Consider the following 139799-nt stretch of genomic DNA (forward strand, 5'->3'; position numbering starts at 1 on the left):
CCGTTTAAGGGAAGCCAAATTTGACTCCAGTAATATGAATGTTGAATCCATTTAACAGATGGTTGGATTTAGACCTGAACCTTCACATTTATCTTCTCCTCGTGCTGACTGCTGAGTATGACAGTAGTCACTAGTGTCTTTAGAATTAGCATCTTCATATACTACTTCCTTTATGATTGATTATTTTTTTGTTAAAAACATGGATTGGTTATTAGACCCTACCCTTTAACTTGTTTGGCAGCACAGATAAATACCAAACTTTGTGATAGCTTCTCCGTAAGCCATTATCCTATGCTCTTCTGGGGCCCTCCATCTAAATTTGTATCTGCTGGTTGGGAGCCTAAACAAGAGAAGAGTGATATACAAGTCATTGAAAATGGGCGTACAGCTGACCGGCTGCTGAATTGGATCAACAAGCAATTGGGCAGGTATAATGTATATACACTATAGTTTGTTTAATGAATTTAACACTTGTGCAAGGAAAGTGCATTGATTCAATAGACAATACAAACACTGGGGATGATTTCTCATTCCCGATTGGTTATTGATGCATGCATCACACTTAATTATTAAGTAATAAAAATTCTGTAATGAATTAACAATGGGTCGTGGCTATTTTTATGGCAAATATAACCTGTGTGGAACTATAGACCGTCATCTGTGCCTTTTGGATATTGTATGGTCTATTTCAAAACTCTTATCAATTCAAATTTTTAGACCTTAAGCACTCTTGACTCTCTAAATCAGTGGTTGATCCTGCACATTAGCTGGATTGAGTAAATGGTTGTGTATTCAAGTGTTTCTGAGGATGATAACTGGCATTGTGTGTTTATTTCATTAGTTGTAATTCGAGTTCCAGCCGCACAAAATATTGCTAACATCTAACGGTTTGGAATGTTTCAGCTCATTTGGATTGGATGATCAGAAATTTGAAAATAACCATCTTCCATCAAATGCATCAGACCCTGGACAGGTCCATTACAGAGCAAAACTTTGAAACAACTACTTCTATTAGAAGAATAGTAGATTGTTCAAGATGATAACAGTTGCAACGCTTGAAATTTGACAGATTGCTCGGGCTCTATATGATGTCGAGGAGGCAACATCCACGGTGTTTGAAATTATCTTAGAACATAAGGTATCATTTAGACATTTAGTCTTTATTTGTCTCTTCCAACTGGAGCCTTCTTTTGGTCCTTCTTTCCCCATTATTTACAGATTCATTTGTACACATGTTTTACCAGATGATCAAATCAGAAACAAGGAGCTCACTTGTTAAATTTCTTCAACTTATAGTTGCTCACCATCCTTCAAGGAGGTATAGAAAACCAACAATTTTGTCATCCCTATTTACTTTACCGAAAAGGCAATTTCATAATTTTACTCTAGATACCTATTGTAGGTGCCGGAAGGGAAGTGCAGAGGTACTCGTGAGTTTTGATGATGAGTATCCACTAGATGTGTGGGCAGCTAACAGACATGAAGACCAAGATGGAAAGGGTGCCCTGGGAAATGTTCAGATTTGCGGAAAAGATGTTCCTCGTGGGTACTGGGTAAGTATTAAAGGCTGTTATTTGATGGTATAGCATTGGCTAAATTTTGTGGAATGGCTTACTAATTGCTATGATTCTTCGGAATACTTCACAGATGTTCTGTCGTGGTAGCAAGAATGGTACGAGGGGATTTAGGTAATTGTTTATTAATAACATGACCATTCAGCTTTAAATTTTCTCTAGGAAGCCTTTTGGCATACTGAATAAGTTGTATGTGAAATACTTTCTAATGTTGATTATGGTTTGTTTTCTTAGCTGTGGATTATGGGTTCTTCTTCATTCACTCTCGGTGCGAATTGAGGATGGAGAGAGCTCTTTTGCATTTGCCACCCTTTGTGACTTTGTACACAACTTCTTTATCTGTGAGGAGTGTCGCACACATTTTTACGACATGTGTTCAAGGTACAGTCAACTCAGAATAATGCACTTTCTAAGTCTTGTAAAGCTCTTCTGATCTAAACTGCTTTTGTTCTATGATCAGGGTTTCTAGTCCTTTCAACAAATCTCGTGACTTTGCCCTTTGGCTGTGGCATGCGCACAATAAAGTCAATGAGAGACTAATGAAAGAGGAAGCCTCTTTAGGAACTGGTGATCCGAAATTCCCGAAGATGATCTGGCCTCCAAAGCAACTTTGTTCATCTTGTTACCGATCCCAGAAGAACAACGATATTGATTGGGACGAGGATGCTGTGTTCAACTTCTTGACCAATTATTATGGGAAGACGCTTGTTTCTCTAAACAAAGATAAGGGCCTTAGTGGGAATGACCGGACAAATGCAGTGCTGGAAGATTTAGTTCCTTCAACAAACGCGATTGTGGTGCCTCTGGGGGCTGCACTAGCCATTGCTGTTGCTAGTTGTGCATTTGGGGCACTCGCTTGCTACTGGCGTTCACAGCAGAAGAGTCGGAAGTATTACCACCAACTACACTCTTTAAAGAACATTTGATAATTAGGGGGCTGTCCAACTCTTTCAAAAACTGGATTAAAGATCCAGGACACAGTGGGACAGTAAAAAAAATAGAAAGGGAGAAAGATAGACATTCTTCAATTTCTTATTTCTTTTTCTTGCACCAAATTTCAGGCCAAGGAGAACCTGGAGCTAATTTTGTTGCAAGGACAACCCTGGCACAGCCTATAAGGTGCGCAGCAGGGGGAGATCAGGGTATGTAGGAATTCAGATACAGCCTTATACAAGATGGCCTGCTCAAGGTTCTTCTGTACCCTATTTAAACTTTCATTTTCTACACAATTAAGGGTTGTACAGCTTTAAGTCGGTCTAATTTTGGAAGAGAGAATTCAAGATCTATGCGGCTTTTATTTGAATCCATTTGTTGCATGGATCTTTAGTCAAAGATTGGAAAAACCATTGTTGTCAGAGGCCATATTGATTATTTTCCATTATATATTTAATACAGAAGAATTTCTTAGTGATTGAAAAGGGTCTACAGAAGAATTTCTAGCTATTTGAGTGCGTGCCGTGCGATAAAGCATATAACATGGTACTCTGGCCATACTGATATTCCTTCTCAAAAAAAGTTGTACGATTTTTGCAACTGAATGAACCCTACTTCACATTTGAACCAAACATCTTGATTTCAGAAAACACAGATTAACCTTTGATGGTGCATAAATGATACGATCTTCCTCAGTTCTTTATCATTGCCCCTCGGTATAAAATCCGATCAATCATCTTTCTTTTGGAAAGGTAGCAGATCCTCTGATCCAGAAACATGACTCTTTTATCAGTAAACAATTACTAGTTTTCATGACTTCTGGGTTCCCTCTTCCATGGCAAGCTAAAGAAGCTTCCTGATTGCCTGGTCTCAGTATTTGCAAGTATGATATGCTGTCACTCGCAGCTTTTGGTTATTGCGATGAAAAGACAAACCAAGACAATGTTTGCAAAACCAAGTTTAGGAAGTCCCTGTTCTCAGATTGTTTCAGTTCAAATTAAGGTACAAGCGTATCAGTTCTCCTGCACTAAATCTCTACGTATGCCTTTGTCTTTCGGTTAGAACGGAAAATGTGTTTAGTGACGCGCACTTTCTCCCAGCTTTGGTGCTTCATTTGTAATCGGTATAATCTTTTGTATATTATATACAAGAGGGTTTTCTTTACAAACTGTACAGATGATGGAGTCCACAATGGAGTCCACAGTTCTGACAGTTGCTCTACTTTTCACACTAGTGTTCTATCTTTCTATGAATGATAAAGGAGATAATAATCACAATTCCACCATCTTACAGCAGCTAAGCATTGCTGTCCAACTTTCTTTTTCATCTTCTCCTCGTCGAAACACCACGACCAGATTCTTGCTTAGGAGGTTCTTTAATTCTCTGTTGCTATTCGAATGATATGAGCCTGAGGCTGCAGAACTGAAGAAGGTTCTGTTTCTTCATCGTCGGAGGAAGTTGTGGACGAACTCGAAAGGTCCTGAACCAAGACAGAAATGCATTTGCATTTGTTAGCACTATTAGGAATTACTAGTTCTCTAAACTTTTGATTGATTAGTTAACGTACCTGTTGGTGTCGGCGTCGCTGAATAGCAGTCACCAGCCTCACCATCACATAAATTGGCAGAACGATACCAACAGTTCTTAAAACCAATAGCTGCACTCAAGTGAGAAAAGCTCAGACAGATTCCTTATAAAACAGTCTTCCAAAATAGAATTAGGAACTAAGAAATTATGCTTTACCATAATAAGTGGGGAAGTGTAGTCTTTGTTTCCACTAATTATTAGAGGAAGAGTATGCCTTAAAACGAGCAGAACCATGAACTGCACACAGAAATTCAGAGTCATTGTTACATTGATCTTCATGCGATGATCTGCACCATTTTTATTCAACAATAGAAAGAAGGATTACAATGAAAGCGACTGATCGACACCATAATACGCTTCTTGCAGTAGAAGCAGAATACTCATCATATTCACGAGGATTCAGGAACTCACGATCAGTTGAAACCATTATAATACGAGGACTGCCCCTTCTTGAAACTTCCCAGTTCCCCCTAATGTGAATGGCAAAGAAAGCTATGTCAAACTACCAAAACAGCTCCGAAATAGTCATATGGCATACAAAACCAGAGGTTACAAGTACCTGAAGTTCATAGGGATGCGCCCGAAGTGAAACAGTGGAGGAGGAGCTGTATAACCAGGCTTGAATTGCTAATATCAACAAAAGAATCCAAATTAAATTTACAAGACTCATTTTGGAGATCGACTTCATGATCTTCGAGGAAAATAGAAATGTAGCAATGAGAACCTACTTGGTGGCATATCTCACACAATGTGTCACCTTTCTCATTACACCATCTCTGCACACATCTGCGGTGAGCATACTGCAATTCCAACAAGCCATTAATCATCAGAAAACATTGACATTTATGAATTGCATATGAACCTTATTATATGAACCTTTAAGCTGCCACAACATGAACAAGGTGTCTCCATGTTCGAATCTTCATCCTCATCCTGACATATTCTGCATTCTACTAATTTTCTAGGAGATAACACAATATCCTCGAAATCAATCTTCTGGCAATTTGAGTAATCAAGTTTCGGCATTTCGACTGCTGAGGATGTGGCCTGCATCGACCTATTTCTGCTCTCGATTGCCTCTAATGTGGATTCGGTGAGCAACCTATCCACCAACAATACAAAGTGTTCACCCATAATTCCTCACAACCTCCACAACAAGTGAGGATCAAATGATCAATTAAGCTATTCTCCTTCTGCGGATGTAAAAGGTATTATTACAGAGTTGTTAATGGAACATGGATGCATGAGAAAGTCTGATATGAAATGTAGCTGAGATAATAGGAAAGTAGAGGTTCCTTCATTTATGAACAGAAATAAAAAAGAAGAAGAAGAAAGGTTCTGATGAAATAACCAAAAGAAATCAAAATTCTCAATCATCAGAGCCAGAGAAAGAAACCCAACAAGGAAAATTAGAAAAGGCAGCAAGAACAAGAAAGTACCCAGAAAAAGGAAAGAAATTTAGAGAGACATGGCAAAAAATAGATACCCTTATCAAAGTATGGCCTTAAAGGACTTGGGAAAGCATATGCATCAAGAAAAGAAGAGAGGATATTTGACAAAAGGGAAATAGAGGAAAAGATCACTTACACGAAGAGGTTAGTAGATTCTTGAAGCTAAGATAAAAGCTCTCTGGTTTCTCTCTTAATTTTACTCCCTGCAAGAAACAAAAACTCGGGTTTTGGATTGAAGCAAAGAGATTGAGTAGTGTGTTGTTCTTGTGGGAACTCAAAGCCACAACCATATCAATTAACAACTAATATCAATTTAAGATGACGTATGTGATGTTCTCATGAACGAGGTCCTAGGCACTATCTAGTACTCTTGCTTGATTTCTTGGCAAGATGTTCATGTGGTGTTTCTGTTTATATATGTACTTGTAATGTAATGGAAGCTTAGAGAAGAGATTCTAAAGGGAAACCAAGCCAAACCAGCTACATCACCATTCCTTTTACTCTGACCGTAATTGCCAGCAATGATTTTAATATATCAAAGTTGAACAAACAGACAATCTCCAATTTGATTGATTGTTTGCGGCAACGGAACAAATTTATAATTCAAACAAATGAAGGGTTTTGACGATACATTTACCTTATTAGATGGCACGGCATTTGAAGGAAATTGAAGAAGAAAAATGGTGGAGAAAATTTGCTAGCGTCACTCGGTTAGTTTAAGATTAAGTGTACACAAAATCCTTGCCTGATTAAGTCACCTATCATGCATTGCAAGCTCACTAAAGTTTTGGTAGGAAATAGCTGCAAGATGAAGAAAGGATGGAACTTGGAAGCAACATGTTAACCCAAATTAACCAAATAGACAAGTTTTAAACCATTCTTAATCTGGCATTTAAGCATGTGAAAAATTGACTTAACCATGCATCTTGTTAACCATGTTCACAAGTTCACAAGATCACAATTACTGGTTCCTCAAACTTTATACTAAATTAAGTGCAAAGTGGTGTAGATAAATTAAGAAAGTTAAGAATATCCAATTAAAAATTTGACTTGTTGAACTACTCTTTGAGAAGCTCTAAACCTTTGCCACGTGTTTGGCTGACCTTTTTGGAAGGGGCTAGTTCTTTGTGATGACTGATGACAATGATCAAATCAATATTTAACTCCATGATTAATTTGTTAGTTAATTAAGTTGCTAACAAATCTTCCCAATATATAGTTAATTTGTTTGTTTACCATCTCACTTTTCTAGTATCAGTAGTATGGACTTCCTTTCCATGCATGGAGGAGAAACCTAATATGCAAACTCAACGAGATTAGGTAAGTCCATACGTACCATGATCAGATTTTCCATCTACTTTCTTGTCTTGTACTTTTATCTGGTATTGTTCATAAGTTTGAAGAAATTCATATACGATGACAGATTATAAAGTATCTATTTCCTTATCTGAGTGGCCTAAACCATGTTTAATGCAAAACTTAGACTAATCTTTATCATTTCTTGGTACAGTTTCATTAGTATACAGTGAGATAAGGTGCGGTTGATGAACAAACATCTTAGGGATTTGATGAATGATAGGAGCAGGAGCATCAAACATGTTGCGTATTTGCATGATTATAGATTGTTTTAGACTTGTATAGACAAGTAGTACTTAATTGTTTATGGTTATAAAAAGGAACTGATTTAGCTAGCTCTTAATTTTTTTTTCTTTTTTGTAAAGAAATGATTCATGCACGACTCTAAGACGATTACATAGAATTATGTGCATGTTCTAGTTGTATAATGGAGCTGAGTAGGTGAACTGATGCTCTACTTTATCATCGATTATTCAACATGCATATGCCTTATACTATTGATTAGTTGTTCTTAAGAGTGCATTTCCGAAGTCATTCATTCATCGGAAATTTGCAGCTTTATTTGACGTATAATGTTCCATTTGGTGACATAATTTATATTAAAATTAATGCGGTTGCCACCTTAAAATGTAGTATGTCTCAAAATTTGTTTATTTATGTGTTTTCGGTCAATTTGTAGTAGGGGTGGACACGGGTCCATCCGATTCGGTTTTGGACAAAACCCATAACCCAACTCAAATTTTAAATTCGGTTCGATTCGGTTCGGTTTTTCTATTTTAGAGACTGTGACCCACAACCCAACCCAACCCGTACGGTTCAGTTCGGTTTGGGTTCTTTTTCGCTTTTACCAGTATGTAAAATACATAATATTATATATTAATTTTAAAAGTACAAAATTTAACATAAAGATGAAAAACTAATATTCTAATGATTATTTCATACCTAATTGACTTATGCCTCATCATTTAGCCCGTAGATCTGAAAAGCTCGCCGAGGCCCGCAAGCCCGATGGGCTTTTACCCGAAAACAACACTAATATGTTATAAGGGAATACCCATTACCAAAATGCGAACACTAAAAGCCGTTTGCATATATGAAATCACCTAATTTCTGTCACCAATTGTGTGCGGTCGCACAAAAAAACTCATTTGGCAAAGCCCCGGTCAATGAGTATTTTAATATGTCAAAACGCCTTTTTTTTTGTTGACCATAAGTATGGACGGTCAATCAATATCCAAATCGGACGAAATTTTTACGGGTTCCCAAAATATATATACTGATCACATCTGCTGGTGTCGATCGACCATATTTCAAACTGAAGTTATCGAGTGCCGAAGTGTCCACTAATGTATCATACATTTATATTAGGTTTAAAATAAAACTATCGCATTATGAACCGACTATATGAAGGAAACTTATAGGAATCGATCGACACCATCCGATGTAATCGGTATATATATTTAGTAACCCTATAAAAATTTCATCCGATTCTGACCTCATTTGACCGTCGGAATTTTCGGTATATCGAAAACATCACTATTATGCTATAAGGGAGGGCATATTACAAATATGCGAACGCCGAAAGCCGTTTGCATATCTGAAATCACCTAATTTTTGTTACCTATCATGCGCGGTCGCACTAAAGAAATCTATTTGGCAAAGCCCCGGTCAATGGGGTTTCAATATGTCAAAACGCCTCTTTTTTTATTGACCGTAGGTACGAACGGTCAAACCATGTCCAAAATGGACGAAATTTTTACGGGATCCCTAAATAAATATACCAATCACATCTGCTGGTGTCGATCGATCATATGTCGAATTAGAGTTGACGATCACCTAAGTGTCAACTAATGTATCATAACCTTTTATATTAGGTTTAAAATAAAACTATCGCATTATGAAGCGACTATATGAAGAAAACTTATAGGGATCGATCGACACCAGCCGATGTGATCGGTATATATATTTAGTAACCCTATAAAAATTTCATCCAATTCGGACCTCATTTGACCGTCAGAATTTTCGGTATATCGAAAACACCACTATTATGCTATAAGGGAGGGCATATTACAAATATGCGAACGCCGAAAGCCGTTTGCATATCTGAAATCACCTAATTTTTGTTACCTATCATGCTCGGTCGCACTAAAGAAATCTATTTGGCAAAGCCCCGGTCAATGGGGTTTCAATATGTCAAAACACCTTTTTTTTTGTTGACCGTGGGTACGAATGGTCAAACCATGTCCAAAATGGACGAAATTTTTACGGGATCCCTAAATAAATATACCAATCACATCTGCTGGTGTCGATCGACCATATGTCGAATTAGAGTTGGCGATCACCTAAGTGTCAACTAATGTATCATAACCTTTATATTAGGTTTAAAATAAAACTATCGCATTATGAAGCGACTATATGAAGGAAACTTATAGGGATCGATCGACACCAGCCGATGTGATCGGTATATATATTTAGTAACCCTATAAAAATTTCATCCAATTCGGACCTCATTTGACCGTCGGAATTTTCGGTACATCGAAAACACCACTATTATGCTATAAGGGAGGGCATATTACAAATATGCGAACGCCGAAAGCCGTTTGCATATCTGAAATCACCTAATTTTTGTTACCTATCATGCGCGGTCGCACTAAAGAAATCTATTTGGCAAAGCCCCGGTCAATGAGGTTTCAATATGTTAAAACGCCTCTTTTTTTGTTGACCATAGGTACGAACGGTCAAACCATGTCCAAAATGGACCAAATTTTTACGGGGTCCCTAAATAAATATACCAATCACATCTGCTGGTGTCGATCGACCATATTTCGAATTAGAGTTGACGATCACCTAAGTGTTAACTAATGTATCATAACATTTATATTAGGTTTAAAATAAAACTATCGCATTATGAAGAAAGCAAGATGGCTAAATAATGCGCCTCTTATACATTAGGTCAATTAGGTTAGAAATTAGGTGCGGCTGTGAGGCCGACTACACTATTTTTTTATTAAATAATAATAATAATGTAAAATTATAAATATGACAAAATGATGTCGTTTTGTAACGTTGATCATTGACTTCGGGTTATTCGGGTCGGTTCGGTTTCTAAATGACTGAACCCAAAACCCAACCCAAATAGAATCGGTTCGGTTCGGTTTTTTTATTTTCGGTTCGGTGTGATTCGAGTTTCGGTTTTTTCAGATTCGGTTTGGATTCGGGTCCGGTTTTTTTCGGTTTTCAGGTCAGTTTGTCCACCCCTAATTTGTAGTATGTATCAAAAACTTTAATTTATAAATTAAGCATTTCTCAAACTAAGATAACTCAAAAATAGCGTCGCAATTCATTCTAATATATATATATATATATATATATATTGCAAACAAAAAATGTGCTACATCTTTCGCTAGTTTCCACCAAAACGAAAAGCGACCTTTAAAATCATCATTCTCTAATAATATCAGAGATTTAGTTTTTGGTTTCATGATCATATTCTATTTATAAAAATAAATGTAAAATTTTTCACTATTGAAAAATGTATATATATTTTCCTCCAATACCCTAAATAAGACAAATCTTGTAGTAAAGCGTATAAGGTACAAATTAATAGTTGGCGAGTAACACCAACTTTAATCAAGTACTTATATAGCCACAAATCACAGTATGGAACGAATGAACTTTTGTGCATGCAATGCAAATGAGAGTCAGAGTCGTTGATACATAGTTACATACATATAAACTCATCTTACAAATGTTGACCACTGTTCTACCATTAGGACTATAACTCACTAGCCTCGTACATGATCATAAAAGATAAATGCGCTCCATGCGTCTGATCACGTTTAAGAAGTCATGCCCTCCACAAATGGTGTGATAATGAAAGAAGTAATTAATTTTTTGGATTAAATTCAGTTTACCCCTTTGAGGTTACCTATACTTTCAACTTTATCAAATTACCCCATGACCTCACATGTTTCAGTCAATCGTGTTAATTTGTTTATTTTCCGTCAAATTTCAATGTTAATTTTGACAATAAGACCTAAAAATGAAATGTATATATTTGACTGAATTGACGTCAAATTTAATTTTCAAAATGAGTCACATTGTCTGAGTTAACTTCCAATTTGGACGGAAAATGAATAATTGGATACTATTGACTGAAATTAGAGAGTTCATCTGCTGAAATTAAAAGTTTGGATAGTGTTGTGTTAGGGGCGCACCTCATGATATTAAACTGAATTTAATCCTTAATTTGTTATTCAATGAAACGAAAAATTAGAATTACAATTTGGGTCCATCGTTGATGATCCAGGCCCAACGACCGCTCGACCCAAACGAATTAGTGGGTTGATATATACGTCATCATCTCACCACAACGCGACACCTGTACGGAAGTTCCCGCCAAAAAGGATTAACCGCCCTCCATAAATTCTAACCTCCCCTCTCCGACTTTCTCTCGGATTCTGTTTCACTCTCACACTCACACTCTCTGCATTTCGCTAACCGATTTTTTCTTGAAGCTTCTTCAATGACGTCGCCGCCGATCACCACCGTCGCTCTCCTCCTCCTCACCTCCCTCATCTCTCTCTCCTCTGCTCTCCCCTCCGCCAGCATCCTCAACGGCGCCGACGCCCTCTCGGATTCCGGCCACCTCTCTATGGCTCTCACCCTCGAGGCCATCTCTCAGAGCCTCGTCCTCAAGTCGCCGACGGTCACCATCTTCGCGCCGCCGGACGCCTCTTTCAGGCGATTCGGCCAGCCCTCTCTCTCGCTCCTCCTCTCTCACTTTGCCGCCATCGCCCTCCCTCTCCAAACCCTAAGGTCCCTCCCCGCCGGCACCAAAATCCCGACGCTCCAGTCCGGCAACTCACTTATCGTGACCTCGCCGAGCTCCGGTACCGAGATCTCTCTCAACGGCGTCAGAGTCACAACCGCCGCCACGCCGATCTACGACGACGGCTTCCTCATCATTCTGGGAGTCTTGGAGTTCTTTGACCCGAGCTTTGTTCCCGCCCCGACCCGAGTTCCATCGTCGGATCACTTCTGCGGCTCGGCTTCACCGAACGGCTCGATCGGTTTTCCGGCGACGGCTTCTTCGTTCGACGGAGCCAAAGGCGCTTTGAGGTCTGAAGGATACACCGTGATGGCTTCAATTCTAGATCTGCAACTAGCGGCGTTCCAGAACTCTCCGAGTCCGTTGACCATCTTTGCTCCGGTTGACCAAGCCGTCGAGAATCCTCTGGTAGACCCCTCGGTCTTTCTACGACACGTCGTTCCTTGCCGACTCTCCTGGTTCGATTTGGTCAATCTCATCGAAGGCACGGAGCTACCTACCTACATGAAGGGCTTCACTATCAAAATGTCCAGATCCGGCGACGTTTTGCTGCTAAACGAAGCTCCGGTGTACTATCCCAACCTCTACTACGGCGGCTCCATCGCGGTTCACGGCCTTCAGGATAGCCTTGTGGTGCCGGCACAGTCTCAAGAAGAAGCTGCAGATGAGTCTGAGTCTTCACCTGAACAACAAGCTGGGAGTGAAGCCGGCGATGATTCACCGGATATTGATAGTGAATTTTGAAGCCGTGTAACTGAGGTCAGAGATTCTGATGAATACAAGCTCCTGTATTCTGATGAATTAGATTCAAGCATTTGTTTTTGCCGGTGTTAAATTTAGGGTTTGGCTTTCTAATTTTCTGTTCATCTGTTCTGAATTCGATTCAGGGAAAGGCCTTAAGAAATGTAAAGTTCTAAGCTGTAACGAAAAATCTGAATCCCATGATTCTCTATTGGTAAACGAAAGCGAATTTGAGATCATTGCAATAGGCAAAACTGTACAATAAGAATCTACATTGCAGTACTAATCTTTGGCTATACTCAACTCCGAATGGAACTTCGCTCCACTCGGATTTCTATTTTCTGTATAAAGACTCTGAATTCGTATAACTGCACTCTAATCTTTGAGCTTAGACTCCATTTGACATGTACGATGTTGGTACATCGCTGCTGCTGTTGCGACTATGAGTAATAGGACCGCTCTTCTTGCTCCTGCTTTTTACGGGTAGGGATAGTGTCGCAAACGCTTCCTCCCTTTGGGGGCGGTTTGCGTAAAGTACCCAGAGAACAAGGCAGAGCAAGACTCCGACTGATATTAGGGCCAAACCTGCATTCACAATTTTCAGGTAGTGCTCCAATGGCGGACAATAACTTGAGGTGATTGTTTGAAATGTTTCTCGGACAAAATTGCAATTTTGGAGGCTGAGTAAACGAGGGGTGTAGTGTTGTAGCGCATAGCTCTCGTTAACTGCTGCGACTAGCTGAGAGTAGATCTCCGGCTTCACCCTTCCAGGGGTGACGCACATCCCAGATGCTGAAACTTCACATGTGTAGTTCTGCCAAACCTGAAAGCATGGAAACAACCGAATTTAAGAGATATTTCTAGAGTATAAAATGGTCACAACTAGGTGCCAAACCTCAAGGGCCTTCTCTAATTTAGAATTTCATTTGTGAAGAGACTTCATATCCCTTGTTCTTTTTTATGTTTCCCTTCAGCACCTTACTCCATTTTATATCAGTCGTCATGATTCTAATTTTCACAAACAAATTGTAATATCACCTAAGTGCTGGCCTACTATGCCTAGAGTGAGTTTTAAATCTCTCATATCATGAGTGGCATGGACATAAAGCATGCAACTGAATTCTCTGAGAAAAATAGATATAGTTCCACTCAAATCTGCTAGAACATTTTGACATAGGTGGAAGAAGCAAGGACACATCATGATACGGCGACTCAATTCCTCCATACTACTATTTATACCCTAGCCTCTGGACTTTCACACAACACTAACACCGGTATTTCGTTTGGCAGATTTTTTATCAGGTTTGTTCCATCAAATACTAGTCTAATCCAATCATTTCCATGAATCAAGCAATTCTGAATAGTATATATTAGAACAGCTAAAGGAAATAATCAGAAGTATTCTAAAGTAGTAGATTCTTACCAAAGAAGCATTCGTAATTGACACCTGCTGATCCCCACACTGAGTATCTCTCAGCTCAGAATCATAGGGGTAACAGAGAGTTGGCATCAGAGGTCCAGATTGATTGTAAAAATACGGATCAGAATGCGAAGGGTAGGTATTGGCATAGGTGTAGATGAACTGGTTGACAACACTGACCATGTCATTGACAATTCCTTTACTCTGGCTTAGTGTCTGGTTTGTGGTTTTCTGGTCAACACAAGGGAGGATGTTGCTAAGTGCCGTTTCAGCGTGGGGATTATCTACCCATTCTTCCATTGCTAAACAGGTGTCAGAAACAGCACTGAAACACAAACAATTAACAATATTAATGTCAGGTAAGGGCATTTATATGTTTTGCCTTAGTGTGTCCCATTTAGATGTACAACTGACATGAACATAATACTTTTCTAGGATGTATGGCGTCAGTTATAAATATAGTAAAAGAGCTGCACCAGAGATATATATATATAATTTGCAACTTTTATCTTTGTATAAAAAAGGACTGGCAAATGAGCTACCACATATAACATAATCTTACTTGTTGAGGATCACAAAGGCTCCACAAAGAATAAATGTAATTGCCACAAGTAACCATCCACTAAAGATGAATCTGCAGAATATAAGAGCATTGTCAGAAACAAAACAACTAGAGACAAAGGGCAACTTGAGGGCAGCCGCACCAGCCCACCTTAAAGAACAGGGCAACTTACATATGAATCGCATGTTGGTGCTGAAGGATGGACAGAACTGCAACAAGATCATAGTCGAGTTACAAAAAGGGGCAAAAATTATAATAATGGATCAAAACAGATTCTACTTATATCAGTTTATTATGGCAAACACTTACCAAGACCAATCACAGCTAGGAAAAGCATTACTGCTGCCACGGCAATTAAAACAGAACGTCTGCAACAAAAACCCCAATTTTAGTCCATGAAAAACTTGGTTTCTGTAACCTTTCATATATATACTGTAATAGCAAAGTTTAAGATCACATACACAATACTGAAGACTTTCTTTACTTTATCAGAATTTTCACTTGTCTTCTCTGTCAATGTATCTGCTGCTGTGTTGAGATCCCCATCCAACTTGTCAATACTATCCATGACATAAGAAGGTAGGAAAACCTGGGCCACATTAATTTCCTTTGCAAGGGACAGATACTGTGTGACATTTCTCAGCGTCTGTACAGTGTAGTCTGACTGGTTTACAACGAATTTTAGAGTATGCAGGACTTCTTCATGAAATTCAGCTTGCCCAACAGAAAGAAGAATGCATCCAACCCTGTGTCATTAAAGAAGATATAAAGATCATTAAAACTGTTACAATCTGTGGATAGAACCTGAAACTGATTTTCTAGTTCAGACGATTAAGCAGGGAACCAAAAGGGAGTTATTTTAAATGAATGAATATAAAATGAAATTGTTTTCCCAAGGAGAACATGCTGGTGCTGCCCTAACTAAGTATGACAAGCAAACTTCAGACAAATTATAATTTCTTGGTTCTTTTGGACAAGTGAAAGTAATGCATCCAGGAACAAGGATCAAAACTGAAATAGAAAAATAAATGGAGGAGGGGGTGGAAAGGTCATAAACATTATTAGTTATCTGGACACCTACATGCACACATCAGTATATATGTACTTATATACACACTTAGATGTAGTTCAGATAATTACGTGGCAGCACAAGTGAAAACTATCAGAATAATCAGACACATCCTCTGTGACCGGTGTGATCCTTCATCTTTGATGTTCATCCTCCATCCACAGCAATGGTGAACCACAAGAACCATGCCAAAAGCAACGAACCATAGGACAGAGATAATGAAACCACCAGCTCCTGTGAATCCAACAGACTGCAGAAATATGTAGCTATTAGTAGAGAATAAACTTTTATGAACAAGAAATTTATCACAACCATCATAGTTGAATTATCTACAAGATATTGGGAAATAGAAGCAAGGGAATGACCGAGTGAAAAGATGGATATTGATGTTTCATCACAAAAGTAAATAATTTATCATTTGGATTACTCCTATTCAACTACACCTCATATTATTGTACAATAAGACATAATACCCCAAAATCAGTATTTCCAGAAACTCTTTAAATTAAGCAGCAGACGTATTTCCTAAAAATACAACAAGGCAGAAGCTTAACAGAAAGATAAAAAGTTTCTTGAATATCTCCAACGAATCAGACGTCCGCATCTATAACCAACAATGGATCAAAGTTGACTGTAAATAACTTATAACTCACACCACTACTCAATCAAACAGACCAAATGACCACCATAACAAAGCAACAAGAAATGAATCTCCAACTTACAGCCCAGTAATGGCGATTCACTATATCCCAGCCTCCTCTATAACGCTTTAAGCCATCAAGTATATCAGGCCTTTTGGTCCTTTTTGCCGCCAATAAAAGCGGTTGTCCATCGGTTGAAGGCCCTGGGGACTCTGCTGTATCAGATATCTCATTTTGCCAAGACCCCAGATTCTCATCCACTGCAATTTCAACACAATCAAAATCACAAGGTCACCACGTTGCATAATTCTAGAACTAGATGCTAGCTAACTTACAGTTGAGTCCCAAACTTAACAGCAATAAAACGAAGTAAAGCAATTAGGTTGAACTAAAACCAATTGTTTTTTATCAGTGACAGTGAAAGCATTAGCCTTATTTGGTTGCTCACTTAATGTGGAAAAGACCAAAAGATCAGATTTTTAAGCAAACCACGCGACAATTGTGCCTTAAAGTATAGAACTTTATGATATTTCAGATACCCAAATCCAGAAACCAATCCAATTCATCATTCTCCATATATCTACAGTGGCGTTGAAGATGTAATCTTTCACACCCCAAAAAAAAAAGAACTTCAGAATTATGCAATGAAAAACCAAATTAGGAAAACGTACCTAGACTAAACTTGAGAGATCTTATATTGGCTACAACTCCATCTTTCACTAAAGCTGAAACGCAGCTCAGAGAACCCAAAGCCAGAAACAAAAAGAAGAAGCAGAATGAAGTGTCAATCTTCATTGTTCCTCTGTTTACATCAATCTCAGAAATGAGTGAATCCCATTACCAAAAACCTGGTTCTGGACGACACCCGAATCCTGAAAAAGCGTAACTAAACAAAGTGAAGGGGCGTGTCAGTGTTGCAATCTGATTACATTTCTGGTTTGGTAATGGGGTTTTATAAGTAGGGAGAAGATGAAGAAGAAGATGATTGAGGCTTTGAAGTCACATGGATGGGGACGTGGGGCAAGTGAAAGTGGATTAATTGAGAAGGTAAATGAATGAGAAAAAAAAGGCGGGTGTGAAATGAAGTAAAGAGAGACAGAGGCTCATCATCTTCTTCTTCTTCTTCTTCTTCTTCTTCTTCCTTTCACTGTTGAAATATGGAGTGCATTAAGCAAACCCAGAACAAATATTATTATAGGTTAAAGCCCACAACTCCGTTCCTTACTTGCTCCCTTACTCTTGCTCAATTATTTATGGTATACCCTTTTCTTTTCTTGTCCTTCCTGCTTTAATCTTTCTCCTTCTTTAGTTTATTCTGATTACTTTTTTTGGGGCTGCTGGGGATTTTTCATGGTGTGATCTGCGGACATGGACAATTGGACATGAAACACATGACTAAACCGACATTACTAAATGAGAATAAATGGAGCTTTACCTCATTTTTCTTCCACTATACAGAAAGATATTGAATTGGAGATTTGCTCAAATTCGGAGAAAATGATGTATTTTACGAAGATGAAAGTTTTACACGTGAAACCCCATCAACTCATCAAGTGTTTTTCGAAACTGAAATAATATTATTGTATTTTCGGCATGTAAATTACTTCGATGGATGGTGCTAGAGTTAATTATTCAAAAAACTTTTTCTATGTTTGGATTTGGCAAATAGTCCTTGTAATAGGAACAAATGAAGAGTATATTTGGAAGAATGAAACGTACATTTCGAATTTAATAATTACATGCCAAGAAAGGAACTTTATAATTTGATAGTGTGTTAGTGCACCATAACCATCATAATTTATGCGATTTTTAAAATCTCCAATGGGATCAAGATCAGTCAAGAATTGCGACCGATCTAAACCTTTTTCAAGGTTCCCTTGTAATCCGTCAGATTCATGGCATCTTATATCTCTAGATGAGTAAAAGTAAAGCCCCATAAAATGGAAGTTCGTTTTGTCAAAAGTTTGGCGCCTAATACATGTATGAAGATGAGGTACCTGCTTTGACCCTTTAATAAGGCTTTTGGTTAGAATGAAGGAAGCACCTTCTACCTGCTGCACTCGTATTTGTCACGGCATTAAGACCGTCAAGATCCACCAAATACATCACCACTCGAGCATGGAGTATTATGTGATACGTCTATATGGCTAATGGAGTAATATAAGTATCTGATTTGTGACTAAGAAAATTTATTTACGCAAGTAATAGATTTGACTTGCTCCAAACTGGGGTGCTGCTGTATTGATTGACACTCAAAAGCATTCGCCTGACGAAATCACATGCGGGCATCAAGCCTTTCTTACCAAGCAAAACTGCAGTTTCTTTTCTCAAATTTACTAATTTAGTAGCGCCAAATTTGGTACAGCATGAAAGAGCAGGAGAATAGTTGCAGTTTCTTCTTGATAAAGAGACAATAGTAAATCATGTATGGAACGAATTGTATTCGAAAGGAACTTTTATAGTCATTTGCCGAAGAAAGTATGAACCTCATAAACCCTAGTTCCCCTACAGTAATCCAAACATTTAACGAAATGATTACTTATCATTTAGGTGATTTAGATGATCAGTAAGACAGTAACTGATCGAAAATCATTTAGCTGTTTAATTTCCATCAATAGTATTTCATTATTGTAATTTTGTATTATTCATTTCCATATGATTTCAATCGTTGGACTACACCGTTAAACTTGAAGAAAAATCTTCTATCTTCTCTCTTCTCCTTCCAAGTCCAACCGCCAACCTCCGAAGTCCAAGTCTTGGTTAATGTTCGATTTTGGCTTTTCTCGTGAAACAGTTTGGCCTAACCCCTTCTTGAAGAGGTTTGATGTAACGACCCCAAAATTTCGAGCCTAAAAACTCAAAATTCTAAAGTCGTTAAACACAAATAATCTCAAATAAATCGAAATCATTTAAGTGTAACAGCGGATCAATTCTGAGTTCTCAATACAACTCAGACAACCAATTATTACAACCCAAATTATAATCCATACACAATGGAATGTAATAATTCTCACAAATCACTCACAAATCTCACAAATGAAAATACACAAATCCTCACACACGAATCCATGCTAAAATCTCACCACAAGTAGGATCCGAACGACTTCGAGCCTCTGTAGTCGTCACTCAACCTCCACTAATCAGCACCTGCAGAATTATCCCCTACACCATCGAATTGGTGCACCGGGATTGTAAACACAAACCCGGTAAGCTTATAGCTCGTATGAGTAAAATCACAATACAGTTCGCATATCAATGTATACGAAAGATCACAAAACAACAAATATAAATGCCCCCATGAGCCAATGGTCAGCCCATCTGGTTGACCCAAAGAAATATGAAATAAAAAGCTCATGAGGAAATTAAGTAACCCTTCTGGTTACCTAATGCATTTATAATACGGGTACCAAGAACGCTGGTACACATCTGTTACCCCTCTCGTAATACACCGTTGATATTGGATAGTCACCCGCTACCCAACATCCAAAATACACCGAGTACCCATGAGCAGATAACCACCCGTTACCTCGCATGCAGTACTAAGGCAGACAGACTAGAGCTCTAACTGTATCGTAACTTTCGCCCGGCCAAAGGCTAGGTTCCGACTTGCCACACACGTACAATAATCTCACATCATATTGTACCAAAAATCACGTCCGAAGACAAATCACATTTTAACAATCTCAATGTTAAAAACACGTACAATAATCACACATCATATTGTACCACACATCACGTCCGAAGACAAATCACAATCTTTAACATTCACCGTGATAAAATCATGTACAAAAATCACTCATCATATTGTACGTTTTAAACTTTCTCGACATCACCACAATACAAATCATAACAGTATATTATATAGCAAACTATATATATTCGTATTTATTTACCATTTATACAATATATACATAGTCCACTATATCCTATACATGTCATATTTTTAATGAATTACTAATAGTACGTAATTTAATGAACTATATATATATATATGTACTTATTACCATTATACTGTATATATGTAGTCCACTAAATTATATACATGTTGTAATTCATTTGATAAACACACTTGCAAAAATGTTGAATCACCACGAGGGTAGATTCGTAATTCAGTGAGATTTTACTCACCTTATCGACTTGAGCGTAATTCCTCAATTTCTGATAATAATCCATTTCCTCGATTTAGCGATCACCTTAAAAAGATAAAACAAGCATTTAGAATCGTTTCGTAAACCTTTAAATGCCGAAACAGTAATAATCGGTTACTGTTCAGCAATTTTCGGTTTTACGAAATTACTGTTCACTATTCACGGTTACTGTACAATACTCAATTAATACGTATTTCTGTACATATAAATAATATATACGTATTTTTGTACGTATAAATAATATATACGTATTTCTGTACGTATAAATATTAATTCGTATTTCTGTACGTATAAATATTAATTCGTATTTCTGTACGTATAAATATTAATACGTATTTCTGTACGTATACATATTAATACGTATTTCTGTACGTATAAATATTAATACGTATTTCTGTACGTATAAATATTAATACGTATTTCTGTACGTATAAATATTAATACGTATTTCTGTACGTATACGTACGATTTAAATGTAAATACAAATTCAGTAAATAAAATTTACTAAATTACCCTTTTACAAAATTACTTTTTACATTTACTGAAAGTAATTTATAATTACATTTACCGAAGGTAAAATTTAATTACATTTACCGTAGTAAATAAAAATTACATTTACATTTACCGTACACAGTAAATTACCAAAATACCCCTATCGTAAAACATTTTTACACAGCCGCACGTGGCGGCGCGTGGGGCCCACGCGCCGAGGCTAACCACGGCGCGTATCACGCCACCGCCGGCCCAAAACTCTCCCCCTTCCCTCCTCCGCCCTTCCCACGGCCTCACGCCGCCCCTAGGCTACTGCACGTGCTCACACGCGCCGCCTAAGGCGGCGGTGTTCCACACTCCACCTCTACCTCCGATCCTCATCCAATCTTCCCCAAATCAATTCAAAACACCACACAAACACACATAAGCATCAAATCATCATCTCATACCTAGATCGAACGGTGGAGGCTTCGAGAATCGTCGGAGAGAAACAATCGCCGATCGTGTCGATTTCTTGTGGGAGGCGTGTGATGGCTTGATTAGGGCTGCTCGTGGTGGCGTCAGAGGGTGGATAGGGGTGTGGATCGTGCGCTCGCACCGGCGGAGGGCTGGAACCCGTCGCTGCTGGGCTCGGTGACGTTCGGCGGTACTTCACGACGACGCTGTAGCTCGTGCCATGCTCGGTGGGACGTCGCCTCGGGCTGCTAAGCACCTTGGAGTCGGCGGTGAGGAACACCTCCCTCGGGGGAGAGAGATCGAAGGTGGAATCCGAGAGAGAGAGAGAAAAGTTCGGGTGAGAGGGAGAGAAAACGAGAGGGAAGAGAGAGAGAAAAGTGAGAGGGAGGCGGAGAGAAACTGAGGGTTTCCAAAAGTGGAAACCCTAATCACAAAACATTCTATTTATACTCGTTTCTAAATCGGAAACTAACTTCCGACGTTAATAACTTTTACCTCCGACGTCCGATTCGAACGCGTCACATATCCACGAACTCGTATCGACAAGCTCTACAACTTCCGTGAAGAAAGTTTTCATAACCGAGCGACGAAATAAAAGTCGATAAATTCGTTCGGAAACGTAACGTTTTCTTATTAAACGTTCTCGGAACGTTTCCGTTCCCGTTTCGTAACGTTTGCAAGCAAACATATTCGGTTTAAATCAAACTTCACAACTTCATAGAACTTAATTCAATTCAAATAATGTTTGGAAACGAGGGTTATTACAATCTACCCCCCTTAAAGGAATTTCGTCCCGAAATTCAAGCTCACTCAACAAACAAGTGTGGATATCTGGTCATCATGTCTGACTCTAGCTCCCAAGATGCATCACCCTCATCATGGTGACTCCACAACACTTTGACTAGCCCAACTTCTCTCCTCCGAAGCTTCTTTGTGGATCTATCCAGGATACGAACCGGTTCGACCACAAATGTAGCATTTTCCTTCACCTCAATGGTGCTATGATCAATCACATGTGACTCATCTGGTACATACTTCCTCAACATGGAAATGTGGAAGACATTGTGAACACCTGACATACTAGTAGGCAAGGCTAGTCGATAAGCTAGTTCGCCCACCTTCTCAAGTATCTCAAAGGGCCCAACGTACCTCGGTGCCAACTTTCCTTTCTTGCCGAATCTCACTACACCTCTCATAGGTGAAACTTTCAAGAACACATGATCACCGACCTCAAATTCCACATGTCTCCTCTTCAAGTCTGCATAGCTCTTCTGTCTACTCTGAGCGGTCCGGATTCTATCTCGAATGATCGAGATCTTCTCCGTGGTTTCCTGAACCACCTCTGGACCCATCAGTGCCTCATCACCCACTTCGGCCCAACAGATCGGAGATCGACATGGTCTACCATAAAGTGCCTCATAGGGTGCCATGCCGATGCTAGAATGGTAGCTGTTGTTGTAGGCAAACTCAATCAATCTCAAATGATCTTCCCAGCTACCCTTGAAATCCAACACACATGCTCTCAACATGTCTTCCATCACCTGATTCACCCTCTCTGTCTGTCCATCCGTCTGAGGGTGAAAAGCTGTACTCATATCCAAGGTAGTGCCCATCGCCTTCTGCAGACCACCCCAGAACTTCGAAGTGAAACGTGCATCTCTATCGGAAACAATAGAAACTGGAGCACCATGAAGTCTCACTACCTCATCCACATATAGTTTCCCAAGCACGTCCACTGAGTACTTCATCGACACTGGGAGAAAATGAGCCGACTTCGTCAATCGGTCGACAATCACCCATATGGCATCGTGACCCTTCCTCGATCTAGGCAACCCGGTCACAAAATCCATAGATATCCGCTCCCACTTCCAAAGAGGAATAGTCAGTGGTTTCAACATGCCAGCTGGTCGTTGATGTTCTGCTTTCACTTGCTGACATGTAAGGCACTTCGATACAAACTCTGCTACATATTTCTTCATACCGTTCCACCAGAATTGTCTGCATAGATCCTTGTACATCTTGGTGTTCCCTGGATGGACGGTATAGCGTGAACGATGTGCCGTACGAAGAACCTCTTCCCGGAGATCACCACCATCTGGGACACACAATCTTGCCCCAAACCTCAACCCTCCATCGGGTCCAACTCGCCACTCAGAAGGACACCCATCAAGCGTATCAACTACAAGATCCGCCAACTTAGCTCGCGAGAGTCTATCCTGCGCCTGACCCTGTATGATCCTCGTGATCAATGTGGGTTGCACTGTGACACTACCAAGAAAGACCCTCGGTTCTCCTCCCGATGGCACCAAATCAAACTCTGATGCAGCTTCTAGCATGAACCATTCCTGGACCATAAGTGAAGCTACCACGCCTCTCGGTTTTCTGCTCAAGGCATCAGCCACCACATTTGCCTTCCCCGGGTGGTACTCTAATGTGAAGTCATAGTCCTTGAGGAGTTCCATCCACCTCCTCTGCCTCATATTCAGCTCCTTCTGTGAGAACAAGTACTTCAAACTCTTATGATCTGAAAAGAGTTGAAATTTTTCACCATACAAGTAATGTCTCCAAATCTTCAGGGCAAAAACAACTGCCGCAAGCTCTAGGTCGTGTGTCGGATAATTCTTCTCATGAATCTTCAACTGTCTCGAACCATATGCAACTACTCCTCTATGCTGCATCAACACACAACCCAAACCCTGGAGTGAAGCATCACTGTAAATGACATAGCCACCACCACTAGAGGGAATCGTCAACACTGGAGCTGTGGTCAGTCTAGTCTTTAGTTTGTTGAATGCTTCCTCACATGCATCCGTCCACACAAACGGAGTATCCTTCTTGGTCAACTTGGTCAATGAAGATGCGATACTAGAAAACCCCTCGATAAACCTCCTGTAGTAACCCGCCAACCCGAGGAAACTACGTATCTCTGTAGGATTCTTTGGACGACTCCAATTCTTCACTGCCTCTACCTTTGCTGGGTCCACTAGTACTCCATCTTTTGAGACAACATGACCAAGGAATTTGACCTCTTCTTTCCAGAACTCACACTTCTCTAGCTTGGCATACAGTCTCGCCTCCTTCAAGGTCTGCAACACTGTTCTCAGATGCACCACATGTTCTTCTTGTGTCTTGGAGTATATCAGAATGTCATCCACAAACACCACAACAAACTCATCCAAGTACGGGCTAAATACTTGGTTCATCAAACTCATAAAGACAGCTGGTGCATTCGTTAGACCAAATGGCATGACGACAAACTCATAATGTCCATACCGGGTCCTGAAGGCTGTCTTCGATATATCTTCTTCCTTCACTCTGAGTTGATGATAACCGGATCTCAAATCAATCTTAGAGAACACAGTAGCACCTTTGAGCTGATCGAACAAGTCGTCAATCCTAGGTAAGGGATACCTATTCTTGATGGTCACCTTGTTCAGCTCTCTGTAGTCCACACATAACCGCAGAGAACCATCTTTCTTCTTTACGAACAAGACAGGTGCTCCCCAAGGTGAAACACTAGGTCTAATGAACCCTTGGTCTAATAGCTCATCAATCTGCACCTTCAACTCCTTAAGTTCATTCTGCCCCATTCTATATAGCGCCTTTGACACAGGTGCTGTACCGGGTACTACATCAATGCAGAAATCTACCACTCTTCGAGGTGGTAGCCCCGGTATCTCTTGGAATACTTCACCAAACTCAGATACTACCACAATGTCTGCGATAGATACTTTCTGATCCACTGACTCCACATGTGCCAAAACTCCTGATCTCATGGCGTTATCAGACTTGAGGCAACGATACCGAAACACTGGCTCTCCGGGTCTATGAAAGGACACTACCATGTCAAAACAATCAATCACAGCATGCTGTGGTCTCAACCAATCAATCCCCAAGATCACATCATAAGTGTGGTCCGGAATCACAATCAACGAAGCAGAGAACTCTCTACTCCCAATCAATATAGGACAAGCTTTGCAGATTGTCTCTAACTCAAGTGACACTCCAAGGGGTGAAGTGACACATAAGGCGTCCCCGAGAGGTATAGGAATCAATCCTAGCATCTCCACTACTGAACTAGCAATGAATGAATGTGATGCTCCCGTATCAAACAACACTCTAGCAAGGTAGTCAAAAAGTGATAATGTACCTTCCACCCCTGTGTCTCGCTGACCCACTGCGAACACTCTAGCTTGGCCCGCTGGTAGCTGTCTCTGCGGCCGTTCCTGTCTACCCGGAAGTGGTCGGGTACAATCTCGAGCTATGTGTCCCACTTGCCCGCACCGGTGGCAGCCTGCTCTCTTCGGTTTCGGACATGCTGAAGCGTAATGTCCCATCTCATTGCAGCTATAACACCTCACTGCTGCTAATGGTCTGACTGGTGCTGCTCTGATGGCTAAGGGTGGCGCCCTTGTCGGGGCCTGATAGTGGGGTCTTGGCCTCTTCCATGACCTATCCTTCGGCCCTGAGTGCTCGCTGCCTGTATAGACTGCCTTGCCTTTCCCCTTCGCATCTCTGTTCCCCACATCACCTGCTCGAGTCTTCTCTGCTTGCTCCAAACTCATAGCACTCTCAAATATCTGCTCCCGTGAAGTCAGGCAAAGGACTGATATCATGGTCTTGTACTCTTGTTTCAGCCCACGTAGATACTTCTGAGCCAAAGCAGTCGCACCCATAGGCCTGACATACCGATACAGTTGCGAGAATCGAGCATCATACTCTCTAATGGTCATGTCTCCCTGTACCAATGCCAGAAACTCCAACTCTAAGTCCTCCTGTACTGAGGCTGGAAAATACTTCTCTTGGAATATGGTGGTGAAATCTCCCCATGTGAATGTAGACACATCCACGGTCTGTCTCATGCTCTTCCACCAATCTAGAGCATCACCCTTGAGAAAGAATGTAGCTATCTTTCTCTTCTCAATCTCTGTGCACTCCATCATCTCAAAATAAGTCTCCATACCCTCGATCCAATGGTCAGCTACCATGTGATCTAGTCCCCCATGAAATGTCGGAGCTGACAGTGCACTAATATCCTTGATCAGCTTCAACACTCGACCGTCATCTCTAACCGCAGGAGCTGGCTCATCCTGCTCCTCCTGCGGAGCAGCCTCCTCATAGAGGTTCTCCACGTTGCGGACTCGACCTGTGGCCCTACCTCGACCTCGGCCTACCCGCTCTACCTGTGGAGCAGCCTCCTCATAAAGGTTCTCCACGTTGCGGACTCGGCCCGCGGTCCTACCTCGACCACGTTCTCTCGCCCGTCCTCGGCCCTGTCCTCGGCCCTTATCAGCGTTCATCACCTTCAAACAACGAAACACTTAGTCAATACTTGTGAAATCTCGAATTCAACTAAAACAGATTCAATAGGTATTAACATGAAATTTCAGGATATGATGAATCATCGAAGTATCATCACGATACTTCTCGGAGGACCAAACCATTAGGTATGGCTCCTAAAACACTCTCGCGTACCCGACAACATATCAATACCGAGGAGCATGTGATGGGGGCCCGCCTGCAGTCGGATCATCGCTCCCGGATGGTATTGATAATCGCCAAATACGCACTTAGGCTCTGATACCAACTGTAACGACCCCAAAATTTCGAGCCTAAAAACTCAAAATTCTAAAGTCGTTAAACACAAATAATCTCAAATAAATCGAAATCATTTAAGTGTAACAGCGGATCAATTCTGAGTTCTCAATACAACTCAGACAACCAATTATTACAACCCAAATTATAATCCATACACAATGGAATGTAATAATTCTCACAAATCACTCACAAATCTCACAAATGAAAATACACAAATCCTCACACACGAATCCATGCTAAAATCTCACCACAAGTAGGATCCGAATGACTTCGAGCCTCTGTAGTCGTCACTCAACCTCCACTAATCAGCACCTGCAGAATTATCCCCTACACCATCGAATTGGTGCACCGGGATTGTAAACACAAACCCGGTAAGCTTATAGCTCGTATGAGTAAAATCACAATACAGTTCGCATATCAATGTATACGAAAGATCACAAAACAACAAATATAAATGCCCCCATGAGCCAATGGTCAGCCCATCTGGTTGACCCAAAGAAATATGAAATAAAAAGCTCATGAGGAAATTAAGTAACCCTTCTGGTTACCTAATGCATTTATAATACGGGTACCAAGAACGCTGGTACACATCTGTTACCCCTCTCGTAATACACCGTTGATATTGGATAGTCACCCGCTACCCAACATCCAAAATACACCGAGTACCCATGAGCAGATAACCACCCGTTACCTCGCATGCAGTACTAAGGCAGACAGACTAGAGCTCTAACTGTATCGTAACTTTCGCCCGGCCAAAGGCTAGGTTCCGACTTGCCACACACGTACAATAATCTCACATCATATTGTACCAAAAATCACGTCCGAAGACAAATCACATTTTAACAATCTCAATGTTAAAAACACGTACAATAATCACACATCATATTGTACCACACATCACGTCCGAAGACAAATCACAATCTTTAACATTCACCGTGATAAAATCATGTACAAAAATCACTCATCATATTGTACGTTTTAAACTTTCTCGACATCACCACAATACAAATCATAACAGTATATTATATAGCAAACTATATATATTCGTATTTATTTACCATTTATACAATATATACATAGTCCACTATATCCTATACATGTCATATTTTTAATGAATTACTAATAGTACGTAATTTAATGAACTATATATATATATGTACTTATTACCATTATACTGTATATATGTAGTCCACTAAATTATATACATGTTGTAATTCATTTGATAAACACACTTGCAAAAATGTTGAATCACCACGAGGGTAGATTCGTAATTCAGTGAGATTTTACTCACCTTATCGACTTGAGCGTAATTCCTCAATTTCTGATAATAATCCCTTTCCTCGATTTAGCGATCACCTTAAAAAGATAAAACAAGCATTTAGAATCGTTTCGTAAACCTTTAAATGCCGAAACAGTAATAATCGGTTACTGTTCAGCAATTTTCGGTTTTACGAAATTACTGTTCACTATTCACTATTCACGGTTACTGTACAATACTCAATTAATACGTATTTCTGTACATATAAATAATATATACGTATTTTTGTACGTATAAATAATATATACGTATTTCTGTACGTATACATATTAATTCGTATTTCTGTACGTATAAATATTAATACGTATTTCTGTACGTATAAATATTAATACGTATTTCTGTACGTATACATATTAATACGTATTTCTGTACGTATAAATATTAATACGTATTTCTGTACGTATAAATATTAATACGTATTTCTGTACGTATAAATATTAATACGTATTTCTGTACGTATACGTACGATTTAAATGTAAATACAAATTCAGTAAATAAAATTTACTAAATTACCCTTTTACAAAATTACTTTTTACATTTACTGAAAGTAATTTATAATTACATTTACCGAAGGTAAAATTTAATTACATTTACCGTAGTAAATAAAAATTACATTTACATTTACCGTACACAGTAAATTACCAAAATACCCCTATCGTAAAACATTTTTACACAGCCGCACGTGGCGGCGCGTGGGGCCCACGCGCCGAGGCTAACCACGGCGCGTATCACGCCACCGCCGGCCCAAAACTCTCCCCCTTCCCTCCTCCGCCCTTCCCACGGCCTCACGCCGCCCCTAGGCTACTGCACGTGCTCACACGCGCCGCCTAAGGCGGCGGTGTTCCACACTCCACCTCTACCTCCGATCCTCATCCAATCTTCCCCAAATCAATTCAAAACACCACACAAACACACATAAGCATCAAATCATCATCTCATACCTAGATCGAACGGTGGAGGCTTCGAGAATCGTCGGAGAGAAACAATCGCCGATCGTGTCGATTTCTTGTGGGAGGCGTGTGATGGCTTGATTAGGGCTGCTCGTGGTGGCGTCAGAGGGTGGATAGGGGTGTGGATCGTGCGCTCGCACCGGCGGAGGGCTGGAACCCGTCGCTGCTGGGCTCGGTGACGTTCGGCGGTACTTCACGACGACGCTGTAGCTCGTGCCATGCTCGGTGGGACGTCGCCTCGGGCTGCTAAGCACCTTGGAGTCGGCGGTGAGGAACACCTCCCTCGGGGGAGAGAGATCGAAGGTGGAATCCGAGAGAGAGAGAGAGAAAAGTTCGGGTGAGAGGGAGAGAAAACGAGAGGGAAGAGAGAGAGAAAAGTGAGAGGGAGGCGGAGAGAAACTGAGGGTTTCCAAAAGTGGAAACCCTAATCACAAAACATTCTATTTATACTCGTTTCTAAATCGGAAACTAACTTCCGACGTTAATAACTTTTACCTCCGACGTCCGATTCGAACGCGTCACATATCCACGAACTCGTATCGACGAGCTCTACAACTTCCGTGAAGAAAGTTTTCACAACCGAGCGACGAAATAAAAGTCGATAAATTCGTTCGGAAACGTAACGTTTTCTTATTAAACGTTCTCGGAACGTTTCCGTTCCCGTTTCGTAACGTTTGCAAGCAAACATATTCGGTTTAAATCAAACTTCACAACTTCATAGAACTTAATTCAATTCAAATAATGTTTGGAAACGAGGGTTATTACATTTGATAATTTGATGAGGTAGACATGAAATTAAATATTAAGCTGCTTTATTTATAAATTATAAATGCTTCTCCTCTAATTTCATTATCGAATTAACTACGTTCATTTAATCTAATCGATCAATATCGTAAGGAATCTAAGCATGCACCAGACATATCCCTTTGTCAGTTTGATTGTGTGACAAGCTTTACCTACTGAATCAACTATATAAGAGGGAAGAAGATTAGAAGAAGATCAATAGCCTAGTCCAGAGGTATCAACTGGCATCATAATTAGGTATAAAGAAAACATAAAAATGCGTAACGCCAAGAGACAAGTTCTATCTTTTTAAAAAAAAAAATTTTGATCAAGTGACGAGTTCTATCTTCAATCCTATGAGTACGTCCTCTGGGGAATAATGTTCTTTTTCTAGGAAACAAATATCCAAGAGTAGTGGTCAAAACTAAGGGCTGCTGCGTACTGCAATTCGTAAGCAATAATCTATTTTCACCAATAATGTCCCATTTAATTTACTGCACAATATTAGCATCAGCTTGAAGAACGTTCATTCACATTTCGCCCTTGTCTGCAAAGTAGCAGCCGGTTCAGTCAAGTTCAAACTAAGCTAATGATCTGCAGACCTATTCAAATCCGATAAACATATATATGCATATTTGCGTATAGTACTGCATGCTTGTTCAAAATTAAAAGAGCTGGCTAGTAATTTGTTTCTGGATTCCATCGGTTAATATGCGCTAAATTCTCCTTCGTAGACTAGAAACCAGCTGTAATTGAATCAGTTTATGAATGTTTTTACGTACCTGACCTTCAGACCCGTGGCAGTTAAAAGATCGAATACAGAGATGACAGAAAAAAGAAGTGCCCTGGATGAAGGTAGGTATTTGCAGATGTTAAGAATTATGCATTTCTTGAATGCTACTTAAAGGAAAATGACGAGCGACAGCCTTGAGTTTCATTGTACGCATTTAAGTTATAACAAACACATGTGAGAGTGAAGAAGGAATTAGAAGGTACGTGCTTCCTTATAACTAGCGCTGGATCTAATCTCACTCACATGGCTAACCAAGATTTCTTCTGGTACGCTAATTTTAGCTTGACACGTACAAATATACGATCGATGAACACTTCGTACTCAGATATCGATCTATCTTCTTGGAGGGACCATATATATCTATAAATTGGCGTTGGACCATTATTTGGTAGCCGCAATATTAATATTCCGGTAAAGACAGTTGCATGAGTATGCAACCATGCTTCATGCTCGTCTATCATACAAATGTATATAACATACATCTATCTATATATCGATACCTTATACAGATGGTAAGAAAAAGACACTTTTAAATTAAAATAAAAGTCACCATCGACTTATATTTCATTTTCCTTTCTCTGCAACTAGTGGCTTTTGGAATTATGCTCTGAGTTGTGTAAGCTGGTAAGTTTCATTATATTAGTTGCATTGGCTGCCCTAGCAATTAGTCCACTCCTAATAATGAAATATGATAATGATAGTAATCGATTGGTTAATAGATCCGGATCCCCTCTTCCATTAGTTGGGCATTCTACTATTAAACATCATCATGTCAATTCACCATCCTTTGTTTAGTTAACTACTCTGTCATACACTATGGTTTAATAGCCAAATAACTGTGACTAGGGAAATGTCGGAAAGCTATTTGTTTCTTTTCATGTGGGCATTCTCTTTGAGGCTCTCCCTTTTTGACGTGAATAAAATGAAGACACAGTAAAATAGGTTTGCCTAGTAGTGCATGCCTACCCAAGAAGAAGAAAAGGCAAGTGAAGAAGAGTTGCCTGCATCCGTTGATTATACATCAAGAAATCATATCAATAACTATTTGCTTTCAGCCTTAGCTAATTGCACCATAAATTTTTACTTAAAGTGGAGTGATAGGACTCGTTTGGCAATGCCTACAAGATTGAAATCAACAACAATCACTGCAATTCTGCAAACTCTCCTGCCTGCACCCCTCACCCATCTTCGATTTACCTTATCAGCCTCCAAAGTCCAAATTATCCTCATTCAAACGCTGTAGTGTTCCGTTCAAGGATTCGGATCGGGTCAATTTAAATTGTTTAAAAGCCCAATGGATCAATTTGCTAAAACGTCCTTGTCTAATGTCTACAACGCTCAAATGTGGTTGAAAGTGATCAAGGTGCAGGCATACATATTGTTGTCTTGATCACTTGATGTTTGCAGCATAAGGGTCTTTAATTTTGATGTTTTCAGCATAAGGGTAGTTCTCTTACTGCTAATCACAAAGGTTGGGAGTATTCTTTCAATAGTATAACAGGAGCAAAGAGAAGTATTCCAATATAATTCACCACATCAAAGTTTCTTGAGCTGATCCAACAGAACAAGGTACGGCAAAAATTCAATTTTTATGAAAACATGAATTGAGGTTTCATCAAATAGGGAAAGTTCATTCAACAGTACGCAGCCTCGGAGCCTCCTATCAACTGAATTGTTCTATAGATGTATCCATTTTGATTCTTCAAATCACACTGAAACGCTAGGAGCTTTCTGCATTTCTCCAAGGAAATTGGATACTCGAATATATATATTTATAAACATTTCACAACCAAAAAGACACGCATCTTACACAATACACAGTTACACCAATAGTAGATCTTGCAAGACTGCAAGTGTGCTTACATTTTATGACCTTAGGCGGCCAACTTCAGTCAATTGAAGGAAATTCAACTTACAGCCAAGAAATGCAGATTAGCTATTCCCCAGCCTTGTCGATTCCACTAAAGTTAGCTCGTGTGTTCATCCTTTTAGCTGCTAAAACAATGATGCTTTGAGACGCAGGGCTCGCAGACACTGAGGATTTTACAGTGTCTGAGATTTTGTGGAGAACCCCTGAGTTTTATAGCCTGCAAAAATATAAATAATCAAGATCACTACATTTGAAAATACAGAAATTTCAGGTGCAGTGTCATAGACTTCTTAACACTGAGGCTATATGCTGGCTACCTCAAAACATTGGAGTGCAAATAGATGGGTTGCCTAGTAATGGAATTTTTTCATCATTAACCAAATATGACAATGATGTTCATTACCCATAATTACCTAGCAAAAAGCATATATTTCCATCAGGTTGCCAATACTAACTTGCTCAGTAACTTATATATTCATATAATATGACTACAGCATTAGCTTATCAACAACCTGAACACAGTTGAAATCAATAGCCAGTGCACATGTGTTTTTGTAACAAAATCCGGATACTAGAGTGAAAGAAGAGAATTTTGCCCTGCTTATGCATTATAAACCATCTGATGGGATCTGTGATCTGTCTTGCCACAATCACTGTCTCTTGCCGCTTGGGGTTTCACTACATATCTCTTTGATTAAGATTTTCATAGGTCAATTTTTAAGTTATGCTTCAGCTAGCAGAGTCCCTGTTCCAGGACCCAATTCAATACCAATGTGCACATAGGTCGGTGACAGTCCTGGAATGAAAAGAAAAACCTAATTGCTTAAAAAGTTGTAAGAAAGACATTTGAACAACAAGTGAACACAACAATTACCTCAATGCTTACATTGTAGCAAAAACATATCCAGGCAGTAAGACAACACAACATCCTCCATAAGGCATCACCTGACTATAACCAGGTTCTTTAGAGCCCTTGGCGAGCAGGAAAATCAAGATTTCATGGAATTCCCCACTGAAAGAAACATCTCCTCCTCCATTGATGTCCACACTGATAAATTTCTTACATTTGGGGATGATGGTAGTTCAGATTCATTTTAATGATAGTCAAACATTAATACCAGGAATGAGAACCAAAACATTTCCATAATGTCAATTTCAACTAACAAACTCTACATTCCATTCCAATTCATGTTGCCCGTCTTTGGAATTGATATTGTTCAATTGTGAATGGAATGAACTTCCCACAAATTCTAACCGTTAAACATTCTACCAAAACATATATCATTCAGCTACCCAAACAATCAATCACCAACTCACAAATAGATATCATCCAAAATGTTCTAACAGAATCTTCCAAAAAAGAAACAGAAGTATAAATTAATACCAGGAGACAAAACCCTCTCCCTTTGTTACATTGAAGACCAGCCAAATGTTCCACAATCTGATTGCAAAAAGCAAAGAGCCATGAAAACTTGCTGCTCCTACATTAAGAAGTCAGATACTAAATCCAGACTACCTCCCTCCACCGGCCTACTTATTCTTCACCGTTATCCCAAGCTCCTACATTAAGAAGTCAGATACTAAATCCAGACTACCTCCCTCCACCGGCCTACTTATTCTTCACCGTTATCCCAAGCTCCCCTGCCACGATCACAGTAGTCGCCATGTCCAGGAACATCCCATGCTCCACAACACCAGCCAGCTGCAACATCGCATCGCTCGCCGCCTTCAAATCCCCAATGTCCTCCTCGAAATACAAATCCACAATGTAGTTCCCATTGTCTGTCACATACGCCTCGCCATTCGAGGCTCTCAGCTTGGCAACACAGCCAGCCTCCTCAAACAAACTCTGCAGCCTCTTCGCCGTGAACTTCCAGCAAAACGGCACGACCTCCACCGGCATCGCCAGCCCGCTGCCTCCCAAATGCTTCACCAGCTTCGACTCATCCACAATCACCACGAACTTGCGGCACGCGCCCTCCACCATCTTCTCCCTCAGCAGCGACCCGCCTCGACCCTTGACCAGGTTCAGGTTGGGGTCCACCTCGTCGGCGCCGTCGATGGCGAGATCGATGACCGGATGGGAGTCCAAATCGGCGAGAGGGATTCCGACGGAGACGGCCTGCTCGTGGGTCCTCTTGGAGGTGGGGATTCCGACAATGTTGTGGAGCTTGCCCTGCCGGAGGAGATCGCCGATTCGGTCGACGGCGTGCTTGGCCGTGGAGCCGGTGCCGAGGCCGAGAACCATGCCGGACTCGACGTATTCGACGGCCTTGTACGCCGCGATTTTCTTCAACTCGTCTTGGGATAGAATCAGAGACGGAATTGAAGTTGAAGATGGAGGAGAGGACGGAGCAGACACCAAGATCGCACCTTCCATTGTAAAATCGATGAACCCAGAAAAATTAGGGTTTTAAGAATTGGGGAAAATCGAAAAAGGTGGAGTCTTTTTGGGTTCGGATTTAGGAATTGAAGAAAGGAAGAGAACCCAAAATCTGGAAGAGGAAAATGGCGATCAGAATTGGAGAAAGGAAGAGTCTTTTGGGGTTTAATTGAAGCAATGAGGGATTTAGGGTTTGAGGAATTGGGGATTTTGGAGATTGGGTTTTAAAAGGGGAGAGGGAGGTGGTGGCTTAGGAATGTGTGGCGGGCAGCATTGGGAAAGATAGGGTTTGTGAGGAGACGAGTTGAGGGTGAGATGGGGGGTTTGTATTTATAGGGAAAAATGGTTCAATGAAGGTGGTGGGAAATTGGGGAATCTGAGGGAATTAGGGTCTGGATTGAATTGTAATATTTGACTACATAAGCATAATACGCGTGGTGCGGAAATGATTGCATTATGTTTCTGTAAACTATGGCATATAACACTGAGATATAGGGGCTTTGGCATATGAAATGGTCCAAATATATAGTTGTGACATATTTGATTGAAATACTAACGGATTTGGCTCTGTCAAGCCAATATTTTTTAGTTTAAGCAAAACTATAAGTATGTTTAGGTGAATTTGAGTGTTTGTGTTGGCTTGCTAAGCTATTATGCAACCAAATGGTAGTAGGATAGCTCCTGAACCGTTAATTTGCTCCTGAACCGTTAGCAATAACAGTGATGCAATACTAATTTTCTCTTCGAGATTTAAGTCCAAATTGGCATTCTATATCAAATTCTTCTTATAGATTCTTGAGACGTATGCGGAGGAATAGCCATTGAGAGTGTGTGTCGAGGGGAGGGTTAATCTGATCCACCCAGTATGGTCTTTTTCAAGGATTGGGACGTCCATGCATTTGTGTATGACTATTGAATGGACCATATCTTATTACAATCATAGCATATGAATGGAATCAGATTTCCTTTGTTTATGATCATGAATAATTTGAGTCCCATGGTCGTGGTGGCAAACAACGCATGAGACTTGCCTTCATAACAATTCTCCGCATATTACCATTCCCAGCTCCACCTCTCAAGTTCTGATTCCTTTTTCCTCCAAGCATTACTCTATTGATGAGCTACATTTTCTAACAATTGTCTGAGAAATTGTGTAAAGATCTTCGATTTTGTTAAATAGAGCTGTCGGTTTCTGGTTTTGTTATAAAATGCTTCTGGGGCTTTCAGAAAATGCGAGTAATCTCGTGCAGTTCTTCCATGAAAAAGAGAAGCTATGATATTTTAGGGAAGCGCATCTTCTTGGGAAAGTGAAATTGCTGTTTCAGTCGTCCACTCTTTTCTTCCGTCAGTCATGTGAGCACCTAGCCTCCATTGGTTTCTTGTTACATATGGAAACAACCGTGAACGAACTGCCGCGGCCACCGTCGGAGTTAATAACTAAGGCGATTTCAATGTACTGTATAAACGAAAATCCCCTACCTTGGAGTTGAAACTTGGAAGAAACAAAGCATGCAAACAAGTTTCAATTGACCATGCTTAACATGTTGTTTATGTGCAATGCTCGGTCCAGATTCTTCCCAGGACTTCAAGTTAAGGCACGCAGTTTAATTTTCCATCCTGGGAGAGAAAGAAAGTTGGTCAGGTCAATATTCATTAAGATATGCATACAGAGACAATGTATTGTTGGTTTGAAATTGTCTTCCCAAACAACAAGGCACCTAAATCACAAGTAAAATACGGTCAATCTTGTTATTTGAGGGTGCCGTGAAGAGAGGGCACCTACCACTATTCAAATGAAGATCCAAGGCCTAATACAATGTTCAAGATCGTAGTTCTGAAAATCTCTGGTGACATTTTTGTTACGACAGCTCTAATTTTTCTTCAATCTGCAAACTTCTCTCATGTAATGCGGCATCATAAAGGACTTCAGTTGCCGTGGAAATGGCACATTTAAGCATGACAACTAAACGTAGAATAAGCCAATAAGGACTATCATTCAAGCAGATCACTGATAAAGATCACCAATCCATCTTATGCAATCATCATATGTATGTTATCAGTTTAAAGTAGATAACAATATACAAGGAAAGGGAGAAGAGAGCAAACACATGCTGCCAGAATAGAAGCGCCGAAGCCTCACTAACTGCATATCCCCTCAAACTGGCAATTGCTCCCAATAGAATTGCACTTGGGGTCGTGTACTGCATCAAAAGTACAAACCTGTACATTATGTCGCCCTCAACGAGAAAATTGAGCTTATCAGCCAATGCCACAATACCGATTCCCACCAGAGGAAGCACTAAGAGCCTTGCCACGGATATACCAATTGTAGTTCTAAGGCCAAGTTTAGATGCATTTGGTCCCTCTGCAAGCATACCCCCAAGAATAAGCATCACAGAAGGCACCATAGCACCAGCTAAAATCTCTAAACTATCTGTGAGGAAGGATAGTGGAGCATCATGTCCGAAGACAAAAGCTTTCAACTGAGGCACTGTCCCAATAATGATTGCCATTAGTGAAGCAATTGTTGGGGGTTGAAGTATGTGCTTGATTGGAGTTTGTTCAGCAACAATTCGGATCCTCCTAACCACCCTTGGTTCGGCCAAACACCTAATGGACCTGGGACTGTTTCCACCGCTTTCCACAGCGAGATCACCATCTGGAATACCGGGCTGTGAACCATGTGAGATGCTTTGGAAAACCCTAGCAATAAAGGGTGTCTTGGAATGCTCAGTTTCTTTATCTTCCATACCAGGCCATTCAGCTTCGACAAGTAAAGGCCTACTGAGATCTGGACCTCTGTCATCTTTCGATTCCTCAATCTCAGCTCCTTCCTCAACAACCTCATAATACTCCAATGGCGGTTCCATCATATGATACACAAAGGTATAAACAAGAATCACAGCAACCCATTGGGCAAAAGAGACATAAGCCACTCCTCTCGAGTGACAATAAGGTCCAAATGGATTTTTCTCAGTATGACAAACAGATCCAACCACAGCTAGCGGGAGATTTCCTGTATTCCCAAACGCAGTCATGATGACAGTGAATCTTCTCAAATCTGGGGGCGGACGACATATAATTACCACCAAGTACCCAAGCAAGGAACCTGTAAGTGTACTCACCAACACATTAACTGGAATAAACCACCACTGAACAAAGTTTTCAAGCGTAATTGATTCGCCTAGTTCGGTAAAGATTAGGCAGGGCAAAAATAATGCGAAAACAAGCTTGCTGAGGAGCTTAAATGTAGCTCTCGGTATCATTTGAGTCTTTGGGTAACCGAGAACCAATCCAATAACTGTCAGGGCCAAGAGTTTCATCAAAGGCATTATCGCACTCATCACATCCCCAGTTGAATCCAAATTATTTTGAACCAATTCAACAAGATACCGAGACATCTTTCCTTATGATTTAAATATGAATAGCAAATGTATCTCTGCAATAAATCAAATCAGAAAACTTCAAATCCCTACTTCAAGTGTTAGATCAGCAATTAGTACCTGATTAAATCTGAAGCTCAACTACATAGATTTAGCCTAGCATCTGGATACAGAATAAAATCAAAGAGCATGCAACATGAATACGATACAAACTAGGCAAAGAATCACCGTGACAATCGATTGAAGAATCAGACTTTGTTCTAAAAACTCGCTCAATTGCCTCACATATCAAACCAACCCAAAATTTCATGATAACCAAACATGGGCTTATTTTCACAGAACACAACAACTCAAAAAGGCCAAGAATTTAACATTCAAATAAAACAAAACTGAACTAGAGAGGAAGAGGCTTACATATTGAGATAGCTGGAGAGGATTAAATGAATGGTTGAAGTTCCAGAATGGGGTTTAAGGAGAAAGATTCGGCAAGGGGGCCTCAAACACTTAAACCAAAAATCTCAAAACCAAGTTCTTTTGTTTCTTACCAATAATGAGTGTGGGATCAACCTGAAAAATAATTAGCCACACCAACCCATGCATTTGATCGAAACATGACAACTCGATCTCAACGCGACGCGGTAGTTCTAAAAGTAGAAGAAGATAGGGATTGACTTGGGGAGTCATAAGCTGGCACATCCTTTTTTGGTCCCTTTAATTTAGAGAGGAAGAAATAGATGAGTTTTGGTGTTGGGCTTCAAAATTACATCCTTGGGAGTCTTATTTTAGGTTTAGGCCCATTATGCCTTTCTATTTGTAATGTTTATGAGCCTTGAAGAATGAGGTTTGGACCTAGACCTATTTCATTTATTTTGCTGCTACAAAAAGACATTGGGAAAGTTCACTAGCATACATTGAAGTGATTAAACAGATTATGCAAGATCATAGGTTCGTCATATTATTACAAGATCATAGGTTCGCCGTTTTCCTAATTCACAATAGCGTAATGGGTAAATGATATGGTTTTCCTAACATAATGAAAAAGAAGGATGCATGTGAGGAAGATTAAAAGAAATATATAAGGATATGTTCCGGGAGAATTATTAATATATCATTGTATATGTCTTAACTTATTTAGGTTTCCTTATTAAAGTAGATTACAACTTAATGTAATAGATATGAATCTCGGATTCTTCGGGATACACCATATGTAATGCCTATATATAGGCCTCATTATCAATCAATAAAGAGTTTGATTATGTTATTTTATGTTGTTATTATTCTCGTTTCAATCATACTGCAACACGTTATTATGCACTTTATTCTAAAGTGTCTAAGCGACAAGGCCACCACCAGAACAATTAACCCTAGTCCTGAAAATCTTGGGCCCAACGACCTATTTTCGTTGTATCGCCGGAAAATCAAATCAAAAAATCTGACAAATGGTTGTCGAAACAAGAAAAAAAAACAGTTATGGTATGGGTACCTATATATTTGATATGGGCACCTCCACATCGACGACACCTGCATGTCCAGTCCCGGCGTCTTACCTCCTCTAGTTGACGCCGACCCAGTTCCGGTTTGATGACCCAAATCCCATATGACGTCAACCTTTGTTCCTCTGGCGCCCTTGGATTCATCGCGCCGCCACGAAGTCTCGTTGAGCATCCACGGGGCTCCGGCAACCCTGCTAGCGCATCTCATCAGTCCAGAATGGAAAAAGCCCTCCCCGGTCGCCCACCTCCTCGCAGCCCAGATGTGACCCATCTTAGGTGACGACGCCCTGAGGTCAAGATCAACTAGCGCAAAACCGATCGGCATCGACTGCATCCTCTGACCGCCGTCAACCCTCGTTCAGCTTCCTATGCACTCTGCGTTCGATCTCTATAAGATGTTCGATCTAGATGTCCCATGCACTCAGACTCGACCCAAGTCGGTTTTGGGCCTTCTGCCAGCCCAACATCCCTTTTAGGCATCAGCTCTTCCAAGCCCAATAGCCTTTATGGCTCTAAACTCCACCATTTCACTCCTTTTCTTTTTTCCTATTCTATTATTTAATCATTTATTTGTACGTTTTAATTTTCTAACTATATTTCACGTGCTCGTATAGGAAAAATTATCAATCGTCGTACCACTGAGATGACATGCATGCTTGAGATAAACGCTACTGAAGAGCTTTTTGTGCCATCAATACGAATATCCACAAGTAAAAGGAATTCATCAAGCAACTTTCTTGCATAATGATTAATTTGCAGCGTTACTCATTTTAAAGCGGTATATTTGGCAGACCAACAAATATGTTTTTCTTAAAGTTGCTATTTTTAAACATATATCTAAATTATCGGGTGATATTATCCTTTCCTATGTCTCTTTTCTACCCTTTTTAAAAACGTCGATGAGAACAAAGAAGGATATGATTCCCCTCTTGGTCGATGTTTTTCGTGTTACAGTTTTGGGGGAGTCACGTTATTATTTAAAGGGAAAAAATTAATTCTGTGTGGTCACCTGAGTGCACTGCTGTTTTAGATGCGATCATTAGAATCGCCATTATGCATCGATTATTTTGTGACCATATACATCACAACCCTTCTAATTCATGTTACATACTTGAATTGTTTCGTTTGTTCGAAATCCATATAACCCTCATTTCTTGTGAATGTGTCGCCATCGCGATTGTTATTTGAATTTTTAAGTGTTTTAAACTCATGTCTATGGACAATAATCCCAAGTTCTTCATACACGTTTATTTGAGCTGAAATTCATACTACTCTGAAACATCACTATTTGCTCACAAAATATCACAAAATTATATAGGACACATTTAAAGTGATTCAATAACTCTATATGACGTTGTTTTACCAGAGTTCACCTTGATGCAAGCTCCACATCCAAGAAACATATGTCATTTTTTGCACCTGTATTTATATCTATTAAGGGAACATTTGAGATAGACACGAAACATTCTTCCATTCTCAAGTTCGAAAATTTTGAACCTCAGACTAAGGCTCCGCCCAATTTCATAGACAAGTTTTGTTTGCTATGAATATTTGATTAGGCAATCTATTTTGACTGTGTCTTATGCTTAATATTTTTCAAGTATGACGTTAGTATTGCCATGTTTCTTACACGATTTTAGCTTAAGTCGTGTATTGGAATTATAAGTTTATTTTTGATGTATTAAAGATTGACATTTTCAATAAAATTTCTTGTATTCCTTGTTTACAAGATGATGTCGTGAGAATTTTATTTGCCTTAAACCTAGCATGAATGGTCAACATATACAACTGCATGTGGTTTATAAATTGGTTGTTTTTAGGATACATGTGACCCCAATAGTACTACATTGTGAATTTGGCACTTAACTTTGGAAACGAACCTCGGAATGTCAAAATGTGACATCGTTATGATTTTTGGCATTTCTGGAACGTTTTGCTGACGTTTCCGACCATTTTGGTTGTCTTCGAGCCCATTTACGGCGTTTCTGACACCACTACCCATTCCTATTGACGCTCCTTTTCGGATATGAAGTCCGACCTCCTAACCGACCAAATTCCGACCACCAACGGCCGATTTCGCGATCACCGGCGCCCTTGGTTTTCCATCGAGTTTTCCAGCGATTCTTCATCATTTTCTCATTGTTTTTTCCAGCATATTTCCAATATTTTTTGTTGAAGCATTTTCCCACCAAAGTTTCATTCGGTCTGAAGCATATTTGACATGGTTCTCCGGTTTTCTCCAAATCGTTTTTCATAGCTCAATCGAATTTATTTTTAGTGACCATCCGCACCATATCGATGGTTTCTTTCTAACATCAGTTTCCAATGTTCAAGTTGAAGAATGTAGTTCTATTGTCATGTAATACATTCGATATGATTGTACTATTTGTTTTCGATCATCTTTCTGACAATGTCCTACGGGGTATTGCTTGGAATTGTTCCCCGTGTCGCTGACTCTCTTAATTTATTTTGATAATGTCCCGTGGCGAAGTCGAGTGTCTTGCTGATTGCGTAATCACCAACAATGTTCTACGACGCATGTAGTTGTTTTACAGATCTCGTGCAGAGATTGTGTTATATATCTTCACGACTTGCTAAGTTTTAAAGGCTATACATGTCAATAGTTTTCATCTGAATACATATGTTGAGAATCGAAAGCAATATCTTTGTTAGAAATTTAAAAATTGGTTGTACGCAACCTTACTACATGCTCTTGCATCAGCCCCCGCAACTGCCTTGCACGGCTCTGCAGCTGCCATGCATCCCACACGACCTCCTGACAAAACCTACTTAATTGATGATTTTTATTGTCAACCTTCTCATGTAAAGGCTTCAATGAGCATAATTCATTCTTACAACGTATTCAAGGTGAAATTTGTGGACTTATTCAACCAAGAATTTGGACCTTCTGAGTTCTAAGTATTTTATGGTATTGGTTGATGCATGACACGTTGGTCACAAGTCACTTTGTTATCGACAAGGAATGTTGCATCTACTAAGTTTTTAGCTATGATCATCTACTAAGGGCTCACCACCCTTCACATCCTCTCTAATCTTTTCAATTGCATATCATCGGAAAGTTACCTCTAGGACTTTTGATGATTTTGTTTTGCATGTCTATTGAGATAATCGTTGAACATGTGATTCCTCATGTTCATTCACAATATGATCCAGAAGAGCTCGGACTTGGTTATGGGTACTAACATGCCGGTGTTTGCATGGAAATATGTAATGTTGCATGCAAGGACACTTATTTGTTTCATACCCACAACTCACCAAGTGTTTAGTGCGTACCAGATGGTTACTGGATATGATCTCATCGTTCTTTTCATTAACGTCTATTTGGTTAAGTTGCTTATGGGCCTCACATTTTAGTATGTCAATGGGTCCACATGATACGATTTAGTATTTTTGTTGGTTATGAATCACCGACACTTGTCCGTTATTTCCAATCTACAACCATGGATTTCTATCTTGCAATATTCACTAATGGTCACTTTGATGATGAGACATATTTCCCGTCGTTAAGGGAGATATGAAATGTTCCCATTCCGGTTTTAACGCCAAGTATTGACGTAGTGTGACATTATGTCTCATTAAGATCCGCATTGCTCTAAATAAGTAAGAAGTGCAATGCATTATTGACCTCCAGAAAGTCAAAGATTTGATGTTCAATGACTTTGCCGCTATTGCGAAAGTGATGAGATCGCACATAAATGTTGTGATGTGCCGGTAAGGTTGGAATCTCGATACATGGGAGAATTTCATATGACCTGGTCCTAGAATCGTCGACACCATCCCTGACAGTGGAAAGGAAGCCAGTGATAGCACCATCTTACGTTGTGGTTTTGTCGGCGCCCGTGGTACTGCATCAGAAAATAAGAGCGACAAACGTAAAGATTGACTAGTAAGGGTCATAGCTTCGATCATAGCTCCTACCTAGATGAGGGGGAGACCATTATCCTCTGGAATAAAAAATCAGAAAGAAGCGAGGTGCGTAGGCATAAGTATTTCACCCATTATCAAGATAGATTCTCTGAACATGTCTATCCATTAAGTTTATGTGGGACGTTACAAACTCCTTTTGTTGATGTTAAATAACAAAAGAAATATCTCAATTGATCGTAAGAAAAGCGCGCGTGTGTTAATGAATTGATCTTTCATAATTGATGATATATTCGCTTATGCTCGTATTCCGTTGTAAAGTATCAACGATGAGTAACTTGACCGAAGTGGAAATAATCAATACATGATGAACTATACTTGTTATGTTAGTCATTGTTCGTAAGTGTAATGAGAAGGATGAAGTCATGCAATATTTGCAAGACTTATGGCCAAAAGATTGTCTCATTATCCTAGTATTGACTACGATGAGTTATATTCTCTCATAATAGAAATAATTGATTTCCGTTACTTGATCAGTAGTAGTGTCTATGAAAACTGATCTGCAACATATGATAGTGGTCATAGCATATCAATAAAGCAATCTTAACGCATATATGAGAGTGCCCGAGGGTCCTTAACTGACTCAAGACTACAAAAAAACTTATGTAATCAGATTGCGATGTTCGAAAGAACGTGGTACAATCAGTTGTAAGAACTCATACCCATACGTGTTCATATGAAAGCCAATTTTAGACTCTATTTCGTTTAAGTAAAGATGATGAAAAAATTCAATGAGCTATAGATTAATATATGTAAGTGTTGTTGAGACATTATTACTTTTATTATGATGTGATTAACTATGGGCCTATGCATCATCATTAGACTTGAATTATTATTTTGACATGAGTTTAGTTCTACACTCAATGAACCAACACAAATCATTTCCACACCAACGCCACCCGCAACTCTAGTAACATCAACGTACGCCTTGGTGTAACAGTCAGTACTGGCAACATAAAGGATGCATACGGTTCCGTCTCGGACCAAAATCAGTCATTTATTGGTCAATTCCCTCATTCTTTTGTGAAAGACACATTGAATGTGACAAATCAGAATATGTCCAGTTTTGTATGTCAACTTCAACAAGACCTTTAGGAAAGCTCACTCAATGAAATATGGTGAATTGGATACGGTTTGAAAGGTCTGTGTGTCTACTTTCTAAGGACACAAACCATTCGATTATATATGTCGTATTGAGTGAGTTATGGTCATTTTAGCAAAGTATGACAGTTCTATCTGGGAATTTGCAAATCAGTCAATTTTGACAGAGCACTGTGAACTGCTCTTGTCGAATTAGGTTGTGAACTTTATGTCATTGGAAAACCACGGGTGTCTACTTTCCAAAGCATTTTACGGGTCACTAATACCTATTATAACGAAGAAGTTATGGCCGTCTGAGTACATTAAGATTATTCCACGCGATAATCTGATTTTCATTGTAAATTCTTGTTTTGAGTTGTTATTTAATCTTGTTTTCTAAGATCAAAATTTGACCATGTATAACATGTATGATTTAAGGATGTGAAACGAGATTAATGATTATTCATTAGCCCAATACTACTTTTGAGAAACATATAATAAACGTTGTATACATTGTTGGTTGTACTCCATGATTATGACACTAATCAGGGAGAGTTGTTTCGTAAACATCAGGCGGAGTGTACCTCACATGTTGCTATCAAATGTAGACGGTGTTTTGTGCTATTTTTCCTTTCGTTCAAGCTTTTGTTTTCATTCAAGATGGTTTTATTTTGCTTGACAAGATTTTTACCAAGACAGCGTTATATGCACCATGCAACCTAGACATGTAACATAAGGGAGAGTGTTGTGGGATAATTATTATTCTATTTTTGTGTTTGTCTTAGCCTTTTTAGGTTTTCTTTAGAGTAAATTACGCTTTAATGTAATAAATATAAATATCTGATTCGTAGTCTATATATATACTCAATTATTAATCAATAAAGAGTTTAATTATATTATTTTATGTTGTTATTATTCTCGTTTTTATCGTATTTATAACATGATAGAGTTTCTTAAGAAAGAAAACGGAAAAGTGCAAGTGTAGAAGATGAAAAAGAAAAGTATATGACAGTTTGTGAAATATGTAAAAATTAATGACTAAAGTGCTGGCTATGGGGTTCGAACCCATGCGCACTTATGTGCAGTAGATCTTAAGTCTACCCCCTTAACCTCTCGGGCAAACCAGCTGTTGATGAGACTTTTTCTCCATAATTTATTTATCTTCTTTTGTCTGACACTCTAAAAACATGTAGAATTACCCATTCTCACAAGTAGATATCTCCCGAATTTTGTACTATCATCAAAGGAAGTGATCACCTATTGGCTATTTGTGTCTTCAAAACTAGTCGATTTGTTCAATCATTTGGTCCGATTGGTCGGCTTCTAATACAAATAATGGAGAGATCATCCTCTTACTTGTACTACTGTTCTTTGTACTTGATGTAGACTCCTTGATGGCTTGACGTATGTCTTATTGTTAGATTGTTATAGGGGTATACATTGAAATAATATAGGGTTTATAGTACTTTTGTAATATGTTAATCACAATGTCTTCAACATTTTGATATAAAATGCTGATAAAGAAAGCTCAATCATGAACAACAATTACACAAAAAAAGGGACACGCCGGTTGTACTACACCCCACTACCACTGGTTTCTAAATTTATGAAACATGAACTGATGAACTCCTCCTTGAGGTTAAATTTTGTGTTGAACTATTCCACAGATCATAATACTTCCGGCAGAAATCTGGACAATACTTGATCACAAGGGGAAAGAGGCGTAAAAATAAGAGAGAGAGTGCAGAAAATTAAAGTGTGAAGAAATAGATTGAAATGACCGGTCGACTTGGTACTATATTGGTTGTGAATTGAGATTCCCTGATTCATAGTTGAATCATATCAACATCATATCACATGAACAGTAAATCCATGAGAAGTGGCAGGGGAAGGTTCACCGAGTAACTGAGTTTAGCGACTGTACTGACAGACAACACAAGTCATCAGAAAAATCAATTACTCCAAAGAAGAAAGCTTCAACGATCAGACAAAAGTACCACTCTCAAATTTGGAAAACTGCATCTTACGCCACTATTTCCATTTTCCAAATATTCCATCTTTTCGGAATTGTAATCGGGTAGGGTATGTAAGCTGTTCATATTATTTCCCTCGAAAGATTCATCTGGTTGGGATCGAACTAGATCGGTTGATTTTAAGATATCAGAACCGACTATATGTCTTTTCTTTTTTAGTAACCAACTGTTCTAGCTCGACTTAACAGTTCAAACATATCCCTATCAGGAGGTTCTGAGGTTCATTTGATCAGAACTTTACTGGGGATCGAAGGAAGGTATCAGGAATACACGTATATATAAATATAAAATAATATATATTATACACGTATTGACGTGCAGTACTTACAGATGGCACTCAGATGGCCAAATATATATGAAGTATGCACGTACTGTACATTGTGTCATGGAGTGTGAATCATGATTTTCATCATCATCTTTTGGGTTTTCTCAATTCATACCTGCACCGGCTGCACCAGAATGATCGATCGCGAAAAATGAGAGGCCTGAATTTGACGTTGTTCACAAGTTAATAGTCTGCAGGCCAGGAAAAATTGGGTTTAATGGATGAAAGGGAAGTTCTATCACTTCTATGTAAAGTGTTAATAGAGTTCAATACTGATTTTTCTAGTTTGGTCTGAACAGTTTTATACTCCGAATGTCATTACTCCTTCACTTGCAAAATCCAACCAATCCATTATTAGATGTACTTTTATCATGCATGGCACGCATATTTATATGTTAAACAGATGTGGGATTGGAGAAGCGCGGAGGTTCTACACTTATAGTCTACTACAGATCGAATCCTTCATGGAGAAAGTGTTGCATACAGCTTATTATTGCTTATTACATAGTTGAGAACTTGAGATCGTGTGTGTGTGTGTTTATCTATTAGCAGTTTAATGAAGCAACTCCGACAGTTGAATATTAATTAATCCAATGTTGGTTAAGTATACATTTCGATCATACTATTTGAACTGCATGTACACTCAGATGAAGCACTAAATCAGGACCTAGCGGTACCTTATATATACTCTAATGGTTGTCAAACGTGAATTTAACATGGAGAGATCGCCTAGCCTCCAAACACTTCCTAATTTGAATGTCAGTGCCAAAACTCCAGCTAGGACTGACATTCAAAATAATCAAAATCCTAAAGCCCGAGAAAATTAAATTGAAGAAATAAGATCAGAACCCAGAAAAAAACTGAAAAAAAAAGGAAACAAAGTGGAACAAGTGAGAGACCGAGGGGGAGACGGAGGTTGAAGAAAGATAGATGAGTCTTCGTAAATTTGAGGAATCGTCGGAGAACAACGCGAAATGATATAAGGAGGCTGACTGAAATATCACCAAAACAATGTGAAAGAAATTCTGGCCATTAATTAATAATGGATGGTCCAGATTAATTCATTAGTAATATATTAGGAGAGAGAAATGAGGAGAGAATCTCAGTCCACTGCAGCTGTGCATGTTTTTGTTGCTGCTACAAATTAGTTTGGAGAAATGGTGATGATGCAAGTCGATCCTAGGACATGTGGTCTTCACAATGAAACAAAGACCGCCAGATCAAGAAATGACCAGCGGTGTTGCTACAAATTAGTGTAACTGATCAGTGATTAATGGGATAACAAGCGCAATTGGTTATGGGTCAACACTCTACAGTCTGCACTCTACGCGTATATATTCGGCGTCATCCTCAGAGCTCTATGTAGCCATGAGATCACACAAATTACCCATCCAGCTGTGTGATATGATATGATATGATGAGAGAGAGAGAGAGAGAGAGAGAGAGGCTCTGCTTGGTAGCATCAGAGTACGAAATATTAAGTAGGAGTAGACGAGTACTGGCTAGCAAGCTTATGGACAAGTCTGATACTCTGATTGAGTTGATAGGGCTTTAAAAAGTTTCAAAGAAAACATGATGAAAAGTGGTGAGGCCTCTCCTGCCCTAAATCACTGCTTCTAGATCTGCTTGTCGGTGTTTAACCTAAAAGTAACTATCAAAGTGAATATATATAGACTACCCTTGGCTTCCTCTTCTTACCTCGTACCCTTCTACCTCTTCTTGCCTACCGTTTGTTCTCTCATTTCGGCTACTCCCAGTCCCAGAGCACAAATCTCACTCTCGTTCTCTTACTCGATCGCTGTTATTTCATACATAGTCGATCATTCTGCCTGTGTCAATAACAAAGGTTAGCGAGGTTTAATGATTAAGGAATTAAAGGAGCATTCCTCAGTCCAGCCGAGGCAGTTCGAGGGCTTAAACCCAGCTGCTGACTCGTTGGTTCAAGAACTCATCAACATCTAGGGTTAAGCATTGGTGTGTTTCTGATCCAACGATTCAGGAGCCGAGGTTTGCTTTTGCTGTCACGACTTGGACTGAAGGGTGCTCCTCTAACTTGAACAATTAAGCCATTAATTTGTATTATTTTCTGGGTTCAGATGCGTCAGCTAGGTTTGGTGTGGATAATAATTTAGATTATGGTTAATGTAATTAGTAATGTAGTCAAATACTGCGTGGTTAATGTATAGTTGATAATTTAGAGCATGGTTAACGTATGCTCATTGTTCATGTTGGTATGCAGCAGGTAAGGTATACTCTTCCACATCCTGTATTTTTGTTTTTTATTTGGTGTACGAGGACACTAACTAAATACTGATCACCAACATACTTTTGCAGAGCTTAAGGTCATGTATGTTTCCATACAAATGATACAATGAGAGTATGAGACTATGTCTTACACGTTAGTGACTCTGAACAGAAATAACAATATTTTGGGCTAGCTTTTATCAAAGGAGATGCACGAGATCCTGATCGACTTCATACCACCGGCTTGGACTGATTAACGTGATCAATTTCCAGCAAGATTCTAATTTTTTCTTAGTAGGTTTAATTTTTGAATAGCTTGTTGCCTAAGGAGTACTTAAATACAGTGAAATTAACCTCTTGTAACTGTAACTCTTCTATACAGAACCTAAATCTCCAGGAATCCATATAATGCAATATGTGGCGGCTAGTTTTTCTTTGAACATATGCATATAAACATGTTTGTTATGAATGAATACGCCCAGTTTTTGTTATAGAACTCATGATTGTTGATGAAGAATAGTTTAGTTTATGCTTGTTGATGAAGAAGAGTTGAGTTTATGCCGAATCCCAAATATTTGCATATCCCGAGATGACGAGATGTATTTTGAACTTTTGAATCACAGAAGCATATGTAAGTGGGTCTGTGAAGAGTCTACTATGTTCATTTGGTTCTATATATAAATGCTATAATCGACTGCTACTATTCTATTTGCCTTGCATATATCTATCCTATGATAAATAAAGTAATAAACTTTCATTATAGAATATGGACTGTACATGTGAAGGATCTGTTTAGGATGGCTCTTTGAGGTTTAAAAGATTGATTGATTTCCAATTTAGATTTACTTTATATAAAGCGATGATATGATCGAAGAAAAGTAAATGAAACTATCACAATAATGGGGAGGTGTTCACCTGTAGTTTTGTTATGTGACTAATGTGAGTTGGAAATGAATCATCTTTTCTCAAGGTTGGCTAGCTATATATGAGAATGATATATTGATCGTTTAGACTCAGAGAAATTATTTGTTTTTGGAACTTTGGATTTGTGTGGTTGAGCGACTTGAGTCTCTACTGAGTTTACTCTCTATTAGTGTTTTGAACTATGGTTCCACATTAAGAATATGAGTGTGTCATCGACTGGTTGGAGTTTAAGGAGGCACCCCTTTATGCAATCTCCTGATTTTTATTTCATGAAGATTTTTCCTCAATAGTAATTGATTTATATAATTGAGCAAAATTCAGCCAAGTTCCATTCCTTTCCTAGGCAAAACTAGTTTTTTATTATTACGTGATAACGTTCTCCAATCATATGAAGCTGAGGAGAGGTTTATCATTCGAAATCGATATCAGGAACTAATGAGTGAAAAAGTTCTTAAAATATCCACAAAACATATAACTTCCTAATGAGCTGGTATTCTCAATCATTGTAACTGCAAATTGCAACCAGCCGTAGTTCCAGACTTCCAGTCCAAGATAGCGTAACTGTATGTATCGGGCCGAGGCCGGTATGTCTCTTAAAAAATAAGGCGGGTCCCGAAACTTCACGCGTGAGAATGAAAATAGCTTGAACGTTTAGTCTAGCCTTGACGAATCACAAATGAACAACATTTTCGAGCATCATATTATTCTTTAAAGTTGAAAACCAAAATGTTTCATGTGTTACAAGATGAGCGACGTACTTAATTTCTTAAATGTGTGTGCCTCTCTTGATAAAAGAGTTCTCCTGCCAAGTTTCATTCATTTCCATCGATCTTGTTAAAAGAAAAGTACACAACTAAGTAACATCAATCATAATGTAGGTTAATTTTGTTTCTTAACTTCCTTCAAAAGGATATACGTAACATCAATCTTCCGATCCTGAAACAGACGCAAACTTCCCCAAACTTTCTAAGCTAGCAAAAAAAGATCGATTGTATATACAATCAACTCTAATACTTCAAATGTTTCCTCATACACCAAAACCACCAGTCAAGGCTCCTTTTGCGATCTCCAGCAAATGAGACAACAGCATGAACGTCGACGCCGGGACGCTGAAAACGATCAAAGCCATGAATGCGAGAGCCAAGCTCGGCCTGGTGTTCATCAGCTGCCACTGCAACAGACCCATGGCTTGGCATATGATCGAGTCGTAGCTGGTGTAGTACCTCTTCTCCCAGTCCATCCACTCCGCCGGAGGCTCGTAGTTCCTCTCCACCATCTTCATCTCGTGGATTTTCTTCCTCAGAACGATCATGTTCTCATCCACGAGCCTGCTGCTGTAGTTCTGGTGGTGATCGTGCGCTTCTTTTCTACTCGATGCAACAATTCTAGACCTAGGTCGATATCGAATTACAACTCCCGCTTTCGGTGATGAAGAACTCGACAACGGGTTGAAAACGGAGGAGGAAGAAGAGAGTAGTGAACAAGTTGATGCCATTTTTGGTTTGCAAATGGGGGTTGATCGATGATGAATAATGATTGGGAATTGTTTTAGATGTGGTGTGTGGAGGTGGTACGCACTTATATATATATATATATATACGTCCGGTGTTGTAAACAAACAAATTGAAGGATAAATTAAGATGTAGAATGGAGAAAAAGGAGGGTGGGGGCATGTGAGTTGATGAATATGTCGAGACGTTGTTCTCAAATAGTTAATACTTAGCTAAGAAGGGTTGCGGGTGAACCGTGTTTTAATAATTTAAAGGAAGAACACTTGCACTTTTAACGCGTACAAGTTTCTAATCATGCAGGAGATTAGAAGAAGCTACTTGCCCACCGGCCTATGTCACATCATATGGAGCCTGTGTTGTCTTGTGGTATAACGTTTTTCTTAATGGTTGTTATAAAAAGAAACGTTTATATTTATGGACTAGTGATCGACTATACTAATGTAATTTTTAACAAATGGAAGCATTTGTGTCTGCTACACATGAGTTTTTGTGGATATGAAGATTTATGAAAGTTCAATCGGAATTGGCTTTACCCCGACTAATTGAAAATCCACCGCGTTGAGTTGTAGTGATTGAAAGTAGCAAAGTTTCGGTTTAAATCTTATTCAATTGTTGATGTTAGCTGTAAAACTAGTAGTCGTTAATAGTTGATACTAATTCACAATGCTTATCGTTTAATTTGTGATTTTGATTGTCTTTTAGTTTGTACATAGATCGATCAGTTTTCTAAGTTTGTTACGTTAACATAAGTTAATATGGGGCATTAGGACTAATACCAATTCAAAACTCACGAGCCTGTAGTCAATTTTGTTGTTCAACCATATAACACTCCAGATTTTTGCAAGCATTTCAATCTCAATCAAGCACTTATTGCGATTAACTCCTACTTTTCTGGATCACAAGTGGTGCATATGTGAATTTTGTGCAGCCAAAATTGATAATGCATTTATGTCTATTGGTTTAATCACAACGACTAAGTACTGTATATGATGTAGTCATAGATTTATCATCGTTTACTTGACCAATTGAAAGCTTATTGGAAAAATAAATGCCATAAAGCACATGCATAGGGTCGAGTTCATCGTATCTAACATTTCAATATAAGAAACTTTCCAGGAACTAGTCGTTAGGTGCCTCAATAATGTGGGAGAAGGAATGATTCGTTGAGAGTTGAGAGTTGAGATGAAACATGAATTATTGCGTAGGTCTTCTGTCTGTTTTTGTAAATTATTAGGGTTTCTGAATCGGGTTGACATGGACGGGGATTCATATATTATACTATTCACTGGAAATTCACAAACAATTCGTATAATTTTAGGGAATCAAGACATGGGCGGGCGAAAGGGAATCAAGGGTTTGAAGTTCGATCACGCAGAAAATAGCAAACTCATCGCCCAGAAAATGAATTGAGATAATTAGATTTAAACCCAATTTTGAAGTCTTTTTTAAATCTAAACCCATACCCAATTTTTTTAATTCTATACCCAAATTAATGATTTCAACATTTTTTAATATTTTATATTTTAAATAGTTCACTTTGTTACCATTCTAATTGAAAAATGAAAAAAAAAACTCTTTAAATTGTGCATGCATTCATTTCAAATTTGTATTGACAAAACCTTTATTTATAGCCAAATTCTAAACTGTACAAAAATATTCATACAAATAACTCATTTTCTTTGAACTAGTGCAAAGAAGAAGCAGGTTGAATCAATTTGTTTGTTCTGAAATTATGTATCACACTATCATCCATGCATATCCATTGTCATATTCTCTTTGGTATCTACTAATAAGGTTTGTTATTCTTGAGATTGATTCCACTAACCTTTTTTTATTGTAAGTATCTTTGTTCTATGTATTCTTATATATTTTCATATAGTTTAGTCTCAAATGTTATCTAACATTTAAATATATGCATATAAACCAATGCGTTTAACATGTAGGTTGTAAGTAAAAGTAAAATCTCTTAGCTAGGTTAATTTTTTTTTTTCTGAATAGAGGGCTAGTGCGGCCACCCTCAAGCCTTTATTAATGAAATTGTCGAATATAAGGGGGGACGTGAAGCTTATACCCCTGATTACAAAGACCTGATATAATATTAAAAGTCTTTAAAAACAAGCACTCAATAAAACATCAACTAGCAAAAAGTACTACATTCAAGGTGACTCTATTTGTTTTAAAACAATGGTGACATACAGAATGAGAGAACAGTATATATGAGACCCTATCAACAATGAAGTATCAATTACATACCTAGTGTCCAATTCAGCAACTCTTCCACTATGTTGCTACCGTCAGATCACTCTGACGACATTTAGTCTCACCTTACCATAGGAGGCAACGACCATTTGACAAAGAAATGAACTCGCCGCCTACCTAGAGTAGACAAAGCACACTAAGTGCACACATGGACACGTAAGCCGACATATCCTACACAACTATCGCAAGAACTTATTAAATTAAAATAGCACCATAACTTAAAACAAAACATAAATAACAATAAACCGTAGGGTTAGGCCCAAAAGGAGGGCCCAAACCCAAACATTATTCAACAATACATGGAAACCAGCAACCGCCAAAAGAAACTGCCCTGACCCGATTGGGACCACCGCTGACGGAAAATCCACACCGTCGTTCACCCACTGTCACCAAACAATTACCATCATCGACACTCCGTTGTTGCCATTTTTAGGATGAGCGCCGCCTCTAGAAGCCCCCATGCACCTCTCTAGATCTACAACTATCCGACCACCGCGCCCGCAAAACGACCACCACCGTGTCGGCAGGAACACACCTATTCAACGACTGAACCTCCGAGCCAAGAGCCAAAACCCGATCAATGACTCGATCTCCTTGTTCCCGACAACCACAACTAACCTCGATATGCCCTCTAATATGGAGTCTGACACACGAACCACGAGGCATGTCCGACGACGGCGATGGGCTCGCCGCCAGACAGGAAACGTGAACAATTTTTTTCCTCAAGCACGTGAGGCGCGTTCCTCACTCTCCACTCAGCTAGGTTAATTAAGAACTCAAACTTCTACTTTAAAGATTTCTTTTTTGTTAATATCTACCTTTGAATTAGGTTACAAATAAAAGAACGAAAGAGAAATCGTTAGTGCAAATTGTTGAAGATAATAACATTAAATGAGCACCAAAAGAAAAAAAATATCTACCTTTAAGATAGAAAATTTAAATTTCCCAAAAATAAGTTTTACATTCATTATTTGTTTTTATTAATCTTTTGAATTCATAAATATATATAAAGTAATTTCCATAATTTTAGCAATATTGATGAGTTAAGAAAAACCTCCAAAATCACGAAAAAAATACCTTAATTGTAAATTTAAACTAGATTTAATTTTAATAATTGACTAATAAAATTTAAATAGTGTCAATATGTAATTATGCTAAAAACATAATGCAATATATTATCATAATTTGAAATATTTTAATGTAAATTGAATTAAATTTATGGGCATGTTATTCTAAAATGGTGTCTGAAAATTGGGTATAAAATAAATTTCTCTGAAGAATTTCATCTAAATATTCTTACCAGTTTAATTATTGGATGCATCACTGTCGGCAGGAGCTAGCGTGGGTTTCTCTACTTTCTCATATTTGTAATAGTAAGAGTAAACCAAGTCGTAGTCATTTATGCAGTTTTTAATTAACAATACGCTGGTCTTGCGTAGACATAGAATTATTTTATGCATGGCTCTCTATGAGGTATGAAGTTCCTCTAATCCTCTTCATGAATGATGATCACGTTGATTGATCCAAAAAAGAAAGTTGATGTTATAGCTCGAATAATGATTAACAATGCCGTTGCGAACTCATTGGTTTGGTTTGATATACATTGTTGAAGTAGATTTAACAGCTTAAAATAATTTGAATGTAACACGTCGATCACTACATATAATTAATTAATTACGAATGAAATTATCTGTACGTAGCTACGTACACGAGTGATTAAACCTTAAACTTAAGTAAGGTGAAAACCGTTGGCTAATATTCCTTTAATAGTGTTCAGCAGAGGAGACATCAAAGCAGCAGTAGAGACTGGCACGCTTAGTGTAACAAGAGCAAGCATTCCCAAAGCCAAGCAAGGCCTAGTGTTCATCAATTGAGACTGCAACAACCCGACGGCTTCATAGACATCCGAACCGTAATTCGCATGGTATCGCTTCTCCCAATCCATCCAATGCGACGGGGGTCCATTCCGATCACTCGTCTCCGTCATCTCAATTTCACGAATCCTCATCCTAAGAACAATCATGTCCTCGTCAACAAGTTTGCCGTCGTGGTTGTTACGATCGTACGACGCACAAACCTTCATGGGACGACGATGTCTCCTCGGCAAGGAAACAAGTCCCGTTTTGGAGCACGCACGATTGCCGGAACTGAACCGCTGCAGCGGTGAGACAGTCGAGCAAAGAGAAGAGGTTGCCATCGCCTTAGACATTACAAGTTTTACGAGTCTCTCTCAATTGTGATGATAATAAATCTGAATGATGATGTATATTGTTCCAACGGTAACGTGCATGGAACATATATATATAGGCAATCAACAACATTAGGGCTGCTGCGTGTCTTAGGTAGTAAGGAAGAAAGCGTAAGAATGACACGTGGCATTTGACGTGTATTTTTGAGTATGGTTCCCAGAAGTTTTATAAAGCACATTTGGATTAAGCAGGAGAGAAGAAATGACGCGATGTAAATCCCACTGGAAAAGAAGTTTCGGTTTGATCAAGTCCAGATAGGGACGGTGAGATAAATCATATTATAAGCTTTTGCTTAGTTCCGGTGGAAGGAAGAAAACACGGCCTACTTATCTATTGAAGATAGCAAGCTCAGATTTCCGATTAAATTGCTTGTAAGCAACCATTTGATTAATATTCACGGGTCTAGAGCACATGTAACTCATTCACGGGTTTAGAGCCTTGATTAGGTTGGTAATTTAAGAATTCGTATGCTGATAGTTATTTGTAAGATCCTGTATCTCCATAGTTGATATGAATCATATGATTGTCTTTCAGTCTCATGGTGTACTAGAGATTACGTAGCTCATGGTTTACCGTAGAGTACGTAGCTGATTGATCATTTCGGATCTGGAAAGCTGAATTCGGGCCGCTATTACTAAAACGTTATAAGGAAGCTAGACTTGGTGCCTTTTGTTGATTTGCACTGTTTCTGTTGTAACGTTTTGTTCTTAATACGCAAACTCAATTAATTAAATTTAAAAGGAAAAAGACTATTTGATTACTCAGAAACAGATGGAACCAGCTAGTCTCCATATCAGTTACGTCACAGCTAAAGTAGTTTTCCGGTGGCAAGAACACTTTCAAGCAAGCATACATGAACTTTCATCGAAGCGTAGAAGCTACAGAATCTGGTATAAGCAATAGGACTTGTTGAAAAAGCCTAAAACAACTTCATCCATAGCGAGGGGTCAAGAGGCTCTTTTGGGTAAGCATAAGATCCTATGAAATATGTTCTACTTGAAAATTTTGAGTTGATAAGGATCTACAATGATCGCTTCATGTTGTATACAAATGGCTCATTAGAGGCCCTGCTTTGGTGCATAGATATCTCCTTTACTTAGCACCTGTATGAAATAAACCAATAAATAGCGGCATGTCTGATAAGAACTACACTAATGCCCAAGTAATTACAAACCTTCTAAGATAAATGGAGGGTCTTCGTCAATTGGAGGTGATTCAAGCGGCTGCTCTAGTTCAACTAGTTTGGGTGTTACAGGTTCATCTGATAGGTCTTGTTCTTCAACTTGTTCGGTATTTATGGGCTCAAGCTGCACTGCTGCTGGCTGGGTTTGTTCAAGAGGTGCGGCCTCCAGCTGCTGGTATTTCGGTTTATTTTTCTCCATCAGTAGGTAAGTGGTGCAATACCAAAACAACAGAATCCTACTTTGAGCTACCACTGTTTCCCTAATATGAGTTCCTCCAAAAGAGAGGCGTTCAAGTTCCTGCAAAATAAGCATGAAACAAAGTAGAATATAGTCAGACATGGAATCTCAGGAAACACAATTGTTTATATGTGCAACCCTGCATATGAACCAGTCTTCAGAATTATGTTTATGTTCATAAGACTATTGCTTCGTGATCAAGACACTGAAAGTTTAAGCATAAGTTCTCCCTTTACCTGTTCTCCATCTTGAATATCAATAGAATTTTGATGATCAAATTTAAGACCACGAAACTCGTTGATGCAAAGCCCTTGAAAGGCCCTGAAAGTGAGGAAAAACATATAAACTTCAGACAAGAAAAAGAAAAGAGGTAACTGTATCACTCTGTCTAAGATACAACTTTAACTTGTTTATTGGAAAGTATCTTTGATCTTACCATCTGATTAAAGATGCACGAGGAATCCAACGAAAAATAATTGGTGTATTCTCTGCATTCACATAATAACCACCAAATACAAGAAACACCGTCATGAGTGACGGTCCCACCGCCATTGCTGCTTCAGTGGTTGGAACCATAGCACCAACTGTAAGACCCATAGCAGATGCTGTAAAAGATTCCATAGTCACAATACCACAGAACTTCCCAAACCTATAAGGCCACAAAAAAAAATTGTAAAAGCAATTCCTGGATCCTCATTAGCTTAAGCAGCTTGAGTTCAAAATGATGAGACCTGGGAAGAGAAATAACCAAGCATCTTTGCAACACTAAATAGCATACATTAAGTGTTAAATTCTATGCTTTCTTTTCCAACTCCACCCATAGGGAAACTTATGGATATATTATTAATTGTGCCAGAAGAGTGACTCAGCTTATTCAAAATCACTATATTGATACATAAATTATACAAATACCAAATTCCACAACACAATCGAGGAAATTTTCTGCCTTTTTATTGTGATTGATAGTTCTATTACAGCTCTAATATATTCACAGTCACACTGCTACTATCTTTTAAATCACAGACATACACATGTATAATTTGTAGGCTTAAATTGTAAATCTGTGTGAAGTTTAACAGGTTTATACAGCTATTTAGGCATGTATGGATCACCAAATTCAAATATAATTCAAAAGCCTCAATAAATGAAGAAGTTCCAGAATGTTAAGTAATTTGAAAAATTAATAACAATGACGCACAAACCTGGATAGAGTAGGATGAAGACGAGCCATGGGGTACAAAACAGCACCAAACATTAGTGGAAATGCTGCTCCAATGGGAATCTCAGCCAACAACTTAGAAAGAAGATAGGGTCCTAATGTATAAGACCCTTTTGCATGCTCTCTATTTACTATAGCACGTTCCTTTGGGAAAACACCAACAGTCTTTGTAAGAGCAGCCATTGCTGTGTTTATTGCTGCAACCTGATAGAGAATATTCATAAACACAACTGAGGAGCTTTAGAACTTATATAAGACTGATTCAATAACTATGCATGTTATCGATAAGTAGATTATACAATTGATAGGGAATAAGTCATCTAATTAAAAAAAAAAGGGGCACCTTTTCATATATAAAATTATTGTCAATGTAGTAATTTTGTTGAATTAGCTGTAAAATACCTGTACCATTGTGTGTTTGTGTGTGTGTGTGTGTGTGTGTGAATAACTTCTGGCAAGAAGTTGCTAGTGAAGGGAATTGGGGAGTGTCTGTGGAAAAATTCAGCAAAGAAGAAATAGTTCTTGTAGCAAATATTGAACTTTATGGCATGGTTTTCGAAAACCACAGGTTCCCTTTTTAAAATTTTCCCCATTAGATGAATCAAACTTAAGTCATCTAGAATCATGTAATACTGCAATGCAGTATAAGTTCATACCTGAAGCAGTCCCAGCCTGTCTTGTATTGATGTCTGAGATCTTCCCATTCTCCAAAAAACTGATCCAAATATCAGAGCTGATGCAACTGACATTCTTGCACGAACTTTATTTGTGGGTCCATCACGAGAAGCCTATTCATTTTGAAAGGTTTTTATTAGATAAATTAGGAACCAGGAAACACCCAAACTATCATGTAAAACACCATTGCAAATAAATGCATATCCTTTTCACCAATAAAGATAAAATGTTACTGAAGTGTGGATCTAATTAGTCAAATTCAGTTGTACAGCTCTTAACGTTTTTTTCTGAATGGTAAAAGGAATCAGGAAAAAGAATCTTAAGATCAAAATGAACTAATACAATGTCCTCGTTGAAATTCATGTCCTGCACAATTGTTTGAGATTACCTAATCTTCTGTATGAGCCTAATATTAGTATTTTTAAATTATATTTGAATAACTATTCAGCATGCTAGTAAAACAAACACCTGCATCCATGCACGCCTTAGGAGCAACCGGAATTGCCTCCACCAACCTCCTTTCTTCTGAACTCTACTCTTCCTACTGAGCATGGTGCTGTTCTTGGGACTTTCTCTTAATGTAATTGGAGTTGCATACAGAACTAGTGATGATTGTTGTGAAAATGATTCAACAAGAGCATCTATTCGTTTTTTAGAAGAATACACACTTTCAGCAGAACTGTAGTCGACAGAGATAAGATCAGCCAAAAACTCGGCAGTGTTTTCATGATCTGGGCAATGGTACCTGTTGAATCAATTGATAATTAGTCAATACAAGTCAATACTTTTATAACACACTGCCACAGGTAGAAGAATGACTATTGATCCTAGAGAAAAATCATGGCTTCACGTTAAGACAGCATTCGGTATAGGATATGACCACCAACCCGAATTTAGAGAAATATGTCAGTGGTTCATCTTTTGCAGGACCAGCATAGACTAGTACACCCTCTGTTAGCAACACGATGTCATCAAACTTAGCATAAACAGAACCTCTAGGCTGATGTATAGAGCAAATCACGGTATGTCCTTCCTGTGCAAGCTGTCGGAGGGTTTCCATAACTTTCTCTGCCTGGAAGGCATCAAGTCCTACAAACAACAGAAACATATTGTCACAGAAGGGCTTCTTTCTGCTCCTATAAAAATTAAGAGGCTACTCCTAGAGTTTAGGAACACAATATCATACCACAAATCTACAATAGCCATCATCTACCATTCAGTATTAGATAGGATACACAAACCGTATACGATATGCTTATAGAAAAAAAAAAAGGCAACTAACTTAGCAGTTAGCAGTGTAAGATGAACAGTAGTATACAATAATGCACTGGGCTCGTTATAAAGCAAGATTACCAGTAGTCGGTTCATCAGCAAATATAACAGAGGGGCTTGCAATCAGCTCACATGCCACAGACAAACGTTTCTTTTCACCTCCACTAATTCCTCTGACTTTCACATCCCCAACATTGGTATCAGCACAGCTAACCTTTAGCAAACAAAGAAAGCAAAGCAACTGGTTCAAACTTAAACTTTGTACAAAACAAGCTCACTAACACCAACCAAAGGTCCAAAACTATTATTCACTAACAAACTACACTAAAGAAGTTCACCAATCATACCAATCCCAATTTGAACAGCAGACTATTCACATACTCCAATCTCGCTTCCGAGGAAGATATCTCCGGAAGCTGCAGCTCAGCGGCAAGAGACAGCGTCTCTCGCACCGTCAGCTGCGAGAAGAAGAGGTCCTCCTGTCTCACATAAGCAATCCTTCACCCCACAAACAAAACAACAACAACAAAAATGAGCACCACAGTACACATTTCCAAAAGCAATCAAATTTAAGCTCTTAATTCTTAAACATAAATCAAAAGCTTTACTTATAGGCTTTGTTTGGGCCAGAATTTCCATTGAACTCTAATAAGCCCGATAAGCTTAGCCGAGAAGAAGCAGTTAGCTGACCGGCGAGTACATTCAGCAGCGTCGTCTTTCCTGACCCGGACGGCCCCATTATCGCCAATAGCCTTCCCGGTTTCGCTTCCCCGCTGACGTCATTCAGCAGAAACCTGACCTGAGCATTTCAAATTCACATTTGCTTCAACCAAACAAGAACTTCATTACGAAATTTCTGAACTCTTGAAACTACTCACTGATTTGGAGGACTTGTCAGAGAGGGAGCAAGTGAGGTTGCGCCACCGGATTGTCACCGGAACGACTTTTCCGGCGATTGGAGAGTCGCCTCTGTCGTCGATCACTTCGTCGTCGTCGGCGAATTCGGAGTCCGGCAAGAGTGCGGGGCCGGGGCCGGAGAAGAGCCGGATGAGGAGAGCCGCGGCGACGGCGGCGAGAGCCTGGGCTACGCCGCTGCCTCCGAAGCCCGAAACCATCTGGCGCACTCTTTTCCCGCCAAATTGAACCATATTTCTTTCGGTGAATAGAGTAATGAATCAGCTTGTTTTGCCAGAGGTGGAGCTCAAAGGAGGAGCTTTTGTTTTCTGACAGTCGGAGCGGTGGAGACGGCGTCGTATTGAGGAAATCACTTCACATGAGCGACGCGTGTCCCGCTGTTGAGGATAAGAGCCGTTCCCGTCTCACTAGCCCAATGGCAGCGGGTGCTGACCTAGTATGAGTCTCACCTAAGGTCTGGGCCGAGATGAGAGTTGGGTCTATTCTACTAGCAGCGAGAATAAGCTCAGAATATAGAACCTCGTAAGGGTATCAGTCCCATATTGAGGACAGCTTAAAGGTTCAATCCTTGTTTGGCTTTTTAAGAACCGTAGCCGTCTTCGAGAGAAGGTAGTGCTATTTTGATCATTCACTATTTATTATAATACTGAGCTTATTTACAGACTTAGGTATCAGAGTGGCATCGTCCCGCACCACCTGACAGTGTTTCATAATCGAAAATCATTCAGTGTGATTGCTCTACAGGTGATAAGTGAAGAGGTCGCGTGATTCATCAGAAACACTTTCATTCTTCAATGTTTATATGACCATATGAGTTAGAGTCTTAACATTCACGATTCCGAAAACAAACAATCATGTATACTCTAGAGGAATGACCTGTTTTACTCATGATATTATATATGAGGATATTGTTTATGGTTCTAGTGTAACTCGTAATAAAGGTAAAATGCACCCTCCTCTCTATAGCCTCTCGTCTTTGTTATTTAAATTCAAGAGGAGCGAGTATTATTAAATTAAGAACGGATAGATCCACACAAATTAATATATAGAACTTTCACATAATTTATAAAAATCAACGACAAATCAGTCTGTTTTAACTTTAACTTTCTTTGAAAATTAATGTTAGCTAACGAGATCCTCAAGCAATAAGTGTTAAATTCTTCTAATGAAGCAGAACATATTTCTTACCAACTTATTTAAATTACTTAAACAAACATGCGTTCCATTGTAGGAATTACAATGAGTGAAAAGGTGAAAGTTTTTATAGGGAGTTGGGGACTTTTTATAGTGATTGTTCACAACAGCACGACCCGGCCCATATGACCGAGTCGGCTCAAACGTATATACAAGTATATAACCACTGACCAAAGCTGCCCACGGTGACCAATGTCCTCCTCCCCCGTCTCCTACTCCAAATTTCCTCACCGGTCCTCCTCACTCTGATCCTGCCATGTCAGCTAGCCTCGCTGGACCCCACCTTCTCTTCACCTGAACCACCACCACCACTCTCCTCCTCCTCCTTCTTTCTCCAATAAAACCAAACCATGGCCAGCAACGCCAAGGAAGAGCCCAAAACCGCCCCGCATCCCGATCGCTGGTACAACCTAACCCTAGGCCCCTCCTTCAAAGACGACTCCTCCAGCAAATTCTGCACCCTCCGATGTAACACCCCCTCTCCATCGCAACCGTCCATTATTCCTGGTTTTGTTGTTTATTTTATGATTCTGATTCTGATCGGATCTTTGTTTTTTTGTTTGCAGATGAATTCAAGCCGGCGTCGATTGACAAGACGAAGCCGGGGTCGCTGAAGAAGACCAAGGACAATAGGGTCACGGTGGAGTTTCAGAACAACCAATTGGGGAAGCCCAATGTGTTGTTTAAAGGGAACAGTGAGGATTATAAAGACAACGACGCCGTTTTGTTCTTCGACGGCCAGACTTTCCGGCTGGAGAGGCTTCACAGGGCGGTCAAGCAGCTCCGCCATGACCGCCAGCCTGGAGAATCCGCCGGGATTCCTCTCGACCCGCAGCTGTCCCCGCCGGCTGCCAAGGTCGCCAAGACAATGCATCCTTCTAGGAATTCATTCCCTGCCGTGCCGGTGAGCTTTTCGATTGTGTAAAGTTCTGTGCTTCAAGTTAGATGCTTTTTGACTATCTGCCAATTTTTTACTACTACGCAATCGGCTTGGTTATCATATGTTTTGAAAATTAACTGGTCAATATTACAAATTCGAACACTTTCTTGTTAATGTAAATTGGGAGAACTGTTTAAGAATCATTCTGGGCTAAGATTTTGTATGCAAGCACTTCCCTTTTGAATTCGTACTGTTTTCATGAGGTGCAAATTAGAAAATGTTGCAGGGTTAAACCAAGGTTTGTATCGAATTAGTGGTAATTTTTGTTAATACATATGGCTAGATAGTTCTTTATGTCACCAATAAACTGATACATTGAATCTTTGATTCTTTTTCCCTTTTCATATGATTCTAAGCTTATATTTGTCACCTGGTTAATGCAGGTTGAGGTGGAAAGAATTGATATTGGCGTACCTGATAATTCAGGTTTGTTAGGCTCCTTTTTTTTCCCTACTAATTAAGCTTTAATCTACAGTCTTGCTGCATAGATAGGAATACAGTTACCAGATTTGCCATATTCTTTATAGTGTTGTGAGTATATTTTTGGTAAAATTTGTCATGAGTTTGTAATTGTAGACTGCAGGGTGGAGGTTCATATATATATATATATATATATATATATTTAGTTGCAATGCAGGAACTCTTATGTACCTCTCCATTTAAAGTTTCTTCACACGAGATGGATGTATCTCTTATTGAATTTTTTTTTTGTGGAAAGTTTTTTAGTACCGAATCTATCTGTATTGTGCACATTCGGACTCAAATTCAAACTAAAGTATTCAATTTGCACCGGCAAGTTGTTTTGCACAAATATGGTCTTTTCAGTTCCTGCAAATGAGTTTTCATAAATGTCCTGGTTTTTTCATGCCATGGACAGGGTTGTTAAGTCTTAATTAACCCCTTTGCGAAAGCAGTCTTCATGCTTATACTTTAAGCTTGAGATAACCATAACCAAATCACATTCGTAGGGTGATCACATGGAGGACCGACTCAATCTTGTCAGTGCTTGTAATTTATATCATTATATGTACTGAAATCCATTTGTGATATTCTAATATGCACCTCCCATTGGTTATCGCTCTAGCTAGATTTCTGATCATCTCTTGCACGTCTTTCTTCTTTTGTTGTGCCTATACATCGGCTGCCTTGACCTTCATCAATGAACTCTGAAGCTGGCGAAAATAATTATGCATGTTTCTGTGCTACACATGACTTTTTTAGTCTCTTTATACCTCATCTTTACATAGGATGTTGTCAAACTTTTAATGAAGCATTTTCTGTCATTTCTCCACTTTGCTTTCCATATGGTCATGTATTCTAAATTTCTAATTCTTTGTTTATAATATAACAGGTACAAAATCTGTAAGTAAAGCTGGGCCAGACCCATTTGATCAACCAAATGTCTCGGCTCCTTCGCCAGACCCCAAGGATGATGAAGTTGAGGAACATCAAGACATAGATATTGAAGAACTTTTTGGTGTTGCATCACCTGAAGATGAGAATGCCACTGCTGAAGATAAATCCAATGCTGGGTTTGACATTAATATGCCTCATCAAAACGAGATTGATGATGAGGAGATTGCTGATGTAGATGTTAGTGGAGATGAAGTTGATAAGGGCCCAAATGCTGCAGAAGCCCTTCGAGCTCAGGTGAATGCAGAGGAGAGTCATAAGCAGACCTCTTCTTCTAGTAGTAGCAGCGGAAGTGGTAGCGCAACCAGCAGTGGAAGTGGTAGCGCAACCAGCAGCAGCAGCAGTGGCAGTGAAGCCAGTGATGATGATTCGGCAGTCAACTCAATTTGATGCACTGGACAGTTGCAGCTGTACTCTTTCACAAGGCTCCCAGAGAATCCCCAAATCGCCAGGGGAGTTGCCCATAAACCTATAAAAGCGAAAGAAAATATATACATCCTGTAATTTTGTGACATTGTATTAGCCTTAATTTATAAAGCTCCCCTGTATGAATTGAAACATTGTTTTGAGATAGTTAACAACAGTTGAATGATAATGTTTTGATGCATCGAAGATATGTGCTCCGAGGCTTGCTACCTTTGTGATGGTCATGGTGTCGGCAACGTAATACGAGTTCTGATAGCTTCAGATTCAATTATTTCTTGCTTAAGATTGAAAACTGTATCGTATATTATGGTTAATGACTCGTGACATTCACAGTTGGCTGTAGATTCCTGTGCATCTTATTTCCATGTGCCTATATTATAAGACTAGAAGGATTTTCTATCCAGTTTGGAATATATGAAACTTGGGACATAAAGTTTTCATAGCAAGCAATTTCATCGATTTGGTCCAACACCTACCAATCTTTTTCTGGTATCTATTCCACCTAATATACTCACCTGTCCTTAGCTACCAAGACATGAAAGAACAACAAGTGATCACATCACCAACCCCATGTCACCTATTAATACATTTTGGAGGCTCTCATTAACCTCTCATCCATCTATGCCCAGAAACGCCGGCGCCCGCGCGCGTAATCCTATTGCCTCGGAACGCGCCAAATTCCCAGGTGTTGCCTCTTCTCAATAAACGTGTTCTCACGCGCAGTTCACGAGCGTGGCGGTTTATCTCTTGGAAACTTTAAAAACCGTACACAAACATTGAAAAACTGAGCTTAAGTTTACACTAACAGTTAAGAAAGAGATCAAACTCCAGAAAATTGAAACACTCCATCTTCTAGTTCTGCTTCGTCTTCTTCTTCCTCTAATCAAATCCGACCTGAAAACCCTAACCCTAAAACTTCCACCTTTCTCAAAAACCCAAATCAAAGACGGTTGCTTTACTCACACCCATTGACCCAATTCTCCTCTGCTCTGTTCATCAGGGACCAAGATCCCTCATTTGACCCATCACCAGAAACCCTAATCCCCACCAATACCCACATCCCCAATTCAATTGATTATATGCCCAAACTTGAAGACTCAACTCAACTCAGTTATGGGAGCTGAGAAGAAGAAATGGCTCCTCACACTCTTCACCGCCACATTGCTCAGCCTCTTCCTCCTCCTCTTCTCCTCCATCTCCGCCTTCACCGCCCCAAAGCCCTTTCCCTCAATCGTCCAGCACGGCGCCCACTCGCCGCCGGCGTTTGCTTACTACATCTACGGCGGCCGCGGCGACCGGGCGCGGATCTTCCGGCTGCTGCTCGCCGTGTACCACCCCAGGAATAGGTACCTGCTGCATCTGACGGCGGAGGAGACGGAGGAGGAGCGGAGGAGGCTGGCGTCGGCGGTGAAGGGGGTGGCGGCGGTGAGGGCGTTTGGGAATGTGGATGTGGTGGGGAAAGCTGATCGGATCACGTATATGGGGTCGTCGAATTTGGCGACGACGTTGAGGGCGGCGGCGATTTTGTTGAGGGTGGACAGTGGTTGGGACTGGTTTGTTACTTTGAGTGCTGCGGACTACCCACTTGTGACTCAGGACGGTATGTACTGATTCTCATGCTGTTTCTTTAGTCTGAAGTTTTGATTGGTTTCGGAGAATTGTGATGTGTAGTTTGTAATGTGGTTGGATTGAGCTAGTGAAAGGGTGTTTATGTAGGGAAGCAATATGTCTATATAGGTTTTGTTATTGTTTATAGTGAGATAGCAAATATGCAGAAGGGTCCTGGCTCGAATCTACCTCCCCCAAGTCCTGACTTTTAGTGTAGGATGGTAACGTGGTGTGCCTGGTACGAAATTTGGTGTAGGAAGTTATTGTTTATAGATTGGCATAGGGTGATGTTGCTTTGACTTGGTACTTCCAGTTTTAGTGAGGTAGTTATGTTGTGTCGAGTCCTTAGGCTGAGGTTCTCTGGTTGTTATCCAGGACGTGAAAATATGATGGGATTGCTTCCTTGAAATACTGTTTTGCTTTCAAGTTGGCTTTTGGTTCGCATTGGTGTTAGATTTGGGTGGTTATGCTGAAGCTTCCAGTGTTGGAAGACGGACTAACTAATTTTATTTGATTGGATTATGAGAAGCATGGAGCTTTGCAAATTTAAAAAGCTTTTGATTTTATTGTGTCCATAGAACGAAAGAAGAAATGAAATTTCCTTATTAGGACAGAAACTTTGATGATTGGATGTCAAAACTAATTCAGTGCCTAGTCCAAATCTATCAGCATTTCTATGTTTGATGTATGCGTATTTGCTGTCATATACACTCATGAAAGCACATTTAGATGGAGGGAGTTTCCGTGGTAGGAGTTTTGTATCTAGTCAATTTCACTTTGGATCATGTTCATTTGCGTATACTAATTGAAGTTCAGCTTTAGCTTATTTATTCCAAATGCTAAATGGAATTCTTTTAGTTGTAACCAGGTCTTCATATGTTGGTGTCCTCCAAACTTATAGAAAGTGCTTACATTTTAGGTTAAAAAGTGCTCCAGAAAGTGCACATAATCTATACATGGGATGATAGGGGGTAGGAAAATAGGAGAAGGCATACAAAATAGCTGTCTTTACAATACAGGACCAAGAACTGGAATGGTCTGAGGTATTATTTTGGATCATATACCATATGCAACACCACAGCTAGTATTATTAAAGTTTTCTGGAAAATTTGGTGGCTGCATCTTCCTTTCAAAAAAGAAATAGTGGTTGCTCGATCGCAAGCAACTATGGCCAGACTGGCAATTCTTTAAAGAATATATGTCACCTTTCCATATGAAGAACTCTTGTTACGAGTAACTTCAATCAAAGCTTATGTGAAGATCTGAATCCCGATTTTATAGTTTATTTAGTCAGTGAGTTTTCTAAGCAGATTTTCTGTATTGCTGTTACCGCTGTCACGTTGTCCTTCGAGGTTGGGGTGAACGCTAGAGACTAGAATGCCACATATTAGAAATACTCTGTTCATTATTGCAATTGACGTCATGTACTATTCATGTTTTGTGTTGCCTGGGTTCCATGAATTATTGCAACGTATTGTTTTCCTTAGTAAGTCTGTGAACTGACATGTTTTTGCTTCCGTTTTGTTCTTCCAGACCTGTCTCATGTCTTCTCCCTTGTAAGACGAGATCTCAATTTTATTGACCACACCAGTGACCTTGGATGGAAAGAGTAGGCAAAGCTTTTCACTAATTGTAGCTTTATTTTCTCAGACTTGTTACCATTTGAATCTAAAGCTGTATCTACATTTCTATGTAGGTTGCATAGGATCCAGCCAATTGTAGTTGATCCAGGAATCTACCTAGCCAGGAGGGCCCAAATTTTTCATGCTACAGAGAAGCGGAAAACACCTGATGCTTTTAAAATATTCACAGGCATAGTCTCACACACTTTACATGCAAGATGTCACTTGAATCTTTCTTTCCGCATTTTGTAATGCTGATTGAAAGCTGTTCTACCTTGATTTACAGGTTCCCCGTGGTTTGTCCTGAGCAGATCCTTTCTGGAATTCTGCATTCTTGGCTGGGATAATCTTCCCCGGACATTGCTCATGTACTTTACGAATGTGATTCTGTCAGAGGAAGGATATTTCCATTCTGTCATATGCAATTCACCAGAGTTTAAGAACACAACTGTGAACAATGATTTAAGATACATGATCTGGGATACTCCCCCAAAAATGGAACCCCACTTCCTCAATACATCAGTTTATGATCAAATGGTCCAGAGTGGAGCTGCTTTTGGCCGACAGTTCCAGAAGGATGATGCAGTGTTGGACATGGTTGATGAAAAGATCCTCAAGCGAGGGCGAAATCGAGCTGCCCCAGGAGCATGGTGCTCCGGCTGGAAAAGCTGGTCGATGGATCCTTGTTCTCAATGGGGGGATGCAAATATCATGAAGCCTGGACCCCAAGCAAAGAAGTTTGAAGAATCTATTACTAACCTTCTCGATGACTGGAGTTCACAATCAAATCAGTGTAAATGACGATACTTGAATCGAAAAGTAGATCTTCAGACTTCTGCTGCGGTTTCATCTGATTCCAAACTCAGACATTTAGCTTGGAAGACTGCCAACAGCTGAAATGCATTCATTCTTTTGCCACTGAGCTCACGTTCTTTTCTTCTTTTTGAGCCCCCCCCCCCCCCCCCCCAGTCACAGCTTGACTATTGTTTATAACAGGGGCGTAGTAACATAGTGAAATCAGTCGGGGTGTTGGACTATACTCACACTGTTGTATCATCACAGCCGCTATAATTCATGGTAGAACCTTCTCTTGTAATAAGGGGGTTTCTCCCCTCTTTCGTACTGCCTTTCTACGTCGGATTCTATTTAGGAACAGTATGATTATTGGAGCACCAAAACTTCATTCTTTCAATTCTATTTGTATTACATCTTTTCTCATACTGCCATGAAAATCTGTTTGGTATTCGTTTCTTCCCTCTCTGCCTTGAAAACCTATAACAATGTGTTTACTAAACTTGTATCCATTGACAATGAATCGGAGAGAACATATTGAGATTCTGTTTACCAAAACCCCGCAAAACACAGACCTAGACTTTTAAGTTCTCAGTTTCTCACAGTTCACATTTTGGGGTTTAAAGGTTGAAACTTGTTAACAAAACTTCGTCGCCTCTCTACTGGGTTCCTCTAGAATTTTCAAGCTTTTACTAAAACCCTCTAAAACCCCTTCTTTCTTTTCTCAAAGCCTCAAATTGGTTCTCCCAGATTACCCACAAAACTCACTAATCCCATTCCTAGTTTCTACAGAGCAATTCATAGCACTATTGAACAAACCCAACTGCTTGATCAACCCAACAGGCTGAGAAAATCAGCAAGGTTCTATCCACAGCCAACTCCGATTCTCACATTGAGAGCTTGCTCGATAACGGTTCAGTCAAGGTCTCTCCAACCCTAGTCGTCGAGTTTTTGAAGAAGCTCAACAACGCCGGCGCTCTGGCGCTCTCGTTTTTTAAGTGGGCAGAGAAGCAAGAGGGGTTTAAGCACTGCACTGAGAGCTACAAAGCCTTGATTGAAGCTCTGGGTAAGATCAAGCAGTTCAAGATAATATGGAATTTGGTGACTGACATGAACAAACAAGGCATGCTCAACAAGGACACTTTCGCTTTGATTTCGCGGCGGTATGCGAGGGCAAGGAGGGTTTCAGAGGCCATTAAGGCTTTTGAGAAGATGGAGAAGTTTGGGATCCAGTTGTGAAGGTCGGATTTCAACAGACTGATTGATACTTTGAGCAAGTCGAGGCAGGTTGAGAAAGCACAGGAGGTGTTGGATGAAATGAAGCAGAGGAGGTTCGAGCCCGATGTTAAGTCGTCTACGATTCTGCTGGAAGGATGGGGTCAGCAGCAGAATTCTTTGAGGTTGGATGAGGTCTATAGAGAAATTAAGGCTGAAGGGTTTGAACCGGATGTTGTTACTTATGGAATTTGATCAATGCGCATTGTAAGGCGAAGAAGTATAACGAAGCGATTGGATTGTTTCGAGAGATGGAAGCCAAGAATGTAGGCCTTCTCATCATATTTTCTGTATGCTGATTAATGGGTTAGGCTCAGAGAAGAGGTTGGCTGAAGCTCTTGAGTTTTTTGAACGATGCAAAGGTAGTGGTTTAGAACCGGAGTCGCCTACTTATAATGCTGTTGTTGGAGCTTACAGCTGGTCTATGCGGATGTCTGATGCGTTTAGGATGGCGGATGAGATGAGAAAATGTGGGATTGGACCTAATTCTCGAACCTATGATATAATCTTGCATCATTTGGTAAAGCATCGAAGAACTGAACAAGCTTACTCGGTATTCCAGCAAATCAGTAGGGAGCCTGGCTGCGAACCAACAGTGAGTACATACGAAATTCTAGTGAGGATGTTTTGCAACGAGAATCGATGTTAGTGTTTCTGTTTGTGGATTATGGCTAATGAAGGAAAATTGTTTCAAAGGCACGTAAGAATTTACGTTGTCCTTTAGACTTTATTTGCCCCAGAACTAGTGTGCAAAGGGGTTTGATCAAATAACCCTTTAGGATACAATGAAGCCTAGCACTTGCTATTGCTGGTCTTCGGTTTGCACTCACGAAGAACAACCTCACACTCGATCAAAGGTTTACAAGAAACTCAAGGTTGGTAGAGACTAAAACTGCAGTATAATAATCTCTAGATTTGTATTGTGTAAGAAAGTAGGAAAAATTGGTGGGATGAATTGAGAGAGAAGAGGGAAAAGGATCGTTATGTCTCTTATGTGCATAAAACTAATCCTAATATATAGGAGTTAGTTATACCTTTTAAAACACTATCATACCTTTTCAATTTGAGTTACACTTCTTCACCATCATGTAAATATAATTACCAACTGATATGGTTAGAATTAAATTCAAGGTCAATAGAAATTAGTCTGAGACACCTTTTCGAAACAATGTTTGCACAATTACAGTGCACTAACAATATTGTTTGATAACTCGTCTGCCTTCTACTCTTCTTTTGTATATTTTGAAAATATATTCAACAAGTGGATATGGCATTACAGGTTTGGGATGAGATGAAGGCTAAAGGCGCCCTGCCAAGAATGCACATGTTCACCACATTGATCAACAGCTTGTGCCATGAGAACAAGATCGATGGCGCCTGCAGGTACTTTCAAGAAATGCTAGACATGGGTTTTCGGCCTCCGACACAGTTGTTTAGTAACCTAAAACAAGCCCATCTTGATCATGGGAGAAAGGATGCTGTCATAAGTTTTGGTTTAAAGATCGGCAAACTGAGAAAAACCCCGTTAGTTAGCTCAAGCTAAATTGCAAGAGCTAATGCATAGTGATGGCAACTGCTGAGGTGTCTGCGGGTAAGATTATTATCCTTCATTTCTGTTTCATGCAATGCCCAGCTTGTAATATAGAAATGTGGAATTAATCTGATTTTTATGCTACTGATTTTATGGTATCCAGTACTATTTACAAGCAAGCAATGAAGAATCATGAACATTACCCATTAGTCTATCTCAGAGAGCCATCAAAGTGTGCGCATAACCACTGTGAATATGAAACTACAGAACGACTTTTCTCTACCAACAGACTTTACAAAACTCTCATGGAATCAAGCACACATGTGCACTCAAATGCACCACATTTCTATACCAAGCCTAAATCCACTCCGCAATGATATACCTGTAAACTTCAATGCGCATTCCACCACGATTCCAAGGCCCTGAAACACAACAAAAGGCAAAACACAGCCATCCATTCCAAAAAGGACATGTTTTGCATATGATGAAGACGTTCAAGTAACAACCTCCCCGGAGCTGTGTCCAGCAATGCGTCCCACAACCAGATCACAAGTCGGAAAAGCCACTGAATTGCACTCTGAACTGGCATTGGAGTTGGGCTCCCCGGAAGTTGAAGAAGAACTTCACTGACTCCCGGAACCATTAGCCAGTCATTGCGACACATCTCCGGCATAGTCACAGTGACCCCATGGAGGACCAAAACGCTGCCGTATCGACTAATGTTGATCTCCGGCATGATCACAGTGACACCATTCAGGACTAAATCGCCGCCGTAACGACTCATGTTCATCTCCAGTTTAGCCAAATCGTTGCAGGGAGCCACGTGGCGGTTTAAGAAGGAGGAGTACCGGCTCAGGCCGCCGATTCGGTTGACGGTGACAAAGCCAACGTGACGGGAGAAGGTCAAACTGGCGTGGTACACGAGAAACTCAACGAATTGGATTTCAACAAATGTCGCCATAGTAGAGGAGGCTTTCGATTTCAGCGCCGTGCTTGCTTCAGCGATGTAGTGCGCCGCCGTCTCCGCCGCGGCCGCGTTAGGGTTTTGAATCGGAGGCGAGAGTTGGAAATAGGGGTTGAAGTGGGTGGGGATTCCGAAGATGACTAACGACCCGTCGTCGAAAATTGGGGACGCGGTGACGTTGTTGAGGGAGACGAGGCGGTCGCCGGGGAGAGTGGTGACGGTGAGAGAGTGGCCGGCGAGGAGAGTCGAGACCTTGGTGCCGAAAGGGAGGGATTTGAGTGAGCGGAGATGGAAAGCGACGGGGAGGAGGTGGTAACGGAGGAGGCTCGGATTGGGTACGCCGGAGAAGATGAAGGCTTCGTCGGAGGGGGCGAAGACGGTGATCGGCGGCGGCGGTGGCGGGGAGATGAGGGAGTGCTTGGAGGTGAATTTGAGGGCGGCGGACATGAATTTGTAGCCGGAATGGGAGAGGATTGCGGCGGCTTTGGTTAGGGTTTGGGCGGAGGAAGGGGGGAGGAGAGAGAGGAGGATGAGGAGAGAGAAGAAGAGCGAGGTTGAAGAAGAGGAAGAAGCCATGGATGGAATTGGGGAGAGTCTGAGAGACTCAAGGGAGGGAGGGGGGGGGGCTTTAGGTTAATTTTGGCGGGAAGATATGTGACGTGGATAGCTGGGAATGGTTTACTGAAGGAGTGAAGGGCACTTTTTGTTTGTTTGTTAAACATGCATTTTGGCATTTTGGGTGAGTCATGGAATTTACTCAATTTCACAGTTGTGAAAACCTCTGATGTGCTTTTGTAACCCAAAAAAAAAAGTTATGTGCTTTGCGTTTAGAACTTGGGTCATGATCCCATGGAAATGGTACATACTATTTAACGTGTTCCGTGATCATGAAGAAATAATGTCAAATTCAAGATTAGTCTTTGTTAGTATTAGGTGCTTCCACTGATGCATGAGGAGATCAAGGAAGTATCCAGTGCATCTTTACGGTTATATATGAATGTATGTATGAAATATCAAAGCAGACTGAAATAACAGAGCATGTCAATTTATCAATCCAATCCTTCCTCTCCCCTTCCACATGAAACATGGTTTAAAAGGCACAGTAACGTATTACTCTTTGATCCTCTCACGGTCTCATCTCGACATGGTTTAAAAGAAGAGCCACATAGTCATAAGAATTGAAAATTTGAAATGGATTAATCCATGCATCTAATCATTTACCAACTATTTGATATGAAATGGTCAATTGGGTATATTTTGCTTGTTTCAAATCAAAAGAAAGGAGTGCCAGGACGAATGTGCAAGTAAGAAGACAAATTAATCCAACTGGGATCTTGATCCTATGCAACAATCAGCTCTTAACATTGAGCAATATTGCTCAACATGGAAAGTGGTAACATCAATTTTGGCGATAACCATAAACTGTGCCCTGACGAATTATTACCCCCACACTGAAAGTCTGAAAGGCCTCTATATAATCGCTAATTCATCGAAGCTTGTCATCAACCTTCACATCCAATTTTGTGCATATTTTCAGGTTGGTTCTGTTGGGGACGTTGTGCTATTGAGAGCTGTTAACGCCACCCCTTGAATGAGGTGATTTCCGGCTTAATCTCCTCATGTTCCGGACACCGGATCGGTGGCCGGACACCTAGAAAACCCAGTAGGCAGACATTCTGATCTGGCAACCCCTCTGCTTGCTCGGGTATTGCCACTAACGCCACCCACGGTGGTTTGCCTCCAGAGGTAAATACAACGTACTGGCACACATTCCCACAATGAGGGAATAACCAGACACATTCCCCAGTACACCTATAAATAGGTTAGCCAGGCCTCCTAAAAGAGGTAACGTATTTCAAAGTCCTTAACTCTCGAACTTATTTCGCTCCGGATATTAACTTAAACTTCGTAGGGTCGAAAGTCGGCGCACCGCTGGCTTTTGACTTTGACTTGTTGTGTGCATGTCCCACTGAGCTGACACACCAGAATACAAGGCTACGAGATTTAGCTCCCGTAACAGGATCTAAGTTTCAAGCAACTCCAGGGGCTTGAGTTTAAACTTCCTTGGTGCTTGTTTTCATATCCTAAGCTATTTCAAATCAATTATTAAATGAAAACACCCATAAATAAATCTAATGCTTATGTTTATGAGTACAACAACAGTGATATTGCCAGAGAAGGAAGTGCTGGATTGGACTCTGGTGGACTCTGTATTGGGCTTGGAGTTAACTCACTAGAAATTTAAGAACACCACTGATCCCGTGAACCACCAGCCAGTCGTTGTGATACATCTCCAGCATGATCACCGAGACCCTATTGAGCACCAAAACGTCGTCGTATCGGCTCACATTGATCGTAAACCCTTGCAGAACAGTCCCCACAGCAGATCCGTCGTCGAGTCCCACCAAATCGTTCCAAGAAAGGTTTATGGGAGCCACGTAGCTCCAAAAGATCGACGGGAGCTCGCTCAGGTATCTGATTCGGCTTGCCATGACTTGGTCAATGGGAGCGAAGACAGTCAACGTGGTCTCGGATCGAGTTGAGAAACCCAAGGAATTGGATTTCAAGAAGCGATGCCATAAAAGAGTAGCCCTTCAATCTCAGCTCCTCTCTTGCTTCACTGAAAGGGTAAAACGCCGTCGTTTCGTCGTCATCAAGGCTCCGCCACGCCGAGAATCTGAGAATTTCGAGGATCAAGATTCGGACCTGATATCTGGAAATTGTGATCGAAGAAGGAGTTGACTCCATAGATGACCAACGACCTGTCGTCGAAGACTGGGGACGCCACGACGGAGACATTATTGAGGGAGACGAGTGGTCGTTGGGGAGAGAGGTGACAGTTAGGGAGTGGCCGGCGACAAGAGTCGCGATCTTAGTGCCAGAAGGGAGGGACTGGAGTGATCGAGGTGGGAAAGTGAGGGGAGGAGGTCAAGTGTGGGATGGCCGGCGGCAGTGAAGGCGACGTCGGGCGGCGCGAAAACTGTGAGCGACAACGACTGGGAGGTGATGGTGAAAATACAAGATAGAACAATAACGAGTAATAGCAACGAAATATGTAAAATAATTTAATATTTTGTATTAAATAATTCATATTACAATATTACACCTTAATCTATGATAATATTATTCTCAAAAGTAAAATATTTATTACTTAATAGTCACAATCAAGCGAAACAACCTCACTAAGATCGTTGCTTCAAGTGTCGATATAACCTCACTAAGATCATTGTAATCACACGGATGATCGACTTCACACACATTGTCGATGCCACAGATGTAGACGTCACTAAGATTGTCGATGCCACTAAGGTATTCTTCAATGGAGTCACACATATCTCCTAGCACTAAGCTCTCATTTGGTGTAAATTTCTTCTCTCTTGAAAAATCAATTTTCTCTTCTTTGTCCGTGTGTCTCTAGTACGACAAACCTACCGCCTATATGCACAAAAACTCTACTCGGCAAACCCTTGAGATTCCCTTTTTATTCTATTCCTAATCCCACTTTAACTAGATAAGGAAAAGCCCATACAAATAAGAAATACACCTTTTAATATAAACCTTGTTCTAAAATAATTTCTAATCACCCTTTAACTAAATATATACCCACATATATATATTAATTAAACTACCCTTGCATAAACAAATCGAACCTCCCTCTAAGGTAAGAGATCATGCCGTGGAGCTAACATCATTAATGCTCATTTGTCGATCTAATTCCATCTTTTAATCCAATGACTTGTCCTCCACTCTTTTGGATCTTCATCAACATCATGGAGACTAATATACTTTCAGATGGTGTGGGAGGAGAGGTCGAGGGCGAAGGACATGGAATTGTAACCGGATTTTGAGAGGATCATGGCGGCTTTTGTGGTGGTTTGGGAGGCGGAGGAGGAGGAGGAGAAAGAGAGAAAAGAAGAGGAGTGAGGTTGAAGAAGAAGCTTTGGTTTCTTTGATTTCTTTGACAATAGCAGAGCTCATGGAATTAGTAAGGCCGGGGTTTTCGGTTATTTTGGCGGGAAGATGACACGTGGAAATATTCAATTAAGAAGTTTGTTTTGTGTGGAAGCATGCGGTTTGGGTGAGACTCCCATGACCCGAAATGTTGAATCAAACGAGGCTCATAGCTCACGACAAAGCAGGCCGAAGCTACGCAAGGAAGCCCATTGGACTCGGGTGTTTTGATCGATCAGATTTCTATCCTTTTATGAGTTTTTATCCTAAATTCGAGCCTTCATATCAAAACCGTAAACGGCTATGAAAGCTCCAACTTAATTTCAAAAGTGTTTTTTGCGTTACGCACATGTTCGGTTTCTGAAAGGAAGTTATGATTTTATTCAAGGTAGCGTAGAGAAGAAGATTAAACGACATCTTCTGAACTATTAACAAATTATTCACACTGTGCGGTAACAAAAATATCAGTTACGATGACACTTGGGTATTCTTTAAGATTAGAGAAGAATATTAGACATTTTGTTGGTACTGTTACATGTCCCTTAAGTCATATATATAGGTCTAAAAAGAGATTCCCATTTCACCAACTAATTGACGGCTCCGAGCTAGCTACGGATCTATACCCCTACTAAGTACAATAATTGAAGGATAAAACTTTGTCTTCATCGATTATGAAATTACTTGGAATTGACTACTTCAAAGCATGTAAAATATCATTTTTGAATTTTGATTCTGCATGTATAATTGAATTTACTAGTGCATTTGATTCTGTATATAAGGCTGCCGCGCGCCAAGCATTAGCAAACAAGAACAGGGTTTGACCACCGTAAATTACGTAGATTGCCGACCAATCATCCTTAATATATATACATTTTCTGGAGAGATCAATACCTACCAGAGGCCATCAGATGTTTTTGATTGTTGCACAAGCAACAAATCGTACGCACTACTGGATCAGTGGATCTAGCTACGGCTATAAGTCCTTATATTATTTGATGTTACTTTCATTTTTAATCAACTATGAAACTTGGAGTGCGCGTTAATATGATCGTGTACAAGTAGAATATAGTAATATACATGCATATGGCCTTGATTAGATGCATGGAACATTCATTAGATTAAACTAGGTTTACTTAATTACGTACGAAGTACTTTATAGCTTAATTAGCTAGCAGAGTAGCAGGTAGCTAGTTTGAATAAATCGTATCAGATGAAAACGAGTTTTCCTTTTTATTACGGTAAATAAGTTGATTCACTTGCTTGTGTTAATAAAAAAACTATTATCCAAAACCAATTCTTAAGCACGTTGCTTACTCCTTAGTCGTAACAACGACACTTAAGAGAAGTCCAGCTAGTTTACTCGCTTTAGCTATCTAGCTGGCCTAATTGCTTCAATCATGACATCATGTCTTCCGATTTGTGATTGTTTTCGTGGAAAATTTCCATGATCTAGGCCGGATTACTTAGCTAGTTTGACACATTTTGTATTTGAACGAGTTTATTTAAATTAAAGGTATCATATCTGTTTATCATCATTATCAAAACTTATTATAACTGATAAATTATCGATCTCATGATGAAATTATGTACTTAAAGTATACAATTTAAGCGTACGAACAATTTCAATTACGTGGTCATTGAAGAATCTAAGGATTAGTTAATGCTTGGATTGTTTATTTTGGACTTCAATTGGCCAGGGTATATACATCGTACTGTTGTTATCAGACCCGGATTCTTCTCGGGACCGATTTGTCTATATTGAGCCAACTCATCAGCAGTGTCATTTCTATTGTTGTTGTCATGACGACGACGACTATTAGATAGATTAATTGTTAGCGCGGAAATAATTAACCAACTACTTCGCTAAGTGTTTTCAAACGCATAAACAATCTGTGAAGTACTTACGTAAAGCAGCTAGGTTATGGAGGCTTGTAGCTAGATTTCATGTCGATTCTAGACTTCTTCTTTGCATGGAGAAAATCATATCATATCACAAATTCACAATGCATATGCAAGTAGAAATTAGCGATCATTCTTGGTCAATCTCAGCTAGTTTCTACATCGATCAATATATTTGGTACATATTAGTTGTATTAATTACTTAATTTCGTTTGATCGAGTAACTAAGAGAAATAAAATGATCAAGTTTCCATTTGAATGTATAATTCAGAATCCAAATTGTAGTCGCTTGTTCGCATTTGAATAACTGATCGAATGCGAATTCCTTATTTCAATCATATATGAATGATTTAACTAAAAATAATAACAATAAAAAAACAGAAGCTTGTTTAGTCTACGTGGGGTAGGTTAATATTGATAAAGCATACGGCATACGCACTATGAAATTATTAGAAAATGACATAAACGAATTTGTATATATATGTAAGAAGTGCGAGGCAGTAACAGCAGAGCTAGCTAGCTCGAGCTCTCACGTACAACATGAAAATATGATGTCCTTGGGAGAGATGGACAACGCTATCGATCATCGATCAGTTTGGCATAGCATAGAGGCATATATCTTCCACGTAGAGCACTTGTAGACTTGTAGTCTAGGGTTGTAGCGATGTTTCACCTAAACTATTCAATAATTGGACCCATGATATAAGTTCTATCGTTTTCCAATCAATTCCAGAAACCATACAAACCTTAGATTTTTGCGAGACAAAGTTTAATTATATCAGCTTCCAATGCTCCCTATCAATAGGATTGTCTTTTCAAATTTATAGCTATATACACATCGCAATTCATCCGTGTTTGAAGCTCTATACGTATTCTTTGACGTACTACTGTGATATTTATACCGAAAAATTATTTGTAGCCTCACATATATAAGGCCTATAATTATTTGACGCCTTAATCAGATCGATTGAGGTATTCCATGTCCTAGTGTATTTGCAAAATCAAATAATTGAAGAAAATTAGTGATCTGAAATTTGATGTAAAAATAGTGAAATATCAAGCGATCGAAGCTAGCTAGTCATAAGCAATTAAGCATAACTCTCAAACAAAACCATATGAGTATTATTTTCAACAAGGAGACACGAGTCGTACTCTTCCAATTGGTTTAGAAAGAGAGTTGAATAAATTTGTGTTTTCAATTGATGCAGGAAATGAAATAGTACATGTTGTCCCGTATTTAGGAAATACTGAAATCACATACTACATCTGATTGTTAAAACTATGGATCGGTAAAGAAAAGTGGCCGAGAATCAGAAGCACTACCACTACGTTCTAGCTATTATATCCAAGCTAGCAAATGATGAAAGACAGGTATAAGATGGGCTCCAGATCATTGAATATTATTTGCAATCCTTCGAACCTCTGTATCACTTAGTCAGAAGACTCAGAACACAGAACCATCTCCATCCCCACAGCTCATGATCATATATATATGCAATGAATAAGAAAATGTACAATAAAGACGCATACACCCACATATGTGAAGTATATGAAAAATGATGTTACAAAATATAAACAATATAAAGTGTTTACAATTTGCAAGATATTTTAGCATATGCATAATTGAAATGAGTATTGCTACGGTGGAGTAAACTTTGGCTGTATATGCGCAAATTTGTTGTGTTTCACTGTTTTGATGAGAAAATTTGTAGAGACGGCATGGAAGAGAAAGGTTCCCTTTCTTTGGGCCAAAGAAAGCAGCAAAACGACAGCTAGCTTACTATCAAACGCTGCCAAGCTAGCAATAGCACCAAGAACTTCCCCAGAAAACACTCCCTTTTAGAGAATTTCTTAAGGTTAATAATAAAACCATAATTAGTTCACTTTCTGGGCCATGATCAAGCAGAACGAAAGTACAGTAGTTGGGCATGATATTTTGGAGAAAAGCACTGTAATTCGGGATGGAGGGTCTCTACACGTCATTATCTCTGCGATATATATGGTAATTAATGATTATAATAGGGCACCCAGAGTTTCTCTCCTCCTATAAATATAACCAAGGAGCTCGCCCAAAGTCATACACAACATATCTGTATATCTTTGCTCTCTTTCCGGCATCAGTTTTTCTCTCGACTTGAGAAGAGAGAAGCTGAAATGGGGGTGCTAGACTATCTATCAGACTATTTCACGATAAGCTCCAAACCCAAAAAGAAACGCAAGGCAATGCAGGTATCACCTTAATTAACCACTCAAACAAACCTGATATACTTGTTCTGTCTTCAGCACTATCATAATAGCTTGGTAATCGTCGATTTCTCTCGCTCATGTATCTTTCTTTCTTGCTTAATTTGCAGACAGTTGAAATCAAGGTGAAAATGGATTGTGATGGCTGCGAAAGGAGAGTTAAAAGTGCTGTTTCTAACATGAAAGGTACTACTTAATTACTACTGCAAACCCTAGTTTAATTATTAAGTTTCAATAAACAGCCTAATTAACGTAGCTAGCTAGACTAATATCATGAAGCAGCTAAATCTAATCCAGCAGTTGCATACGATCGATACACAGAAGCAAGCATATAAAGCATATTATTACGCAGTTATATATGTACAAATTAAGGGCCCGTGAACAGTTGGTCTTTTTTCAGACAGAATTTCCAAGCCTCTGAGCTAAGAACTGTAAGTAATTATTTGATAGCTAGCATTGATAGAAGAGTTTTTTTCACCAACAGTCTCTCAATTCTGGTGTACCTACCAATGTGATACCTCAACTCTTAATCGTACCAATGTGATACCCAGACTCTAGTATTGCTATCATTGAAGTACTTCCGTCAGTTTTTTTCAACTTCTCCGTCATCTTGGTGACGTGGCAAGTACGTGAGGCCCACAAAGAGGGTTAAAAGACAAAATTAACTCCATCTGAGAGAAGCAATGTTTTTCCCGCCCTTTACCTTGAAAAAGACACCCAACAATTCCAATTTTGGCGTCAATTTTTCCTCCATACTCCTTAATTTGTGTCTCTTATCTAAACTAAAGAACTACCGCCAACCAGTCGACCACAATCTGATAAAACCTAGATCAATCTCATTTTCTATTTTTACCCTAGCACTTGTTAAACTAACAGAATAAATATAGAAATTTATATGGAACATCTCATTTCCACAATCTCATAAAAATATAGAAACACATAACTTAACGAAATTCAAATACATGTGTTAAGTACCATTAGTTGTCACCTTTTATGTTGATCTGCCATGATTTTTGCTTGTAAGAACTAATGGTACTTAAACATATAGTTGAATTTCGTTAAGTTATGTGTTTCTATATTCTTATGAGATTGTGGAAATGAGATGTTCCATATAAAATTCTATATTTATTCTGTTAGTTTAACAAGTGCTAGGGTAAAAATAGAAAATGAGATTGATCTAGGTTTTATCAGATTGTGGTCGACTGGTTGGCGGTAGTTCTTTAGTTTAGATAAGAGACACAAATCAAGGAGTAAGGAGGGAAAATTGGCGCCAAAATTGGAATTGTTGGGTGTCTTTCTCAAGGTAAAGGGCGGGAAAAACATTGCTCCTCTCAGATGAGGTTAATTTTATCTTTTAACCATCTTTGTGGGCCTCACGTACTTGCCACGTCACCAAGATGACGGAGAAGTTAAAAAAAACTGACGGAAATACTTCAATGATAGCAATACTAGAGTCTGGGTATCACATTGGTACGATTAAGAGTTGAGGTATCACATTGGTAGGTACACTATAGTTGAGGGACTGTTGGTGAAAAAAACTCTTGATAAAATAACTGCAAGAGACAAGTTTATATGATATTACTACTACTCCAGTACTCCCACAGAATAAATGTGACTCTAATTTATCGTCTGCTCTGAAAATGCAAATATTATTGACCAAGTTGCAACAAGTGAAGCTAGGTTTTCTTCTTGCATATACTGATATACTTGTATATTCACACTTGGCAAAAGGGTAGCATAGTTTTCAGCTTTACTTAATTAACTGTATATGGGGACCCTTTAGTTTGTTATATATTAGTCTTGTAGGTTCATCATCATCAATCAACTCGATTAATTATATCTTCAGGTGTTAAACAAGTGGAGGTGAACAGAAAGCAAAGCCGGGTGACGGTGACAGGTTATGTGGAACCAAACAAGGTGTTGAAGAAGGTGAAGGGCACCGGAAAGAAAGCGGAGATTTGGCCCTACGTTCCATATAATCTCGTTGCATACCCTTATGTTGCCGGAGCTTATGACAAGAAGGCACCGTCCGGCTACGTCAGAAACGTCCCTCAGGCAGTTGCTTTTGCTCCGGACGACCAGTACACCTCTCTATTTAGCGATGACAACCCTCATGCTTGTGCCATAATGTAATGAAATTAAGTTAATTAAGGGCTCATTTATGTGTGTAATAGTGTACGCGGACTAGTACTACATGCCACTTTGTGCTTTAAGTTTGTAATTGAGATGCATGATGACGTGATCGATCTCCACTAATTTTTCCATTATCTTTCTTTTTTTTCTCTAATTAAGGGACTATACATAAAAGTGTTACTAATTAAGTGATATCAAATAACTAATTCGGCGCCAAATCTAATCATTCGAGCACTTTGTGATTATTCCTCTATAAACAATCAAGTCGTGCATTATCTATTAGATATAAGATATGGTTAATTAGGAATTGAGAGAATAATTGTTGATACTAGTTGGGAGTACAAATCAAGATCTTAGGGAAGAAGTTCTTCTAAAAGCATACACAAGAGGGCCTAGTTTTTCCTTGTAGCCGGAAGGCATTGATTTAACGTTTCACTATGATTTATAAGATATCTTTATTTTTGTCCGACAATGCAACATCAATATGGCCATTCTATATTATTTTGTTTCATACCTCCAACTTCTCAATTCCTAAAGAATTTTCGAATTAATAAAAGTCTGTGGCTTGGGAATGCATGTTTCAAACTTTCAATCATCAAAGTAACAAAGTTTCTCTCGATCAATCTGGTTCAACCATTTACATGCAGTCTGTATTGTACATATTCCTATAATATGCCACGCGTAAGAAGCCCAACGCATAATGCATTATCATTCTATTCCTATGATAAACACTATAGTGAAGTGAGGTCTGGAAATAGGTACTTTAAAGCTCGATCATCTTCTTCCTCAGATTTTTGATCTATTACTGCGTACTGTTAACGTCGTCGATCTGCTATAACCCCAATGAGGCATTTGTTTGGCATTTGTCTAGCCCTCTGATACAAATGATAAGAACGATTTGACTCGATCAATTAGTCCTAAGACGGAAAAGGTCGGCATCTGTTTGGCTTGTAGCGATGTTTAACCTATATATTGTTGAATAACTGGACCCATGCATGATATCTCATTTTCCCATCAATCTCGCTCAAGAACCATACACATAAAACCTTGGATTTTTGCATGTCATGACTGAACCCAATGCATGTGGTCGATCTACTTAGAACGGGTTTGTTACATCATGTTTTCAAATTAGTACTTGATGAGGAATAACCATGTTTGGTTTTGGAACACTTAACAATACAAATTAGTAAATCCTCAAGGAAGCCGGGTATATATGATTGGAATTGAAAATAAGAATGCGAGTAGACATCTTATGTCAATCTGCTGGCTCGATAGCTAGCTAAGGCCAGCAAATGATAAGCCAGATGGGCAGATTCCAGAGATAATTGAAAGTTTGAAACTTTAGTTTGTTCATTCATGCTTTCCATACAACCATCTCCATCCGTACAGCTCATGATCACCATCGGAAAGAAAAAGACGATCAACTACGAAGAAGTAATATGGGTATTATGTGAACTAACAAATGTAAGGAGATTCAAGAATGTATCCAATTGCCATTGATTAGTTTTTACACATCAGTGTTGATTTACAATGATTATTGCTAGAGTTGATTACATTTTGGCCGGTTATACTGCCTGATGCCTATACAGGCATAATGAACAAATTTTCTTAGATACAGTTGCATCTTTAAGTATCGGCATTATGGAAGTATTAGAATCACTTGTCAAATATGGGTATGGATAATCAAATGTTAATTCTGAAGATTTTAGGTATCAGACATTCAGACTATGTGTCAAATAACAAATATGTAAATAAGTACAACAGAATATTGGTCCATGTGAATATGCTCATCAATCAGTTCGTAAACGTTTATTATATCTAATGCCCGGTTGATATTTTGAAGAAATAGATAGGGCGTGAAATGAGGGTCGAAAGAGGGTACACGTCAATATCTGGTACAGGACAATCGTATTAAATTGTTGAGAACAACTTGCACCCAAAGTTTACATCCTCTTATAAATATAGGCATAGAGGATGACCAAGTCTCACAAAGAAACAGACTCTCCTCAGAAACAAACTCATTCTCCATCTCCAGAGTACTCAGAAGAGGATCAATGGGTGCTCTAGACTCTCTATCAGACTATTTCAGTATGAGCTCCAAACCCAAAAAGAAACGAAAGCCAATGCAGGTATACATATATATTCCTCAGCATGTTTTCATTTTCGATTATTACTTCTCTTTGATCTCTGATCTCTCTCGCCCTTTTATTTTCTGATTCGCAGACAGTTGATATCAAGGTGAAAATGGACTGTGATGGCTGTGAAAGGAGAGTTAAAAGTGCAGTCTCTAACATGAAAGGTATTACTAGCTAGCAGCTGCTACTTTAAAACTAAGCTTAATATTGATCTCTTTCTGTGAGTCTGTGTCTTTCTGTAATGGGACAAACATAATTATATATAACTTATAGTCTAGTTGATCCGTAAATTCCATGATACTTCCGAGGCTGTTCTTCTTAAATGAGTTCAAAGGAAACAGTTATTAAGACAGATTTTCCTACCTACTGCTTCTGAGCTTTCCTCGTAATGATCATGAACTGCAACAGACATAAATTCTACTTTGACCATCTTCCTCTTTTCTTCATTATCACTGCCACAAAAAGCTGCCGCGCGCTCTAGCTTTTGTATTTTCTTCAGTCAATATCACTGAAAATCCAAACAGCTAGAACCTTAATTATTTCCATTATTTCTCTGCAAGTTTCAGCAACTAAACTAGATCGTCGGCTTAAATATTTTTAAATATAAGATTTGTTTTGTTTGATGAAATGTTATATGGTATATACTTCATTCTTATCATGGCAGTGGTGTTGTTAATCTTGTATTAGTTAACTGATGTAAGTGAAATTGTATATTGATCAGGTGCTAAGCAAGTCGAGGTGAACAGGAAGCAAAGCCGGGTGACTGTGACAGGTTATGTGGAGCCAAACAAGGTTTTAAAGAAGGTGAAGAGCACCGGAAAGAAAGCTGAGATTTGGCCCTACGTTCCTTATAATCTCGTTGCTTATCCTTACGTTGCCGGAGCTTATGACAAGAAGGCACCGTCTGGTTACGTCAGGAACGTAGCTCAGGCAGTTTCGAGTGCGCCGGATGATCAGTACACCTCTATGTTCAGCGATGAGAATCCTCATGCTTGCGCCATCATGTAGATCATAATTCTAGCTAATTATTAGGGAGTGACCGATGACTAGGACTTGTGTGATACTGTATGCGGCCTAATTTAGCTAGTTCGATCTTAATGCTACTACTACTACTACTACAAGTTACTATCTGCTTTGAGTTTGTATTTTCTACCAAGTAATTACAATAATCGATAACTCGATGTTTTAATTTTGTGCTTCATCAGTTATTATTGGTTTCACCCTTGTCTGGCTATCTTCCTCTGATTAAGGGTTCTTTACTATATATCATAGTGCTGATGGATCAAATAAGGTCGGCGCCAAAATCCAATCACTCGAAGCAATAAGCTAAGAACCATAAAAACAAATTACCAATCCAGTCGTGCATTGTCAATACCTGTAAGATGTAGTTGGCTTTAATCTTTGTGCCATAGAGTGGGAAAATAATTGTTGATAGGGGTAAAAGGATCCACGATGGGGGAGAAGTTTCTTCTAAAATCTCCAACATTGAACTCAAAAGTTACATTAAGATTTATTTGATCACTAATTTAGAGATTAATGTTGTACCCTACAAAGCACCAATCAACCATTAAATCTAATATTTTAACCATGCACTGACACACCGTCGGAATTTGTCTGGTTCCATTATGCTTCAACTTGCTCGTGTAATCCAAATTTAAAGGATTCAAATCCATCCAACAACATATACAAGACAGATGAACTTGTATTTCCGTTTGGTTATATATTTGTTAAGTACGTACCAAGTATGGTATCAAGGTTTAGTTTCGAATTCCCTGGTCATCAATGACGTCCATGTCACCATGTGTATATGTAATGATAGTTCATACTTCATAGCCTCTTGGACTTGGTCGATGCTACGTATAATACTCCAAGAAATAATAGATGAAAGTATTGGAAGGACCATAATACGTAATAATATCACAAATGCAATTATTGAAGTGATAGAAGTCTCTGTGGTCAGAGGATTTTGCCTCATCGATCTATGTCCTCGAATTTCTGGTCGAAGACTTGCCACTAGATACATCATATATAAAACTCTTAAATGGCATAGAAAAGATAAGTGGCATGTAACTATCATCCCAGTTTTGTTTCGATACCTAACTATCATCTCAGTTAATAGAAAGAAACAGACGAGGCTTCCATATATATATATATATATGGAGGTAACTTTCACCCTCCTACCTGCTATATATTATATGATTGATCCTAATAATCACTATATCATAAATAGCGCTGGAGTAGAGATAGGGATCATCGATCATGCATGTTACTTTCACAGTTTCACCCCAATTTAGAGCTTTCTTACCTGGATCAAGATGTAATAATTATAATGGCAGAGTCGACTAATGAATCATCATCCATGTACACCACCTCTGACTTCATTTTTTATCTCTTTAGGTTAGGTTTGATTTGTGTGATCTCTTGCCAACGCAAGTGTTCTACGTTTGCCATAAATTGATTACACATTCTTATATTGGGAACTATTATAAAGAATGTGTTGCCATCCAGTATACGCTTTGTGCATATATAAATACAGCAAGCTTTCTAATTCGAGTTATTCGTGGGAGAGTGTAGAAATCTTGGCATTAATTTAGCCAAGTACGGAAGACTTAAACTTCCCACATTGGTTGGCTTTTTAATAAAGATTTGAGCAGGAGGTGCAAGTGTGTATATATACTGTGTATACGACTCTTGAATCAGAACATTTTTTTTTTAAGAATAGACTGTATTACTTTGTGATAAAAAGTTCAAGGTGCAGATACCGTGTAATTTTTCTAAGAAATCAGAATAAATTTGGATGTCGAAAAGCTAGTAAGATGCATGATAGTGAAAACTGAAAAGCTAGGTACAGATAGATTCTAAGCAGCAAAGAGACTGGGGAGGTTGCGTTGGTCGATTTTGTCTATGAATCTTTGGAATAAGATCGAAGATAACAAGAAGTAATGGAGACCAAGATCATGCTCTGATTCATTTGTGTTGTTGAGAGATGCATCATGCATGCATTACATTCTTTAATGAATGGACCGCAGTTAGTTTAGTCCGCCCCCTTCAACATTCCTTAAGATCAATTTGCTATCTGATTTATGCCTCGTGATTTTCTTGATGGTAAGTCGTGATGCCTCCAGATTTAGAAATAAAAATGAAATCCTGTAAACGTCAATGTACGTACCCCCAATACCCCATCTACAGACCTACCTTTGCAAGTTTGCATAGTGAGTTGTTGACCATGAAATGGAAGCATGTACGGTTATAGTGGGCTATACTAACTAGACCCAAATTGAAGTTAATATTCATGGTCGAATGAAAAGGCCCAATTAATGTTGTTTTGGACTTTTGGTGGGTTCGTCGAGGTTCTAAACAAATTCAAAGGAAGGAACCGATGAACAACACATGCTACTCTGAATGATTGAACTGCCAAGATTAATTAATCAACCCATGAACCAAAACCAATTCATTCATAAAGTTAGTTAATCTACTCTTTGTTGTGACTTGTCGAACATCCAGGTCCAATTAACCTCGGTAAGTTCTCTTGACCAAAAAAAAAAACCTCGGTAAATTCCTCTGTACTACAAAAATATGGAGAAAACCCACGAACAATAAGATCTCTGTGATTAGATATCCATCACATCCCCTAATGTAGATGTAATGTTCTAAATATCCCGATATAAAAAAACGATACGATAAGTTGCTTATCAGTTTATTATATCGGTTAACTCAAAAAATTAAGTCAAATGACGATATATCATGTCAAACTGAGTTTAATCCGACATATCGGCGTTTAAAAAAATTTAACCACATCATTTTGAAAAAAAAAATAATATAAAGAAAAATAAAAATTCGTCGATAACATTCGATGACGATAGAGTTTATGATCAATAATCACCTATATTTTTATTAATTAATATTATTTATGTATTTTAATTGTCAAAATAATCAAATATTTTTTATAAAGTTTATTTGGTATATTTTGAAGTATATCTTTGTAAATATATTAAATTTAATTAAAAATTAGTAAAAATGATAAATCTGATATAATCCAATATATTTCGATATATTCTCGTTATATTCTTATTTTACAAAATCGATACGAAGTCGATAACCGCTACTTAAACCATTGTGTTGATGGGATTCCAAATACTGTGGGGTAACATTTCTGGGACCTTGTACGATTCACACCCTCAAGATCTCCTCGTGAGATCCTCCCTCATTTCCCACAGATTATATACAACCCCTCTTAACCACCAGCCCAACAAAAATGCTCCAAAAATTAAAGCACTGGCCGGTCAGCGTATAACAGAGAATGTCATCAATAATTTACACTGCCGAATATTGGAACTTCAGAATCCAGCCGAAAGTTATTGGATTAGTAATGAGTTTGCTGGTGAAGCACACTGCAACCAGTATGTAAATTAACGACTTTTAACTGACCTTTTATATTAATTTAAAAAATTAATAATAATAATAATAAATCTTAATGTTCGGTAAAAAAATTTATATTTATATGTTGTATATGTCTTAATCTTAAGGAACTCATTTAGCTCAAGTACAAAGTATTTTCTTGTCTGCGGTCTTTTTCTATCTACATCGTAACAAAGCCTAAAACTTATTAACACAACCTAAATTGAAATTTGAAAAATAAATAGAAACAACTAAACCCAAGTCTCGATTCAGCTTATTGCTTCAAGCTTCCAGCAAATTAACTAATTAATCAATCCTCCAATTTAAATTCAAGAACAATATAAGGAACAAAAAGGGAAAAAATCAAGGGAAAAAAAAAGAAAAAATAATCAAAGTAGCATAGATAAATTTCGACCCCTTGGCCCTACAAGGAATCGAATTAAGAGGCCGACAGTGTTGCCAGTCTGCCAACCGTCTCTTTATTGTCTAATCAAATAAATTTTATTATATATGATAAATTATATTTCTACTGAAAATAAAAATAAAAATTGGACCCTTACCGGTCGGAGGGCCTCTACCATGAGTCCATGACCACCCCAGAGCCGGTACTGTTTATATCTCTGAGTACTACCTATAAAATGAAATGTGTTTAAGAATACTGAAGTTTCGGACATGGGGCTAAAAGCCTTCCATATAGGATTCCAAACCCCGTTTCAAAAAAAAAAAAAAAACTGAAGTTTTGAAACAGACAACGGGTAAAATATTAGTTCGTAGCGTGCAACTCACGACGAGAAGAAGTAGCTAGTGATGGATTGGATTCGTAAAGAGCAAGCAAAGAAATAAAAGCAAGAGGACTTTTGTTGTTGGGACAGAGCGAGCAAGCTAGCAAAGGCATGTTGCAGTTGAAGTTTTTTGCAGGGTGGTGTAATGATGGTTCTCTCAGCTAGCTAGGTCTGCATCAAGTCCTTTGCTTTTGCTTACATCTGGGGTCATTGCGTGCTGCGCCCTGTCTCTCTGTTATGTCTATGTCTGTATAAACTTGTTGCATGGAAATGGTCAAAGCTGGAGGAAGTGTGTTTGAACTTTCCCTTTGGTTATTTGGTTCTTTTACCATTTCAACGCCCACGTAAAGGCTCAATTATGGTAATTCCTAAAGCTATTGCATGATATCTTTTTAACCTTCTGCACTGTGTAAAGGAGCTGCTTTCTTCACAGTGATCATTAGATAACCAAGGGGTCAAAGCAAGAGGTCAACTTACTTCCTCCAAGTAACACCATAGTTAAAACCTCAAGTCCTCAGATAAGAAAGAAGTGAACCATTAGGCAGCTATAGTGACCAAAAAGATATATGGGAGAACATGCAACATATATGATAAGAAAAAGGGGAGACACATCCCACTGTACTTGTTCCAATGAAGATGTTTTATGTTTAACCAAAGTAGTGTTTACTGATTCTTAAACTTGATCCAAACCGTCAATTTATAATTAAATAGCAAGCTCTTAATTGATGTTCACTCTACTTCCTAACTATAATTGAATGCATATGTTGTTATAGAACTAACTAGGTGGGTGGTTGAAGCACAGAAGTAGAAAATTGCATTGAAAGTTTTGAAAACAACGGTCAAGTAGGGAGCACTAGTGTCTTCGTCCTCGTAAGCTAAACCCTATTTGTTGAGCTACTCCATACCCCACCACCACTCACGTGAATTCGTATATATCTCTGCTAAATAATCAAGAGATTTCAATGGCATTAGCAAGCACGAAGAAGAAGAAGACCGTTGAAGCATGGGAGTAGAACAACGGATAAAAATATGAAGATAAATAATGAGGACAATTACAAAGAGTACAGAAGGAGATCAACTCTCTGGACAAATGACCCCGTCAAGTCAAGTCGCTGTTCTTCTTTTCCATTGCCTCTCTCTCTCTCTCTCTCTCTCTCTCCAGTATTTAACGTTGAATCACATCATCTCAGGACTCAGAGCACTTCCCTAGGTTTTCCATCTTTTTTTCTCCTTTCCCAGAATTAAATATTTACACAGAGGAGTTCAGGCCCTCACCAAGAACAAGTGACGAGACCCATGTGCCCTTTGTTTGCTTTTGAGGGGAGAAAATAAAGAAAATGTGAGAATTTAACGAGCGGTACTTTAATTATTAATGATTTTAATTTTTTATATTTTATATTTAAAAATTATCCCATTAATATTTTAAGTTTTTAAATCAGCTTTATTTTAATTTTTTTAATCAATTAATCTTGTGAGTAGCTTTATTTCTCATTAATTTGTAAGAATATTTTTGTCATTTTATTTTTCATTAATTCTACTTAGTTTATAACAAGTATTTTCTACTATTTAAATTAATTGTTATATATGCATTTTTTTTACTTTTAAAATATTTAAATGTCTAAAAAACGTTTGAGTATATTATTATAATAATACAGTTGTTCGTTGATGCACATATCCAATATGATTGTTGCTGGTATATTTTGTAATTGTGAAATTTAACTTATTTGTAATAATTATGGTAAAAAAAGATGATTATTAATTTTATAATGAAATAATAATTTTTTTTAAAGTTGAAATTAGAGAAAAATTAAAGATGAAATCGGAAAAAAAAATTAAAATGTCGAAAATACCCTTAGTGGGAGATGAAGTAACTAATAACAGTGTTAATTGAAAGAATTGACTAAAATTATGTTAAAATAGATACTTAAAGTACATAATTTTCAAATATAATATATTAATTGTTAAAATAACTAATAATTAAAATACTCTTCGTTTAATTCTCCTACAAAATTACACAACTAATTGTACTTCAAGACTAGCTTCAACTCTACCCCTCCACTCAATTTTTATTAGAAAAAAAAAACTTACATTTTTACTTGTACAACACCCACGTACAATCCCAATACAAGTACTCTGTGCGACCCTTTGCTCAGTTTGCTGAGACCCAGAGAGAGAGACACACACAGAAAGATAAAAAAAAAAACTTGAGTAGAGTGTTCCATTCTATCCCACTCCAAAGAGCTAGTTTGAAGAAATGACTAAAGATGAAGACTTTAAGCTCCTTAAGATCCAGGTATTTCTTGTTTCTCTTAACCACATTGTAGGCTCTCGTGTTTGTTTATAGGTTCTCGATGTGCAGAGCAAAGTTGGGTATTGGTCTTTTCCTGGAGAATCTTGGTTTTGGTTTTTGTTGTTTCTTCTTTTCTTCTTACATTTGTTTCTCTTCTTTTCTATTTACAGACATTTACTCTCAGAGTGAACATACACTGTGATGGGTGTCAGCAGAAGGTGAAGAAACTGCTTCAGAGAACTGAAGGTGCTCACTTTCTTCTACTTTCTACTTGCTGGGATATCTTGCTGCCACTTTGCTCTTCTTCTTTTTTATTTCATTCCAATATTGTAGAATTTTTGTGATAGTATGCAAAGTAAAATGAAATGAAACTTGATGACTTGATCAATATACTCTTACTGTTGATGTATATGTATAATCTTCCTGAATTTCTATTCACTGTCTCTTAAGGATTTGCCTAACTGAAGTTTTATTTCTTCCCTTTCTTTAGAACTCTGATAGCTTCCTTTTTGGAAAATGATGAACTTTTTAGGCACATTGATAGGGGAATTATTTGTTCTATAAATGTCAATTCTGTTAATTTTTCACCCATTCCTCTAATTCAACCCTTTTGTACATTTCTAATTAAGATTGTTGTTCATTTTGTTTTTTAATCATCTCCTACAGGTGTTTATCAAGTCAGCATAGATGCTGATCAGCAGAAAGTCACAGTTTCTGGGGCTATAGACTCTGCCACTTTGATCAAGAAATTAGTTAGAGCTGGGAAACATTCTGAGGTTTGGTCACAGCAGAAGGCCAATCAGAACCAAAATCAGAAGCAAAAGAACACCAACTGCATCAAGGATAACAAAGGCCAAAAGCAGCAGGGTGCGGCCTTCGGAAACCAACAGCAGCAGAAGTTCCCCAATTTCCTTTCTGAAGAGGATATTGACGACTTCTTGGACGATGTGGAGGAGGATGAAGAGGATGATCAGTTGAGGTTTCTGAGGCAGAAGGTAAACCAGCTCAGGCTACAAGCGATTGATGCAAAGAAAGGTGCTGCGGCTGCAGCTAATCCAAACAATAGTGTTAAGATCACAAACAATCACAATGCTGGGAAGAAGGGAGCAAACCACCCAAATCAGAATGTGCAGGGCATGAAGATGATCAATCCAGGCGGTCTTGATCCTAAAACCATGGCAGCGTTGAACATCAGCAACATTGCTCAATTGGGTGGTGGAAACATCAATTTGGGTGGAGAAGTCAAGAGGGGGAATAACCATGATCTCAGCGACATGATGAATTTGGCTGGCTTTCGTGGCAATGGCGCCACAAATGCTGCTTCCTCTGCTCAGTCTGCTGGTTTGGGTGGCAATCCCTCTGCTAGTCTGGCAGCAATTCAACAAGCGCTTCAGTCTCACCAAGCTCAAGCTGCAGCCAGTGGATATCAGGCTGCTCAAGCAGCTCCTGGAGGCTTTCCTGGTGGTGGTGGTTATGCTACTGGCCAGTATCCGCAGACCATGATGATGAACACAAATGGCTACGGCCATCCATCACAGATGATGAACATGAATATGCAGCAGGCGAGGCAAGCAATGCAGCAGCAGCCGCAACCTCAGATGATGTACCACAGGTCTCCATTCATTCCTCCTAGTACTACTGGTTATTACCCCAACTATGGTCCTAGTCCTAGTTTCGATCTATATCCATATGGTGCTGAGCCTAACTACGGCGGCGGTGGTGATGTCAACAATGCAGCTCATATGTTCAGTGATGAGAACACGAGCAGCTGTTCTATCATGTAATTCTGATCATGTAGAAATGAAGTGTACAGAGAATGGTGTTTACTCACCCCTGCATAACATTCTCTGCTAGTGGATGTTTAGTTAGTTGCTTTTGACCCTGTGGAAGGCATCATATGGATTAGAATGTGGGTGGTAATTGTTGGAGTGAGTCTCATCACTTACCAGTGTGTTACTATTGTGTAGTTGTTGACACTCTAATTATTTATGTCAATTCCTCTCGTTTGAGTACTAGAACGAGGGTGGTAGTTGTTGGAGTGAGTCTTAGGACTCTCATCACTTGTCAGTGTGTTACTATTGTGTAGTTGTTGACACTATGTTCTCTCTAATTATTTATATCAATTCCTCTCGTTTGAGTACTAGCTTCATCTTTGTTTTAGATGAAGTTATGTGCTTTGCAATGTTGTCTTACATAAACTAATACAAGTGCTCCCACCTCTGGAATCTTAATATTACGGCCAATTGGAGAAGTGTGGCTTAGTTTACAGTGACATGCAGAGACAATGTGGCATTGGTAGGAGCGCAAGTGTTAAGAAGGAAGCTGATAATATTGGCGCAGGAACAGCTGGGTTGAAAATGTCTTAGGTTACTGTAAATATAGTAATCTACAGATGAGGCAAAAATGTGCACGCGTGTGTCACGTGCCTTTACATTGGGTTTAGCTTACAAAGGAGTCGCCGACAGGACCACAGTCTCAACTATTTTCTCTGTAACTGGTGCATGCCAGAAGAGTAGTAAATATAAATATATAATGCTAACAATTTTCCTTTGCTGGCCCGGATATAAATAGCCCTGATCTGTAGTGATCGCTATGTAAGACGCGAATTTTGGTCGCGCGTTTATACTATACAGTGTTACGGAGTATTAAAATTTCGAAGGGATTTTGGAGTATTAAATTGTGAAATGAGGATTAGTAATGATAAATTATTATATATACCCGCCACATATTTTACGTGATGTAACATTTTAATGTTATTTATTGTGATTGTTTTTGATTGGTTTTTCTATTTGAATAAATTTTTGTCATTTTCACCGCGTGCATATTAATTATACCATAACGTAATATAATTTACTGAATACATCACATGTCAGTGCCACGTGATATTACTTATTACTAACTTAGTATGAAATTCTTCCTAATGAAATTTCAGAGTAATTAGGGAGCTACGCCCAGGTAAAGTGGCCAGGTCAACTAAAGAAGTGAAATGCGAAATTCTTCAGTTCACAAGGTGGATATTCACCTTTGTGACGTGGCAAACCCACAGCCAGGTATTTGAGTCAAGGATAAGTTCGAACTAACGCTGAAAATTCCCGTTAACATGTACATTTGAATTAGTGCGACAAAAAAATTGAGAGAGAGGTGAGTCGGGAAACCCAAGAGAGAAAATCAAATGAGAAGTCATGGGTCTGATTGTTGATTCTGTTCAACCGCTCTTTCTTGTCTCTAAGAATCGAATAAGAAGGAAAAGACCATAGATGAGGCCATGAGGGTCTGGATCTTGCTGAACTTAATTATGTTCTTCTTTCTTTGATCAATTATACTTCTCTTTTCCTCTTTTGGATGTTCCCTTCTTAGAACCCAAATATCCAAATAATAAAAACTCATACGCTTACGGAGAGAAAATCGGAGGAGAATAAGACCGGATCTCTGACGAGGCATCGGTGGCTTCGAATCTATGAGATGGCTTCGAGTCACATACCCATAGCACATCATGTCTTTGTTGAAGCTGGAAATCTTTGGTGTTAAAAAGTTATGGTAGCGCGTGTACTACACGCTCTGTTAGTGGAAGAGACAGTGAACCTTCACAGGATGAAGGAAAGAAACTCCGGTGAAATGGGGGTGGTGGTGGTGGTGGAAGAAGAAGATGAGTTTTGACTGAAGTGACCAAAATTGGGACCAGCATAACAAATGGACCATTTTAGGTCCTGGTCAGACTTCCCCACACAAAGGCTTTACCTGAGTTGACATTACTTTTAGGCTATTGAGTAAAGCTAACTTCTGCCTGCACTGTCAGTTCCCAACAAGATGCAGAAGCAAATTACTGGGAATAAGTAGATATCGTATAGATTAAGATGTGGATGTTACACATTGTTGCATAATATAACTTGAAAGTGGATTTTGAAATTGTATTACATTTGTTTGGCCATACGTATTCGTTGTCGGATGGTTATTACTTATTATCTAGTAATTGCTTCTTTGTATGCAGGCATACAGCTCTATACTAAGGTACCTTTAATGTTGAGGTTTTTTTTTTTTTTAAAACACTTTCAGAATGCAAAGTTGCAAATCAAAGGACTTTTGGTTTTGTTCGGCCCCTTGGCTTGTAGCCCAAAGTCAGAATTTACACTTGGGGGCTTATTTTCCACCCCAAAGCCCAGACAAAAATCAGATTTTTTTTTGGTCAATCAGATGACGTTGTTGGAAAGATGTACATGATTAGTGGTTACATACTCGCGTAAAAGAAAAGAGCTAAGTCAATTCATTCCTGTAAGTAGCTTATTGTAGCTTGAATGCCTTGAAATTCTCTATGTATGGAATGAGACCCCATCCACTTTTGAGTTAGAGCGCAATTGGTGTCGGAGAATGTTGGGGTAAAAATGGTAAAATTCAGATTAGTTTACTTTATCTTAATTACCGTATGCTATATTCTTATTACTCGTAATAATAATTATTATCAATGATAATTATTAGTTTTGTGATAATGATTATATCTATCCATTGATATAATTGTGGAGATAGAACAAACCAAACAAACGTGTCTTTTAGGAACAGAAAAACACGATTTTTGGGTTTCAACCAAAGTGAATGAAGCTTTGCTACTGATTCGTCATACCCTGTCAAAGCATCGCCAATCCTCTATATAAGGATGACAAACCCAAACAGATTGTCAATTAATTTTCTCCTCTTTCTTTCCTCAATATTTATGAGAAACACAAAGTAGAATTTGTGAGGGATTCAATTGAAGTGCTTCGATTGAATTCGATAGTTGTATCTTGTAAGACAGACATCCAAAGATCTACAAGCACAAGTGTAGGGGCGAATTTTTGTTTTAGGAAATTACAACAAGCAAGCCTCTATCAAAATCAACAAGTCAGTTTATTTGTTTTCAATCTTTTTTATTTTAGTTTAATTGAAATTGATATTGCTGTATTAATATAATTGAAATTGTGTTCTTCAAATTCATTTTATAGTTGTAATATTACTGTATTTATAGAATTAGAATTGGGTTCTTCAAACTCAATTTACTACTGTAATTAGAAGTATAAACTAAAAGGCTATTTTATACAACATCTGGTGTTAATTAAGTTGATTCATTACTTACTGAACCTTTGTTCTAAGTATCAGATAGACAGATACCATTTGACATCTATATATGTGGTTTAGTTAAAGCATCGTTCATCAAAGATATACGTACACAATTAGTTTATCACATACAAGCGTGCAACCAAGTTGTAAACTTGTGATTAATTAAGCTAATTTTTTTTAGCAGAGTACCCGCTTGGAACTAGTTTAAAGCACTAGCTTACTCATAACCTCGACACATACAGGCAAGTGCACCACACTCTGGAAATCCACATCCAAAAGGGTGATATTATATGTCAACTTGTTTAGTTGCAAATTGAACACAACCCTAAAAAGGTAAGCTAAGAGAACAATGGCAATAGAATTTGTGAACATCTACTAAGACTGCAATCATGCATACGATCACGGACAAAGATCTGCCATTTTGAGTGATCAAGTCACCAACTTTATTTTTATGCCAAAAAAAAAAAGAATAAATAGCCTTGGCCATACACTGAAGACTGAGATGCAAAATTCGTTCGGATGGATTATGATGATAAGTGTCTTATTGAGTTTTCAAGTCTTAGGGTACCTCCAACCCAAAGGGTTATTTTTAGTTTTTAGGCCACATTGTAACAAATTAAATCGGTATTATTTATCAATTTGACATTAATTATCTTAAATCCAAGTGTATTATAATGTAGTCATTTAATATATATTTTTAATATGTTATGTAACTTTTAAATTTTAAACTATCATTTAATTACAACTTTACTTTTATAAATTATAAATTTAATAAATGTAAGAATGTTCTATTCATACCTCCTAAAATGACATATACATTTTTTTTATAACAATTTTGAAAAGGTCAACGCGTTGAAATGACAAAAAATAGTAAGAGTACAAATATAAAATAAAATGAATCTCAACTCTTCTTCCACGTACAATCGATGATTAAGTAAAATTTTATGTCAGTTTCAAATGTTATGTAATATATATGCATTGACTCTGATGTATTTTCAAAAGATGATGTGCACACCGTATTGATATTAGTTTTTTGGTTTTTAGCTTATGTTTACAATGACTTCATTTTTTGGTTCCACTGTAATTATTATAATCAATGGTGATGTTAAAAAACTTGTAGATAAATGTATTTGGTAATGTACTGTAATTTTGAACAAACAAGTTAGCAATGAATCTAGACAAAATTAAGAACTTATTGAACAAAATAAAAAATCAGCGTGATAAGATGTCTGATTAAAGGAGGTATAATTAACAATTGTGGAGCTATGAATATTATTTTATTGATATAATTGAACAATGGGCATTTTGAAAAAAAAAATTGGAGGTCTAAATAGTATTATGGTATTTTATAAAAGCAAATTGGAGGTTCATTGACTAATGAGGTATATATGTCATTTTGGGAGGTATGAATAGAAGCTCCTATAAATGTATTATGAAAATTAAAACTTAAACTTTTATTATATAAAAATTAAAATTACATGAAATTTAACTAATTTGAGTTACATAAATGATAACTAAATGGTTAAAAGATAGGACTTATGGTTACATAAATGATAATTGAATGGCTAGATTTGTATTTTCTATAATTACAAATATAAAACTAAAATTAATTAAAATAAAAATGATCTTATAATGAACTACTACTTTTTATCTTATTTCACAAAAATTAAAATTAAAATTACATGACAACTTAACTAATTTAAATTTCATAAATTATATTTAATGATTAAAAAATACTCGTACTCATGATTATTCGGTATATAGTCAATATATCCGTATAATAGTCATTTACATGTATTTTTAATTGTACTTCCAGAAATAAGTATACTTGGAAATTATTTGTTCTATTTTAAATTATTTTTATTTTTCGCGTTTATTTGTAATTTAGTTAAAAATGATTAGTGTTTTTTTATAAGTGAATTTTTTTGTTGGTTCACTAAAAATTAGTAGTTTTATATCGGTAGTATTGTTGTATATTTAAGAAGTTATTACACTAAAACAATACAAGCTTAATTCGAGTTTAGTGCTATAGTATATTATTTCAACAAACAAAATACATTTATTTTAAATAATGAAATATATATATTAACTAAATAATGTTGTTATGTATCTATGAAATTGAGAAATTATTACATATACCCGCCACATATCTCACGTGGCGTACCCATTAATGTTATTGGTGCATTTTTATTGTGTTTGTTTATGATTAGTTAGTTATTTATAAATAAACTTTTACTATTTTCACCGCGTGCATATTAATTATATTATGACGTAATATGATTAGCTTGGTACACAGAATAATTACTCTTAAGAAATTATTCACCAAAATAATATAAAAATTATTTTGAGACATGATGATAGTATACCATGATGATAGTATACCATAAAAGTGTGTCAATTTTGGCCCTTTAGGGCTACTTCTAGCACACTTTTGTGGCACACTAACCCATGCATTAAAGATGAAGTGTGCTACAATTAAGGAATTGTGACACAATAGTCCATGGGTTAGAGATGTCGTTAGTAGAATGGATCATGTCTTCGTCCCAAGGAGAAGCCAACAGTTTTGAAGTCTAGCCAAGTCTTCCCCCTCAATTATTTTTTCCGACAGCCCGCCACGGTTGTTTTAATTTCGATCACCAGCGACCTAGCTCATTTATTTTGTTCGATTAAGTTGTTAAGATGTTTGAAGTTTGTAGCTGCAGATGCATGCACTAGACAATTAAGCTGGTATCTCATATATAGTGGTGTAGTCTAAGACTCTCTAATTCTTGATTTTGTCAGATTAATTTCTTCATTATTCCCCTTCTTTGGTGCTAATTAAGCACAATACAAGCAAAACGTCAAGCAAATCATCCTAGTGGCAGAGTACCACACAAGGATGTGATATCGATGGTTATCCACCTGCGTAGCTTACTCTGGAGTGTGGACCGATTCTGAGCTCGATCGATCTGTGGACAGAAGCTAGAGGTTAGTTTTAGATCGATTATCTAATAATGATGTGAAGAAATTAATGGGAAGACTGACTTTGGTGATTTTGCCCGGATTATTATTCCTTGATTTTTAGTGTAACATTTTATGTTGCATGGTCTCTCCCAGTGACGGAGTCGAAGACAAAAATTAAGAGGTGCCACTAGCTACATGCGACTAATTCAAGTTTGATTCAATTAAATCATGCCATAAGGGTTAGATACATAGACAACTCAAACATAGAGGGGTGCCATGACAGCCACTTGCCCTCAAGAGCGCCCTTGCTCCCACACACGTTATGAATCACTGTTATGCATTTATGCCATGCAGCTAACACAATTACTGAGGAGGATTATCCAAGCACCATTTGCATAGACTTGCGATATCGTTGATTTCATAATGCATGCATCTTCAAATATGTTCAATTAGTGTTATTCTTTGTGTTTTTGGCAATGAAAGTAATTCAATGTTGGATTGACTTTTAACGAAATTTGATTGAAACATTTTATCAAAATTGATTGAGTTGCAACTGTGGACAATTGAAGTTGAGTTACGCTTAAACTCGCGTGCATGGCTACTCAGCTTACCACTGAATACTCTTTCTAATGCAAAATTGAAAACGATGGATAGTGATACATGCATGCGTAATATAATATCTCCTCCCAAACAATTTCGGAGTTTCGGACTCATCTAAGCTGAAAAGGAGGCTCACTCTCTCTCTCTCTCTGTTTTTTTTCTTTTGTGGTACTGAAACAAACTTCATTAACAAAGGAAGGGCAGAGAGAAACAATAAAAGGAAAAGACAATCATCTCCTACGGTCCTACCACCCAAACAGCATTACGTAGCTAACAGCGAAAATATAATATCCCCAAATAGAAAAGCAATAGAACTCGGACCAAATTAGATCATCTCCCACCATAAGGTAAAATTGGTAAAGTATAAGTGATATATGGCTTACTATTTTAGCATATTCCTTAGCATATTTTTTGCCTTTTGTTTTTAAGCTCCCACCATAAGGTATAAATGGTAAGGTATACATAGAGTTTTTGGATGACAACAGTTATTATTTGAATCTTGATTGAAAAAACGGCTACTATTTTTTTTGTCAACAACTATAACGGCTAGTTAACGGACATTTTTGAAAATTCTATATAAACACATATTAATCACATTAAGAGGTGATGATGATCTTCATGAGTACTAAATTCGGTGATTAGTGATTTCTTTTAATATTTATGTATTATTTAGTTATTTTACTTTTATGCATCAGTGTGCATGGTACTTTTTCCGAGCTCGGAGGTCACCACCGAGAAGGTTTTGAATAGACCGTTAATTATTATTTATAAATCATAAGTAATTATTATACATTAAAATAATTTAACTCGATCATATTCAATATTGGGCTCATATGAAAGAGCTCACTGCGAGGTTCGTAATGGTACAATAGTTATTTGTAAAAAATAAAAATAAGCATGATATTTATGGAGAAAATTAATATGTAACTAAAATTAAAATGGATATAATTGGAATATTAGAAAAAATACGAGGATAGATTAGGGAGAAAATGAAAAAATAATAAAAAATATAACTCATTTACCTTACGGAATGGAATGCCATAGATAGCATTCCACTGTTCACGTAAGGTAAAATTTTTTTTGAGAAAATGGGGGATACCTTATGGTGGAAGGTGGTGGTAAGGTATATTGATGATTTTAGCTTATGGTGGGAGATGTTCTTAGAAACTCGGTCAACAACCTCAGTCGGAGAACAGAGGTCAAGGAGAGTGGTGGCACTGAAAATCAAACCTTATTTAATTTTGATTTTTGAATGGGTCTTTTGCCTTTTTCATCAGATAAATAAAACCAGGTCATATTTGGACAGAATATCACTCTTCTGCTCTTCTCGACAAGACTCCGACGACCCTACAAAGAAAAGCCCCCTCAAGCATTCGCTAAATTTCCTTAAATCATTTTCATCAATTTTCTACTATAAATACCATGAGTCTTCACCTGTTACTCACGGAACAGTCTGTTATGCGCCTGACCTTCAAGAGCCCAGGCCTTTTTTGTAGACGGCATCTGATATCTTTAATGTAACAGTGGCGAAGGTAAGAATTAGGTCTATCATCCGCTTCTCCTCTTCGTTCTCTTCGTTTCAACACCGACAGTTTGACACCACCTCTGCCATCATCTCATGATCAGGCCGCCACCGACGTGGCCCAGCAGTCGTCACCCACACCATCATCTTTCACGTTTTCTCTTCATCACAACCATATCAGAAACCAAGGCATGCAGTCCAAATCGGAATATCAACGAGACGCTGCAACCTTGAGCTTCGATCGCCGACCTGAAAATGAAGCTCCGGCCACCTTCTTAACCTCTTTTTATTGGTAACATCAATCAAATTCTTGAGAACCCAATTCCGTTTGGTTGAGAGTTTATGAAGTTGGGGGATCATGGGATTTTATTGTTATGTCGGATTCGGTATTCCATGTGTTAAGGTATGAATCCGCAGTGGTCTAGGGTTAGCAAAATCCTTGTCGCATAACCAAGGAATCGAATCAGAGTCGAATCGGGAGCTAGAGTTAGCGAGTTGGAATTGGATTGAATTGACGTCATTTCCGGCGACCTCAATCCTCCACCGACTTGGAGACCAGCGCAGTGAGACTCCCCTTCTACCCAGACAACTACTGGATACTAACCCAGTCAATTATAATAACTTGGCTTCTCATTGCAATTAACCGAAAGTCAAGTGGACTTCAGTTTTCATTTTAACAGCTGAGATTTTGACGGACATCACTGATACTATTTTTTGACCCTATCACTATCTGACACATCAACTAGGCTCTCGGAGGTCGGGCTCATTCCAGAACGTACCGTTACTCATATCTCTCTGACTATCTCTCTCTTTCGAGCTTTCTTTCTTTTTTTCTCTAGCCTTCTCGTTCTCTCTCTCTATTCTACCTATCTCTGCATGCAACCGTAGATGGTTAATATGCAGAGTTTTGGGGGTGTTTATGCATTCTTCAAGGGCAGAAGGACAGCTTGTAAATCTGACCAGGTTGCAGCTGTTCGTGGATAAGCTACCTGACATGCCCAGAATCAAAGGCTTCCAGGTTGTCAATGGTGTTCCAAAACCCAGGTCATTCAAGATTGGCATGTACAAGAAGAAATGGGTAAACAATACCAGAATCACTCTCCATCTTTAATTTATTTTTCTCACCTAAATTATTATTATCGGTTTAATTCCTTTCGACTTTTCATATATACAAATAGAAATATTTTAGTTCTTCTATGATTCTGGTTTTTCTACTTTGTTTGCCTTAGATAACATCTATGACAATTATAAAGCCACTGTACTTCAAAGACTATTGATCATGCCTCTCTGCTAATTCATCCAACTAGCTAGATCAATCTGGCCTTCATATCCAGCAGAATATATAACAAAATCACACTACTCAATTGTTTTAACTTCTTTCGATACTTATCCATGATAGTTTTAACCAATAAATTAACTAAATTAAAACTATATATAGGTCGATCAGTGAGCTGTAACCCTGTTTATAGTTTTTAAACAAGATGCTCCACCTTTATAACATCAGTATTGATCGAAGATCTCCTTCAGCCGAAAATATCGTAGGAAAAATAAGGTATAAAATAAAAAGTGTTAGTGTTATTGCTAAGAGTGCACAACAAGTCAACAACGTACCACTGAAATTAAAATGTAAAGAAAAATTATCTACCATTCGTACAGAGAAATCCAAGAGTCCAGATGACCTGAAGATTAACTTGCTGACCGATTTCTTTCTCATGATGGTAATCATCATTTAATTCCATTGGGGAATTGACTGTGCATCGCCGGCATTGTTAATTACATGATTTGATTCCCCTTAATTCCCTTTTGCAGAAATTCCAGAGACCTACCCCAGTCGACGGTGTACGCCTACGGTACAAGCAAGCGCAGAGCAACTGTCCCTGGTCCAACAATCGAGGCCCTCCATGGCATTTCCACCTCCATTAGGTGGCAAAATAATATCCATTCGACCAAACACATCCTTCCTTGGGACGACACCATTCCGACAGCCGTACCTTCCACCAAGAAGGGCATTCCTACTGTGGTGCACCTGCACGGCGCCATTGGTGAATCCACGAGCGATGGAAATTCAAACGCGTGGTTCACCGCGGGCTTTAGAGAACGTGGCAAAACTTGGTCGAAGAAAACGTATCACTACTACAATCAGCAACACCCTGGGAATTTATGGTACCATGACCATGCAATGGGGTTGACTAGAGTTAATCTTTTAGCTGGCTTGATTGGAGCCTACATCATTGAAAATACAAGATAGAACAACAACGAGTAATAGCAGCGGAATATATAGAAGAATTTTACTTTTCTATTAAACAATTCATATTACAATGATTACACCTTAATCAATAATAATATTATTCTCAAAAGTAAAAATACTTCTTACTTGATAGTCACAATCAAGCATGAAACAACCTCACTAAGATCGTTGCTTCAAATGTCGATACAACCTCACTAAGATCGTTGTAGACACACGGATGATCAACCTCACTAAGAACGTTGATGTTGCCACTAAGGTCTTCAATGAAGTCACAAAGATCTCCTAGCATTAAGCTTCCATTTTTGTGAATTTTCTTCTCTTTGGTTTCACCTTCTTTCTCCTCTTTTTTTTTCTTGTTCGTGTATCTCCTAGAGGCCACCCAACCTACTGCCTATATACATCATATATATAGCCGCCACATGTATTCCCTAACCCTAGGAATTAAACCTAACTTCCCTTCCTAATACATCTCACATAGAAAAGGAAAAAATCCATATGAATATGGAATACACCTTTTATTTTGAATCCTTTTCTATAACAATTCTCAAACACCATTTAACTAAATATATATTCCCAAATATATATCAATCTACCCATAATCAAATCGGTGGAGACTTCTTTGGTAGGAAAAATAAACCATAATCTTTTCCTAGTCCAATTAGGAAACAACTTCAATTCTCCTTTTGCATATCAAATCTTCATGACTTGTCCTCCACGCCTTTGGATCTTCATCAACTATATGGAGGCCAATATATGTACCTTCAATCATCCGTCATCCGGATGTCGAGACTCCATTTGGACTTCCCCGAGGCAAATTTGATCGCACATTGGTGATTTTCGATCGTGCATTCAACAGCGATGGTTCCATATACATGAATTCCAAAGGAAACAACCCCTCCACACACCACAATGGCAACCAGAGTATTTTGGTGACGCTATCATTGTGAATGGAAAGGCATGGCCAAAATTGACCGTACGACGTCGTAAATACAGGTTCCGAATCATCAACGCCAGCAATGCAAGATTCTTCAAATTCTTCTTCACCAACGGGCTGAGATTCATCCACGTAGGAGCCGACTCAGCTTACATTGAAAAACCAGTTGCCAGCAGAGAAATTTTACTGGGGCCATCTGAGATCACCGACGTGATAGTCGACTTTTCCGAGGCGAAGACAAACAATGCTATCCTAGCCAACGACGCAGCGTATCCTTACCCCGACGGCGACCCCGTCAACGAAGCCAACAGCAAGGTCATGAAGTTTTCAATTCGTCGCAAGAAGGAGGTTGACACGTCACGTGTTCCGGCGAAGCTAATCCACTACCCTGCTCCTGATATATCCAGTGCTTCGCAGACACGATACATTGCCATGTACGAGTACGCTAGCGACATTGATGAGCCGACGCATCTGTACCTGAATGCTAAACCCTACGATGCTCCGGCGACTGAGACTCCGAAAGAGGGGACGACGGAGATTTGGAACGTGATCAATCTGACGGAGGACAACCACCCGCTGCACGTTCACCTTGGGTTGTTCGTTGTGCTGGATCAGACCGACTTGGTGAACGTGGAGGAATTCAGAGATTGCATGACTAAGAAAAACGATGATCTCAACTGCGGAATAAGCAAGTATGCACGCGGCAACAAGACGGAGGTGCCAGCTTATGAGAAAGGGTGGAAGAACGTCTTCAAGATGAGACCTGGTGCTGTGACAAAGATTCTTTTGAGATTTGCTTACATACATTCGAATGCATCCTATGAATTCGACCCGACTGCCGAACCTGGTTATGTCTACCATTGCCATGTAAGTAAACGTACACCGATAAATATGATAGTTCCCTTCTGACGATTCTATAATATTTGGGGAGTATGGTAGAATTACGATAGATCTTTGTCATTTGGGGTTCACGGGTATATATACTAGATGATATATACAAGAAGCTGGATAAAGCTTGTACAAGTTGTCCGGTAGCCTGGAAGTGTATGAGACACTGTCCCGATATGACAAACACAAACTTGGATTGGTTTGTTTGTTTGATTCTCTAACTGATATGCTTCTTTTGATACGTAGGTTCTAGCAATGATCAGTCCTTAAATTATTGTTTTGAACTAATTGTGCAGATCTTAGATCATGAAGACAACGCGATGATGAGGCCACTGAAGATAATCCGGTGAGGGAGAATTCAGAATTGTACACGGTCGAATTATATATAGGTGATTAATACATCGGTCATATTCTGCTGAGTATTTTGCTGTTTTGGATTATTTTCTTTTGCTAAGTTGTGACTAGTGCGTTCTTCATTGTTATGCAGAATATTCAATCGATCCGGAACTCGCGCTCCAAGTTGATGTTGGTGCTTTTGTCATTACAAAATGTATGCTTAAAGTTAGGTTGTCCAAATAGTTAGCAATAAAACTCTGTTCTCTTCTGGCAAAGATGTGATCGTATAATTTGTTAATGGAGCTGTAATTAATTAAGCTAAACTGTTGCTTAATTAGTTTGTTTCTGTTAAATCTGTTTGTTAGGCTTTAGTGAGTGGCATCCAGCTGCCAGTATTGTTATGGATGGGCTGGCGTTTTCTGTTATAGAGTGTAATAAAGCCTGTGGCTATAAATAGTCTGCTGTGCTGTAAGTTTGTCAAGCTTGAGATTTTCATTTTAATCAAGCGAAAAAGTTGCTCCGGGTTCTTCTTCTTCTCTTAAGCTTCGCCATCTTCATATTGCTTATTTTGAATATCTCCGGTTTGTATGATTTATTAAAATATCGACGAGAACATAAATATTGAGGGTCCAAAATTAGAAATTTTGGCGAAAATTTCGGGAAAATATCGGTTTTAAAAAATAATTGAGTAAATTGATGGAAATTTAAATAAAAACATGGAAATTTTGAATGAAATTTTAAGAGATGTTTATTTGATCAATTATCTACTATATTTCATAATAAAATTATTATATAATTTTTAGTCTATAGTGAGTTGTAGTAATTTAAGTTGAAATAATTGTCGAGAATTATTAAAAATTTACTTTAATTCTTTTTAATGGCTAGGAACCCATAGGGAGACTAAGTCATCACGCCTTATATATATATATATATGATACATTAAACATGAAATTACATGAGTGATTTATAACCACATAGAGGATCTATGCAGTACAAAATTTTCACCGTCTTCATCATCTATTTGAGTATATACAATATATATTACACATAAAATATATATTATAAAGCGTCAAAATATAACACAAATTGACTTAGTAGAGTCGGCTAAGTGATTCATTTTCTAATGAGCTGAACATGGTTCGATTCCCCTCAATAACAAGTTAGGTTTTATTTGATTTTTTTAAACATAGAATGAAATATGTATTCAAAATAGCCATATAAAATAATAACTTTACTTGGTGGAGTTGGCTACACATCTTTGCTTGCAAAGGGATGACCAGGGTTCGATTCCCTTCAAATGCATATCTGAGTTTTATTTTCTGGTGCCGACATGTGGCGGAAGGAGTGACTATATCGCGGATATATCCAAAATATCGATCGAAATTGTTATGATATGTGAGAGATATATCTCTACAAAAAAATGAAATTATCGCGGAAAAATCGACGATGATTTCAATTTTTTAGTCTTTGATCATGATAGCCATGTTATCATAATTTGCAAGTTTATTCATTCCAAAAGCAGAAGTTAGCTAAATTTTAAGCATGCAACTTATAGTTAGGTTTTCAAAAGGAAAAGCTCAGACGTTACCGGTCAAGCATCAACAAGAAAAGCTCACTAACTAGTTCAGTACATTAAGAGTGTCATGTCGATACGGTCTTATATTCTCATGAACCGGCCAGTTCCTGATGTTTTGAAGTAGTTTGGTAAACAAATTTGAGTAAGGCCTTCAAAACATTGCCCTACAACATCTGCTACGTAGACATTAAACAAGAACATGCCATCTCGTCTCCTAAAGTTGTGTGTTTAAGTTCCTTCATATCCAAGGCAATATCAAACTGCAAATATCAAGTACATATCATCAAATGATACAGCAAATTTAAGGATGTTGATGTTATAAGATTTCGGTGTCAATAACTATACAACAAATTTAACCGCTATATACGAACAACATTATTTTAGGAAATAGCTCAATATGTATTTAAGAATGAAATTTCAAAAGTACACTTAAATTTAATTTATGTTGTTGCACATATTCAATCAGTTGATTAACGTACATACCTACACGAGAGGTTCTCTAAAGAAGGTGCCATCATGTACAAGGAGCTTCTCATCGCCGTTCATATAAATGGAGGCCAGTTGACCTAGATAACCAAGCAGTTCACAGCTGGGTTAGTTTGCTTACAGTGGCAAATTATAGTTTTAGAAAACATCGGAGGGCTAAACCGTCTAATCAAATGATTTCTAGAGCATAAAGCAGTCGCGGCGGGAATGCCGATAAACTGATAAACTAGCTTTCATTTCATCCGAGCTCCGTCGCCGGCCGGAGATGACGGTCCTTCTCAACCGTCCACTCCCTTCCTTCCCTACTTTCCAACACCGACGCATTTTCAATTCCAGACCGTCCGTGAAAACAAGCGTCTCTTGCTCCAACTCCAAACACTCCTTCAAGGTCAGTCTCATCTCTCTCTCTTCGTTTTTTTTACCAATTTGATGATGAAGATAGTGACGTTAGCATCAATTTCTCAGAGACTGCACAAGCGTAATGATAGTCCCGACTGGAGTCGGAGACGCCATTGGTGGATACGCCGGCGACGCCTTTCCGGTGGCGCGCGCTCTATCCTCCGTCGTCGATTGCCTCATCACTCGTCCTAATGTAAGTTTCCGTTATCAGTTCCGTGAATTTCGCATAGTATTCAGTTTGAATTAGTGATAACAAATTTGGAGTTGAAAATTGGACAGGTGCTGAATGCAGCAATGCTTTATTGGCCAATGCTGCATGCTTTGTATGTCGAAGGCCTATGGGCTCTCAAGCCTGTTTACCAGAACAAGGTGTGATATTTTTGACTGTTACTGGTTATGAATTTGATCATGGCATATTGTGTAGGTTGGTAATGTGGAGTGAATTGTGGATCAGGTAGGGCTGATTCTTGATTGCGGAATCGAAGAGGAGCTTCGTGTTCGTCATTTGCAAGTAGCTGATGCTGCCAGGGCTTCCCTTGGGTTGCCTGTGGTGGAGTATGTTGTAACTGACACTCCTTTGCAGGTATTGGTTTTGGCAGTTATCTTGTTATCAAAACTCATCAGTTTATATCACAGTGTGTGTTGTCTAAGTTGCAAAGTTCTGGTGTTTGCTTTGTTTCATTTTTCTTCTATGCCGCCAAGCCTGTGTTTTTATGTCAGTATATAGTGTCTTGAGTGTTGATATAGTGTGGTTCTACTTGGTTACGTGAATTGGAGTTCTGAACTTTCCTCCTTTATTGACTACGTGATATTGAAGGGAACAAATTACACAGGGAGAGAAGTGGGTTGATCCAAAGAGTGGGCAATCAACAGGGAGGATCAAGCACCCTGAATCGTTATTGAGGGCTGTGCAGGCTTTGATCAAACGCTCACAAGTTAATGCCGTCGCAGTTGTTGGACGTTTCCCAGATGATGATTTTGAAGATACTGATGATTATCGACAAGGAATGGTATGCATGGATCAGTTAATTTCTACCTTGATTACCATCCAATGGCACATGAATATCATTTTATAATGAACTTTTGTGAATAGTTGAATTCCGTTTTTTGCCATTTTGCTGGTCTATCAAATTGAAGTTTTTCTGTTTCCTTTTCCGGTACATGTGTGTTGCTAGAATATGCATGGATCAGTTAAATGTTGCCAAATTAGTTTGGGTAATACTTGGTGTTCTTTATAACATTGAATTTACAGAAGTTGCTAATGCTGCTAATTCTTGTCACAATGACCAGCAGCAGTTTAAAATTCTTACTTAAATTTGAGCAGTATGTATATATATTTTTTCAAGTTAATCCTGATTAGTTCTAAACTGCATGTGTCCACGATTTTTTGATGCAATAATCATAGGTTATAAACCTTTTAAGTCAATACTTGAGCAGTTTCCCGTTCTCCACAGAAATCACATCTACATAGATTCATTTGTGCAGAACTTTTATCTTCAAAATTGTAATCTAGTGTTTACTTGTTGAAGTGATATTAAAGATTGCCGGTGGAAGTTTTGGGTTGTGTGGTTTCGTCATTTGATTCCTCCTTCCTTTCCAGTAGATTGATCTATTGGCAGGAGTTGAGGCAGTGATAAGCCATCTAGTAGTGAAAGAATTCTAGATTCCTTGAGCACATGCTCCTGCTTTATTACCTGTACCTTTGTGCCCATCTCTATGCCCAAATCAGCTTCTGAGGAGGTTAGTACAAGTTTATTTAACTTGAAACTGATTTCCATGATAGAGGTAACACTCAATTCTTAGAAATCACTGCAAAAAGTAGAAAAGATGTATAAGATTTCAATAGCTTTGAAAAATGAAGTTTGTGTTCTGTGGCACAATGATTTCAGGTTGTATGTGTAGCCAAGTAATAGACATCAAAGCCCATGGATTTTCCATTATAATTCTCTCTCTTTTTATGTGCAACAGTTGGGATACACATTTTTATGCACCACAATACTTGGTCAAAAACTCTGAGTCCGTGCATTGTTGCATACTTGCAATGATGTTGATAGTGTCATCCTTCCTATAGATGCTTGTGGAGGACCTGGTGCTCTTACTTTTGCACAAAGCAAAGCCAATAAGGTACAGGTATTTTGTTGATCTTTAGAATACCCTTGCACTCCCTATGCACTGGTCAAATATCAAAACAGCTTATTGCAGATGGCATGAGATACTTATTCCTTTTTACTTTTAACTATGTTCTTGCAACCCCTCATAGTTGCTGTGGAGGAAAATGAAACAGTCCTCGATGACACACCTTGTAATAACCCTAGATTTTAAAACAATATGTGAATTGTTTTGAATTCTATTAAGTTTTGGAATTTCAAATAAAATGAAACTTATTGTTTGCGATGTTTTGAAACGAAAAACGGAAACGTTTTCGGAACGTTTATTAAGAAAAACGTTACGTTTCCGAACGATTTTATCGACTTTTATTTCGTCGCTCGGTTGTGAAAACTTTCTTCACGGAAGTTGTAGAGCTCGTCGATACGAGTTCGTGGATATGTGACGCGTTCGAATCGGACGTCGGAGGTAAAAGTTATTAACGTCGGAAGTTAGTTTCCGATTTGGAAACTAGTATAAATAGGTAATTATAGGATTAGGGTTTCCTTAATCAGAAACCCTCATCTCACTTCTCTCTCTCTTCATTTCGCCGCACTCTCTCTCTCTCTCTCTCCCTCTCTCCCTCTCACCCCGAAACTTCTTCCTCTTCCTCAATCGAGATTCTCTCTTCGATCCTCCTTCTCTGGACCGCCGTGACGCGCACCGCCTGGCTCGGCGTCGTCGCAGGGACAGCCACAGCTACCCTCGAGCTCGCCACACCTCCCCGCGCCGGCGTGAGTGCCTCAGCTCCAACCCGAGGTCTGCAGATTTCATCGCCGCTGGCATGCATCCCTCCGACGATCACCGATGACTCCAAGGCGTGGATTAGGTAAGGGTGAGTTGATTTAGTCGATTGTTTGGTTGTTTGGTGTGTTTGTGTTGGATTAGAAGGATTTGTTGCAGATCGGGGATGGAGGAAGGAGGAGGGGGACACCGCCGCTTTAAGCGGCGCGTGTGAGGGCGTGGGTAGGCTAGGGGCGGCGTGACGCCGAGGGGAAGGAGAAGGGAAGGAAGAGGGTGGTTTTGGAGGCGGCGGTGGCGTGATACGCGCCGTGGTTAGCCTCGGCGCGTGGGCCCCACGCGCGGCCGGCCGGAGGTGGCGCGTGTGCCACACGCGCCGCCGTGTGAGGCGGTGTAATTAGTTTTGACTGAAGGGGTGTTTTGGTAATTTACTGTATACGGTAAATGTAAATGTAATTTTTATTTACTACGGTAAATGTAATAAAATTTTACCTTCGGTAAATGTAAATATAAATTACTTTCAGTAAATGTAAAAAGTAATTTTGTAAAAGGGTAATTTAGTAAATTTTATTTACTGAATTTGTATTTACATTTAAATCGTACGTATACGTACAGAAATACGTATTAATATTTATACGTACAGAAATACGTATTAAATATTTATACGTACAGAAATACGTATTAATATTTATACGTACAGAAATACGTATTAATATTTATACGTACAGAATTACGTATTATTATTTATACGTACAGAAATACGTATTTAATATTTATACGTACAGAAATACGTACATAATAATTATACGTACAGAAATACGTATTTAATATTTATACGTACAGAAATACGTACATAATAATTATACGTACAGAAATACGTATATATATTATTTATACATACAGAAATACGTATATAGTACTTATACGTACAGAAATACGTATATAGTACTTATACGTACAGAAATACGTATTAATTGAGTATTGTACAGTAACCGTGAATAGTGAACAGTGAACAATAACTTCGTAAAACCGAAAATTGCTGAACAGTAATCGATTATTACTGTTTCGGCATTCAAAGGTTTACGAAACGATCCTAAATTCCTTTCTTGTCTTTTCAAGGTGATCGTTAAATCAAGGAAAGGAATTATCATCGGGAATTGTGGATTTACGCTCGAGTCTATAAGGTGAGTAAAATCTCACTGAATTACGAATCTACCCTCGTGGTGATTCAACATTTTTGCAAGTGTGTTTATTAAATGAATTACAACATGTATATAATTTAGTGGACTACATATATACAGTATAATGGTAATAAGTACATATATATATAGTTCATTAAATTACATACTGTTATTAATTCATTAAAAATAGTCATTTCGGTGACAGAAAAATTGTGCATGTGTGATTTTAATGGTACGATATGATGTGAGATTATCGTACGTAATTTTTCAGGTGTTTATGAAATATGACATGTATAGGATATAGTGGACTATGTATATATTGTATAAATGGTAAATACATACGAATATATATAGTTTGCTATATAATATACTGTTATGATTTTATTGTGGATATATCGTGAAAGTTTTAAAACGTACAATATGATGTGTGATTATTGTACATGATTTTATCACGAAGAATGTGAAATATTGTGATTTGTCTTCGGACGTGATGTGTGGTACAATATGATGTGAGATTATTGTACATGTTCGGCAAGTCGGAACCTAGCCTTTGGCCGGGCGAAAGTTACGATACAGTTAGAGCTCTAGTCTGTCTGCCATAGTACTGCATGGGAGGTAACGGGTGGTTATCTGCTCATGGGTACTCAGCTTGTTTTGGATGTTGGGTGGCGGGTGGTTACCCAACATCAGCGGTATACTAAGTGAGGGGTAACAGATGTGTACCAGCGCTCATTAGTTACCATTTTGTGAAAGTATTAGAGTAACCAGATGGGTTGCTCGTTTTCTCATGATTTTCATTATACTGTGTTGATGTGGAGTTGTGTATTTTATGAGACGAGAGTTATTTTAATATTTTACTCATACGAGCTGTAAAGCTTACTGGGTTTGTGTTGCAATCCCGGTGCACCAATTTCAATGGTGTAGGGGATACTTCCGCAGGTGTTGAGTAGTGGTGATTGAGTGACGACTCCGAAGACTCGAAGTCGATCGCATCCAGTCGTGGTGAGGTTCCAGCGTGGATTGTGTGTGAGATTTGGTGTGATTTTATTTGTGAGGTTGTTGTGAGGATTATACAATTCCATTTGTTATATGTTGAATTATCATTTGGGTTTGTAATAATCGGCTTGACTGAGTTATATTTAAACTCAGATGTGATCCGCTGCGACATTAAAATGATTTCGATTCATTGAGATTATTTTTTGTGTTTAACGATTTTAAGATTTTGAGTTTTGAAGCTCGAAATTTTAGGGTCGTTACACACCTGATAAAGTTGGCATTGAAGCAGTATGTATCCAATATCTAAATGTTACTTCTTTTATTTTTTTTTCCCTTTTGGCATTTGGGACTTGGGAGCTAACGTAAATGATGGAAAATAATTGCCGTGGCTCTTTACATTTAAAATGTACTCATTTTGTTTTAGTTACTAAATATCTCTAACACCTCCTTGAAGAGGTACCCTTGTCTGTTGTAATTACTGGTCTCTTAATTAACTTACCCTACGGTTAAACCTGTGCATCAATCTAGGGCTTTCAAATCCCTCCCTATTTCAGCCTCTATTGCAAATATAGTGGAAGCCTATTTTCCATCTTCTTAATCATTCTAGCTAGTGAACTATAGATGATCCATGATTACTCACGAAATATCTGTTTCAATAGCTTTCTGTTTTTTTTTTGTAATATATATATATTTATATATTTATTTATGCAGAACATTTGTTCTAATGTTCATGGTCTGAAGTGATGAGTCTGAATATATATTATTTTTCTGCAAGTATCAATTGAAGAAAAAGACAGCTGAATTTATGAAACATTGTGTCGTGTTTCATGTAACTTTCATCTGTGGTTCTTGTGTTTCATGCCATAATGATATTTTTTTGTGTATGAGTGTAGAGGTTGAGAGAGAGTTATCGGAGCCCTAGTACACCACGAACAACTATTCTATGCAGTAATAGTCAACATAAGCACTAAGAAAATGACACTTGGGCACATGGTTTCTGGTTAATTAGAACCTAGACACCGTATATAATTGTCTTATACGGTTATGACCAGCATACCTACTAGGAAGATGACATAACTTCAATTCATTGCACTTGTTTTCTGATCAAGTTGAATGCTTTCTGCAGATCAAGGTCTGAAACTATTGGGAAGCCATTGGTGTTATTGCAGCTCACAAGGCTGGAGTCAATCCGCAGTCTCTACAAAGAGATAGAATTAGCAATATCCAACACACTTGTCTTCTGCCGACTAATGGTTATGCCGTTCAAGGTGCCTCAACAAATGGCTATTGACGAAGTTCAAATTTCATCCTCTCTGATTGTGCCTCTCATACGCATCTGGTATCTCTCTTGGATTTTAAGTCTTTCCCATTCAGATTTGCAGGCGCAGTGGCTAGCATTCCCCCACAGTCTACCTAACATATTTAGACCCTCTCTGCTTTTGTTGAAGCCAGTGGTTCAATTTCTTGGGCTTCTTTGGTTTTTTTTTTGTATCTAAACTCACCACATTTTTATACCAAAATTCACTAAACACTTTAACACAAGTTTGACAATGATTCTCACAACACAGCTGTAACTGATTATTCCAACCGCATAGCTAAAGTTGTTTTTAAATTAATCACGGTGGGGCAAACTCACCCTAAGTTGTTGAGATGATTGAAGTTTGTAACTGCAGATGCATTCACTAGACAATTTAGCAGGTATCCCATATATAGTGTAGTCTAAGATCTAATTCTTGATTTGTCAAATTAATATCTTCCTTATTCCCCTTATTAGGTGCTAATTATGCACAATACAAGCAAAATATCAAGCAAATCATCCTAGTGGTAGAGTACCACACAAGGATGTGATATCGATGGCTCTCCACCTGCGTAGCTTTCTCTGGAGTGTGGACCGATTCTGAGCTCGATCCGTGGACATAAGCTAGAGGTTAGCTTTAGATCGATTATCTGATAATGATGTGAAGAATTAATGGGAAGACTGACTTTGGTGATTTTGCCCGGATCATTATTCCTTGATTTTTATCGTAACATATATGTGGCATAGTCTCTCCCTCACACTTTACGAATCACTATCATGCTATGCAGCTAGCACAATTACGATCGGGGAGACCAAGCACCATTTGAATAGACTTGCTATAATGCATGCGTCTTCATATATGTTCAATTAGTCTATTAGATCATGTGTTATTCTTTGTGTTTTTGGAAATTGTAGAAAGTAATTAAATGTAGGATTGACGTTTAAGGAAATTTGATCGAAACATTTTAACAAAATTGATTTGAGTGGCCATTGTGGACAATTGAAGTAAAGTTACCCTTAAACTCGCGTGGCTACTCAGCTTACCACACTCGAAATATATGGGCGACACAAGAATTCGAGCATCCAACAACCAAATAGCTGTGATGACCACACTCTCAAACATGACACAGTCATTACATTTAGGCCTTGATCCAACGCAAATTAGGTATTGGTATTCATAAATGAAAAAAAATGCTTAAATGATGGGATCCTCAAAATGATTCGAGAGTCAATTTTTGATTTGGACAAACGAAAAAAGGGAAGATTAAGGTAAGCTAGCAGATTTTGCAAATCTCAGTCTCATAATCATTGTTTTTCAGTAATATATAGAAATAATAGAAACATGCTCTAATGTGAAATTGAAAACGATGGATAGTGATATACATGCATGCGTAATGTAATATGTCCTCGCAGGCAATTTCGGAGTTTCGGAATCATCTAAGCCCAGCTGAAAAGGAGGCTAGCTTTAATGGATTCTCTTCCGCATAGTGAACACCGATCATATTTCTCAATAATTTTAGGATTACAAGAAATCCACTAAAAATTAAATTTGATTTTTGAATGGGTATCTTGCCTTCTTCATCAGACAAATTAAACCAGGTCATATTTGGACAGAAAACCACTCTTCTGGTTTTCTGGACAAGACTCCGACCCTACAAAGAGAATGCCCCCTCAAGCATTCGCTAAATATCCTTAAATCCTTTTTATCAATTTTCAACTATAAAGACCATGAGTCTTCACCTGTTACTCATATCTCACTCTCTTTCTAGCTTTCTTTCTTTTTTCCTCTAGCCTTCTCTCTCTCTCTCTCTCTCTGCATGCAACCATAGATGGTTAATATGCAGAAAATTCTGGTGTTTTCGGCTCTTCTGGTTTTAGGGGTGTTTATGGATTCTTCACGGGCAGAAGAGCAGCTTGTAAATCTGACCAGGTTGCAGATGTTCGTGGATGAGCTACCTGACATGCCCAGAATCCAAGGCTTTGAGGTTGTCAATGGTGTTCCAAAACCCAGGTCATTCAAGGTTGGCATGTACAAGAAGAAATGGGTAAGCAAAACCAGAATCACTCTCCATCTTTAATTTCTTTTTCTCACCTAAAATCCTAAATTATTATTATCGGTTTAATTCCTTTCGACTTTTCATATATACAAACATAAATCTTTTGGTTCTTCTATGATTTTGGTTTTTCTACTTTGTTTGCCTTAGATAACATCTAGGAGACTTATAAAGCCAGACTGAGCTTCAGAGGCTATCAATCATGATATGCCTCTCTGCTAATTCATCCAACTAGCTAATTCAATCTAACCTTCATATACTACCAGAATGTAGTTCAAAATCACACTAACTCAATTGTTTTAACTTATTTTGATACTTTTCCATGATAGTTTTAAGTTTTAACCAATAAATTAAAACTAAATATAGGTCAGTGAGCTGTAACCCTGTTTATTATTTTTAAACAAGATGCTATACCTTTACTCTTACAACATCAGTCATTCAATAACGAAGAGAAGGAGAGATGGAGCCAAAGCCGTAGATTAGACACAACTATTGTAAAATCTCGTAGGAAAAAAAAGGTATAAAATGATATCCTATACATGAATGTTATAGAATGTAAAGAAAAATTCTATACCATTCGTACAGAGAAATCCATGAGTCGAGGTCGAGATGACCTGAATAATTAAGTTGCTGACCGTGTTCTTTCTCATGACCCATTTAATTCCATTAGGGAATTGACTGTGCATCGTTGGCATTGTTAATTACATGATTAAACCCCTTAATTCCCTTTTGCAGAAATTCCATAGAGACATACCAGAATCGACGGTGTACGCCTACGGTAAAAGCAAGCGCGCAGCAACTGTCCCTGGTCCAACAATTGAGGCCCTCCATGGCATTTCCACATCCATTGAGTGGCAAAATAATATCCATTCGACCAATCACATCCTTCCTTGGGATCCCACCATTCCGACAGCTGCACCTTCCACCAAGAAGGGCATTCCTACTGTGGTGCACCTACACGGCGCCATTGGTGAACCCGCGAGTGACGGAAATTCAAATGCCTGGTTCACCGCGGACTTTAGAGAACGTGGCGAAACTTGGTCGAAGAAAACGTATCACTATTACAATCAGCAACACCCCGGCAATTTATGGTACCATGATCATGCGATGGGGTTGACTAGAGTTAATCTCCTAGCTGGCTTAGTTGGAGCCTACATCATCCGTCATCCGGATGTCGAGGCTCCACTCGGACTTCCCCAAGGCAAATTTGATCGCACATTAGTGATTTTTGATCGTGCATTCAACAGCGATGGTTCCATATACATGAATTCCAAAGGAAACAACCCCTCCATACACCCACAATGGCAACCAGAGTATTTTGGTGACGCTATCATTGTTAATGGAAAGGCATGGCCAAAATTGACTGTACGACGTCGTAAATACAGGTTCCGAATAATCAACGCCAGCAATGCAAGATTCTTCAAATTCTTCTTCACCAACGGGCTGAGATTCATCCACGTAGGAGCCGACTCAGCTTACATTGAAAAACCAGTTGCCAGCAGAGAAATTTTACTGGGGCCATCTGAGATCACCGACGTGATAGTCGACTTTTCCGAGGCGAAGACAAACAATGCTATCCTAGCCAACGACGCAGCGTATCCTTACCCCGACGGCGACCCCGTCAACGAAGCCAACAGCAAGGTCATGAAGTTTTCAATTCGTCGCAAGAAGGAGGTTGACACGTCACGTGTTCCGGCGAAGCTAATCCACTACCCTGCTCCTGATATATCCAGTGCTTTGCAGACACGATACATTGCCATGTACGAGTACGCTAGCGACATTGATGAGCCGACGCATCTGTACCTGAATGCTAAACCCTACGATGCTCCGGCGACTGAGACTCCGAAAGAGGGGACGACGGAGATTTGGAACGTGATCAATCTGACGGAGGACAACCACCCGCTGCACGTTCACCTTGGGTTGTTCGTTGTATTGGATCAGACCGACTTGGTGAACGTGGAGGAATTCAGAGATTGCATGACTAAGAAAAACGATGCTCTCAACTGCGGAATAAGCAAGTATGCACGCGGCAACAAGACGGAGGTGCCAGCTTATGAGAAAGGGTGGAAGAACGTCTTCAAGATGAGACCTGGTGCTGTGACAAAGATTCTTTTAAGATTTGCTTACATACATTCGAATGCATCCTATGAATTCGACCCGACTGCTGAACCTGGTTATGTCTACCATTGCCATGTAAGTAAACACCGATAAATATGATAGTTTCTTTTCGACGATTCTATAATGTTTAATTGGGGAGTATGGTAGAATTCGATACATCATGATCTTCATTTTTTGGGTTCACGGGTATATATACACACACACACACACGAGAAGCTGGATAAAGCTTGTACAAGTTGTCTGGTAGCCTGGTGAGTGTCTGAGACACTGTCCAGATTTGACAAACACAAACTTGGATTGGTTTGTTTGTTTGATTCTCTAACTGATATGCTTCTTTTGATTCGTAGGTTGTAGCAATGATCAGTCGTTAAATTGTTGTTTTGAACTAATTGTGCAGATCTTAGATCATGAAGACAATGCGATGATGAGGCCATTGAAGATAATCCGGTGATGGAGAATTCAGAATTGTACACAGTTGAATTATATATAGGTGATTAATACATCGGTCATATTCTGCACAGTATTTTGTTGTTTTGGATTATTTTCTTTTGCTTAGTTGTGACTAGTACGTTCTTCATTGTTATGCTGATTATTCAAATGATCAGGAACTGGCGATCCAAGTTAATATTGGTGCTTTTGTCATTACAAAACGTATGCTTATTACTAGGTTGTCCAAATAGTTTGCAATAAAACTCAGTTCTCTAGCTGGCAAAGATGTGATCGTATAACTTGCATGTTTATTCGTTCGAAAAAGGTAACTAGCAGAAGCTAGCTAAACTTTTGAGCATGCAACATTTCAGTGACCATCCTATCTGTATGTGATTCATAGAGGCTAACTAGTCGTAAAGTAAGCATTATATGGTTTTCGAATGGAACAGCTCAAACGTTGCCAGTCAGGCATCGACAAGAAAAGCTCACTAGTTCATTACTTTTAGTCTGTCATGTCGATACGGTCTTATATATTCATGAACCGGCCAGTTCCAGATGTTTTGAAGTTGTCTGGTCAAAAATTGATCTAGTAAGGTCTTCAAAACATTCCCCGGCAGCATCTGCTACATAGACATCAAACAAGAACAATGCCATCTCGTCTCCCTAAAGTGTCTTCCCCCTGTTTAATTTCCTTCATGTCCAAGGCAATATCAAACTGCAAATATTGAGTACATATATATCATCAAATGGTATAGAAACAAGCACCTAGCATTTGAATATGTAACCCAAAGAACTAAGGATGTTGTACGATGTTATATGGTACATTAAGATATTATAATAAAGATTTTGGTGTCAATCAATATACATAAAATTTGACCGCTATATACGAACAACATCATTTTATGAAATAGATGGATGTGTATTTAAGAAAAAGATTTTAAAAGTGCGTTTTTAATCTATAATGCACATATTCAGCCAATTGCTTAACGTACATAACTACACATCGAGAGGGTCTCCAAAAAAGGTGCCATCATGTATAAGAAATTTCTCATTGCCGTTCATGTAAATGGAGGCCAATTAACCTAGCTAACCAACCAGTTGACGGCTCAACGACGTGGAACTGGTTGAAGACAAGGGATAGATTGCACCGTTTCGGTATTGTTCCCAACAATCTTTATCCCCTTTGTAATTTGGATGAAGAAAATGTGACTCATCTTTTATGTATATGTCCTCTTCCATTCAGTCTTGGAATTTAGCTTGTTGCACAACTTAATTAATGCGGATGATTTTTCTCAAAAGATGTATGATCTCTTTGCTAATGGTGCTTATGATGTTGGGAAGCTTGCAAAAGCTTTGACCTTGTGTTGACAAATTTGGCATAGAAGAAACAATCTTGTGTTCAGGAATGAGACTTTATCTCCCCAAACTGTTGTGGCTACTGCTGCTTACTACAACAATGCCTCCTTAGCTAACGCAACCCACCACAACACGGGTAGAATTTCTAGCATCTCTGAGTCGATCAAATGGAACCTCCCCTCCTGATGGCGTTGTCAAGCTAAATTTTGATGGCTTTGTCATCCAGCAAAGTTCCAATGCTGCTACAGGTTTTGTGCTTCGAGATAACAATGATGCCTATTATTGCAAGTGTAGGAGTATTGGTAAAGTGAATGTTCCCATTGTTAAAGCCACTACTCTTAGAGATGGTCTTGTTAAGGCCGGCGAGGTAAACATTCCTAAAATCCTCGTGGAATGAGACTCGAAGGTCATCATCCATTGTGTTACCAATTATGGCACCCCACTTTGGTGGCTTAGTCCGATCCTTGAAAATATCAATCATCTTGCGAAGGAATTTGAAGACATCAAATTTACTCAAGTCTTCCGCGAAGCTAATTTTGTTGTCAATGTCTTAGCTTGTTAGGGCCAAAATCTGTCTACTCTTATTTGTTGGGATTCTTCGTATCCTAATAATGTTTGTTCTGCCATTAACTTTGACCTCTTTGGAAACATTATCATCAACTTTGACCTCTTTGGAACTGGATACTATAGGGAGTATTCCCGTAAGCTCTTGTTTTCGTAGCAAAAAAAAAAACAATGTTTTCTTATAGTGGCAAATTGTAGTTTTAAATAACATCGGAGGGTTAAACCGTCTAATCAGATGGTTAAATTCTAGAGCATTAAGCAGTCGCAGCGGGAATGGGATAAACTGATAAACTAGCTTTCATTTCATCCGAGCTCCGTCGCCGGCCGGAGATGACGGCCCTTCTCAGTCGCCCACTCCCTTCTTTCCCTACTTTCCAACACCGAAGCGTCTTCAAATCCACACCGTCCGTCAAAACAAGCGTCTCTTGCTTCAACTCCAAGCACTCCTTCAAGGTCAGTCTCATCTCTCTCTTCGTTTTTTACCAATTTGATGATGAAATTAGTGACGTTAGCATGAATTTCAAAGAGAGATTACACAAGCGTGATGATAGTCCCGACCGGAGTCGGAGCCGCCATTGGTGGATACGCCGGCGACGCCTTGCCGGTGGCGCGCGCTCTCTCGTCCGTCGTCGATTGCCTCATCACTCATCCCAATGTAAGTTTCCGTTATCAATTCCGTGAATTTAGCATTGTATTAAGTTTGCATTGAGTAGAATTAGTGATAAAAAATTTGGAGTTGAAAATTGGACAGGTGCTGAATGCAGCAATGCTCTATTGGCCAATGCCGAATGCTTTGTACGTCGAAGGCTACGCTCTCGACCGATTCGCCGAAGGCCTATGGGCTCTCAAGCCTGTTCACCAGAACAAGGTGTGATATTTTTGACTGTTACTGGTTATGAATTTGATCATGGCATATTGTGTAGGTTGGTAATGTGGAGTGAATTGTGGATCAGGTAGGGCTGATTCTTGATTGCGGAATCGAAGAGGAGCTTCGTGTTCGTCATTTGCAAGTAGCTGATGCTGCCAGGGCTTCCCTTGGGTTGCCTGTGGTGGAGTATGTTGTAACTGACACTCCTTTGCAGGTATTGGTTTTGGCAGTTATTTTGAAATTCATCAGTTTATATCACAGTGTGTGTTGTCTAAGTTGCAAAGTTCTGGTGTTTACTTTGTTTCATTTTTCTTCTATGCCGCCAAGCCTGTGTTTTTATGTCAGTATATAATGTCTTGAGTGTTGATATAGTGTGGTTCTACTTGGTTACGTGAATTGGAGTTCTGAACTTTCCTCCTTTATTGACTATGTGATATTGAAGGGAACAAATTCCACAGGTAGAGAAGTGGGTTGATCCAAAGAGTGGGCAATCAACAGGGAGGATCAAGCACCCTGAATCGTTATTGAGGGCTGTGCAGGCTTTGATCAAACGCTCACAAGTTAATGCCGTCGCAGTTGTTGGACGTTTCCCAGATGATGATTTTGAAGATACTGATGATTATCGACAAGGAATGGTATGCATGGATCAGTTAATTTCTACCTTGATTACCATCCAATGGCACATGAATATCATTTTATAATGAACTTTTGTGAATAGTTGAATTCCCTTTTTTGCCATTTTGCTGGTCTATCAAATTGAAGTTTTTCTGTTTCCTTTTCCGGTACATGTGTGTTGCTAGAATATGCATGGATCAGTTAAAAAGTTGCCAAATTAGTTTGGGTTATACTTGGTGTTCTTTATAACATTGAATTTACAGAAGTCGCTAATGCTGCTAATTCTTGTCACAATGACCAGCAGCAGCTTAAAATTCTTACTTAAATTTGAGCAGTATATATATATGTATATATATAATCCTGATTAGTTCTAAACCTGCATGTGTCCACGATTTTGTGATGCAATAACCATAGGTTATAAACCTTTTATGTCAATACTTGAGCAATTTCTCTTTCTCCATGGAAATCACATTTACATAGATTCATTTGTGTAGAACTTTTGTCTTCAAAATTGCTTTCTAGTGTTTACTTGTTGAAGTGATATTAAAGATTGCCAGTGGAAGTTTTGGGTTGTGTGGTTTCGTCAATGCATATAGCTGATTTTTATTAAATTGACATTTCATTCCTCCTTCCTATCCAGGGGATTGATCTATTGGCAGGAGTTGAGGCAGTTATAAGCCATCTTGTAGTGAAAGAATTCCAGATTCCTTGTGCACATGCTCCTGCTTTATTACCTGTACCTTTGTGCCCATATCTATGCCCAAAATCAGCTGCTGAGGAGGTGAATACAATTTTACATAACTACAAATTTATTTGTATAAGAGAGTTAACACTTAATTCTGAGAAATCACTGCTTTAAGTTTAGATGATATTATGAGATATCAGTAGCTATGAAAAATGAAGTGTGTATTCTGTGGCACAATGATATTGGGAAGAATGTATAGCCAACTAATAGACATCAAAGCCAAGTGGGTTTTCCATTATGATTCTCTCATTTTATGTGAAACAGTTGGGATACACCTTCTTGCCTTGTGTGCTTGCTGGCCTTAGTATTGCACCACAGTACTTGGTCAAAAACTCTGAGCCCGAGCATGGTTGCATAGTGGCAAGTGATGTTGATAGTGTCATCCTTCCTATAGATGCTTGTGGAGGACCTGGTGCTCTTGCTTTTGCCCAAACCAAAGCCAATAAGGTACAGGTATTGTGTTGTCTTAAGATATCCTCGCACTCCCTATTCACTGGTCGAGTATCAAAACAGCTTATTGCAGATGACATGGGATACTTATTGCTTTTTACTTATAAACATTTTCGTGCAGCCCCTCATAGTTGCTGTGGAGGAAAATGAAACAGTCCTCGATGACACACCTGATAAAGTTGGCATTGAAGCGGTATGTATCTAATATTTAAACATTACTTTCTCTGATTTATTTTCTCCCATTTTGGCTTTTTGGACTTGGGAGCTAACTTAAATGATGGGAAATGATTGCTTCGGCTCTTTCATTACATGTAAAATTAACTCATTCTGTTAAGTTACTAAATATCTCAAAGACCTATCCTTGAATATGTACCCGTGTTTGTTGTAATTACTGGTCTCCTAATTAACTTACCCTACTGTTAAACCTATCTATGAATCAAGTGCTTTCGAATCCCACCCTATTTCAGCTTCTTTTGCACAATTGAGCGGAGGCCTATTTTCCATCTTCTTAATCCTTCTAGCTAGTGAACTATAGATGATCCGTGATTACTCATGAAATATCAGTTTCAAAAGCTTTCTGTTTTTTTTTTTAATATAGAGTTATGCAGAACATTTGTTCTAAAGTTGATGGTCTGAACTCTGAAGTGATGAGGCTGATTGGCTGAATATATATTATTTTTCTGCAAGTTCAATTGAAGAAAAAGACAGCTGAATTTGAAAATTTGCGTTGTGCTTCATGTAACTTTAGTCTGTGGCTCTTATGTGTTTCATGCCAAAATGGTATTTTTGTGTGTATGAGTGTAGAGGTTGAGAGAGAATTATCGGAGCCCTAGTACAACATAAACAACTATTCTATACAGTAACAGTCAACATAAGCACTAAGAAAATGACACTTAGGCACTTGGTTTCTGGTTAATTAGACACCGTATATTGTCTTATACGGTTGTGGCTAACATGCCTACTAGGGAGATGACATAACTTCAATTCTTTGCACTCGTTATCTGATCAAGTTGAACGCTTTTTGCAGATCAAGGTCTCAAACTATTGGGAAGCCATTGGTGTTATTGCAGCTCACAAGGCTGGAGTCAATCCGCAGTCTCTACGAAGAGATAGAATTAGCAACCTCCAACACACTCGTCTTTTCCTGACTAATGGTTATGCCGTTCAAAGTGCCTCAACAAATGGCTATTGATCGAAAAAGTTCAGGAAATAGTTTCTCAACTAACTTTCACCTAGCATTATTCATTTAAATGAGAAACATGTTACAAGAATTCTGTCCTGGTTTGATCACCTGCAAGAAATTAATGAAAAGGAGGGATCATTCTGGTGCTTGTCTATTTGGTATAGAGATTCAAACTGCTGCCTTTAATCGATTCATATAACTCATCAACTCATCTTGTAAAGTCGTTGATCATTTCCAGTAGGTGGATTGGATAAAACTTGGTGAGTTGTTCAATCCACTTAAGAGTTCAGACCTTTCGCCAATTGAATATTCTTTTAATTTCTTTGAACCGTTGGATGTGGATAGGCGCTACTAGAGTACCAGTATTAAATCGAATCATAGTTGTTGGATGTTCTTTCTTCTGTTTTCTGATCTGATATCCTGATGGATACGTATAACTACATGTCAATGCTGGTCTTAAGTTTTTATTATTATTATTTTTTATGATTGTCTTATGTTTTGATTTACGAATTTGTTACTTTTTTGGGTCAGATGTATACATCTGCTGGAGTTCGTTATTGTTTGACTAGCAGAGATAGTAGGAAGCTAACATACCTGTGATCCTGATATGAACTTGAAATGCAACCATAGATATATATATATATACATGAATTCTCAGGTGCGGAGTTCCGCACGGTGCGAATTTGCCGTTTTCGGCGACGGCAGGCCGCAACGGCGGGGCGGACCACGACAGTCACACTCCCCACCTTCCGGCGGTCCTGTCTGTACCGGGCGGAGCTCCATCGGCGACTCATGGTGCCCGGAATGGGTCAATCGCTGAAATCTGCCCACAAACTTAATTTTGCAGATTCCGGCTGTTGTGGGTTGCTGATGGAGCTCCGGTCAACATAGACGAGATCGCCAGGAGGTGGGTAGTGTGGCTGTCGTGGTCTGCCTTGCCGTTGCGGCCTGCCGTCGTTGGAAACGGCAAATCCGCACCGTGCGGGCGTCTATACCCAAGAACGTTTATATATATATATATATATATATATATACCGTGCAGACTTCTAGTGTGGGATCCCTTTTTGGGTTTAAAAAAGAGATAAGTCACTTGATCAACTTCTCGATTATATTTTCACATCTCCACCATTCAACTTATATAGTTTAATGTATAAATACCTCTGTAAAATTTCAGCCAAAATGGAGGTGTTTAAGGCATTCAAAACTTGAATTTAAACTTATAAACATGAACGGTTCCGGTTTGACAGATTTAACGCGTCCATTGTTTTCACCAAGTTTGATACCTTAATGATTATCATTTAGCTGAAAATTTATAGATGTGATTTACACATTAGACTCTAAAAGTTGAACGGTCAAGATGTGAAAATGTAATCGAAAAGTTGATGAATGAGTTATCCCTTTAAAATACCAAAAAAATGATCCCTTAGTGGAATGACTATATATAGATATATATATATATATATAGATATATAGACACACACGCCCCCTCTACTATAGTCTCCTCCTTATCTCATATACTCGACGGTCGATATTGTTTTATGAGTAGGGTCAGAAAAATAATATCCGTTGTCAACCGTTGGATGTGAGATGTATAACATACATTAATATATACTAGATTAACCCTGAGATCATAGGAACAATATGCATGTTAGAATTATGCTTCCATAAGAACAACGGCAACTGGCAGTTTGTCCGTGAAAGACAATAAAAGGGTGGTTGTTCTGCAAGGCTCTTCAAAATATAAGAGCTGATTTGGTGACTTCACTATGTATTCCAACCAATCCAACGTTGTTAATTTGGCGTTCTGTTATTATTATAAGAAGGGTAACGTGAATTGTGAATAGCGGCTTAGCGGACTTTTGTACAACTCCAGCAGCTGCCCAAACTTGAACAGATATTTCTGAGTAATGGAATCAAGATGTGACACTGTTTTAAATTTGTTTTGGATATATAAGATTTGGACATTTCAGAAAATTAGTCATAATCCACTCCCTTACAGTTCCATATACTGTAAGAAGAAACCGTTCTGTTGAAAATTAATGACTGATCTTAAGGAAAATGAGGTATCTTTATTATGATCAACCTCAAAACAAAAAACACAATACTCATCTTTACTTAACAACCACACAATACTCATCTTAATTACATTGCAATGTTTCAAGAAAGGGTATACAGTTTCTGGATTTGCCTTGATAGTGATATACTTCTGTAAACTGTAATGGATTATTTTTGTAAAGTTGAAAAGTAGACGTTGAAAATGCTTGATTATGGCCTTATGGGTGACTTGGTCCAATTAATCATTGTAAAATCATTATGGGTTTCTGGGAAGTTCTAATAGTATATTAAGCATGATCAATAATGATGAACTGGGGAGGCAGACTTTAGATAAGATGGGCAACAGGCAACTGACACTAAATATTATCTTTGTTTCGTAGGGGTTGATCTGCAAGCAACATTATATTATAGTTTCGTCCAGACATGAGACATTCACCTTCCTTCAAGAACAGGTGGGATTGATGCTTCACCAAGACGCAAATCATGCAATAATGCCAGGACAAGTATAAGAGTTACAGCTTCTCATTGCTCCACGTACATTTATAAATATATAACACAAGGACTTGATTGGCTTCTGGAAATTCTGGACGTCCATTGAAATGGTAAGGTCAAACAAGTAGTTTTATAAGTTTCCTGTTCTGAATTTTGAATATATATGCACCAGCATTGCATAGATAGCTACACTTCAGAATTATGTAAAAAAAAAAAAACTCAGGTGATTTTTTTTCCTTAACTTTTCCTTGACGTAAAAGAAGGTTAAGTATATCCAGATTGTAAAAAAATCTATCCTGTTCCATCTCTGCAGGTTAATGTATTTAATGGGAGGGAGGCTTCGATCTCTGTCCTTCTGTCTCTTATAAGATCGAACAAAAGAAATTGTCATAAGATTCCAACGAGGAAGAATTTTCGCTTATTATATGCATGCAAACTGCTGTAGTGCTGTATCATCTCAATTTTCCTGAACATAATAACTGGTCAGCCTTAACCATCTTTCTTTCTGTTGAAATTCTACGGACAATTCCTGCACGAGAGGCACATGCTTGTTCATCAAGAAGTCCAAGCGCGCAGGTCATAGAGCTGGCCGGGAAAGTGCTACATATGCCCTCTCTCTAGGCTAACCCGATCTCCGATCCCATGCTATAATACTAATTCGGAATTATGTCAGACCTCTCTCTCTCTCTCTCTCTTTCTCTCTGTTATAGTAAAGTACGCAGGCAATTCCAGCTTCCAGCTTAATAAGTTTCTTCTTCCATCGTAATAGTAAATGCAATATATTATCTGTTGATTGTCGGCACACGCTGTTTCTACATTTGTATATAGCCGATCGAGAGTACAAACGTACTAAACTGAACGAGGAAGCCTACAACTGGTTAGCTCGATTGTTGAACATACATGACATATATGATGGTGGGTGCTCGCGATCGGATGCATATGACAAACAGATGGAGTATAGCTACATGCATGTGGAAGCTGAGACACCTTTGATATCGATCCAAGTATCTAACTCGTGCAACCTCCAGCAACTCGTGCGTAAGGTAAATATATAAACATGCAGCTCCATAGCAGGAGGCTACGTACGTACCTGCTCAAGCCAAATTCACTCGACTGGTGATGTACAACTATATCAATTGAAGATTCAAGCTGGGTAACTCAATATATTTACACCCAATGATATCCGGCAGCCTTTAATTCATCCAATCAATAGCCAATATTACAAATTTATGTAGAATGATAAAATTAACTTCTATAAAAAATAAAAATTCGGGAGCAATGATATATAAATCGTTTCAAATAACATCCCTTATAAATTCGGGAGCAACGTACACGTGGTTAGGCAATGCTATCATTGTGTCTTCATGGATATATAGAAGCTAATGCATGTGACGGTATTAGGCTATTGACTTCTCGATCTGTACATGGAAAACCCTATATCGACTAGCTATATATCATGGACATGGATCTTCTCCTAAGCAAGGTTTTCACCTGACCTTCCTGACCTATAACAAGATGGAGACACGTAGAAATATTGAATCCAATGGTCAAAAATAACTTGATTGTCTTTTTCTATTTTGTTTCATCATATCTCTCAATTCATCCTTCTTCTCCTTGCTTAGAACACAACTACTCAAGCCTATGCGCAGAAAGCTTTCGAGCAATCAAGTTTTAATTTCATGTTGATTCAAACTCGAGAAAACAAATATACTGAATTGCACAAACTGATATCCAGCTTCTTTTTCTCTCACATCATCATCATCACCAATTCTCCCAATTTCTTTTTCACTCTCAGATCGGCCATGCTCCAACATAACTTAATTCTCATATAATTGAATAAGACCACACCACAAGCTTCCAATTCTTCACCACCACCCGTGAAAATATACATCATCCTAATATTCAGATCCCAAATTTGGGGATGACGAAAGAGCCCATAAAAAGAGGAATAAAGCCAAATAAATTTAGTGAAACAATCTAAAAAATCTTGTCTGATGTCCTCTGAAGGAAGGTTTAAAAACGGCAGAATGAGTTTTGCAAGCCACTAGTTTCAAGAATTGAACTTGATAAATACCACAAGACCACCTCTCTGTTTCGCTCAAGATCCAATACACTCAAATTCTCAATCTCAATCCCTTGCCTCTCAAATACTCCGGCCACAACGGAAACGACATTCTTGATCTTGCTGGTTGAGAGAGGGTTGCGTTGTGTGTTTGCGCGAGAGAGAGAGAGAGAGACTTGGCCATAATTGAGTTCAAGACCCTTAGATAAATATACACGTGTCGCCATCTTGTTACAGGTCAGGAAAGTCGGGAGAGGATCCGGATCCATATATCATGTGTTGTAACAGTAGGAGCTGGATATATCATAAATTCATAATGGTATGCATGTCGTAGAAAGGACAATCCTCAGCTTGTATGGTGGTCTGGGCTGTCATCCTTTAGAGCTTTCAACAGGAGATCGAGGACAATCACCTTCATATTTCTTACAGCTGATAAGAAAATGAAGCACATTAATTAACTAATACACCGTACCTAAACCTCGCTGTTTCATTAATACGTTTTCCTATCTATATGTAATAACTAATAACTGTTAAACAGCGACAAGCGTGGCCCGTGAACCAACCAATTGTACCGATATTGTCCCAACTTAACCACCTCATAGGTGTTGAGTTTTAATCACAAAAGACCTCGGTACAATTGGTTATTATCCACCCACTTATAAGCTTTATTTTCTTTGTCACTTCTTAGATATAGGATCTCTCCTCTCCAACACGTCCCCTCATGTGCAACCTAATTTTTAGGTCTGCACGTGACAAATTAACATCCCACATACTGGGATGAAAGAAACTAAGGTCCAGTAACCAACGACACTTAGTGGTCATCCAATCGGAAATCCTCTGATGACATGACAAAGTGGCACCCAATTCGGGCACACGAAAGATTGGAAGCGCGACTGGAGAGGGACCCGCTCTGATACCATGTTAAACAGCGACAAGCGTGGCCCGTGAACCAACCAACTGTACCGATATTGTCCCAACTTAGCCACCTCACAGGTGTTGGGTTTTAATCACAAAAGGCCTCGGTACAATTGGTTATTGTCCACTCACTTATAAGTTTTATTTTCTTTGTCACTTCTTAGATGTGAGATCTCTACTCTCCAACAATAACTATCATCGAATGAACGAATGCCAATTTCAGTAACAGCAAAGAAAACCTTTTTTTAATTTTTTTTATCTATATATAAATATAAAAAATGGAGCAAATAAATGTGTAGCTAGATGTCACATTTGACATTAAATGTAGCTTTTTTCAATATACAGAAGAAAAACCACATTTAATGTCAAATGTGACATCTTGTCGTCACACTTCACAAAAAAAATGTGACATTTGCTTTATTTTGTTGTAGTGATATCCTATACGTACGCATGGCACAGAAAAAATTAAACAACATTTTGAGGGATGAAATACAGAACTATATACAGATCGACGATGTCCTCTTACTCGATCAACAATATATAGTGGCCGGCCGGGATCGAAGTTTAAAACTTGAAAGAGTACGTACATGCACAGTGTAATAGGGCATCTATATATCGGGGTAGCGGCTGACCTAGTTATCTTTCTATTCTATCTGTCGTGGCATATATCTGTTACTTGAAAGGATAAACATAAGTCTCTGAGCATACATAGAAGCCACTCAAAACAACGATTAGAAGTCTCGATGGGGTTCACTCTATACTTGGCTTTTGCCCAATACCAGAAAACCGGCCGCTCGAAGCGTCACATCGATCACAATATAATTAAGTTGAGTTGAGAGTCGATAACTACTACGGAGTATCAAGTATGGACATAATTACGGAAAGCAGTGGACCTATGTGAGATCACAAATTTACAATATTGATCCTGTATCCTTATCCATAGAAGAATACAAGTTCAGACTAGCTGTGAGAAGGTAGTGAACAAAAACGGAATGGTACGTAGCATCTGCGTGCAACGTACAGCACCCTTAGACTGGCAGGTGCATATATGCTTCTTACGGTTGGGGTAGTGATGGTGCACGCAAATGCAACCATTCAAATATAACTACAGTTGGACTTAATTATTGGATTAATATATATATATATATGTGTGAGGGATCATACTATAAAAATCCAAGTTAAATTCACAACCTTAAAACAATTAGTTACTAATTAGAGAATGCGGTATTTAGTTACGACTAATTTAGAGTCGAGTAACTAGAGTTTTTACATTTTCAAGCATAACCTATTACATCTAGAAATTATGTTAATATGGTCTACAGCTCTTGAGCTTCATTACCTATTAGAAAAGTCAAATTAAATGCTATAATTAAGTCCTAATTCACTATGTTTCACGACTTTCGAGTTTCGACCCGATGAGAGAGAGAGAGAGAGACGCCCATCTAATACTCAACTTAACCGCCGTTATACATGTGATTGTCCCTATATATGATGGAGGTCTACCACTCTACCTCGTTTCGTCTATTGCCAACTGTACGAACGATTTCATTGTTTCTTGCCATCTCTACTCATATATATATATATATATATATACCAAAAAAATGTATACATTATTTTCTTTGGGAACAAGGTTGTTGGTTAATCGATCTCTGTAGGATTGTACGTATTCTGCATGCAACTAAATAATGTCTTCCAATTATTTTTAAGAAGCACTACAAAAAATTTGAGTATTAAGCACATTTATATGTGGTTCAAGTGTGGGTGTTAGTAGTGTGGCCAACCCCCAAAATCTCACAAATTCCATGCAAATGTGGCTATTATAATTAACAAGCCACATTTGCATCGAATTTGTGAGATTTTAGGGGTTGGCCACACCATCAACACCCACATTGAGCCACATATAAATGTGCTTAATACTCTTTTTTTTGTAATAAAGGTTACTAACAGTATTCCTAATCGAATTAATAATTATGTGATGTAAATCACATGTACATACGACTGGTTATATAGATATATGCCTATAAATTAAGCTCAGGGCTGACGAGCATACCCAAATTTAGCCAAAAAAAATTAGATCATGGGCTGGCTCGGACCAAACTAATGGGTGGGCTATACTCGGCTCGTTTTGGAATTGATAGGGTATGTGCAACACTTTTCAAGCCCTGAGCCAACCCAAAGCCTTACCCATAATGTATATTATAGGGTCAGCCCGGCCCGGTAGCCTAACTCATTCTCGATGTCAAATTTTAATATTAATTTATGAGTGATTGATATACCTAGCAAATTTTGTTGATTCAATTGGCAAATGTGTTTTTATTATAAGGAGTTCATGAGTTCTACTCATATCTCAATCAAACTTTTTCAAATGAAAGTTAAAATTTTTTATTATTTAAAAATCACAAATCAAATGTAGGCCGAGACGTGAGTGGGGTTTTTAAGCCCAAACTTTATTCGCTCAAAAGGTGGGCCGGGCTTCACATATTTTAATAGGGTCAGCCATGCCCTATTCATTTTACACCTAGGGCTGAAAAAGAAATGAGTCAGGTAGTATGTGAGTCTTTATATCTTAGGGCCGGTCCTGCTCATTTTACGGGCCAATATAGATATATGATAGCGTACGTACGACAAGTTTGTACTGAGAAAGATGGATGCATGGTTGAGAAATTGAGATATCTTCATAGTTTCTTAATTTATCAATCCAGTTCTCTGCTCATTATATATGTAGAAGACGTGAGAAATTGAGGTTTTCTTCATATATAGTTATATGTATACGTACGTATAAGCCTCCAAACTCATGGTGCTGAACTGCTGATAGTTGTTTAATTATTCTTGAAATTTTATTTACCTCGGCTAGATTCTGTATTCAGTTTTTCAGTCTGTAAAATTCATCAGTCTAGTAATTGGAATTCATGACTTTCAGACTTTCTGTAGTTCTGTTAACCAAGGAAATAATCAAAGGCTGAATTTAATCATGTCTACCTTCTCTTCGCATAAAAATGTCAAACCCTAGGACAGTGCCCACTGCTAACTGACCCATCATGCACGCACACTGACGAATTGGCGAACCACCGGTCCAACTAGTCCTTATGAAGTCAACCTTCTCTTTTCCGGCTAACTTTGAACGTACACCTACCAACCCAGCCAATCATATAAACCTCCGTTTCCTCACCTCAAATCTAAACCCAATCCATTCTCGCTCATTGGCCCCCATTTCCATCTCTCTCTCTCTCTCTCTCTCTCTGAATTACTAATCGTGAATTATATGCATATCCTTCTATCCTAAAACTAGCACTTTGTAAATTTGGAAACTTTGGGTATAGATCGACAATCATGAGGAAACCCTGCTGTGACAAGCAAGACACGAACAAGGGAGCTTGGTCGAAGCAAGAAGATCAGAAGCTCATCGATTACATTCGAAAACATGGCGAGGGTTGTTGGCGTACCCTCCCTCAAGCTGCAGGTAAATATATACATCAAACGTAAACATATGCAAGGAATTGAAAGAATTGCAGAATAAAAACGATTGTATTATTTTTTTGAGGTCATGTATGTTTTCTAAATCAAACACGTAAAGAGGAAATTAAGAATATCAACACCATTGTTAATTTCTTCCTTTGATCTTCTTCCCATGACTAATTTTTCTCTGTTGGAATTTATAAATTCAGGCCTTCTTCGATGCGGTAAAAGTTGCAGACTTCGGTGGATAAACTATTTACGGCCAGACCTTAAAAGGGGCAAGTTTGGTGAAGATGAAGACGATCTCATCATTAAACTTCATGCACTTCTAGGCAATCGGTAACAGGCCGTAATATAAACATATGTTTATACATTTATGTACATTCGCTAGCTAGCTTCAAAGAATTATAATTAACTGACGATCACTGAGCAAAAATTGTAGAAATGGTTTACATATATATGAGACTATTCTACATGGCTTGGCATGGAGTAATACTAATTAATAGGTTCTATCAACGATTAATTGTTAAATGGTTCAATTTAGGTGGTCGCTGATTGCTGGAAGATTGCCGGGACGTACAGACAATGAAGTGAAGAACTACTGGAACTCTCATTTGAGAAGAAAGCTTATGAACATGGGTATAGATCCAAACAACCACCGACCCACCAACACTCTCCTCCCTCGGCCTCAGAATCATCATCAAAACCCACCACACAAACTAAAATCGCGAGCTGGTTCTGGTATCAATAATTTTAATCTCGAGCCAATATTGATCCAATCCAAAAATCCGCGTGATGATGATCAAAATTGCGAGCAGGTATCGGATGGCAGAAGTTGCTTGGAGGATGATTCTTCTTGTGGCGGTCATCACCTACCTGATTTGAACCTCGACCTCACTGTCCATCTTAGTGCTCCTAATCTCTCCATTAATGAATATCAATATCTCAGTAAGGAGAATGAGCCAATTAATCATCTTCATCTCAACATTAGTAACCCTCGAGAAATGTCAATTGGGACTACTAAGTCGCAAATATATGCGTCATCTGCCACGCTTCCTCTCTTCAGATAATCTTCCATTCTTCCATTTACTAGCTAGCTAGTAGCTGGTTGTTAATTTATCCAATGCAGTTAAACAGGATTGGATGGGAGGCAGAATTAGAGATCAAAGCCGGTTATGATTTATTTTATCGATGTGAGGCAAATCACAGCAGGATTTGAAGAAAGCCTACTAGCTAGCTTGTTCGGGGAACAATTCAACAAATTGGAAGCCCCATATGTGGAAAGATGGCATGAGCTGATTGAGCATATATATATATCCCCAGTTAGGTCAAGGGTTTTGATGGCTTACCTTGTGGATATATAATCATATAATCAAACAGTAGTATACGTTTACAGATTAATTTACATATGTGGTTAATAAAATGCATTAGCTATATATGTAAATTTGTAAATTGTTACACAAACAAGTCCTGTAATTTAGTTTTCTCCTTAGATATTACATATGAATATATGTCTCTGATCTATTGTAATTTTATCTATTTTTGTTTTCATATACTTTATTTTGTCTCTGAAAATGTTTAATTTTAATGAAATTATTAAATTACGAGATTTGTAGTAAGTAATACTGATTTTGAGTACCCCACCCCCAGTCGAAATATTTGATATTATTGAACAATTTTGGATTGGGTATTCCTCTAACATTGGCATTTTGTTTCTTTTTTCAAGTGAGAGCTGGTTTTTTCTTCTTCTTTTTTTAACAAGAAACACGTACATTGATAATGACACCGAAAGATTAAATTTCACTTCCCTGTTGGCAAACTTAGCTTAGGTGTAAAATTCGGGCATGAATGAAGAAACATTTTTAGGATTATTCAAATAGCTGATTTATGTTTTTAAACTTTAGCTTTCGTTCGTTTAACTATATTAATCAAATCAGAATATGCATGGAGTACTGTTTTGATCGTTGCTCTTCTTTTTGCAAAAAGCACACAACACCCGGTTACGCAAGAATGGCCATGCATGCTATTATCGGCTAATCAAGCTAATCAAATATTAGAACGTGATGTTGAACAATATATCGATCAGTATACAGGATTATAGGTGGATTATGTGGCTGTGTGCCTGCGTCGCATGACATGATTGATCGGAGGATATGGAATGAACATTAGAATGCACACGATTTTATGTATGATCAATATTGATCAGTAGTAGTGATTGACATATATATGATATCTACCATTCAATATGATCGATACCTAGAACCAACAGTCCGGTTATATACTAATTTCAAAGTCCCAAGTTCAGGTAGTATGTATCAGGTATATGTACGTGTAGTTCGAAATTCGAACTAATATAATGGCGAACGAGTATCCTGTGTGGATAAGGCTATTCTGGATTTATAGCTAGGTTAAGAAACTTCACGAGCATTGATTTATCTTAGATAGGCGAACGAGTATCCTGTGTGGATAAGGCTATTCTGGATTTATAGCTAGGTTAAGAAACTTCACGAGCATTGATTTATCTTAGATAGGCTCGTGCGGGTGAACAAGAACAGAAACTTCTGCACGAGTTTAGGGTTATGACCTTTCAGGTTGGAAGGGCGGTTATGACAGTTGCAGAGATCGATATATGATGATGGCACGCAATAATCTACAACAGACCGATCTACCGGCGCCCACATATGAATCAATCCTCTGTTTAATCTGCTGTTATGTGGGTCGGTCAGTATTTTCGGTGCTGCAACACGTTAATTTACTCTTTGAAATGCAAGGTTGCGCGGTCCGTACAGATATTTGGTCCAGCGATGTCAACATGAAGGTATGAACTGATGAAGTGTATACAGAGACGGCGATATGATGGATCGGCCAACTCTTACGTTGTCGATCTATTAATAACGTCTGCTGCAAGTTGACCCAGTTGTGCTCTCTTTTGCTGGGGTAACGTGGCTGACTGACGGCCGGCAAGCACATTTAGCGTCACTAACCTGGTGTTGAAGTCTGGAAAGTGAAAGCAACTGGCAGCCATCTCTATCCCTTTTCAATTTAAACCACTTAATATCGATATCGATCTTCTTTGCTTCTGGAAAACGATAGTAGTGGGACTGTGGGGATAGCGAAGTTTATATACCATACCGGGCAATTAATAACCAAATTGATATATCAGGGGTTGTGTGCGTGTTCACTTAATATGTAGTGATGCTTACATCGATCAGCTTATATCTATCATAGTATCAAGTGCCAATTCTGTTCTCAATATCTATCTTACATTTATATGGTCATTTGGACTGTGGTGAGCTGTTAATTTTAGAAGCATGGATTCTAGCGCGCGCCAAGATGATGCAGCAAACTTAAGAGCAGCTTTCAATTTTAGCAATGTCAAAGAATATGATGCAGCCTTTAGTATCTTTCAACAATTATATATGCAATTTGCGATTCATGATTTTCAGCTTTATGGTATCTTTTTCTGCCTTAATCCTCTGCTGCGACGTGCTCTGTCATGTCGAATTAATTTAAGAGATGCATTATGTAATGAACCGATTTTTCGGAATCAATTATT

General features: G+C 38.6%; 21 protein-coding genes and 1 non-coding gene across 25 annotated transcripts in view; 13 read left to right on the top strand and 9 right to left on the bottom strand.

Moving 5' to 3' along the window:
- Positions 1-2975, top strand: part of LOC126790357 (sulfhydryl oxidase 2) — a 4227-nt gene extending 1252 nt beyond the window's left edge. The window contains exons 4-12 of one of the 2 annotated variants that reach the window (XM_050516566.1): positions 247-428; positions 904-973; positions 1070-1138; positions 1245-1318; positions 1403-1553; positions 1648-1688; positions 1809-1955; positions 2035-2463; positions 2636-2975. In XM_050516566.1, the coding sequence (XP_050372523.1) occupies positions 247-428; positions 904-973; positions 1070-1138; positions 1245-1318; positions 1403-1553; positions 1648-1688; positions 1809-1955; positions 2035-2463; positions 2636-2657 (1185 nt within the window). In that variant the 3' untranslated portion in view covers positions 2658-2975. The other variant, XM_050516565.1, reaches the window with a different exon arrangement.
- A 635-nt stretch (positions 2976-3610) lies between these two features.
- Positions 3611-5893, bottom strand: LOC126791596 (uncharacterized). The gene is made up of 8 exons (XM_050518073.1): positions 5682-5893; positions 4971-5287; positions 4823-4894; positions 4654-4721; positions 4420-4564; positions 4251-4331; positions 4075-4164; positions 3611-3987 (listed from the first exon to the last, which is right to left on the bottom strand). Exons 2-8 carry the CDS (start codon positions 5226-5228, stop codon positions 3883-3885), a joined length of 819 nt encoding a protein of 272 aa, XP_050374030.1. The 5' UTR covers positions 5229-5287; positions 5682-5893; the 3' UTR covers positions 3611-3882.
- A 5398-nt stretch (positions 5894-11291) lies between these two features.
- Positions 11292-12615, top strand: LOC126790209 (putative fasciclin-like arabinogalactan protein 20). Its single transcript, XM_050516368.1, has one exon. It carries the CDS (start codon positions 11427-11429, stop codon positions 12474-12476), a length of 1050 nt encoding a protein of 349 aa, XP_050372325.1. The 5' UTR covers positions 11292-11426; the 3' UTR covers positions 12477-12615.
- Positions 12616-12661: 46 nt separating this feature from the next.
- LOC126790208 (uncharacterized) lies at positions 12662-17256 on the bottom strand. The gene is made up of 9 exons (XM_050516367.1): positions 16837-17256; positions 16247-16425; positions 15596-15774; positions 14917-15201; positions 14765-14823; positions 14628-14664; positions 14456-14527; positions 13897-14218; positions 12662-13296 (listed from the first exon to the last, which is right to left on the bottom strand). The coding sequence occupies exons 1-9, from the start codon at positions 16958-16960 to the stop codon at positions 12862-12864; spliced, it is 1692 nt and encodes a 563-aa protein (XP_050372324.1). The 5' UTR covers positions 16961-17256; the 3' UTR covers positions 12662-12861.
- Positions 17257-33874: 16618 nt separating this feature from the next.
- Positions 33875-35274, bottom strand: LOC126790121 (probable ribose-5-phosphate isomerase 2). The gene is made up of 2 exons (XM_050516262.1): positions 34169-35274; positions 33875-34089 (listed from the first exon to the last, which is right to left on the bottom strand). The coding sequence occupies exon 1, from the start codon at positions 34951-34953 to the stop codon at positions 34183-34185; it is 771 nt and encodes a 256-aa protein (XP_050372219.1). The 5' UTR covers positions 34954-35274; the 3' UTR covers positions 33875-34089; positions 34169-34182.
- Positions 35275-36931: 1657 nt separating this feature from the next.
- Positions 36932-39015, bottom strand: LOC126790120 (protein PIN-LIKES 2). The gene is made up of 2 exons (XM_050516261.1): positions 38754-39015; positions 36932-38395 (listed from the first exon to the last, which is right to left on the bottom strand). Exon 2 carries the CDS (start codon positions 38355-38357, stop codon positions 36999-37001), a length of 1359 nt encoding a protein of 452 aa, XP_050372218.1. The 5' UTR covers positions 38358-38395; positions 38754-39015; the 3' UTR covers positions 36932-36998.
- A 6886-nt stretch (positions 39016-45901) lies between these two features.
- Positions 45902-45984, bottom strand: TRNAL-UAA (transfer RNA leucine (anticodon UAA)). Its single transcript has one exon. It is a non-coding gene; the product is annotated as a tRNA-Leu (tRNA).
- Positions 45985-51172: 5188 nt separating this feature from the next.
- Positions 51173-51952, bottom strand: LOC126791546 (uncharacterized). Its single transcript, XM_050518006.1, has one exon. It carries the CDS (start codon positions 51876-51878, stop codon positions 51411-51413), a length of 468 nt encoding a protein of 155 aa, XP_050373963.1. The 5' UTR covers positions 51879-51952; the 3' UTR covers positions 51173-51410.
- Positions 51953-55812: 3860 nt separating this feature from the next.
- LOC126791812 (uncharacterized) lies at positions 55813-56403 on the bottom strand. Its single transcript, XM_050518300.1, has one exon. The coding sequence runs from the start codon at positions 56360-56362 to the stop codon at positions 55883-55885; it is 480 nt and encodes a 159-aa protein (XP_050374257.1). The 5' UTR covers positions 56363-56403; the 3' UTR covers positions 55813-55882.
- Positions 56404-57172: 769 nt separating this feature from the next.
- On the bottom strand, positions 57173-62362 carry LOC126790200 (ABC transporter G family member 7). Its single transcript, XM_050516356.1, has 12 exons — positions 61868-62362; positions 61598-61788; positions 61337-61487; positions 61071-61203; positions 60605-60806; positions 60186-60462; positions 59699-59830; positions 59026-59246; positions 58260-58472; positions 58060-58144; positions 57577-57883; positions 57173-57505 (listed from the first exon to the last, which is right to left on the bottom strand). The coding sequence occupies exons 1-12, from the start codon at positions 62135-62137 to the stop codon at positions 57495-57497; spliced, it is 2193 nt and encodes a 730-aa protein (XP_050372313.1). The 5' UTR covers positions 62138-62362; the 3' UTR covers positions 57173-57494.
- A 931-nt stretch (positions 62363-63293) lies between these two features.
- LOC126790850 (uncharacterized) lies at positions 63294-66063 on the top strand. Its single transcript, XM_050517199.1, has 4 exons — positions 63294-63566; positions 63665-64002; positions 64422-64464; positions 65390-66063. The coding sequence occupies exons 1-4, from the start codon at positions 63449-63451 to the stop codon at positions 65839-65841; spliced, it is 951 nt and encodes a 316-aa protein (XP_050373156.1). The 5' UTR covers positions 63294-63448; the 3' UTR covers positions 65842-66063.
- Positions 66064-66670: 607 nt separating this feature from the next.
- Positions 66671-70280, top strand: LOC126790601 (beta-glucuronosyltransferase GlcAT14A). Its single transcript, XM_050516908.1, has 4 exons — positions 66671-67477; positions 69019-69094; positions 69182-69297; positions 69394-70280. The coding sequence occupies exons 1-4, from the start codon at positions 66991-66993 to the stop codon at positions 69906-69908; spliced, it is 1194 nt and encodes a 397-aa protein (XP_050372865.1). The 5' UTR covers positions 66671-66990; the 3' UTR covers positions 69909-70280.
- A 263-nt stretch (positions 70281-70543) lies between these two features.
- LOC126792469 (pentatricopeptide repeat-containing protein At1g71060, mitochondrial) lies at positions 70544-72717 on the top strand (the record flags this gene model as incomplete). The annotated part of the gene is given in 6 exon segments (XM_050518884.1): positions 70544-70601; positions 70604-70729; positions 70732-71361; positions 71364-71438; positions 71441-71818; positions 72437-72717. Coding segments are annotated over 6 exon segments (1548 nt in total), but the record flags the coding sequence as incomplete, so codon positions are not given.
- A 170-nt stretch (positions 72718-72887) lies between these two features.
- On the bottom strand, positions 72888-74231 carry LOC126791682 (putative fasciclin-like arabinogalactan protein 20). The gene has a single exon (XM_050518149.1). The coding sequence runs from the start codon at positions 74114-74116 to the stop codon at positions 73097-73099; it is 1020 nt and encodes a 339-aa protein (XP_050374106.1). The 5' UTR covers positions 74117-74231; the 3' UTR covers positions 72888-73096.
- Positions 74232-81613: 7382 nt separating this feature from the next.
- LOC126792666 (heavy metal-associated isoprenylated plant protein 20) lies at positions 81614-87230 on the top strand. 2 transcript variants are annotated; one of them, XM_050519121.1, is made up of 4 exons: positions 81614-81748; positions 81874-81949; positions 83610-83692; positions 86836-87230. In XM_050519121.1, exons 1-4 carry the CDS (start codon positions 81674-81676, stop codon positions 87037-87039), a joined length of 438 nt encoding a protein of 145 aa, XP_050375078.1. In that variant the 5' UTR covers positions 81614-81673; the 3' UTR covers positions 87040-87230. The 2 variants fall into 2 exon arrangements, with proteins under 2 accessions (XP_050375078.1, XP_050375077.1); XM_050519120.1 differs by lacking the exons at positions 81614-81748; positions 81874-81949; positions 83610-83692 and adding exons at positions 85867-86025; positions 86120-86195 and having other exon boundaries at positions 86753-87230.
- A 6133-nt stretch (positions 87231-93363) lies between these two features.
- On the top strand, positions 93364-95449 carry LOC126792909 (heavy metal-associated isoprenylated plant protein 37). Its single transcript, XM_050519422.1, has 3 exons — positions 93364-93504; positions 93672-93747; positions 94168-95449. Exons 1-3 carry the CDS (start codon positions 93466-93468, stop codon positions 95283-95285), a joined length of 1233 nt encoding a protein of 410 aa, XP_050375379.1. The 5' UTR covers positions 93364-93465; the 3' UTR covers positions 95286-95449.
- Positions 95450-103220: 7771 nt separating this feature from the next.
- Positions 103221-108455, top strand: LOC126792470 (multicopper oxidase LPR2-like). The gene is given in 8 exon segments (XM_050518885.1): positions 103221-103255; positions 104558-104732; positions 105464-105468; positions 105470-105881; positions 106667-106805; positions 106808-107703; positions 108021-108113; positions 108212-108455. Coding segments are annotated over 7 exon segments (1716 nt in total). The 3' UTR covers positions 108075-108113; positions 108212-108455.
- Positions 108456-110359: 1904 nt separating this feature from the next.
- Positions 110360-111324, top strand: LOC126792910 (uncharacterized). The gene is made up of 4 exons (XM_050519423.1): positions 110360-110510; positions 110588-110714; positions 110801-110890; positions 110976-111324. Exons 2-4 carry the CDS (start codon positions 110604-110606, stop codon positions 111246-111248), a joined length of 474 nt encoding a protein of 157 aa, XP_050375380.1. The 5' UTR covers positions 110360-110510; positions 110588-110603; the 3' UTR covers positions 111249-111324.
- A 136-nt stretch (positions 111325-111460) lies between these two features.
- LOC126792471 (uncharacterized) lies at positions 111461-117803 on the top strand. The gene is made up of 4 exons (XM_050518886.1): positions 111461-111531; positions 115837-115872; positions 116711-116923; positions 117359-117803. Exons 1-4 carry the CDS (start codon positions 111461-111463, stop codon positions 117363-117365), a joined length of 327 nt encoding a protein of 108 aa, XP_050374843.1. The 3' UTR covers positions 117366-117803.
- On the top strand, positions 111539-127407 carry LOC126792908 (uncharacterized). 2 transcript variants are annotated; one of them, XM_050519421.1, is made up of 9 exons: positions 123716-123855; positions 123929-124057; positions 124154-124270; positions 124356-124484; positions 124729-124905; positions 125526-125666; positions 125895-126077; positions 126202-126273; positions 127108-127407. In XM_050519421.1, exons 1-9 carry the CDS (start codon positions 123733-123735, stop codon positions 127270-127272), a joined length of 1236 nt encoding a protein of 411 aa, XP_050375378.1. In that variant the 5' UTR covers positions 123716-123732; the 3' UTR covers positions 127273-127407. The 2 variants fall into 2 exon arrangements, 1 of the variants encoding a protein (XP_050375378.1); XR_007671967.1 differs by lacking the exons at positions 123716-123855; positions 123929-124057; positions 124154-124270; ... (2 more) ...; positions 125526-125666; positions 125895-126077 and adding exons at positions 111539-112261; positions 112490-112645 and having other exon boundaries at positions 127108-127185.
- LOC126792907 (multicopper oxidase LPR2-like) lies at positions 118536-121751 on the top strand. Its single transcript, XM_050519420.1, has 3 exons — positions 118536-118926; positions 119671-121128; positions 121451-121751. The coding sequence occupies exons 1-3, from the start codon at positions 118711-118713 to the stop codon at positions 121502-121504; spliced, it is 1728 nt and encodes a 575-aa protein (XP_050375377.1). The 5' UTR covers positions 118536-118710; the 3' UTR covers positions 121505-121751.
- Positions 127408-135990: 8583 nt separating the features above from the next.
- On the top strand, positions 135991-137778 carry LOC126792975 (transcription factor MYB8-like). Its single transcript, XM_050519505.1, has 3 exons — positions 135991-136247; positions 136453-136582; positions 136788-137778. Exons 1-3 carry the CDS (start codon positions 136118-136120, stop codon positions 137311-137313), a joined length of 786 nt encoding a protein of 261 aa, XP_050375462.1. The 5' UTR covers positions 135991-136117; the 3' UTR covers positions 137314-137778.
- The last annotated feature ends 2021 nt before the right edge of the window (positions 137779-139799 follow it).

Source organism: Argentina anserina, chromosome 4 (genome assembly GCF_933775445.1).
Source record: "Argentina anserina chromosome 4, drPotAnse1.1, whole genome shotgun sequence".
In the NCBI taxonomy this organism is placed as follows: Eukaryota; Viridiplantae; Streptophyta; class Magnoliopsida; order Rosales; family Rosaceae; genus Argentina; species Argentina anserina.

What these genes read in the sequence shown, in the direction of transcription:
- LOC126791596 (XM_050518073.1), bottom strand. Translation starts at nt 5,228, where the DNA reads ATGGGTGAACACTTTGTATTGTTGGTGGATAGGTTGCTCACCGAATCC. An exon ending in GTCGATCAGTCGCTTTCATT is followed by an intron (nt 4,332 to 4,419) that starts GTAATCCTTCTT and finishes TTCTGTGTGCAG; the next exon opens with TTCATGGTTCTGCTCGTTTT. An exon ending in AGCGACGCCGACACCAACAG is followed by an intron (nt 3,988 to 4,074) that starts GTACGTTAACTA and finishes GTCTTGGTTCAG; the next exon opens with GACCTTTCGAGTTCGTCCAC.
- LOC126790209 (XM_050516368.1), top strand. Translation starts at nt 11,427, where the DNA reads ATGACGTCGCCGCCGATCACCACCGTCGCTCTCCTCCTCCTCACCTCC.
- LOC126790208 (XM_050516367.1), bottom strand. Translation starts at nt 16,960, where the DNA reads ATGAAGATTGACACTTCATTCTGCTTCTTCTTTTTGTTTCTGGCTTTG. An exon ending in TGAATCGCCATTACTGGGCT is followed by an intron (nt 15,775 to 16,246) that starts GTAAGTTGGAGA and finishes ATATTTCTGCAG; the next exon opens with TCTGTTGGATTCACAGGAGC. An exon ending in CCTAGCTGTGATTGGTCTTG is followed by an intron (nt 14,665 to 14,764) that starts GTAAGTGTTTGC and finishes ATCTTGTTGCAG; the next exon opens with TTCTGTCCATCCTTCAGCAC.
- LOC126790121 (XM_050516262.1), bottom strand. Translation starts at nt 34,953, where the DNA reads ATGGAAGGTGCGATCTTGGTGTCTGCTCCGTCCTCTCCTCCATCTTCA.
- LOC126790120 (XM_050516261.1), bottom strand. Translation starts at nt 38,357, where the DNA reads ATGTCTCGGTATCTTGTTGAATTGGTTCAAAATAATTTGGATTCAACT.
- LOC126791546 (XM_050518006.1), bottom strand. Translation starts at nt 51,878, where the DNA reads ATGGCATCAACTTGTTCACTACTCTCTTCTTCCTCCTCCGTTTTCAAC.
- LOC126791812 (XM_050518300.1), bottom strand. Translation starts at nt 56,362, where the DNA reads ATGTCTAAGGCGATGGCAACCTCTTCTCTTTGCTCGACTGTCTCACCG.
- LOC126790200 (XM_050516356.1), bottom strand. Translation starts at nt 62,137, where the DNA reads ATGGTTCAATTTGGCGGGAAAAGAGTGCGCCAGATGGTTTCGGGCTTC. An exon ending in GGCCCAAACAAAGCCTATAA is followed by an intron (nt 61,488 to 61,597) that starts GTAAAGCTTTTG and finishes TGTGGGGTGAAG; the next exon opens with GATTGCTTATGTGAGACAGG. An exon ending in CTTCATCCTACTCTATCCAG is followed by an intron (nt 58,473 to 59,025) that starts GTTTGTGCGTCA and finishes GTGGCCTTATAG; the next exon opens with GTTTGGGAAGTTCTGTGGTA.
- LOC126790850 (XM_050517199.1), top strand. Translation starts at nt 63,449, where the DNA reads ATGGCCAGCAACGCCAAGGAAGAGCCCAAAACCGCCCCGCATCCCGAT. An exon ending in CAAATTCTGCACCCTCCGAT is followed by an intron (nt 63,567 to 63,664) that starts GTAACACCCCCT and finishes TTTTGTTTGCAG; the next exon opens with ATGAATTCAAGCCGGCGTCG. An exon ending in ATTCATTCCCTGCCGTGCCG is followed by an intron (nt 64,003 to 64,421) that starts GTGAGCTTTTCG and finishes TGGTTAATGCAG; the next exon opens with GTTGAGGTGGAAAGAATTGA.
- LOC126790601 (XM_050516908.1), top strand. Translation starts at nt 66,991, where the DNA reads ATGGGAGCTGAGAAGAAGAAATGGCTCCTCACACTCTTCACCGCCACA. An exon ending in CCCACTTGTGACTCAGGACG is followed by an intron (nt 67,478 to 69,018) that starts GTATGTACTGAT and finishes TTGTTCTTCCAG; the next exon opens with ACCTGTCTCATGTCTTCTCC. An exon ending in AGTGACCTTGGATGGAAAGA is followed by an intron (nt 69,095 to 69,181) that starts GTAGGCAAAGCT and finishes ATTTCTATGTAG; the next exon opens with GTTGCATAGGATCCAGCCAA.
- LOC126791682 (XM_050518149.1), bottom strand. Translation starts at nt 74,116, where the DNA reads ATGTCCGCCGCCCTCAAATTCACCTCCAAGCACTCCCTCATCTCCCCG.
- LOC126792666 (XM_050519121.1), top strand. Translation starts at nt 81,674, where the DNA reads ATGGGGGTGCTAGACTATCTATCAGACTATTTCACGATAAGCTCCAAA. An exon ending in AGAAACGCAAGGCAATGCAG is followed by an intron (nt 81,749 to 81,873) that starts GTATCACCTTAA and finishes CTTAATTTGCAG; the next exon opens with ACAGTTGAAATCAAGGTGAA. An exon ending in CAAACAAGGTGTTGAAGAAG is followed by an intron (nt 83,693 to 86,835) that starts GTGAAGGGCACC and finishes GTTTTAAAGAAG; the next exon opens with GTGAAGAGCACCGGAAAGAA.
- LOC126792909 (XM_050519422.1), top strand. Translation starts at nt 93,466, where the DNA reads ATGACTAAAGATGAAGACTTTAAGCTCCTTAAGATCCAG. An exon ending in TTAAGCTCCTTAAGATCCAG is followed by an intron (nt 93,505 to 93,671) that starts GTATTTCTTGTT and finishes TTCTATTTACAG; the next exon opens with ACATTTACTCTCAGAGTGAA. An exon ending in ACTGCTTCAGAGAACTGAAG is followed by an intron (nt 93,748 to 94,167) that starts GTGCTCACTTTC and finishes CATCTCCTACAG; the next exon opens with GTGTTTATCAAGTCAGCATA.
- LOC126792910 (XM_050519423.1), top strand. Translation starts at nt 110,604, where the DNA reads ATGATAGTCCCGACTGGAGTCGGAGACGCCATTGGTGGATACGCCGGC. An exon ending in GCCTCATCACTCGTCCTAAT is followed by an intron (nt 110,715 to 110,800) that starts GTAAGTTTCCGT and finishes AAAATTGGACAG; the next exon opens with GTGCTGAATGCAGCAATGCT. An exon ending in AGCCTGTTTACCAGAACAAG is followed by an intron (nt 110,891 to 110,975) that starts GTGTGATATTTT and finishes ATTGTGGATCAG; the next exon opens with GTAGGGCTGATTCTTGATTG.
- LOC126792471 (XM_050518886.1), top strand. Translation starts at nt 111,461, where the DNA reads ATGCCGTCGCAGTTGTTGGACGTTTCCCAGATGATGATTTTGAAGATA. An exon ending in ATGATTATCGACAAGGAATG is followed by an intron (nt 111,532 to 115,836) that starts GTATGCATGGAT and finishes TCGAAATTTTAG; the next exon opens with GGTCGTTACACACCTGATAA. An exon ending in ATAAAGTTGGCATTGAAGCA is followed by an intron (nt 115,873 to 116,710) that starts GTATGTATCCAA and finishes TGCTTTCTGCAG; the next exon opens with ATCAAGGTCTGAAACTATTG.
- LOC126792907 (XM_050519420.1), top strand. Translation starts at nt 118,711, where the DNA reads ATGGTTAATATGCAGAAAATTCTGGTGTTTTCGGCTCTTCTGGTTTTA. An exon ending in GCATGTACAAGAAGAAATGG is followed by an intron (nt 118,927 to 119,670) that starts GTAAGCAAAACC and finishes TCCCTTTTGCAG; the next exon opens with AAATTCCATAGAGACATACC. An exon ending in GTTATGTCTACCATTGCCAT is followed by an intron (nt 121,129 to 121,450) that starts GTAAGTAAACAC and finishes CTAATTGTGCAG; the next exon opens with ATCTTAGATCATGAAGACAA.
- LOC126792908 (XM_050519421.1), top strand. Translation starts at nt 123,733, where the DNA reads ATGACGGCCCTTCTCAGTCGCCCACTCCCTTCTTTCCCTACTTTCCAA. An exon ending in ACTCCAAGCACTCCTTCAAG is followed by an intron (nt 123,856 to 123,928) that starts GTCAGTCTCATC and finishes TGAATTTCAAAG; the next exon opens with AGAGATTACACAAGCGTGAT. An exon ending in AGCCTGTTCACCAGAACAAG is followed by an intron (nt 124,271 to 124,355) that starts GTGTGATATTTT and finishes ATTGTGGATCAG; the next exon opens with GTAGGGCTGATTCTTGATTG.
- LOC126792975 (XM_050519505.1), top strand. Translation starts at nt 136,118, where the DNA reads ATGAGGAAACCCTGCTGTGACAAGCAAGACACGAACAAGGGAGCTTGG. An exon ending in TACCCTCCCTCAAGCTGCAG is followed by an intron (nt 136,248 to 136,452) that starts GTAAATATATAC and finishes TTATAAATTCAG; the next exon opens with GCCTTCTTCGATGCGGTAAA. An exon ending in CATGCACTTCTAGGCAATCG is followed by an intron (nt 136,583 to 136,787) that starts GTAACAGGCCGT and finishes GGTTCAATTTAG; the next exon opens with GTGGTCGCTGATTGCTGGAA.